Source organism: Gavia stellata, chromosome 2, assembly GCF_030936135.1.
Source record: "Gavia stellata isolate bGavSte3 chromosome 2, bGavSte3.hap2, whole genome shotgun sequence".
NCBI lineage: Eukaryota > Metazoa > Chordata > Aves > Gaviiformes > Gaviidae > Gavia > Gavia stellata.
Window position 1 is genome coordinate 59,258,032 of NC_082595.1, and position 144,179 is coordinate 59,402,210.

Below are 144,179 nucleotides of genomic sequence, written 5' to 3' on the forward strand. Positions count from 1 at the left end.
TAAAGAACATCAACAGTTTTGTTTCTGAAAGACATGGGGAAAAAAGATAATTTCTTTTCTGTCAATTCCAGTTCAAAATCACTGAAAATGGATGAAATCTCAGGGCTGTTTAAATCAGTGACAAAACTTTTTCAGTGGAGCTGTGATTTAGTTAGATTATCTTTTTTAATGCACTTTGGATGAACAGAGGTACATTAGTACTTTGAAATTATCAGAAGGTATTAGTTTCTCTGGAAGCACATTTTTACAGTCACATGCATTAAATCTTATGTGTGTGGTTTCCATACAACTGAGATCTTAGAAACAAATTTGTAACTTCTTTTTTTTTTTTTTTAAATTGTTCTTTCAGTGCATTTCAGTTCTCATTTACATGGTTACATGATTTCATGTAGGTCTGGTACAGCTAACTAGCTACAAACAGAGGTTTGTGTTACATAGTGGGATATTAAAAGGCAGAAGTGCTTTATTTCTTGCTATGTATAGAGCTGAATGACATTTTGTTGAAGCCACAGCAAAAAGAAGTCAAAACACAGGTTAAAGAGCATTTGACATTTTCAGTGGTAGCCCTGGAAGCGAGTAAGTTTCCTCAGCATTTTATTTTCTGCTAGACTACTGGTTGAAGCCAAGGAGCGTAATCTCTTTGTCTCTTATTGTTGCCTCTTCAACCCTCCCCACAGGACACAACTTTTTGCAGAATCAACGTAAAAAGAGCAGTCACATCTCTTCATACAACTGGCTGCTAAAATTATTAGAACCATTGCAAGCTGGAGCAGAATCTGGTCCATGCAGTTGACTAGGCTTTCTCTTGTGCTTGACTTCAAGCACCAGGAAATGGGACTTGTGTGTGGAAATGAGAGAAAGAGGGAAAGAAAATCCCACAGGCAGGGATTTCCCAAAGAAAGAAGAAAGAAGAGTCAGATATGGCTGAAGTAGTCTGACCTCAACAAAAAGTTTGGAGAGCAAGTTTCCATGTAGAAGGCAGATTCCTGGAGTGCTTGAGTCTGACTATGAGCAGGGAATCACAGCACTGTGTTGTATATTCCTTGCAAATACACAGGCCACACTGCAGAAATATCTGAGTCTGGCCTCCATTTTCTATCCCATAGGAAGTTTGTCAGCAAAGCCCCACATACTGATTATTTTATTCATAAGAGTTTATATTTTTATCAATTTACCAGCAAAAAGGAATCCAAAAGTCCTGGCATTTTCAAAGACTGGAGCACAAATTGTTTTGCTTTGTGATGATGCTTTAATCCAAAGCACTGCTGCTGTGATGATGATAAAAAAATGGACAAAGAAAGATCACACAGTAGAAAACTTGGATTTATGTAAAGCCTTCTGTACAAATAATGATCTTGGAGCACTTTATTCAAGAGTCAGAAGAAAACAAACATTGTGCTGCTCAGCTCAGGGGGAAAAGGTGTGATGCTGACATAGACTTATAATATGAAAATAATTTGCTGCACTTCATTATTTTCGAAGGGGAAGAGAACAAGCATGGCCTGATGATGATTAGCAGCAGGCAATCACAGACAGGCTCCAAGGAATTGGTAGTTGCCTAAGCTCTTGTACAAAACACATTTTTGGTTGTGATTATTTGCACATTATTATTATTGCACATTATTATTATTGTACATTGGATACTCTTCTTCTCTTTTTTCTTTTTTTTTCCTTACTAGCTCTCCAGATGAAATTTAATTACAAATCAGCCAGATTTGTACATAAAGTAGAACTCAATAGACTGCAACAGCATTAAAGAGATTAACATGCTCTGTGACTTGAAAGTTTAAATTTTTGAATGAGGGTTTTCATGAAGTTACGCATGGAAATTATCAGTCTAATGAAAACACACAAACAAGGTTGGATGTACAAGACATTGATTTATCTTAACTCTCTGTAAAGGCTATGTTCCCTTCATGAAAGGCAGCACATGCTGAGACTACATCTAAAAAATCTATTTGTATGTGCTTTTGTCAACTTTTCCACAAAAGTGACAATGATGAACTGCATCAAAATCAAAGACCCAGTTGTGCTAGCCACTAGTGCATGAGCACTTTAGAGCTTAAGGGTAGTAGTGAACTGATCTAACAATTCCTTCCAGGTTGGCTTTAGTTCTCCCTATCTGGTTAGCAAGCAGGAATGAAGAAAATGCAGCTGTCTCACCACCGTTGAGAGGGAGCTGAATCCAATGACTTTGGAGTAATAATGGAAATTACTGACTCACATGAGCTCACCTGTGTAAATATGCAACTTAGAAAAAGCATTTTAAACAGTTTAGCATCATTCACAGGGAACATCAAATATTAGGGAAGCTCAAATGTATTTTTCTACAAGTTATTATTTGGAAAACACAAATGCTTATTGGGTTGAGGCCTGATTTAAATTAGAATTAATCATTATGAGGAAGCAAGAGGTGCATTCAGTACCTTTGTTTGCATCAGTACCCTCTAGAATGGCTGCTGTAGGCTGATTCGGGATTAGTCGTAGAAAGGGGAAGAAGTAATAGATGCTTGGTCTATCTGTAGCTTCTCTAGACAGAATCCATTGCTTCATCTTTGCCTTTTTACCTCTTTGTCTTTTTTTCCTTCCTTGCCATGCTGCCTAAATTTTGGAGGTGATCCTGGAGATCTGAGAAATTTCTAAAAAAGAATTTTAAGCCAGTACTATGTCTCAATATAGGAAGCTAGACTGATAGGTGGGGAAATATCTTTTACTGGATATCAGGACTAGGCATTCTCAGATGCCTAGTCTTCTTCCCTAGAAATTCCTTTCATTGGAAAATTAGCTCCTGCTGGATTAGGGGTACTTTAGCTGCAAGCATAAGTGATATCTAAATAATAAACCAACACAGTAAGCAACACTCTCTTCCATGGGAGTGTTCTCAAAATCTTGATCTGTGAGCACTATTTGACCTTTCCAAGAGTCCCTCTATGTTTAGCAGCTGATTTTTTTTAGTATTCACTGGGCTTCGTCCAGGAACAATCATAAGGTGTTTTCAGGTCTGTTTTTCTTCCTCATTATGAAATACAAATTTTCCTAAAAGAACATTTTAATAACATTTTATTCGTTTTTCATGTCCGTGGTGAATGCTCTACTTGCTTAGACACAGGTTGCTGTAGAATAGAAAGCCTGTAAGTTACCTAGGTAAACCTAGGAATTTCCTGTTGTAAGATATCACTACTTGTGGAAGGAGTTGTAGTCTCCTTAGAAATTTTGATATGAAATTTTTAGGACTGTAGAATGGAGAGCATTGCTTTTCATAATGAATCACTGCAGCACATTTCTTGTCCCTCCCATCCCTCGCTCTTTAATTGTCCTTCCATAGCTGCTTAGATTCTCCAGTTCCAAACTCTGAGTCACCTTTAGTCTCTTCATCTACTTAATTGTCACATTGCGTATCAGAGTTTAGGTAACTCTCTCAGAGTTTGAGTCAAATTCTCTCTACTTGTTTCTGAGGGTATGTTTATGTAATCTCTAGTGAGTGACTGACTTTAATGAAAATACCTCCTACGGCTGGAGATTTCTGCTGCTCAGCTGAGACACTCTTAACAGCGTGTATATGTTCCTTCTCTGTTGTAAAGACAGGCACAGATGATTAGCTGAGCCCAGTTACATCTTTCATGTGTAAATTCTGGCTTGGTAGGTGCTCTCCTGTCAGCGTTCTCATTCTCGTATCAGGCAAGAATGATGCAACCTGAACCTGGGTCTTCACATCTCAGTAGTGCGTTTGTCTCACCGTGCCACCTAGCCTTCAAACACAGTAAATATCTCCTTGAATACCAATCTTTTATAACCTTTGGCTTTGCATCTGTTAAGTGCTTCAAGGCTTGGTGTTTGCGTTAAGTTCTTTTTGATACAGCTGGAAGATTCATCTTCTACCCTCACCTCACAAGCATATACAGCATCTGTCAACTGTGGAGAGATAAATGACATAGGTAGGAATGGCTGTTATTCTAACCAAAGAAAGAGAGAAGGACTGGCACTGAAATCAGGGCGGTTGGGGGGTGCGTCTGTCTTTCTCTTTTTTTTTCTCTTTCCTTTACACAAACTTCTTGGCATTGGAAATGGCAATTGGCACTACATCACGAACCTGAACACCATTTCTCCAAGATGTATTTACTAAAGCATGATACTCACAATAAAATCTGCTCTAAGAGTTTTACAGTACAGTGGAATCAAGTTGTGATCTCTCTTATGCAATCAATATTCTGTTTTGAACTGACTGTTGTTATTTAAAGAAATAAAATGTAAAAATCTATAATGCTTTCCCAACGTTTTTCTTCTCCATTAAACTTTTCAAAATCAAGTGTTGAAAAAATATCCAAAAGGATACAGATTCTAAGAAGCACTGATATTTTAGGTGTTCTAAATTAATTCTAGATTAACACAACTTATATAACTCCTTTTAAAACTAGATGCATTGAAGCAGGAGGGCTTTTTTTATTTATTTAACTAATAAGAAGACAAATCTACATAAAAGCTTCTAGCCCTGTAGAAATCTGTAGAGTCTGTAGATCAATGTAATTATCTGGAACTAGATTTCGTGTCATTTGCAGTAGTATGTTAGACCTACTTAAATAAATGGAATTATTCTAGACTTGTAGTTCAGAAGAGGTACAGTTTGAAAGCATTTCAAAGTATGGACTTTTACAGGTAATACAGCTTTTTTTTGTGGCAAATTTTCTTTAGATATGACTAATTTTACACTTAATAGAAGATAAGGAATACCAATATTAATAGTAATATTAAACAATTGAATGTTAAAAAACTGTAATGATGCAATTCATGTTTACCATCTGAAGACATTTACAGTTATTTCCTCCTCAGCTATTGTAACAATTAGTTTAGGATACCTGTGTGTTTTGATTACAATATTTATTGGCTTTTAATAAGGCTTTTAGAAGTGCACGATAATGGATGTTGCAAGACTTGACACAAATACATCAAACACAACACTTTGTGCTTGACTTTCAATGAAGTCCGTGGGAAGGTAGGCTTATATGAGGTCAAGTGGAAGATGTGAAATGAACGTATGCAAAATAAATCACTGATAGAGCTTCTGACAGGCTGTTTGGGCCCACAGAGGACCTGAAAGAACAGGTAGCATGGTAAGGATGTTGGGTTCAGGTTCTAGAAATAAGGCCATATGAACAGAGTTAAAAGGCTTCTAACCCAGAAAATCATCATAATCATTACTGCTATTTGTTGTTGTTGTTTTTGTTATTATTATTTCTTTTCCATAGACAAATGCAAAAGAGGCATGTCATTCTAGATACAAAATATATGTTTTCGGAACAGGAATAGCATGATTCTGATGCATTTAATAAAGGAGAGCAGATGTTCTTTCCCTCCTGCTTTTTGGGAGGGCAGGCAATTGCGCTCTTTTTTTTTTTTTACTATCTCAAAAGACTGTTTAAGAAACTTTCTACCCAAGTGGTTTGGCAGTCATTGTCTTGGCTGGCACGATGTAATAATTATGCTTCTATAAATCTTTATAGTTCACCTGTTATGTCCCGAGTGAGGTTGCTATCCTCTCTTTATTCACGTCTACCCAATTTTGGAGGGGAACATAAAAAAAGAATGTTAATTTTGCATTAAACAGAAGTGGCAAAAATATCACAAGAATTCATTACCCCTTTTTTTGAAATCTATGAATGGCTTCCTAAACTCTCCCATCCTCATACGTTTTTTTAATCACTTATAAATAAACATATATTAATTTGGCACAATAACTACATTTAAAGTTTTTGGTAATGTTCCTGGTTACGTATTTTCTGCTGCCTAATTATCTCCAGTGTTCATTATGTGCCTATATTGTTATCCAACAGAAGAGAAGATTATACCAAGCTACTGGTTGTGCTGGAGGGATCAAACTAATTTCCATATATATTTTGAGAGAGTCTGATATGATCAAATCTCAACAGCCAATATGTTCCTGCTGCATGTCCAAGTAGAATTATTGTCCTCCGGATGGTTTATTAAAAAGGCATATAGATGGGCCATTGAAGTTCTCAAATTTTCCCTAACAGTATCTCTATCTCTGTATGTTTTTATTATTGTCCCTCACTCAGGATTTCATGGAATAAATTATTTGGGTCTCAATTAATTACAGCAACCTAGAGTTGAAGCTATTAGCAAGCCTTTGGCAAATAGCAGGGCATTAGTATTTATTACAGACACAGATGCATGAGAGGTGCAATCAATTTTGTCTTTGTTGGATTTCAACTTCAGTGAATTGTTCATTGATTTTGGAATTCGAGAGGATTCTAGGAAACTATTAAACAAATGGGCAATTTTGGGAACCATTTTATAACACATACGACAGTCTAGACAATAGATGTCACGCCATTTACAAAAAGGTCCTTTTCTGCCTCACTTGGCACACACTATCTTCTACCTCATTACTTATTAGCCTGTGGTAAATTGTGTTCTTTCGACGATTTCTCCCTTAGGTATAAATGAGAACTAAAACAATCATGGAAACCTCTCATATACAGTTTTTGTTTGGTCATCATTATTTTTCTTCCCATTAATAGTCTCTCTTATTTTTAAATTTTGCTTCTAATATTCTGTGGTGACTTACCTGGTGTATGAGAATTCCGGAAGTCAAATCAATTTTAAAATATCCTTTTCTTCCTGTATTTTGGGGATTGAGTTATTTTCCCCTATGTCTCTGAAATACGTGGAATTATCCGACAAATTTCATGGATTTACACAGTTTACCTAAGGTACTTTCTCGGAGCTTTGCATGGGATGTGTTTGTATAATTTTGGTAACAATGTGGAGATAAACAGTTTTGCAGCAACTTAAATTTCCAAAACCCAAAACTTCTAGAAATATACCCAATACTCCCCAAAACAAAACTCCCAAAATGCATTGGAACAATGCATGAAACATTTAGGCGTATAAACATCTTTTAGAAACTGTCTTTCAGGCACTTTGAAAATGTGACTCTGTCACATTGTTATTCATCAAACTGTTAGATTTTATTATATTCTATTCAATATTTGTTGTAGTGTATCATTTAGAAGAGCATTAATTTTCTCTTCTGTGGCTGTTAACGGTTTCATGGCCACAAAGGAGTGTATATATTACTGCGTAAAATCTTTTTTGCAACAGGGTAGGAAAATAAGGAAAGATCTTTTAAAACAGGATTAATTTTTCCCTCCCAGGATGCAGAATTTCCCCTCCCAAAGTTTATGCTATCCTTGACTGGCAACAGAGTGTATCTGCCTATTTTAACAGTCTAATATATCTCATCTGCAAAAATTATGTCTTCAAATGCAAATCTATGCATTTCTCCCAAGATAATGGTGCTTTTTTTTGCCTGTGCACTCATCTACATAAATTTTAACATTATTGTCTTTTAAGAGGATGGGGTTTTTTTACAAATAGAAACTGTGTAGGACTCAGCATAATTGAACTCTTTTTACATATATTTTTTTTAAGTTTGCAACACATAAAATTTCTTCTTATGCCAACCATCATCTCATGCATCTTTTATTTTCTTATGAGATGGTGTTTTTGTTTAAAAATGTATTTTTCATAGCATTTTCTTAAAACCAGTCCTTGCTATTTGAACTGATACACTGAAATATAGGAGTGTAGGCTGTCATTAATCCATGTCTGTATTTGTTCAGATGCCAGAATGCCTTCTTATCAAACTGGAAAGTTATTGTCTTCACTGTTTCTTTTCCCTTTAGTGCTAATCCAATTATAGCAATCTTCCATTTAGATCAGCCATATCTTTAGTGATTGTTTGCTAGCTGAGCATCTCCTTTTAATTTCATTTTCTTAGCCCACTCCTTCTTCAGAGAAAAATCAGTCTCAGATAGAAAATTTACCATCCTTTCCTACCAATCACCCTCCACAGAACTTTACTTTTTCCCAAGATTTTGGGAATTTTTTTATTAACAACTTTAAAAGTTACATTTGCAAACATTTGCTATTTTAAATAGAATCAACATCCTTAGACAGAAATAAGCTGACATGTTCTTTTTTTCCCATGTTAAGATGGCAAATACATATTCTTATTCATGAGCTGTTTAAACACCACTCTGCAATAGGAATCAATTTCTCCCATATGTGTCCAGTCTTAGATTAGCAGCAGAAATACATTGTTGGTTATAGAATAAGTATAACAAAAGCTATTGTGGTACATCCCTTCCTGTTCTACTACTACTTAACATTACCTGTAATTACCTATTGAGTCTGAATCTGCCTTGCCAACTGATGTAATCAATCCTTACACTGTTTTCTTACCTACTCTAGACAAAACTGTTGTTGTAGACTCATGTTCTGACATGGTATAAATAATTTTTGCTGGTATAAATAATTTTTTTTTAAAGAAAAGTTTTAGAATTGTAGGTGTCCTAGAAGGACTTTAATGTTCCTCCTAATTAGCTTCTCTCATTTCCACTTGGCTGCTTGCCCTAGTTGTTACTTTTGCTTTTTGTCACTTACAGAAGATGCCAGTTTAATGTTTTCTGGTTGTGAGGCTTCTGAGATATAACCTATTGCCAAGTCAGGGGAGATCCTATGCTGGGGTCATTTATCTCTTTAGGGTCTTTTGCCTCAAATATATATTTTTCAAATATATATAATTTCAGCCTTTTAGGAATTTTTACCTATGAGCAAAGTTCTGTGTTACAGTCTCTAGTACTATCACAAGTCCAATACCTATATGGAACCACCAGTGATGGATTAGCTGAGCACTTCATTGACTATTTAATGTGAGGGAGGAAAAATCTTGAAAAATAACTGGTGCCTGCAATACAATATTTCATACCCTAATGGCTCTCATCAAGTGATTTCTGTTTTCACAGCAGTGAAGGCAGGTAATACTCTTCTAAACAAATGCTTGGTGATTATATGTTAAAAATTAGTTCTTTCCCCTTTGCCACAGTTTTCTTGACAGGATCTCGAATATTCACTTTCAGAGAATTTCTTTCTTATTTTAACTGGGAATCTCTTCAGCTTTACTTTTTTTTTTTTTGCCTGCTGTTATCCAAATGTTGCTTTTTAATATCAAACAGTATTTCCATTTCCATCTGATCTGATTGCTTAATGCAGGTGATTTCCACCTTTGGATTTGGGACATTTTGCATCTTTTCACATGGACCTGTGGTTCCTTTAGAGGTTTTGCAGATTTCTCTGTGGTTTATACACATTTGTTTTCCTTAGTCATCTTCTGCAGAGCTCTAAAAGGCAGATCCTGGATCCATGTGGCCTGTACATGAGAGGGGAGCACCACTGGCTTAGTGCACCTGACAGTTTTTTTAAACCTTTTCCAGCTTCAGTCATTCTATCAGCAAGTGCTCCTACCTTTCCAGCTTTGTCAATTCCTAGAAGGAGATTTGCACCTCAGGTACCATTGATTTTATTTGAAGTAAAGAATCTCTAATATCCATCTTGGTGACAGAAACTTTTCTGTTCAATTCCAAGATTTTTGTTGTTGGTGGTGGTGTTAGTTTGTGATATCAAGCTGATCCTAGAGACTGTTCCAGTTCCTCACTTTACTGCTTAAAAGGAACAAGTGTATGGGTTTTTTTCTTTTGTTTTTATTCTCTTTTTAACTTCATTCCTATACTTGGTCCCAGATATCTCCAGAGACTTTTTAGTTGGGAGTCTCAGGTTTCCTAAGAACTAAACCGTGGATATGTGCACTCCTTTTCTTGGTCAAACCCAAGACCATGTTTTTGCTCTCCTCCATTGCAGGGAGCAAAGAAGAAGTGGACCAGTGGACCAATGTTATCTCTCTGAGACTTAGATATTTTCATTGAATGGAGCAACCAAGTTTCACTCAGATAAGTAAAATGACAGCTGATTTTTAAAGTAATTTTGAATGATTGTAAAAGGCCACCGCCATGCAAGATTACTATTCCCATGACATCATTTGAATCCAAAGCATTTTAGAGAAGAAATGGTATGAAGGAAAGGAAAATACTCTTGTACTCTACTTTTATATTCTCGAGGTATTGGCACAAACCAAGAAACCTGTTTCTGCTTCCTCTAGTCTTTCCACGGATTCTCTGAGGAAGGCTGTAAAACATGTCCTGTATCATGTCTTTAAATCTCTCCAAAGTCTCTCCAAGGAAAGTGTGTGTGCTCATTGACATTCCCTGGGCTATCCTTGTTTGAGGTATCTGTTTGCACAAACCAAGGAAAGCAAAAGACCATTAGCCCTGACAGGTCACATGGCAGGCCCTGATGGAAAGTCCTCTCCCCTGCTCCAAGCCTCGCCAGCCACAACTTCAGCAGTCATCCTATTTTGATTCCTAGTCCTCAGCAAAGACTGTGAGTCAAGTCAGTGCTAAGCCTGGGGGACGCACCAAAGGAGGGCTGTTCTGCTCCGATCTCCTGTACATCAAGACAAGTTCCAGTGAGCTCACTCAGGGAGAAAATGACAACTAGTCCCTGGCCACACCTAATGCTGTTGGTTAAACAAGTGTGATCAACCATGAATGAAAGGACGGAAATTGTTTTTCTTGAAGAAAAACAATATTGAATTCAACTGTGAAATAATACACACCAGACTGACTACAACATGCACTACAGTTAAGTCTGAAGTTTAACTGTATGTTATAACAGCTGTATTACAGTCCAAATGGGAATTTAGGAAGCCTTTTAAACAAGAAAGAATGTAGTCAGTTTGAGATTCACAGAATCACAGAATCACTAAGGTTGGAAAAGACCTGTAAGATCAAGTCTGGTGGTGTTTGCTGGTTGATGGTTGGACTTGTTGGTTGATGGTTGGACTTGATGATCTTACAGGTCTTTTCCAATCTCAGTGATTCTGTGATTCTGTGAAGTCCAACCATCAACTAACACCACCATGCCCATTAAACCATGTCCCACAATGCCATATCCACATGTTCCTTGAACACCTCCACTGATGGTGACTCCACAACTTCCCTGGGCAGCTTATTCCAGTGTCTCACCACTCTCTCAGTAGAGAGTTTTTCCTAATATCCAGTCTGAATCTCCCGTGGCGCAACTTGAGGCCATTTCCTCTTATCCTATCACTAACCACTTGGGAGAAGAGACCAACACCCACCTCTCTGCAACCCCCTTTCAGGTAGTTGTAGAGAGCAATGAGGTCTCCCCTCAGCCTCCTCTTCTGCAGACTGAACAACCCCACTTCCCTCAGCCACTCCTCATAAAACTTGTGCTCCAGACCCCTCACCAGCTTCGTCGCCCTTCTCTGGACACGCTCCAGCACCTCTATGTCCTTCTTGTAGTGAGGGGCCCAAAACTGAACACAGGATTCGAAGTACAGCCTCACCAGAGCCGAGTACAGGGGCACGATCACCTCCCTGCTCCTGCTGGCCACACTATTTCTGATACAGGCCAGGATGCCGTTGGCCTTCTTGGCCACCTGGGCACACTGCTGGCTCATCTTCAGCCGGCTGTCGACCAACACCCCCAGGGCCTTTTCTGCTGGGGAGCTTTCCAGGCACTCGTCCCCAAGCCTGTAGCGTTGCATGGGGTTGTTGTGGCCAAAGTGTAGAACCCGGCACTTGGCCTTGTTGAACCTCATACAATTGGCCTGGGTCCATCGATCCAGCCTGTCCAGACCCCTCTGCAGAGCCTTCCGACCCTCGAGCAGATCAACACTCCCACCCAACTTGGTGTCATCTGCAAACTTGCTGAGGGAGCACTCAATCCCCTCATCCAGATCATTGATAAAGATTTTAAACAAGACTGGTCCCAAAACTGAGCCCTGGGGGACTCCACTTGTAACCGGCTGCCAACTGGATTTGACTCCATTCACCACGACTCTCTGGGCTCGGCCATCCAGCCAGTTTTTCACCCAGAGAAGAGTGCACCTGTCTAAGCCACGATTCGCCAGCTTCTCTAGGAGAATACTGTGGGAGACAGTGTCGAAGGCTTTACTAAAGTCCAGGTAGACAACATCCACAGCCTTTCCCTCACCCACTAGGTGGGTCACCTGGTCATAGAAGGAGATCAGGTTGGTCAAGCAGGACCTGCCTCTCATGAACCCGTGCTGGCTGGGCCTGATCCCTTGGTTATCCTGCACGTGTCCCGTGAGCAGCCTCCAGATGAACCCCTCCATAATCTTCCCTGTCACCGAGGTCAGGCTGACAGGCCTGTAGTTCCCCGGATCCTCCCTCCGGCCCTTCTTGTGGATGGGCGTCACACTGGCAAGCCTCCAGTCATCCGGGACCTCCCCCGTTAACCAGGACTGTTGATAATTGATGGAGAGTGGCTTGGCAAGCTCCTCCACCAGCTCCCTCAGCACCCTTGGGTGGATGCCATCAGGCCCCATAGACTTGTGAGTGTCCAGGTGGCATAACAGGTCGTTAACTGCTTCCTCCTGGATCACCGGGAGTTTATTTTGCTCTCCATCCTCGTCTTGCAGCTCTGAGAGCTGAGTACCCTGCGGATACCTGGTGTGGCTATTAAAGACTGAGGCAAAGAAGGCATTAAGTACCTCAGCCTTTTCCTCATCCTTCATGACAGTGTTCCCTCCCGCATCCAGTAAAGGATGGAGATTCTCCTTGGCTCTCTTTTCATTGTTAATGTATTTATAGAAGCATTTTCTGTTATCCCTTACGACCATGGCCAGGTTGAGCTCTAGCTGGGCTTTTGCCTTTCTAATTCCCTCTCTGCATGACCTAACGAGGTCCTTGTCCTCTTCTTCAGTTGCCTGCCCCTTCTTCCAAAGGTGATAAACTCTGCTTTTTTCCCTGAGTCCCAGCAAAAGCTCCCATCCAGGCCGGTCATCTTCCCTGATGGCTCTTCTTACAGCACATGGGGACTGCCTGCTCCTGCGTCATTAAGATTTCCTTCCTGAAGAAGGCCCAGCCTTCCTGGACCCCTTTGCCCTTCAGGACCGTCTCCCAAGGGACCCTCTCAACCAGCATCCTGAACAGGTTGAAGTCTGCCCTCCGGAAGTCCATCGCAGTGCTTTTGCTGACCCCCCTCCATACTTGGCCAAGAATTGAGAATTCTATCATTTCATGGTCGCTAAGTCCAAGACGGCCTCCGACCTTCACTTCTCCCACCAGACCCTCTCTGTTTGTAAACAGCAGGTCAAGCAGGGCACCTCCCCTGGTAGGCTCCCTTACCAGCTGTGTCAGGAAGTTATCTTCCACACACTCCAGGAACCTCCGGGACTGTTTCCTCTTGGCTGTGTTATACTTCCAGCAGACGTCTGGTATGTTGAAGTCCCCCACAAGAACAAGGTCTTGCGACTGTGAGACTTCTGCCAGTCGCTTGTAGAACACTTCGTCGGCTTCTTTGTCCTGGTTGGGTTGTCTATAACAGACACCCAGCCAGATATCTGCCTTGTTTGCCTTCTCCCTCATCCTTACCCATAAGCACTCGACCTTGTCATCACAATCATTGAGCTCTCAACAATCAAAGCACTCCCTAACATACAGAGCCACCCCACCGCCTCTCCTTCTTTGCCTATCACTCCTGAAGAGCTTAGTGCTAGAATGTTTTCATACAAAGTAAAAATATCAATAAATAGAACCTGAGTTTCAAAATTTATTTTCTCTCTAATTGGTTGCCTGCAGGAAAATATGTGGTATTCCGGTGTCTGAACTGGTGCAAGTCTATGTACTTCTACTTGTGTTCTGTTGATTTACAATGGCTGAAAATTTGGTCAAGCATTTTATTGACTTTCCAGCAAAGAGGAAAAAAAATCAACAATGCTATTAAATCCAGATGTTAAAATAATAGTAAGTCAGGCTGATTCAGTCACTCAGGATTCAGAATTTGTAACTCTTGAATGACACATTTAAGTCCAATAAAGCAAGAAATCAGCACCAGGGCTACATAAGCAAACACGATACACTTTTGGAACTTAATATATTTTGGTGTTACAAAAAAGAATAATAAGTACATCTACTGAAACTTTCTTTATGTTAGTATTAAGTGAAGAACAAAGAAAAAAGGAGACTAAAACACCTGTCAACTGATCTGATTCAGCCTGAACTGATGACTAGAAACTTATGCCTCCTCAGTGCAGCAATTGTACCTTGGGTACTGTTACTTCTTAGAGGATCGATCAGATAATTGATTTATGGCTTAAGTCATGATCTTTGGCTTTACTGACAAATTTCAGTATTAAAAAAAAAACTTGACTCAGGACACAGGAAGTGTGAAAATGGCCAAAAGTAATTTTTACAGTAAATAAATAACATCTTGCTTTGACTTTGAATTTTTATTCACTTCTGTTCCTTTCCAATATGAATGTCTGCATCTATATTTATTTGCATAAAACTGTTTCAGAACCCTGCATTTTTTCAGAGCAACTGTTACTGGAAGATCCGGGAGAGACTGAATTACCCAAATTTCAGTAAGAAGATCCCTCCTGCTTCTCTCCAGTCCCCCCAGTTCAGTTCCATAATTCTTTTCCTTCCTTTCACCTGTCCATATCTGATCACCCCTCCGTTACTACTTACTAGTGCCTGTCTCAGAGAAAAACTGTGCAACCGGCTGTAGAAACTCTCCTCCTAAAGAAGTTCAGGACCTCAGAGGATAGGAGTGACAGCACATAGGATATAGGCAGGCATAACAGCATCCATCCCTGACTTGGAAGAAACCAACCTGTGCATGGAACCAAAGCCGCATAGTAACTGTTCGTATCCATGACTGTATGTGGTCTCTCTCCACCCCCCACACAGGAATTTGCCAGGATCCTCTCCTCCAGGTGAGGACACTAGTCTAGGGACTTGGCAGTTAGAGGCCTCAAGGGAAGCTGTGGCAGGCAAGTGTGTAGCTTACGGTTGAAGTCCTGGTTTGTGGAGGTGGAAAGAGGTGGAAAGAAGCAGAGAACATAGATGTTTGATTGTTCAGAAAGATAAAGATGTAGGGAGATACATTCAAAGATGTAAGGAGAGAAGGGAGATTAAGGTTTGTAATTGAAAATGGTCCTTAGATGGGCCCTTGGCATGGACAGTGGGCAACTCACTAGTACATTTTCCTTTTTTTAAAAAAAACAGACCAAACAAACAAACGCACCCCCCCCCCCCAACCATTTACTGAAGATAATGCTTAGAACTTCACCCTTTACAGATGCCACCACCTTATTTTACCTCTGGAGATCTTGATACATCATGTGCCCCTCAGTACCTATCTTTTCTTTCTATAGATGTGGAAATTGTTCACTCTTTTCCAAGGTTTTTCACAGAAGGCAATATGAAAGAGTAGAAAAATCTCTTGTTGCTGCTCTTTTTCTTGTTTCTATTCCTATATGCCCCAGAGGAGATTTGGAGTGGAGAAATTGAGCTTACAAAAAGACTCTGAATTAATGCCTTTCCCCAGAAGGCAAGGAAATAGGAAAAAAAATTACTTTAGTAGAGTTGAAAGGTTCTTAGAGGGCAAGAGTTTCTTCCATCATTAGAAGACTACTTCTAACAAAGCCTACTTTGCCAAATTAATACTGTAACTACTAACCCAGCCTTTCAAATTATTATCCTTACAGATAAATATGGAGGAAATAAATTAGCCTTTATTCCCTCTCTGGGGAAGTCTGGAAGGAGGAGGTATTACTGAAAGTGTGACATGGTAGGTACTTCAACCAGTCCTTTGTAGTTAGGACCATCATTTCACACGGGACCCAGCCTTACTCCCTGACAGTTTCGCAAGACTGCTCACTCTTCCTGAAGTGGCTATCTGTATAGTTTTTATGTTGTATGACATATGCCAGGTGTTTGCTTTGCTTTCCATGTAAGAGCTGGTTTCAACCCTATGTTCATTCTTGCTTCTCTACTCTTAATATTAAAACAAGTATAAAAGTTTAGAAGTTATTCACCATAAGATAGGATCCAATATTTAGAAAAGTTATGGGTAAATGTGACACATATTTCACTGCTTGAATATCTGCAGCACTTCATCTGAAGAGAACGCTTTTGTTCAATAAGAAATGCTTATGCTGATTCTCGGAAGAGACGTGGCTATAAAAGTGTAATATTATTTGGGTCCGTCAAGATTCACTCTACCAATTATTTTCTCAGTACATTACAGAACTAGATACAGCTGTAATATAATGCAGATATGATCTGTGTTTAAATGAGAAAACCTGAACTGGATAGCTTACCATATTCTATACCAAAAACTATCTTGCAAAAGTAGAATCTCCTCTGTGCCAATCTTAGACAAGAGCAAGACATATAAATTTTTGTACATCCTAACACCCTTCTTCCCTTGGGATTTGTCAAGAATCACTTTCTTCACCTCCTGGGGTGGAACACAGCAGCTATTTGACTGTGCACACAACGGTTTCAGAGGAGAAATGAAGATTAACACATTGTTCAGAATGAAAGGAAAGCTTTCATAAGCCTAATGTAAACACTTGACAGGGTTAAAACAATTTGGCTAATGCTGTAGGCTTGTGAAAGGCTTTATTGCATGTTTAATGGTGGTAAAACTATTGCTTTTGTGTAAGTGACTGCCCTCTAACAAGCAAGAAAAAGTTCCCTTAACAGAATGACAGATAAACCTTGATTTTCACATGGTTATTCTTGTTTTTACACAAACTTTATTCTATTGAATCAATGGATATCTAGATGGTAAAACTGGTGCACGGGGAAGAATTAATCCAAAAAATATCTGAAAATCTACTCAAGGGAAACATATTGCCTAAGATACTGCTTGCCAAGCTTTCTTTAGATGACATCCTCTGCTAAAATAAAATAGCTCTCCAGGTTTTTCATAGGAAAACAACAAATCAGTTTAACTTTGCTTAGTTTGTTAAACTTGTTAAGATCACAAAATAAGGTGGCCAGGCTTCAGGCCCCTATTAAATACCATTAGACGAATTATATATTCATCATGTTTGACATCACCTTCATAAATATGATTATTCTGGTATTTAGTAACTTATTCATCAATATGCAGAAAAGTTACATGCCAGATTTTTGTGTTTACTTGTGTGTGCAGGTACTACAATAGGGCAGTCAGATAAGGTAAGTAACTTCATGAAGATCAACAAGGAGAAGTGCGAAGTTCTGCACTTGGGGATGAACAACCCCATGCACAAATATATGCAGGGGTCACCCAGCTGGAAAGCAGCTTGGCAGAAAAGGACCTGGGGATCCTGGTGGACACCAAGTTGAACATGAGCCAGCAATCTGCCCTTGCAGCAAAGAAGGTGAATTGTATCCTGGGCTGCATTAGACAAAGTATTGCCAGCAGGTCGAGGGAGGTGATCCTTCCTCTCTACTCAGCACTGATGAGGCCACACCTGGAGTACTGGGTCCAGTTCTGGGCTCCTCAGTATAAGAGAGACATGGATATACTGTGGAGAATCCAGCAAAGGGCCATGAAGATGAAGAAGGGACTGGAGTATCTCTCCTATGACGAAAGGTTGAGGAAGCTGGGGCTGTTCAGCCTGGAAAAGAGAAGGCTCAGGAGAATCTTATCAATGTATATAAATACACGAAGGGAGAGTGCAATGGTACAATGAGGATGTAGCCAGGCTCTTTCCAGTGGTGCCCGGTGACAGGACCAGAGGCAATGGGCACAAACTGAAGCACAGGAGGTTCCCTCTGAATGACAGGAAACACTTTTTTGCTGCAAGGATGACTGAGCACCAGCACAGATTGCCCAGGTAGGTTGTGGAGTCTCCACCCTTGGAGGTATTGATTGACAGCTGGCTGAATATGAGCCAGCAGTGTGCCCAGGTGGCCAAGAAGGCCAGCGGCATCCTGGCCTGTATCAGAAATGGTGTGGCCAGCAGGAGCAGGGAGGTGATCATGCCTCTGTACTCGGCTCTGGTGAGGCCGCACCTCGAATACTGTGTTCAGTTTTGGGCCCCTCACTACAAGAAAGACATTGAAGTGCTGGAGTGTGTCCAGAGAAGGGCGACGAAGCTGGTGAGGGGTCTGGAACACAAGTCTTATGAGGAGCAGCTGAGGGAGCTGGGGTTGTTCAGTCTGCAGAAGAGGAGGCTGAGGGGAGACCTCATTGCTCTCTACAACTACTTGAAAGGGGGTTGCAGAGAGGTGGGTGTTGGTCTCTTCTCCCAAGTGACGAGTGACAGGACAAGAGGAAATGGCCTCAAGTTGCGCCAGGGGAGGTTCAGGCTAGATAGATATTAGGAAAAAGTTCTTTACTGAGAGAGTAGTGAAACATTGGAATAGGCTGCCCAGGGAGGTGGTAGAGTCACCCTCTCTGGAGGTATTCAAGGAACGTGTGGATGTGGCATTGTGGGATGTAGCTTGATGGGCATGGTGCTGTGTGGTGTTGGGTGGGTTGGGTTTTGGTGTGTTGTGGTTTGTTGTTGTTTGGTGGGGGTTTTTTTGTTTGTTTTTTTTTTTTTTTTTTTTTTTTTTTTAAGGTTGGACTTGATGATCTTACAGGTCTTTTCCAACCTTAGTGATTCTGTGATTCTGTATTCAAAACCCTACTGAAAACAGTCCTGGGCTACTGGCTGTAGGCGGCCCTGCTTGAGCAGGGAGGTTGCACCAGATGACCTCCAGAGGTCCCTTCCAACCTCAACCATTCTGGGATTCTGTAACTGCACACATAAGGGTACATGAGGTTATATGTGCACTCTCTGTATCTGTACAGAGGGCATTTGCATTTCTGTACAGCATATATGTATAAGCACACAGCATTTTTTCACAAAATACAATGTAATGCGCTGCAAAGGCATCTTACCAGAGGTAGTAATACTGTGACAATACAAACTTCATTATTTAAGATGGGTTTCGTCTGACAATTTTTCCCTGCTCTTTGAGGTTTGTTGTCTTGTGAAAATCTTATGAATTCATAACAGGACCCATATATTAATCTGGTTTTATCTCCTAAGAATAATATCAAAATGAGTGGGAAATAATGTACTAGTTTGACAGAGACTGAATACCTTGATATAGAGTTTGCATTCTCTGATGCAGCAAAATAAATTGCAGAGGTTTATTTCCACTTTAATACTTTTTCATGATAGCACAAACAAAGTGAACACTGAAAATAAATAAATAACTAGATCAAACTTTTAATTATAAACTGCACTCCCTCCTGGCTGAATTTGATACACTATTGGCCCCTTGTTTTTTTACATTGACTACATAATTACAGTTCAGTGCATATAGTTTACATGTTGAGGGGAGGAGGGAGGTGCAGTGCACAAAAATGTTTTGCTTACTTTCAATCTATAGGAAATTTTTAAACCCAACATAATTTAAAATCTTTTTCTGTATCTTCTTTCAGGCAGGAATAGCCTTTGCTATCTATGTTACTATGCGTGTTACTATCTCAGTGTTACTAACTTCCTAAGTATTTGGCTAATCAGTATATTAAATTATATATAAAATTATATAATTTTATTTTTTTTAAAGCATAAAATCTTCTGCCATTGATTCTTTCTATGTCACTTTCTCCCCCTCTAATTTGTGACACATGCATAATATCACTGAAGCTATTTCATTTTTGCTAGAATGTGACCCCAGCATTTTAGTGCAAATGAATGAGGAGACAAGGAAAAGAAACAAGGTGGGCTTTAAAAGATGGGGCTGAAAGTAAGAAAACAAGTTAAAAGCTAAGAATTGCAGAGACAAGTGGACAGGAAAGTGCAAGTGAAATGGTACTCGCATTTGAAGCAGAGTGTAATTGCAGGGAGATCCAGAGGTGCCAGAGTAACCAGTGTGCAGCAGGTACAGTCTCGCTAGGAGACTGCACTGTGGTTTCCAGGTTTGACTGCAGAAGTATGAGCAGAGCACGTACAGACTGGCAATCACTTTCAGTAACTCCATTGTTTATGACTCATCTGAGAAAGGATGAGCAGCATCTGAAGGTAACCACAAAATGAACATCTTAAAGTCATAACAGGCTGGCTTGTGCCATTTGTTCTCTTTGTTACCATCTGTCATGTGTGTAGATTAATGTAAGGTTATTTCCCACTCTTGTTGCAGTCTTTTGCTATGATAATAAAGTATGAGAATTTGAATGTCTAGCATGTCCTTGGAGTACAGGAGCATTTGACATTTTCCATTTTAGTACCTCGCTCTTCCTTCCCCAGAAATGAGTATGGCTGTAAATGTTGATGAGCGGAATGAGTAGCCAACCAAAATTAAGAATATTATAAAGGTCAGGGTAATTTACCACTACCATTCTCAGTGTGCCGTATTCTAGCCCCTAAACACCATCACAAAGGTCTACAGTAAAAACAAGGCAAGAGCACACAGGCCACAGGCTTTTGGGTTCGTTTGTTTTTTGTGGGTTTGGTGAGTTTTTTTTAAAAAGATAGTGGCAGTAGTAACAAACAGATGGAAAACAAGACACTTTCTTTACAATGCACAGATACTAATTGAATGGTCTTTGTGCTACAAAAAAGCTTCTATTTGCATCTGAAATTACTTTCAGAAAGAGAACAGAACTGAGTAAGGTCCATGGAAAATGAAAGCATTCAAAGTTATAAGACCCCAGACTAATAAACGAAAACTGTTCTTCACAGTGCTTCATTTTAATATTGTGTGGCTTTTTCCCTTCCTTTTTTTATCTCCTACACATAAAAATGGAAAATCAACTGTAACAGCATCAATCTAAAGAGAAATGGAAATATGACATTTGTCAAGCCAGCCCAAAATGGTTGCAAAGAATTTATGCATGTTCTCAAAAAACACAGCTGTGATATTGCTGTAATTTGAGCCAAATACAAACTGTAATTTTAATGACAAAATGCTTCTGTTGTGTAAAGCTTGCTCAAAAACATGATTACATCTAATGTTTTGATCTCATCAAACTGGAGAAAACTGTTAGCGACCCCGGACGTATGCTTCTATTATTAAATCTAATCTATTTGCACATCAGTTGCACTTCTGTTAGTTCACTGAGCATTGCAAAAACATAGGCCCTGAATTATTTGGGATGGATTCTGTTAGAAGAGGAAATAATTGATCACATAGGACTGGAGAAAGCCCTTAAATAAAAGCATTTCATTGCAACATAAAAAGCCCGGTGTAGACAGGACACATGTCACTGATGCTGCTCCTTTGAAATTTTCTTGAACAGAAGTTCAGGGCTATCATCTCCAGTCTGGCATGCTGTGATCTCAGATTGCACAGAAAACAGGAAAATAAAAAGTCAGCTCTCCATCCTTTACAATTAGCTTGCCAGACCTTTTCCATATTAAAATATCTGTGCCAAACTGACTTTCTTAAAAAAAAATAGTTAGATCTCATGGGAGCCTTAAGAAAAAAGGTACCATTCTGAGCTGTGTGCAGCTCAGACCCCATTGGACTGGTTAGTGACCGAAAAACAACATAAGTATCATTTATATCATTGGTTATTCATTGATTTTAGGATCTGCAGTGTCTTTATATATAGATTTATTTTTCATTAATTGAATTTCATCTCCTTAAATTGAATCATATTTAGAAAAAATAAGACGAGTCATGAAATCAGCAAGAAGTTTTAAGTTAATGACATTTTCCCTTGCTCCTCTAGGCTCGGCCAGAAGACATGTCTCTCTAAAGCCTTAACAGATCCTCACACTGCAGGAATCCTTATCTTATATCATTAATAATCCTAATATTACCCAGCTGGATGGGTTTCTCTGCAACAAGATTCGTCGAGTAATTTGCACAGGTGGAGGTTTTCAAGGACATCCTTACAAATCTTTAGAAAAGTGGAAGCACAGGAACACACCATCAATCCTTCTTTCTAAAGTCCTGAAATGTCCATCTGCTCTATTATCTTCTGGAAGATAAAACAGGTTCTGCTACCAGGACAGAGGAGACAGCTGGAGTTAGTCCAGGCTTTTTGTTTCACTAACCTATTGCATGTCAATGACCTTAGACATCTTGTTCCTGGGCTGGTGGCCCAATGCCATGAACCAGCAAAGGGAAGACAAGGCAGCTCTGGTGCTTCCTGAAGGTCTTCTTCTAGAGATCCCCCAGTACCACACAGCACAGCTGGGTTTTGAGGTTATCAGAACTCTATCTGAGCTCAGATTTACTGCATCCAAGCAAAACATTCTTCAGTGATAGTGGTCAAAATCTGGAGAGAATGTGCAGGGAGGCAGTGGAATCTCCATCCTTGGAAACACTTAAAAAATCTTGGACAAGTTCCTGAGAAACGTAATGCAACTTCAAACCCGGCCCTGCACTGAGCAGAGAATCAGACTCGATGGTCTCCTAGGGTTCTTCCAAACCTATGCAATTCTAGAAGTTGGGTCTCACAAGCCCTTGAGCTCCAGAGAAATCTTAGGTGAGTACGTGAGGGGAATTACACAGACATGGTTAGTCCTAATTGATCTGGCATTCGCTTGTACACCAAGACAACATAGTCTATGCTTGATGAAGGCTTCTGTATCTACTGACTTAGAAGCTACTATAAAGCCATAAAATTATTATTCATTACTAATATTAGATCAGCTTTCACTACTGAATAATTGTCTGTTACTATCTCTTTGTTTAACCTGCTCTTCTTGGAGGCAACCAATAAAGAACAAACAAAATTTAGGAGGTTCAAAAATTTGAGTATTAACAGGATTTCAGTTAGCTTCAGAAAGGATCACACAGTGGCAATTCTTCTTTCTCAATATCCTTTGATAAATACTGTGCACTAGACTCTTTTTTACAAATCTCCTTATTTGCACCTAGCATGGAATGAATGTTTTTTGCTTATGACAAGATTGGAGTTTGCTGGAGTAATGAAAAGGTCATATTTCTTTTTCTGAAAGGGGGACATATCATGATATAGATTTTTTTTCTTTTTACACCTTCATATTCTCAAATAAAACTAGAAGAAAATTAAAAAATATATATTTCTGGTATTTTCTTATAGCTCAGATGTTCAAACATGGTAACTGTATTTCTGAAGTCAGTATATATCATTTTCTGCTTAAGATGCAGAGAGGATCTGGTAGATAAGTATTCATAAATGGATTTCTCATTTCTTGTATTTGAAATCCTGATAGGCTCTTCTTTTTTTGACAGGCTTGCTAATGGCTTTTTGGGTGCTAAAAAAAAAAGAAAATTCTAACTTTTAATATCATACTTACTTACTGAAGGTTGCCATAATCTGCAGTTTTTCTGCCTGGAATGTGCTCTGCTTATCATAATAGCACTGTGATATTTAAGAATGTTATCCTTGCCAACTTGTGGATAAGCCTTGCTAAAAATGATTTCTTTGTTTTGCTGACACAAAAGGAAAAGAGAGGAAATTGCAAGAGGCTGGGGAAGGAGTGGTGGAGTCTGGTGAGGGAGGACATGTTTCAATAACCTCTTTACCATTTTAAAAGGATATCCTTTGCCGCTGCAATGTGTGTCCTGGAAGGAGGTAGGGAGCAATATAATCTGGATGTATTGCTAAAATATGTGGTTAAAGCAGCCTGGAAAGAAGGGCTGCACGCTGCAAGAGGAGCACACTGCACAGAGAGGAAAGGTTTCCCTTCTCCTCCGAGGAGGGTGTGGGAGCTCAGGGAGAAGAGACCTTCCCTAGTCCCCCTTTACTTCAACTGCATCTTGCTGTCCATAAAGACAACAAATCACACTGTTTGTTGTATTGTCTCTCCCCTACAAACCTAGACACTGAGAATCAGAACAATTTAATCTAATTAGTTGTCTGAAAGTTTGCATTTTAATCAAAGTAAGTTATTACTTACTATCAATGATTGAGAGAGCCTAGAGGAATGAAAGAGAGGGACCTCCATAGTGCAATTATTCCCATCCCCTAGGGACCAATTCAGACCACATAACACAAACATCTCTCTTAAAAGGGGATGAAGAGGTCTCCAGAGATGCCCCTCTTTCTCTCCACTGACTGTAAAGGAAGCGGTAGACACCTAGCACTGATGAGAGAGAGCGCACTAGGCACTCGGTGCCTAGACAGATTTACGTAAAATAAACTCCCTTCTGAATTTCTCATATTATTGACACTGTCAAATAAAGTCAGGGTAATGAAATGGAATTCCTCTATTACTTTAATTTACAAGTAGAGAAGAAATGTTCTTTCCAACACTACTCCAGTCTCCAACCTGAGTGACAAATGTGGAGGAGAATAAAATAACGACAAAAATGGTAAAGTAAGAAGTCAGCAATTACACATTGCTTTCTGTGATGAAACGACTTAGAGGAACAAAATGAAATCATTAGGGGAAAAGTTTGAAATAGAAAAAAGTAACATTGCTTAATTACATCTTGTTTGAAACAGTAGACCTCTTTGCAACATAATGTTGTGGGTGACAGAAATTTATATGGACTCAGAAAGTATTTAGATCTATCAGAGTCTACCAAATATACTCTCTTCCACAAGAAGTTGCTGAATGGCTCATTGTCAAAAGCTTTCATATTTCAGGCAACATATCACAGTACAGTTGTCCTATTCATATGTACTTTCCTAAGACCCTCTACAGAGAAAATCTGCCCAGCTAATTAGAGCTTTACTTGGTTTGATTCACAATATTTGTTCAGACATCCATAGAGCATTCTATATCCTCAAATGTAAAGGTCCATAACGTTTTGAGTATTGTTATAGTTACAAACTTAGACTACTAGCTTTATTCACTGAAGCTGAGACACCATTTTAAAGACAAGTCGCATTCCACTGGTATCAGGCAATTGACTATGGCTGGCAGTGAAATAATATAATTGTTTTCTCTTTATTTTTGTTTATTTTCAAAATCATATACTCAAAAGAGTCTTCAGTTTCTTTGAAATCAGGCCACCTAGATATGTACCCTACAAGACAGTATCTTCACTTGCTGTTTTCTTATGAGTGTTTATTCTTCCTTACTGTTTTATTTTTAAAAAATAATGTAAGTTCAGCTCCCTGCCAGCATGCAGTAAAAAACTTAATTTGACAACTATGCTACTAGCATGCTGAAGCATGACAACTCTGATATACTTAATACCTTCCATGATAAAAAGAACAACTCACTTTCAGGTTTCCAACATACTACCAATGTGGAAGAAAAAATCTGGAAAGCATTGCTGCAATGGACTTTCAAAACCTCTGTCTTGATCTTTGACAGCGCTCATTTAAATCAAGCTTCCTTCAGCTCCAAACTCGGCATCGGTAGTTCAATAATATTTTTATATTGAATAATGTGTGGGAACACTAGTAATAGTGACAGACCACAATTATAATTAAAAAATTCCTTTGGGACCATGACTAATTGCTTTTATGCTATTTATTATGTTTGGGGTATCCTTCCTACCACTGTAACCACAGAAAGTGGCAATTTTCAATTTGGCAGTTCAGAACTGATTGGTTGATTTTCTCCTGTAATTGAATGTGGTCATCCCTAAAACCCCCAACTGATTTCACAAGCTTCTATTTTATGTGAATACAGGCTTGAATTTTTTAATAAACTTGCTTTCATTTAAAAAATGTACTAAATAAAACTGCAGTTCTTCCCGTGTTGATGCTGATGGACTTGGAGGATTTCAACTGCCCTTTCAAAGCTTTTCACTTGTTTTAACTACTGACAATTCCTGTAACATCATAGATATCCCTGCAAAACATATTAGTAAATTTAAATGTTAATATCTTCTATGTCAAAATCTGCCATTTCATCCGAAGTAATCACTTCAAGCTCTCTTTACAGTGACTGGAGAGAAGTAGTCATGCCAGAGCTTGACTCACAGGCATCTAAATAAGTCAGAGGTATTGACTCCAAAGTTTTTCTACTTCTCTCTCTTTTCTCCAAAGGGACTCTCATTTGGATCAGATTTTTCTTCTGTGATCAAAGTGAGGTGACATGAATCTTACTTTTGAAAATGCAACAGCTAAATCAAAATAACCAAACATTCAGATCTCAGCTGCTATGTGTACTTACAGGTGTTTATTTGGTATGAGCACGACAGTGTATGAGCACTTTGGTGTAAGTCCCCTGAGCACTAGTTACCAGATGCTTACCGTACAAGAAATCCTTTATTTGGGAAACTGGAAATTCTTCCTAGTCTGGAACTCCCCCAAATCTTGGGTGCCATTACCAATAATACAGCTGGTTTTGAAACAATCTCCTCCTTGTCTAACTTACAGCAAGCATGTTCTTCATTGATCAGAGATGGTTTTAGTGACTGAAAAGTTGATCTGTTATTTTGTTTTGTATACTACACAAAGAACCCTAGAATCTGTTTAGTCCTTCCAAAAGGTTGAAGCATTGGGAGAAACCAGGATCACACTGACTGCTCCTGTGGGGTGTATGCTAGCCTCTAACATATTCCTGCGAACCTTTTGTCTTCCCATTTTTTAACATGGTGATAATCAGAACAAATTGATTTTGTTTCTCAGTTTGCTAAAATCCTCCCAACACTTTCTTCAGCACCAGTGCTGAATAAATCATTGTAATGTTCCCCTGAAGTGAATTGAAAATTAATTTACACAGCTAAGATGATCCTCCTAATAACAGGGTACATGGAATGGGGAAATTGGAAATCATTACCCAGCAAACATTATCTGCATTATTTTTGTAGCTGCTTTAGATTGCATTGTAATAGAAAATTAGGAGACTGGCTGTGAAGAAGTTTAAGAGGGTCCCCTGAAGAGCTTCTGCTTTAAAATTGATTCTTTAAGAAAGCATTAAAAAGCTATTGGAATTGATTGCCTGCTAATATAAAGGAAAAACTCTTTGCCACCATTTGTGTTAAAAAAGAGCATCTTCATTCATGCATGTTATTAAAACTACTGGCCTGAAAGCCCCTGTAGAAAGATAAAGGATATGGATGGGATATTAAAACAGCAATCTTTACTTTATCTGGGATTTAAAGTTAATATGTCGCTTTTATTAATTCAGCAGGAACCATTAGTTAGGATGTCAAATAAGGGATTTACAATTAAAATACTATAGAACAGAGGTAAACAGTGAATGAGGAATTCTTCATCAATCTTCCAAGCATGAGGTACACCCCTGCAAAGAATAAATCCTTCATTTACAGTTTTCTTTATTGCCTGGTTTGCTATGCAGCAGCAATAAAAGTCAGAGCTGATAACACCCCTGATTAACTTCAGCAACTTCCACTGCTGTGGGGTCATGGTGAATCAGATCTTAGCCAGCAATGAAATGGGATCCACCACACCTTGTTGACAAAGACTCAGTTGAATGACCTTTGGAAGATACCACTATATGTAACACATTTGTAATATTTAAAAATTATGTGGAGATAGAATTTCCTTTCCTGACTTTGAACTGCTCAAAGCTTTTCATGGTTTTCTGATTTCTAACACATTTTGAACAAATGTCCCTTGTCTCTTTTAATTTGGGATAACAGGAAACATTAAAGGGCAATGAACATTGAGGGGAAAAAATCTTATCCTATTAGAAAAACAAATGGTACGAGCTTTAAGGCAGCAATTTACATGGGTGTGTTCTTCTGGTTTCCTTTCCTTTTTAAAGGGAAAGAGAGATCGTGCAAGAGGGAACACCATCTTGAGAACTTTGCCCAACACAGCAATCAAGGTGAAATCTTCTTAGGTAAAGTTGCAAAGAAATACAAGTTGATGAAACTTTATTTCAGTTGCAGATTCAGAGAGAAAACAAACAGAAGAGTGACAGACCAGATTAGCAGCCAATATGGAGATTAAAAAGAAATAGCCCTGTCAGGAAAGTGACAAGCCAGACACAGCAGAAGAGCACCTAGCTGATAATAGCAGCCAATGTTTATTTATTTTTGGATTTTAAATGTCAAACAGTAGGAAAATAGTTTCAGAAAATGAAAAAAATGTTGGCAGAAAACAGGGATTAATTAGCTTAAATGGAAAGGAAAGGTGGTGAAAAATGAATAAGGATATTGCCTACAATCCGGACAGGATACAAGGACAGTAAATCTTTTTCCAACATTTTATACCTTTATGATGCGAAGGAAGATTATTTTGTAACAGCCTATGAACAAACACTAATTCTTGGACTGAGTAGAGCTGAAGAGGAAAATGAAAAGGCTGCATAGAATTAAAGACAGAAGTTTCTGTAAAGTGAGATAACATTCTTGGGAATCCCTGGTTGAACCTTTATGCATATCAGGTCTGGTGCCTGGAAAATATGACATAATGCAAACCTACAAGGATTTTAACACATGGCTTAGAATTCAGTAGGTAATTTAGTTTGTTAGACAAACAGCAGGAATTTCTCCCCCCAAGAAAATTCTGGAATTGTGGTCCCTGGCTTTGCCAATCAGTCTAGAAAATACTCACAACTTCACATGAAATTAATTTAATAAAGGGTGCTTATAGTGATGATCTCAATACAACGTATTTTACATGTCACAATAAAAATGACTTTGCTGAAATGACAAATATTGATATTAAAACAGGCAAAAATCCATACGCTCTATGAATCATTTTCATTTTTTTCACACCAAGATTTCCTGGCAGAAAGCACAACTATGCAAATAAGTGTTCCACTGCTTCTAGTAATTACACCATTTTTGTGTGTTTATATTTCTTGGAATGTAAGTTTTTAGGAAAAAATGTAATTCAAAAACTCTTTCTTGTGAGGAAAAATAAGTGTTTTTAAAAAGGAACTGGTGAAAGAAAATATGTTAAAACTTGGGAGGATGCATTGGAAACAGGAAAAACTTTTATTTACAAGGAAGAAATCTTGATTCCTGAGTGGTGAAAGCTATATTAGAAAGATCAAATAGGTATACAGGCAATTCTGAACATACTTACAATAAAACTTCTTAGAAGTTCACCCTCAATTATTTATTGGAAGTGTTGTGATTGTCAATGATTGAAGGATTTAACTGCTTGTATCTACTATTCTTAGCCCGACTTTCATTGATGAGGAAACACAAGTTACCTACAGGCTTCACCTTGTGGTGTGTTTGTCATTCAGAAGTTTGGAGGAAAAGGAGGAGGATGATAACGAAGAAAAAGCAGCAGAAGTCTTCTGAGAGCAACCAAAGTGAGAAGAAAAGCCAGTTACAAATTTCCTAGGTGGGTGTCTATGGATGAGGGGCTTAACATGTTGCATTTCTCAAAAAAATCCTTAACGTTTTACATTTTGTGTTTTAAAGCCTGCTGTTAAAGATTTGCTAATTTCAGTATTGTGTTGATTTATCTGCATGTGCTGATTATAGATGAGTTCAAAAAATCCCTGCACAGGAAGACGGCTACATGCATAAGTTGTCACAAGGTAAATTGGGAAGTAGATTTATTGCATTTTTACTAATCTCTAACAATAGTCTGAGTGCTTGCTATCACTCTGCAGCAAAACTGAGACAGCTTGCCCCTCACTGAAGAAGAAAACTACCCACATTTACCATGGAATAAGAACAGGCAGTTATTACAGAGTAGCTGATATCATAAATTCAAACTATAATTTACACCTCATCAACCTGCTCAAAGACTGGGAGTCCTGTACGATAAGCACTGTACAAACACACAGGGATAAATATTCTTTGTCAGAAAGAACAAAGAAAACAAAGGATGAGTTTAGAAACAATGGTCTGAATCACAGAAATCAGATGACTTGCTCAAGGACATATGTAAAGAGAAGAAGTCACAGACCTGGGACGTGAATGTTTATCTTTGAAATTCCAGTCATACGACCATCCTTCCTCACCTCAGCAGTACAAATCCTCTTCTGCAAACAGGGTGTGCATGTAAAATTTACCTATGTTCTTTCACTTCGGCATTGCTATTTTTCGCTGAAGTTACATACCTACCTAAATCTGAAAAAAGGAATGTTGGATAAGAACGCGTTCAGTATACTCACCGAAGGGTCACTGTAGCAGACTTGTGGGATGTTATCTTGTCCTGCTGCCCGAGATGATCCAGGCAGCTTCTTGGTCAGGTTCCAAAGTGACAACTTACCTGGGGGAAATGCTTTGGCTACTCATATTTGTTTAAAATGGTAACTCTCACTTTCTCAGCTGCTAATTGTAATGGTGCATGCTGAAACAGTTGAACAGGAAGGTGTGCTTTTTGCTGTGATGCTGAAACAGATGCTGCAATGAGAAAAAAGCTGGTCACCCAGTGTTATACCTGCAGACTCACCTTAGAACTATAGCAGGTTATTCACAAGACTTCATGAGGCATGCCCTTCTCTCCTCCCTCTCTGCTCCCATGTCAGCAGTCAATGCTGCTTTGGCCTCTCTCAGCCACCCTCCTGAGCAACAGAAGCAGCAGGGAGTAAGGCTTGCTTGTACCTGCACCCTCCGGGAACCCTTTGCTGGGAAGGGCTGAGGACTTCCACCCCTAGGTCTTAACCCTTGCTCTCACTCTTACCATCATGGATGTTTCCCTGACGTGTGGTCGGTTAGCATTTTGGACAGCCATGATAAAATAATTAGGAAATTGCAGTAAGCTGTCAAAAATGCAAATCATGCACAGATCACTGATGCATTAGGTTTTGAGGGGTTCTTTTTTTTGGAGAGGGGGTGTTCAAGCTGGACCAATGAAGGCATGTACAGCATGGGATATAACTCTATAACATGCCTGGAAAAATGCTGTAAAATCCAAATAATTACTCTTAAACCCCCTACATTAACAAATTACTTTTATGACACAGTGATCTATGATACCTTGCTGCTATGTCATAGACTATGAAAGTGATTTTACAGATTTCTTCTCCTTTTCCTGGGTTGTATTATTCTTGTGGCTTCCTTGATTTGGAGATGGATCTGGGTCTTCCAAGATTGTAGTAAGAAGTCATCATTCTACTTTTCTCCTTTTCTGTTTAGTGTGTTTCAACATCTCTCTTGCAAGCAGCCTCTATTTTTATTGAAAACTTGCATCAGAGCATCATTCCAGGCAATATTGGACATTCAACAGCAATTTCGCATTGCAATTACAAAGCAAATCATTAATCCCTTGTAATTAAATTAATAACATAGCACTGCCTCTTGCTATTTCCTAATGCCTATCTCCCTTTTGCTCAATTTTTTCCCTTCAGTTACCACAGTGAACAGCTGTGGTCATATATACGATAGACCTGGCAGCTTCAAATGTCCAGATGCCAAGCTTACCTTTCCAGTATTGGCATTCATTTATGAATTTAACTTTATTTGAAGCGGGGATTTTGCCTAGAAAAAATGTTCCAAGTGACAATTGTCAGAGGGGGGAGATGCTTAGCAGGAATAATTAACCTCCCGTTTGAAATTTATTTTGAGTGGTCACAGGTATCATAACTAAAAGGGCAAGTGAATTATGGGACTAAAGGAATCTTTGCCTATTTGGAATTCATTAATGAAGGCTTTAATTGTTAACATTGAACATTTAGCTAAATCTTCAAACTGAGTTTTGCATACACCTCTCTTGGCAAATGATAAGGCCCCTGATCCCATTTCCACGGATGGTTAATAGACAGGAGTAGGTTAAAAGGTAATAAGATTTGCTTTTCTGGAGCACTCAATTCCATCTAAAAGTGCCAGAAGGTACCCTCATGACACCTTCACAGGACAGACTGTATCATTTTCCTCCCGATTTGCTGCAAAACAAATTGAGGATCAAAGAGTTTAAACTACTTGCCCATGGATTCTTACAAAGCCTGGGACACAGCCAGGGTTAGAACACAAACTTCCTCAGTCTCACCCTATGTTTTGCCTCAAGACCATTCAACACTTGGTAAAGAACAGATTTGTAACTCAGCCATGGAGAAAATACTGCAGTAAAGTGGTTTGGTTTTTTCTGTCTCACAGTATGAGCAAGGAAGCTCTTGAGCCAAAGAAATGACAGTACTTTATAAGGAAGGGATGCAAATCTTAAATCACAGAATCACAGAATCACTAAGGTTGGAAAAGACCTGTAAGATCATCAAGTCCAACCATCAACCAACACCACCATGCCCATTAAAACATGTCCCACAATGCCTCATCCACACGTTCCTTGAACACCTCCAGGGATGGTGACTCCACCACTTCCCTGGGCAGCCTGTTCTAGTGTCTCACTACTCTCTCAGTAAAGAAATTTTTCCTAATATCCAGTCTAAACCTCCCCTGGCGCAACTTGAGGTCATTTCCTCTTGTCCTGTCACTTGTTGCTTGGGAGAAGAGACCAACACCCACCTCTCTGCAACCCCCTTTCAGGTAATTGTAGAGAGTGATGTTTCTGAAATTCTTCATCTCTGGGACTTTCAAATACTGCTTATTTATAGATCATATAAAATTATATATACTGGGTGATTAAATAATTGAAGAATTCATAAACTCCAAGGGTAGAGTTCACACTGTTTAGCATGGCAAAGTTTTTGCCTGAATTATTGCAAAAGTGAAACATTAAGGCTAAAAACATTAGTGTCTTTGCAGTAATTTTTTCCTCTGGCCTACAAGTCTCTGATATTTCCTTCCAAGTAGTCATTATACTTTTGTTAATTCACTCCCTTATTCAAATTATCTAAGGTCCTATTGTGTCCCTCTACATGTCGAGGTAGAGAGAGGCCATGCATATCATCTTACTCAAATGGCATAAAGAATTTCTTTTGCGGTTTGGTTTTTTTATGTGCCATCTAAACTGATGTTGAGATCCAAGTCTATGCAGCATGTACACTGTATGCTCCAGATTTTCCAAACTGCAATAAAATCAAACCTTCTTCTAAAAAGAAAAAGCCCTATTCTTTCTTTTCTTTAGGTAGTCAACATTTTATGGAAAACTGCGATGCTCTCAAATGTATTTCACAAATTCAACTTATCTCCCCATCATTTGCTTGTATGTTTTATCTGAATCACAATGAAAGCTAACCTGGAGCTTAATTCTGTACTGCCCTGTGGCTTTTTTAGGTAATTCTGATGCCCCAACATGGGAAAGTTCCCAGGAAGAGGGGGATTCTCTGGATTGCATTCTATATTACCTCCCACTGCAATCCTGGAGACTGTCAGGACCATTTCCAGGGAAAATCAGACATAACTGATTACAATGTGCCATATACAAGTAGGTAAAGATTAAGGTAGGTCTATTATTTTCCATACCTTATGACATAAACTGATCTCTGGGCAGTCCCAAAATCGGTGAGATACAAATGGAGACAAAAGGTTGATTTCTGCTTGGTACCTGCCTCTTACACAGGCTTGTACAAAGCGAACAGTTTGGAAAGGGTGAGTCTGGGAAAAGACAATTTACAAGCATTTAAGAAAATACTACTATTTGTAGCTGAACAAATTACAGAGAAGCTCATATCAGATGACTTCAAACAGCCTGAAAGAACACACACTAAGCTAAAACATTTGGCTAGCAGTAGGTAGTACTGGTTTTAAATATAAATAAGAGAATTTACTGATTTTGTGTTGCTTTGTGCTAAGAATGGTAACGAGACGTTGAACTTACCAGCAAGCCTTTTTCATGTGAAACTCCATGGTATAAGAAAAAAGCTTACATTAATATCTGAAGCTGCTAATATCTATAAAACCAATTAAGGTATAAAAAAAAATTTTAGCAATTTGAATCTACAAAAAATGTGTAAGAAAGTGAAGCGAATATTACATGTTTTCATTGAAACTGCAATTTAAACAAGAATGTCGGTTGTTCTCCAGTGTGTTCCTTTCCTAGTGATTATTGTAACTTACTCCAGCTGCATGCTATGAAGGTACGGCACTAACCCACAAACTGAGAACTTAATCTAGACACATCCTCCCAGACGTTCTGTTTCACTTATTTGTCATTTTAGGGCATGGAGTAACTCTAAAATCATGAAGTATAATGGAGGGGAGATTTTCTTCAGGCAAATACTGACCTACTCATCAGATCTCAGTAACATGCAAGCCTTCAGAATGGAATGAATGGCTCTAAAATAAATCTAAGGTGAGGGAGAAAGAATTAAAGACATAAAATGTCATAAAATACGTCAGAACTTTGCTAAACAAATTATGCTAAATTAATCTGGCAATTTGCTTTAAAAATACAAGAGTTTTCTCTGAGATGTTCTTTTAAGCATTCTGTATGGTGCTTTGGGAGAGCAAGTTGGTTAACGTGGAGAAGTTTAGGACTAGTACAGAAGTTAGACAAAAAATAAAGGAAAGGGAGAAAATAGCCGAACATGCTGAAGGAAGCTTACCAGTAAAGAATCAGTACTGGGAACTATCTAGTATTTTATTTAGTGACCTTGGTGCAAAAAGAAATCTTGTTTTAATGGAATTTACTGATGCCATGAAGTTGGTAAACGTCCCCAGTGCAAGAGAGGTTTGAAAGACCTGATGACCTTGGGGATTTGTATAATAGTAATGAGATAAAAATCCAATCATGAAAAGGGCAATGTCATACACTTAGGGGCTAATATTAAGAACTTATGTTACAAGCTCGAAATATTAAAAAAGGAGAGGATCTGTGTATAGCAGTGATGCCTGTGAACTGTAGTGATACGTGTAAAAAGACAAATGTAATTCATACTTGTATCAGGTGAGGTATTTCCAGAAGGGGCCAGGGCATTTGAGTGGCTTCACACAAAGTGCTGCTGACTACTTTTGGAGAACCATGCAGTATTTAAGACACTCAGCAAAGAACAGGTGAAGAAAAAAGCTCTTGGAGTGATCAGAGAACCACAAGACCTAGAAGAAGAGGAAAACTGGGTTTGTTTTGGGTAATCTAATACAACAGAGGCTAAAAGGATGTTGAATTACTATCTATAAATACACAGACAGGGAAACACCAGGGTGAGAGAGGATCTATTTAAACTAAAGGATGGCATTGGCACAAGAACAAATGGATAGAAACTGGCCATAAATAATTCTAGTGTGGGAAACAGAAGGAGGTTTCTAGTCATTAGGAGAAAGATATTCTGTGTAATCTTTCCAGTAGGCTTCTTGCCTCCCCCACTCGCTAAGTTTATGAAAGGGATTATGAAGAATGACTGCTCGCAGCAGCTGGGATTTAGACCCAAAGATCCAGGAGCTTCCAGTCTAGTTTAAATGCCCATTCCTATCTTACTAAATAAAGAAAATCTGCTGCACATGACATGTCATGCCACAAAACCAAAAAAAAGTTGAATCTCTGTCTTTGCCATTTAATGGGTCAAACTGTGCAGTGGAGGAATTAAATAGAAAACAAATCTTTTGTAAAAGGTAAAGATGCCTAACTGCAAATTGCTTTATTAAACTGCCTCTTAATAAGAGAGATTACATGGAAAGGCAAATCTTATGGCCTAACCTGTAAAAAAAATCTAATGATGTAAAGTTCCTACATGTCCCCTTTAAAGTTTACTGGAGAGTTGTGCCAGCCTGGGAAAGGATACTGCCTAAACCTTTAGACCATTATTTATTTATTTGTACTCAGATTTATGTCAAAGCAAGACAGGACTTTTTACTGTAATGAAGCTTGGCGTTTGACTTCCATTATAAACAACGTGAACTAAAAAGGCCTGGAGGCACTATACCTTGTGCATCTGGCATTTATACAGCAGATTACTAGCACTCTCACTGACCTTGGTAGCTCTGCAGGGGACACGCTGTATTTTCATTTAGCTGAGCTGATTTAAAAACTCTCGTCTATGCACATCCATGCCAGGGTGAAGCTCAACTTGCCTCCATCATTGTGTCAAAGAGATTCATATGAACTTCATCATGCTTTCAGCAAAGCACATTTGCAAAGGTGTGAAATCAGATGGCAAGTGTATTTAAAAGCCCTCTGTTCCAAACCCCTCAAGCTCTTACACGTGCTTGTAGCCCACTGGGCTCAGTGCAAACAATCGTGGGAGTTATTTGTTACATACACTCAAGAGCCTACCAGATCAGAGGATGTGAACGTTAAGGGTTAAGCTTTCCCTAGGCCCTTTGCAACTGTGGGGAATAGCTGGACACCAGAAGTTTTCTGTCTGCTTACATGTTCTGTGTAAAAATCATCTCTACTGCTTCAAAGAAATAAAGTTTGAAAAGTAGGCCGCTGCCATCAGACTGGATGGTAATGAAAGGCCAACTGACATGAAAGATTTCGGGGAACAGATGTAGCACTCAAAAGCAAACAGAGACTGCCTTCACTTTTCTCATCATTCCACTGTACCTTTAGAAACCAAGTCCCAAAAAATTCCCAGCAGACTAGGCACCTCTGGGCCATCCAATCTCAGAAATAGTGTAAAACCAGAGCCTGACTTTTGCTGCAATGCACTGCTTTACTTGAAGTTATTATCGTGGTAGCTGTAGCAATATTCCTAGTCTCAATTTCCCTCACTGTTAAGTTCTACTTATAAGAGGACTTCAAATAATAGAAGTGCAAAGAATGAAAATTAGTTCTTCTGGCAATCTATTTTGTGTGTTTACTTCCATCACAGTTTTCATTACAACAGAAACTTAGTGGGTGCTTAGAATCCAAACCCTTTGGATTTTCTGAGAAATAAAACAGCCAAGATCATGAATACTGTGCTAAATACGAATTAATTTATTTCTGACCAATATATATTATTACATATAGACATATTAGTATGTATGTACACCATTATATGTATATTAACCTTCAAAAGCCTCTTAAAAGATCTCTTTCCTACACAGTAAAATGAATATCTATCAAAATGTGTTATTCAGATATAACGAAGTCTATAACACTTCTTTAGAATGTAACATTTACCATTCTAAAAACAGACCTGGTAACTGCACATACTGAGTTTCTGAAGAGCTTTATTTCATGAACTTACAGAACAGAAGAATCTTTTTACAGAATAGAAGAATCTTTTCTTTCATTGAATAATGCAGTAGTCCAAAGAGTATGTTTAGTCAGATTTAGCTGCCTAAAATGTGTTCTAAGAATTACTAAAAAAATTATATATATACATTTTGAAGTAGCAGGCTAACTGAAGAAAGTACACATTTTCTGAGAAGTGTTTACCAAATAATGATTTTTATTTTTTCTGTACCTTTTTTTCAAAATTTTTCATAGATATTTTTATCAGAAGCAGAAATAACCAAAAACACCACTCAGTAGCTTTGTTCTTGCAGCAGACGAATACAAACTAACCCCTCCCCCAGTCCCAGCAGTCCTAACAAGGAAAAAAATGAGACAATGTTGGCTTTGCATTTTCAGCAGTCAAAAACTTTGATCAAAATATTTCCTAAAAATAATTAACCAATTGTAATCAATAACAGACTCAGTATTACACTCATTTAAGCAGGTTTTGGTCATTTGACATGTTTAATTTTGGCTGCCAAGCACAGAATGAGCTTTCTAGTCATTTAATTACCTGAAATTATGAGTATCTTCCTGATAGAGAATGCCACGGTCACGGTTAGATAGTCAGGGCAGAACTCTTGGCATTTGTTCCAGAGTCTTTATGTTGCTGATGCAGCACAAGGCTGACCCACTTGCTTCAGTTCCCAGTCCTCAGCCTTTCTCAAAAGCATTATTGAGGAAAGAGTGTAGGGGTGAAATGGGGATGGGAAAAGGTAGAATGGTGTGTGCAGTGCCCTATTGCATCCTTGGCCATGAGTAGCGTGTGCAGCACTGTAAATTAGAGTAACCTAAAAATAATCTTAAATTATAGAGCAGATTATCTTGACTAGACAAGAATTGTAAAAGTATAGGGAAATGGCTGAGAGGCACCCTCTCTCTAGACATTTCTGCACGAACTTTGACAGAATGAATTCTCTGCTGACACCAGTATAAGCATCCAAAATATCGGATTTCCCATATACTAAAAGCATGAAACAATGAAAGCCTGCTTTTAAAATTTTTTACTATTTAATGGCAACCAGTGTAGGGTTATTTGAAGCAAATGTATATTTCAGTTCTCCCTTTGGAGTAGTATTTTCTGCTAACTTAAGGGGTCAAATAGTCTTCTATTTTTCTGCTAGAACCTGGCCTGTCATGCTTATTGACATGAAGGAGTTAGAGACTGGGGAGGGGGGAACTGTAGAATATAGCAATGGCAATTAGCATGTATATTAACATTTAAAGAGTGTTACGTGTCTACATAAGAAATGAGGCACAGTTTGCTGTATTGGTGCTATTTCTATACTGCAACAACTCCTTCAGGTCACACAGCGAGGCAGCATCTCATCTAAAATGCAAGAGGGAACAAGGAGACATTGTTTCCATCTATCTTGTTGTTTCAAATATGATCTTAGTTCTTGGAAGCAAATTTATATGGTTTCATTTATCTCTCCAACATACAAAATTTCAAGAGATGCCAATTTATTTTTCATACATATTTTTGAGTGTATTCATTCTGAGTGCTGGTTTTCATGTCTTTGCAAGTTCAGAGTGCCTGTCTCAACAACTGCAACTTGAGATATAATTAATCACACAGGAGTAGGATTATATGTTTAACACGTTGCCTGTATTTTGAAAAAATCAAACGCTGCTCCATTTTCAATTTAGGAATGTATATAAGGAAATTTCCATCAGCAGGCACGTTTGAGCAGATATACATAGCTTTACAGCTCCTTATTTGTTTCAGAATGCAGAAAAAAAAAAAAAAACCACAGACTTGGTTACACTAATGAAATAGAGTAACTTGCTTTAAAAAAGTTTTTGATGGGAGAAAAAAGTGAATTAATGACTGTTTGCTAAAATCTCTTCATGGTTGAGCTATGTTTTAATTCAGTATGACCAACACATGATATACATTCACAGCAGGAATACAAAAGAAAAACTAATGAATATTAGGGTGAAAAAAATCAACAAGTGAAACCCTTGGAGATTATTTCTTTCTTCTGCAGAAAATCCAAGCATCAGATACTGCTTAGAAGAAGTTCTGCAGCAAATCAGGGCAAAAATACCCTTCGATGCTCTGCCATAGCAGAGCACTCTGCATGGGATTCATCTGAACAAATGTAGATTTCTACATCTGAGTGAGGCTTCCTTTTTAGTCCCTGCAGAGAAATAGGCGTTTCTATGCTGAAATTTCTCTCATCTTGAACTAAACATCTACGGTTGGTCAGATGAATCATGCCATAAAAATGCGTCTCTCTCTGCTGTGCTGCTCTCTCCCAGAGAGCTCAAGGTGATCAGCTCAGATATAGGCGTCCTTGTTGTGCTTCCTGACCTTTAGGTGACAAGAATCCCACCTTAGGTACCACCTCAGCTTTAATGGCTAACTACATCTGCAGCTGCTTAGAATTCCCTCTTACACCGATAGTCGTCCAGCTGTATCTCCTTGGGCAGGTGAACACAAAAAACACTCTCTGTGATGACCAACCTGAGCTGGATACTATTGCTGTCCCAGCCTGTATTGTCAGGTAATCCTGTAAGACTCAACAAGTCCATATGGAAAGAGTACTGACTGACTGGATAATAGCACGTTATTTCCAGTATAGCGGAATAAGAACAATGACAAGTTAAGGTCATAAGGAAAAACACAGAGGGGAATTCAGTAAAAAGAATAAAACTACATCTAAAACACAAAGCTGAAAAAACGCTTCAGCCAGGTCCATAGCAAATGACAGAAAATTATGTTGCAAGGTGAAAAACTATAAATAATTTTGATGATTGTTATAAACCACAGTCCTTCTCCTTTGTACTCTGAGCAGAAGGCATCACAAGGCTGAAATGTACAATCCTTCTAAGGGTGCCCTGAGCTTTCACTCCTCACCATTTCTCTATAGCCATTAACTACATTTCTCATATTCTTCTTTGAATTCCATTTTCAAGCTGATACTCTTTGACCCTTTTTTTAATTATTTTTCACATACTTCACTCAATCCTCTTCCTTTCTCATTTATCCCAGAAACTGATAAAAATAATAAATTGACCTTTTCCTTTGACTCAAATGTAGAAACTTCCTGATACCGCTGATGCAGCCCTCTGTCTTCTCTCCTGTTTTCAGTCCCACCTGTGCTGTGGACACTAATTGAGAGGGAAGAGCACAGCTGTTCATTAAAACACAATGTGTACAGCAGCTTAGTCTCCTAAAGGAGCCATTCCTTCAAACTGTTTCAATATGTATTCCTCTGTGTGTATATATATACACACATATATAGAAAAAAAAGAAAAAAAAAGAAAAATAAGAGCAGAAGTCTAAGGGTACTAAATTCTGCTAGGGAAAGGATATTCATTTATGAATGCCATCGAGTAATTTCTATCAAAATTACTCTGAAAGGTACTTTTCTACACAATGATGGTAGCTCAGAAGAAAAATATCTATCAGTAACTACAAGTAATTGATATATCTAGAAACAACAGTTGAGGAGAATCAAAATCTAACACGAATGCACGCTGGGGCAAAAGTGCGTTCTGGAGAGTGTCTTGCGCTGGCAGCGCCCAAAAGAAGAATAGTACATCAGAGGTGCCTCCAACACAGTATGCTGTCTCTAGCAGCGACCCAAACCAGATGGCAGAGGGGGAGTAGAACTAGTAACCATTGTTTCTCCCAACTAATCCCCTAGACTTCAACAGTTTTCAGCTCAGGCATTTCCTAAATCAGATAGGGTTTGTCTGTTTAGTAACACCCGATGGATGTATCTTCCAAGAATTTATCCAGTCTTCCTTGAACTCATGCATCCACAACATCTTTTGGTGGGGAGCTCCTCAGGTCTACTTCCTAAAAATTAGGTAATTTTAAATGCACCAGTTGTAAGGTAAAATCAGGACAGAATAGTAGGACAAAACTAACAAAGAGCCTTTAATTCTTTATATTTTTTATATTCTTTATATTCTTTATATTCTTTAATTCTTATAGCATATACCCAGAACAAATACTGAGGATTTTCACAAACCTGTTGCACTTTCAGATACAACCCGTCTATTTATAAAATATTTATTTATTCTGCAGCAGTATTTAGGTTACTCAAAATTTCCTCCTATTCTCTCCAAAGAGCTCCTTTGCTTTACTACTAATGGTCATTCTGTAAGGATTGGACCTTTTCTGTATAGATGTAATTCATTTGATATTAGAGTCAATGTCACTTGCCCATGAATTTACAAGATTGTCATCACTGTGACACTTCTCAGTTTGTTTGCTTGGCTTTGCCGGAATACCGTAGGTGGAGCTTTAACTTTTGCTGACTCACCCCAGTAAACTACTAGCCCCATCCTGTCTCCAGACTTTTCAATGGAGAGTATTTTTTTTTTCTTTGAAGAGGAACCAAATTGTGTTTTAGCAATTTGTAAGCTACATGAGGGGCAACCTACCAAATCAAAGTTTTAGGCCTGAACTTTACTTTTTTAGAACAGCTTTGTAATTTGCTGTGATCCTTTTTCATTTTGAATCCCTTTATATGTAAGAGAATCTACAGCCTATAAATCACTCTTCAGAAATATCCACAGCAGTATCTGCCAAAAAAGTAGTGAGCTTTGTGTTTTAATCTTAAAAGGAAATATTTTAAGAAGGATACTGTAGGAGCTAGTAGAACAAATGATGAATCGCTTCAAATTATTTGTTTAAGAAGAATAACTTAATAAAGATTTTTTAAGAAACAGCAAAAGCATAATGCTCTGATTTCCTGAATAAGTCGTGAATTATCAACAGCTTTTGCCTTAATAAATATTATTTTCCCCCACATGAAGCTTTTCTTTAAGTCTCAGATGCCTGGGTTTCAAGGACTAGGGATATAGATAGAGTGAAAAAGAACACAGAGACAATGTCTTTGCATCTTAATTATAGCAGCTCTCTTCTTTCCAGCACTGAACCAAGCTACACCCAGAGCATGGGGAGATAAATGTGGGAGCTGTAAGCTTGACGTCTAATATCTGCTACTGAAGATTTGGGATTTGATTTAGTGCCTCTATTGGAAGGTCTGAAAAGAATAGGTCTTCCATCTTCTTTTAATAAATTCATTTTCAGACCTGCAATTTACCTTTTTGGCAGTTTTACGATTCAGAACAATGGGCCTTTTTTAGTTGTGTAATTTTTTTGGCTGTTTCCGTTTTCTCTCACATTTATAAGCAGAAAAGTGGTGTTCAGTAATTTGCAGAATAGGGAAGCAGGCGACATTCATAGCTCCCTAGTTGGAAAAACTTCACCATGATTCCTGATTGCAGAAAATGTTGGGGGACTATTTGACATTTTTTTATAGTGACTTGCCCATTACCAGACCACATTATATTAAGTCCATATACACCTGCTATATTGGAATTTCTGAAAAGTAACAAATTCTGAAGTGACATAATACAAATAGCTCCCAGCAGAAGAGAAAAAAATATTTTCTGCAAGGAGGAAAAGAATCCCACAATAGTATGGCTTTGCTTTTATTTCCCAGTAATCTAAAAATAAAAAGACATCAGTGCAGGGAGCAAGATGGGGGCAGGATATGTTTAAGAGGACAGAGATAAGCTCTGGAAACTAGTGACCCTGATGAATCTGAGGCCTGATAAAGTCAGGGCACCAAGAGTTGGCCAAATTTGTGCAAGGCCACCAACACACACATCAACGACAGGTTGTGTGATGGCTCAGCCCACATGAAAGAATGTGGTGGCTGCTATGGGCAGACAAAGACAACAGGATTACATGTTCACCACCTCTTGGGAGACTTTCTGAACTCCTACCTAGAGGCCACTGGTGCATCAGTGTGACCTTCCACTTCTGAGTGCACTTCTCATTTGGCTTCCTCATTGTTGCTCCCAACAGGTAACTATGAGTGAGTGTGTGCGTGTGTGAGGAAACAAGTAAATGTACCATGTGAACAGCTATCTGGTATTAATAGCAACAGCTAGATTCTTTTAACAACAAAATCTTAATAAACAATAGTTGTTCTAACAAATCTTGGTTATGATCTCACTCAAGAACCTGTCAGACAAAAAGGAGGTGACAAGAGCAACCATCACACCTCTGCATACATGCACTGCATCCTGTCTGGTGGTGGTTTTGAGTAACACATGTACTATAACTGTGTTTTCTTAAAGAATTGTACAATCTAACTTAGAAAATTAACAAGAGTGAAACAGCTGTTGGGTCAAACACAGCAGTTTCTCTATTACATTGACCTTTCACAAACCTGGAAGTCTTGAGCACATGGTTCAACTAATTTTTAAATAAATTTTAATTGCTTTTAAATAAACTGTAAAGGAGGAAGAAAATATTTGGTATTCTATATAGATAAAGATAGCATCATGTAATCTGTCTCCTGTCGACCAAAAGAAAACTGAGATTGATGTAGCGATTCAGTTGTGTCATACCACCATAAAACTGAAATAACATGATAGTAAATCAGTCCTGTTATGTCTGCAACTCACAGTAGATATTCTGTTCTCCAAGTTCCATTTCTTTGCTAGGAAGCAGCTGCTGGGAATGTCCCTTGGTCAGAAACCAACCCCAGCTTCACAGTCGTTTCATGCCTTGCTTGTACATAGACCTAGGCAGGATCCCAGGGAGTGACTGCACCATGTACACATACAAGTGCTGGCTTCAATCTCCCCTGCCATTAGGATGATTAGGGTGATAGGGTGATAGGTGTTTATGGGGTTGTTTCTATAGGGAAAATACCTTCCATGCATCAGGACCAGTAACAAGAAAAAGGTTGTGGTATGTTCTTACTTAGGTTGCTCATGGGTCAATGTAAAGAATGTATTGTTAGCTATAGCATGCCTTTATTTTCATTTAGATCCTATTCTACGGATTGTGGGAGGAATCTTGGAATTATGCTGTGCTTAGCATTTATCTAAGAAATTAAATCACAGCATTATTCATATAATAAAACATTTGTCTTCACTTTCTCCAGATTTCCACAACAGTTTACTATTTTATTATAAGGGAAACACAACTGCTTTTATATTTCTGTTAAATTATGCTGATTACAGTAAGTGTCAGGGTTATAGTCTTTTCTTTTGATTCTTGCAGTCAGCATCCTTTTCAGTAAATGAAAGTCCCATAGGGCATCTTTCCCCTTCCTGTTTACATATTTGTCTAAATCCAGTAAGAATGGAAGAAACACTTAGGCTTTCAAAGAAAAAAAATGTAAAAAACACCTCACCCCAAACAATATAATTAAGACAATTAAGGATCTAGCCTCCACTCAGTACGTGTATATAACTCTGATTAACATTATTGGGAAATACAGACTCACAGACTGGAGAATAGGTCCCTTAGCTCAAAAAAGAACATTACTCTTGTATCTGAATGTGTCCTTTTAAAAAATGACCCTTAAGTTTATCCCACAGCAACTATTTTCCCTTTTACTGCATAATTGAAACTATTTTAGTTCGAAGTGCTGTCAGGAAACTAAAATCTTGTTATAAAATTCCCCACAGAATTTGAACCCTATGTTTAAAGAATAACTTGATATTAATTGCAAGATACATGGAAATAAATTCTGCGATACCCATGTGGACCATCTCACAGATGGCAAGGGGGCTATACAGATGTAACAGGGAACAAAGGCCATCCAATATACGCCCCTTAATATAACACTGTACAGGAGTGTTTTTGGAGAGAGGAAAAAGGAAAGGAAGAGGGATGTGAAACCGGGTTTGTCCCCTTGTTTTCTTAAATGTCATTATGACTAATAAACCACAGATTGTTTCCAGGTCTATATTCTGCAGTAACAATAACAAAAATGGAAACATCTATATGCAGATATGGGCTCCAGTAAAAAAACCTCTCAGACAATTACAGAATCTTACTTCTGTTCCAATTTTCCACATTGTAGAAGGGAGGAAACCTATCTTAGCAAGCCATTTACTGAAACAATCTCAAAACCTATTTCATTAGCTCATGTTCCTTGTATCAGCTGACAAGGAAAATATTCAAGGTTTTGCCTTCTCAGCTCGTTTGATGGGCAAAATATTACACCTCACTCACAGATGTGCCATCATACAGGGCTGCTTTCAAAACAGTTTAAACAAGAAATGCTGGACTGGCAATTAAATTCAATCACTCCGTTTAGCTAACACATCCTGAACAACAATCTCTTCTTTTTGCCAGGAGAATACAGATGTGTGTCGTGGTTTAAGCCCAGCTGGACTAATCACCACACAGCTGCTCACTCACTTCCCTTCCTCAGCTGGACAGGAGAGAGAAAATATGAGGAAAAGGCTCGTAGGTCGAGATAAGGACATAGGGAGATCACTCACCAATTACCATCATGGGCAAAACAGACTTGACTTGGGGAAATTAGTTTAATTTATTACCAATCAAAATCAGAGTAGGATAATGAGAAGTAAAACCAAATCTTAAAAAAAAAAAAAAAACCACCACCTTCCCCCCACCCCTCCCTTCTTCCCGGGCTCAACTTCACTCCCAATTTTCTACCTCTCCCCCCGAGCAGCGCAGGGGGACGGGGAATGGGGGTTGCGGTCAGTTCATCACACGTTGTTTCTGCCGCTCCTTCCTCCTCACACTCTTCCCCTGCTCCAGCGTGGGGTCCCTCCCACGGGAGACAGTTCTCCACGAACTTCTCCAACGTGGGTTCTTCCCACGGGCTGCAGTTCTTCACGAACTGCTCCAGCATGGGTCCGTTCCACGGGGTGCAGTCCTTCAGGAACAGACTGCTCCAGCGTGGGTCCCCCGCGGGATCGCAAGTCCTGCCAGCAAACCTGCTCCAGCGTGGGCTCCTCTCTCCACGGCTCCACAGGTCCTGCCAGGAGCCTGCTCCAGCATGGGCTTCCCACAGGATCACAGCCTCCTTCGGGCATCCACCTGCTCCAGCGTGGGGTCCTCCATGGGCTGCAGGTGGATATCTGCTCCACCGTGGACCTCCATGGGCTGCAGGGGCACAGCCTGCTTCACCATGGTCTTCACCACGGGCTGCAGGGGAATCTCTGCTCCGGCGCCTGGAGCACCTCCTCCCCCTCCTTCTTCACTGACCTTGGTGTCTGCAGAGTTATTTCTCTCACATATTCTCACTCCTCTCTTCTCCGGCTGCCGCTTCCCGGTTTTTTTCCCCTCCTTCTTAAATATGTTATCACAGAGGCGCTACCACTGTTGCTGATTAGCTCAGCCTTAGCCAGTGGCAGATCCGTCTTGGAGTCGGCTGGCATTGGCTCTATCAGACATAGGAGAAGCTTCTAGCAGCTTCTCGCAGAAGCCACCCCTGTAGCCCCCCCTGCTACCAAAGCACTGCCGCGCAAACCCAATACAATGTGTTTCTAACTTGCTGCATACACTTGAAGGCCATCAGGTCAGTTCTACCTAGATATACCAGAGATGGTCCATTGATTTGATACTAGGCACTGTAATTCACTTGCATGTATACAGTTCAATATCTCTTGTATTCCTCTGTGTGAAGCCTGTTATCTCTTCACTAAAAAAAAAGATGCGTTTAATCCTGGTAGAACGTGATACTTCTGGAAAGTTTACTTAGAATGGAAAGTAACTAAATAATTGGGGTGTGGCCTAAGAAGTCTAATGCTCTTAGTTATCTTTACAGAAAAAAATCTACTGAGGTCAACTGGAGTCTTTTAGTTGGCTTCACAGACTTTTATGGCTAAAAGGAATCATGAAATCTTCTAGTCTGAACTCCTTCATATTAAATTTCATCCAATTAGTGTTCCAGTGTGTTCACTAACTTGTTTATGGCTAAAGCATATCTTTTAAAAAGGCATCCAACCTTGATTTTAGGACCTTAGCAGTAGTTGAAGGACCAGCCACATCAATACATACGTTGTTCCGGAAATTAAAATCTGTGAGAAAATAACATTTGCAAACCTGTGCTTTTCAAGCATTTGAATTTGTTTGATTTACATTTCTAGAAATTGGCTGTTGTCCTTCCTATCACTGATAAGTTTTAGCCTTTTACCACCCACTATTTTCCTCAGAAACTTATTCATGGAAATAAGTAATTTCTCAGTCCCCCTTTTAACAAACAAAACAGATTTGTCTCTCTTCATAAAGCTTGATCTAGTTCTAGTTAATTAGAAGCTATCTTGAACTAGTTTCTCTAGTTTAAAATCATCTGTCTGTATCAGACATAAAATATCATCTTATTCTTTTTCTTCCACAGTTTTTAACATATTTAGAAACAAGAATACAAGAGTGGTTTGCAGCTAACAATCTGATTTAATCCACATTCAGATGTAGAATTACCTAAATGTATACTAAATATGCATCAGTCTTTCCTTATCTGTAGTTCTAAAATTTGTTTTGCCCTTTTACTATAGCATCACCTTGGACAGTTTCTTGTCTGCTGTAACCACTTCTCAGAGGCATTGCTTTCCAGAGTCACAGCTCCCCATTCTGTAATAACAGTTATATACTTCAGTTTTAGATGTATAACTTAGACCTATGCAAATATGATTCTAAGTTATTCTGCTACTATGCGTTTCAGGCATTTTCTACTGATCTTCAGCTGTCCCTCTCCTTCATTTGATAATGAACTTCTGTACTGGATGCTAGCATGGCACTAATACCTAATGCTAGTTGCTTTTAACTCTGCACAAAGTTAAATAGAAAATAAGGGCTAGCACTGGCATGGATGAGTTTCAAGCTAGCAAGCTTGTACATCCAACTGAAAAGAGTAGGAAGCGCTGCAATAGAAGATGTATTACATCATTCTCAAATGCAACTGTGCCAGCAACAGCAGCTGGGAAGAGTATGGGGTTCTAATTACAGATTGCATCAATCTCTGTGAACAGAAGCAAATCTCCTTCCTAGGTTTCAGAGTTGCAGCTTGTTTGGAGAGGCATAATGAGTTACGATTAAATGTTCACTTATAATAGGATGACATTATAGGATGTAAGCAGATGTTGCATGTTAGAGTTCTAATGATATATATTTCAGTGCACCAAAACTTCGAACTTCTAAATTAAGTCTTTATTAACCTAACTGCAAGTGTAAGGATCCCTGTCTTTATTTTGGGATGCAGAATCAGTGATTGGAAGAATGTTCTCTGTGCATATTAAGTAAGGTTATAAACCAGCTAGAAACATCTTGAAAGAAATATTGGAGGAAGGGTTTCCACAGAAGAATAAGACAATGAATGTTGAATATGAAGAGAAATAGTAAAATTACAATGCTGTAAGTCAAAGTTTACCAGATGATACTGATAGATAAGCATGTTATCATATTATTTCTCCTATCACAATATTAAAACCCAAAGACCCCAAATTAAGATAGCGATTTTCTAGCCCCTTCAGTTAGGAAATCCGTGTCACTAACAATGTGATTGTAGTTCTGGAAGGTTAATGAAATTGTATTAAATCTGACCTCAAAGAACACATACTATAGTCCAAGACTTTGGTTCAACCACACCTCCATTTTGTTCGCTTTTTATTCCTATTACTCTGACTTCATTACTGCTGTTGGCTTAAAAAAAAATTCCTAGTTTATAAGGAAGTTTATTCAACAACAAAGAACCTTTTGAAAACCCCTTTAAAGGGTGTATAAAAATCAGTGCAAGGGGTTAGATGGATTTCCTCTGCATCATCTCTACCATGAAACCAGGTTTACTGATGCTCTTGTCTTTCTCTCTGATGTTTAAGAGCCTACGCCAATACACGCAATTCTCCAGGTGTTTGAAAGTCTAAGCAGAGTCATAATAAATGGTGGCAAGGGAATTATTTAGAGGCAGAAGACCATATACCTAGGCTAGGCTTCTGTTTCAAATAGTTGGCAAACCTGAGAGATCCTTACATCAGAAGATCATTAGAGTCAGTGTATCTGAGCTTCTGCTGATCTGCAGGCAGCACATCTTCCACAAGCATCCCTTCATAGCGGGACACACTGCTACATTACACCAGCCTTCTTGTGCTGTAAAGGACTCACTGATACATGTGAAAGTTAGGACTGCCTGGCACTAACACTGGCCTTCAGAATCAGACAGCTGTAACCAGACACCGACAAACCCTCCCTCTCCCATGCCAAGAAAAGATTTGGTGCAAGAATATTGACAGCATCTTTTCTTGTAAAAACTGGTGTGTTGTGGTGTTTGGTTTTGGTTTTTGTTTTTTTTTTTAGGTTGGACTTGATGATCTTACAGGTCTTTTCCAAGCTTAGTGATTCTGTGATTCTGTGATTGTTTCAATTGTCAATTCAGTTGATGCTAGAAGACCAAAAAAATGCAAGGACTAGAAAGCCAAAATAATCCCTTTTCTCCATTTGATGGCAAGGAACAAAAGGGGATCTGAGAACATTTTAGTTTGCTATTCTTAATCGTTCTTCATAGAGTAGATATCTATGAGCAGAAGACAATATCTTCCTTAATAAGTTTTCTTGTTTACTAAAAATAAGGAGAATCATGAAGCTACAAAATTTAAAAATGGCAAATAAATATTTTAAAATATTTTTAATTGAACCCCTTAGACAAATTTTGTGGTAAACTCCATGGGGCTGTATAGAAGCATCTTTCAAAATAGATGTGCAGATAAATAATGATCACAGAATCACAGAATCACTAAGGTTGGAAAAGACCTGTAAGATCATCAAGTCCAACCATCAACCCAACACCACCATGCCCATTAAACCATGTCCCACAACGCCTCGTCCACACGTTCCTCTAACACCTCCAGTGAGGTTGACTCCACCACTTCCCTGGGCAGTTTATTCCAGCGTCTCACCACTCTCTCAGTAAAGAAATTTTTCCTAATATCCAGCCTGAACCGCCTCTGGCACAACGTGAGGCCATTTCCTCATGTCCTGTCACTAGCCACTTGGGAGAAGAGACCAACACCCACCTTTCTGCAACCCCCTTTCAGGTAGTTGTAGAGAGCAATGAGGTCTTCCCTCAGCCTCCTCTTGTCCAGACAAAACCCCAGTTCCCTCAGCCGCTCCTCATAAGACTTGTGCTCCAGACCCCTCACCAGCTTCGTCGCCCTTCTCTGGACACACTCCAGCACCTCAATGTCCTTCTTGTAGTGAGGGGCCCAAAGCTGAACACAGGATTCGAGGTGCGGCCTCACCAGCACCGAGTACAGGGGGTACGATCACTTCCCTACTCCTGCTGGCCACACCATTTCTGATACAGGCCAGGATGCCGTTGGCTTTCGTGGCCACCTGGGCACACTGCTGGCTCATCTTCAGCCGGCTGTCGACCAACACCCCCAGGTCCTTTTCTGCAGGGCAGCTTTCCAGCCACTCTTCCCCAAGCCTGTAGCGTTGCATGGGGTTGTTGTGGCCTAAGTGTAGAACCCGGCACTTGGCCTTGTTGAACTGCATCAATTGGCCTGGGCCCATCGATCCAGCCTGTCCAGATCCCTCTGCAGAGCCTTCCGACCCTCGAGCAGACCAACACTCCCGCCCAACTTGGTGTCATCTGCAAACTTGCTGAGGGTGCACTCAATCCCCTCATCCAGATCATTGATAAAGATATTAAACAAGACCGGTCCCAAAACTGAGCCCTGGGGGACACCACTTGTGACCGGCCGCCAACTGGATTTCACCCCATTCACCACAACTCTCTGGGCTCGGCCATCCAGCCAGTTTTTAACCCAGCGAAGAGTACACCTGTCTGAGCCACGATTCGCCAGCTTCTCCAGGAGAATACTGTGGGGGACAGTGTCGAAGGCTTTACTGAAGTCCAGGTAGACAATGTCAACAGCCTTTCCCTCACCCACTAGGCAGGTCACTTGGTCATAGAAGGAGATCAGGTTGGTCAAGCAGGACCTGCCTTTCATGAACCCGTGCTGGCTGGGCCTGATCCCTTGGTTATCCTGCACGTGCCCTGTGAGTGCCCTCAGGATGAACACCTCCATAATCTTCCCCGGCACCGAGGTCAGGCTGACAGGCCTGTAGTTCCCTGGATCCTCCTTTTGGCCCTTCTTGTAGATGGTCGTCACGTTGGCAAGCAAACCCACAGCTCCACGATCACTCTAAACAACTACTACTTTCTTCAGCAATTACAGTAATTCAGAACAGAGTTTTACTTCCACATTCCTCTTCTAGTAAGAGAGCAGTCCATACGTTCATCCCTATGAATGGTCTACCTTGTACACCATTCGTATCAATAAACATTTTTTAAAGAGCGGAGTGTGAGGGAGTAGCAGGAGCTGCTCTGTGAAGGAGGACGAGAAGAGCCAAGGGTGACCCCAGGACAGATGGTGTCCTCATCCACAGGCACCACCCTGGACTACCAGAGCAGGCAAGCAGGGCAGAGTGACCACAGCAGTGGATCCTATCAACAGTCCAGTGAAAATGAGATGAACGTGAGATGATGAGTCAGGTCCAAGGTCAAGTTAACGCAGGAAATATAGCCAACATCAGCTTGGGACAAGGCACAGATACATGTGAAACATAGCTCAGCAACAACTGCAGGCTGAGCTGAAATGGGGCACCCAGGCCCAGGTGCAGAGTGTGGGAGAGGGTCCCAGGTGAGGCTGGTCAGAGCCACTGAGGTCTATCAGTGCCCTCAGGGGCTTGACACAAACACCCTCTTTTTTTTTCTTTTTTTTTTTTTTTAATGCTAGATACACTGCTTCTGGGATGTACTTATAATGTAATTACTTTTCTTATATTTTGACAGACATGTACAGCTGTGCTCTTCAAGTACTAAAAATTCTTATTAACATGGGTTTATTCATTTCAATAAGAGCAATACGCAACACTGTTCATAAATAAATGTGAAATTGGGTCATACCAGTTCAGTGACAGTGATTTATTTGTGCCTCAAAGCTTCCTATGCAAAATTAGCCAGAAAATATGAAGGAAAATTCTCCTAGTGGTCTTCTGGTATATATGTACAGAAGGAGGTGGGTTTGTCCAGCCACCCACTGCTGCAACAACTTAACCGCTGAGCCACACCACCTCCAGGAGCCACAAAAAGTGCAGTGCTCTCTGAGGGTTCCTCTCTCCCTGCTTACCATTTGTATGCACACACCTGCTTCCAGCAACATGGCTCCATCCCTACAGGCACTTCCCAGGCACAGTATGTTATTTTCATTGCTATGGCATGGAGAACTTGAATTTAACACTGAGATTACTTTTATTTAAACACTGCACAACTCAAGCAGCAAGAGCTTGGCTTTGACTGCAGACCAGAGCCTCAGGCTTTGAAAATAGAAGCCAAACTTTGTTCTCAATAGCTGCAAACCACTTCCTTGCTGAAAAATAGCAACTACTCCATGCAGAGCCTGTGCAGAAGTTGTGCAGCTTCACAAGGATAGATTTTTATTGAGAAAAGTCCCTGCATGGAGAAAATCTTACTATTACTGAGCTACAGAATAAATATGGTGACACAGAGCAAGGACAATTAGCTAAACTTAGAGCACAGATTCAAATCCCTTCACCTTACATTGCCAATTATCTCTATTTTAGGAGCATAGTTGCCACCAGAGAAAGACACTTCCACAAATAAATTAGAATACTAGTGGCCTGGAGGTGCTATTTTCTTCCTACTGTCCATACACAAAGTCTAAGGGACTGTCCTGATTTAAGTCATTCATGCTAGGTGATTTCATCCAAGCCTAGAATAGTAACTGGTAGAAATACCACTTCTGCAAATCTTTCTTCTTTTCAACCCATGTGCGCTTGAGTTTAGAATAAGATCATCCGTTTTTTTCAATTGTATGAGAGTACAAAGATTATTCTTTCCCTCATGTAGGCTGCTCAGGAGTTTGTATTCTGACCAAGACAGGTTGGTTTCTGTATGCCTGGAAACAGTACCGTGAGATGTGGCTGGTGGTATAGGCATGGTTTTGTTAGCCTCGTCCTGCTGTGAATCCAAGAGTTTGAAGGTATCTGAATTATCTTGGATTTATTCTTCATTTTATGTTCTCTCTGCAAGGGAGTACCAAAATGCATAATATTACCCTGAAATAAAATCTTGGTTTTTAATTCTTCTTCTAGGTGTGCAGTTTATCCAACAACCACTACTCTTCTTTGTTCTCTCTCTTAATTACTTAGACCTTTTTGAGACTTTTTTTCCTATTTTGTTTCACAGCCATGTCCACCTTCCTTTGACATCTTCTGCTCTATGGCTACCCTTCTGGAAGAGCACATTTTCCCCCATCACCCATCCATCTATTCTTGTATTTCCATCTTGTCTCAACACTCAGAATATGTCCCCTTTTTCATGTTTGTTTTGGCATGCTTGCTTTTTAATTTTATGTCTAAATGTTATTTATCTCACTGGATGTCTTTAAGGATTCAGCTGACACACAGAAAGTAAAAGTTTAATTATACTGGATTTTTAATACTACTTGTGGATTACTTACATCAGACCAGTGCCTTTTAAACCAGTTAATCCAATACCCCTTAAGACAAGAAAGTTTGATGTTCTCCTGAAGAACTGATTTTATGATCTTGCCAATATTATAAATTCACTGCCTGGTTACTCAGTCAACATCTCCATTAGAAATACTAAATACTGTTCTTATAACTCAATCATTTCAAATTGTAATTGGACCAAAAGCTGGCCTGCAAGTACTGGCCCGCTTACATTGTTTTATTCAAATCTGAAAAGGAAAAACAAGAACCTTTTAAAAGCTCTTACTATTCTGAATCCAAGTAAAAGATTGTCATGATAATGGCTAGAAAAAAGCCATTGCCTGCCCTGTCTTCCTCTCCCATTCCAAGGTAATATTACTGCACATAACAAGTGCTGTTCTGATACTTCATCTTTAATTTAGACTTCCCTAGAATTTGTCAGCTTAAGCCAGAGACTTAACACTATTTTTATGCAGCTTTTTTGTACTTAACGACAGACAATCCATTCTGCTGCAGAGCAGTAAACAAGCTCACTGCAAGATGCCAATTGGGAATCACAATGGGAAATAACTGATCTCCTGTGTGATATTAGCTAAAATGCTGTGTCCTACAGCCAACCTTGAGACTTGGTAAAACATTGTTTTGTGAGATATTAACTCACACTTCATACAAATTGCAGCAAACCCCATACATTATCAGATAATACAGAGGGGGTTTTAAAATATTTCAGTTTATTGAGAGGTAATTAAAGCTAGCAATCATATATATTCAGAGAGAAGTCTGTGTATTTATAGTTCACGTGTGCATGTGCATGTGTGCCTATGAAGCTAAAAGCAACTTTAAATCTGATCTCCACTATTTTGTTGCCACTGATACTAGCATAGTACTGAGGTACTATTGATTAATTTAGAGACACATAAGAAAATGTGAAGGATCAAGTTTACCTGTTTTCTCAGGTGGCTATGAGCTGCTGTAGTTCACGCCAAAAGAAAAGAACTGTAAATCTGAAATAACTGGCAAAGGGAGGGGGGTTGAGTTTCTGACTATTTTGATTTAGAAAAATAATCCAAAGCAGCTAAAATGTGCTGGTGATGTTTGCAAGCAATCTTAGTGAAACATTTTCATTACACGGTAGTAAGATTGAAAGAAAGAAAATTTAGGAAGAGCCAACTCTTTATGTCCAACAAATACTTGCCTCCTCTCCAAAAAAACGCTGAGATCATAAAAAAACCTCAGATCTAAGTCTAACAGGGGTTCCTGTTTGGTTTGGTGGTGAAAAGGTATAAGAAAGAGAACTTACTTTAAACTTTACAGCTAACAAACTAAGGATGATGCATCATCCTTCAGTTATTTTTAGCTTATTCAGGTCATGGAGAAGGTAAAACAAAATGTGACAAAGGAAAAATGATCTAAAAGGAAACCATGACTCAGGATGCCTGAAAAATACCTGTCATCATTTAAATAGATTAGTTGGGGCCACATGATTCATAATCTAATGATTGTTCTTTTGTAAGCAGACAAGGAAAAGACTTGTTATTCTCAGTTGTTTCATTTCAAAGTAATCCTGCACAAAGTATGGTTATACTAGTGTGAAAGGATACTGTAACAAAAATCAAGGAACTCCGGTGGGAGGAAAATAAGAATTATTAGCATTAGCAGTTCAGGTCTTTCCCAATGTCTTATTTCGTACAATCAGGAGGCTGTAACAGGAGACCTATCATCTTACACCAGTCAGTGTTTTCCCATTTTCTCTTGCCACCCACTGGCTGAGAATTTCTATCTTGTACTGTTCAAGTTGCTCTGCCACCTGTCAATGTTATCTTGATAAGTACCTTGCCTTTTCCAGTTAAAATGCATAGTAGGTCATGCATATGAAAACCATTTCTATTTCTTCTTGTAAATGATCAGAACACATATTATGTCCTGAGGTTATTAAAAAGCCCCTATGAATATATCCAACTGTTCCCCAGCTCAGGTGATGCTTGAAGTTGCACAGTATGGGCTTCGGGTATTGCTGCTCTTAAATGCTTTTCTTTGACTGGGAAACTTTTATCAGAGAAAGCTATTATCTGTCTTACCTCCTGGACAACACCATAAAGCTGAAGATTCTTTGCTGCTATTTCTACAGAGTACTTGCTACATATTAGTTAGTCATTTTTACCTTTGTGTTTATGGAGATACATACATATATATGTATTAAAAAAGTGAAAGTTCCTGATTTCATTCTGCAAATGGAAAATTAACGATAGCAACTATCTCCATTTCTTGCTTAATTGCACTTGCAGACACAGATCCTTTTTTAAATAGCACATAAACAAAATATGCTATTTGAGCACTAATAATATAGACCCCCAAAACTCACTGTTACTTGAGGCGGAAAAAATGACAACAGAAGTAATATTTCCATACAACAAATTCATGCGCAATATTGTACTACAGTACAAACCAGGAATTTGACTCTTCTGCTCTACTTCAGAGGCTACCTGCACCATAGGTTTCAGGGCAGGTGGGACAGCAGCATCTGGGCAGTACTACCTTGACATGCCCGGAGAACGGAACAAGCAGTGTCAACACAGACAAGGAGGTCAGCATGTGGTGGAAAGGCATTCTTCTCTTTTGGGATGTTGGAGCCATGAAGAAGCAGCACCCGTGCCTTGGAATGGCTTCACTAAGAAGGGCTTAATGCTGGAGCTTCGTGGTAATTGTGCGGCTCAGGACTCAGATGTGTTTCCAGGAGAGCTTAAAATGCAGTAAATGCTGACAGATTGTGATAGGCTTATATTTTCTTTCTTTAGTGTCAAACATGATTACCTGTGTGGTAATGTGGGTAAGCGTATAAAAGTAACGATATTTCTAGCATAATGAAGTTTGGTCAGGTTGTACATGTAGACTAATGGGAGGCAAGCAGGAGAGTTTGCCCCAAGGCCCATCACTTGGAAAGATCAGAAAGTCCATACTTTTTACAGTAGAATATCATCATATAGATAAGAGACATACAGAGAGCATATACTTGTGTGTATAGTGGAGGGAGTCAAAATTTTTGGCTTGGACCTCTTTGATCCTTTGTATGTCATTACCTTCACAGGAAAGCCTCAGCCAGGCACAAGCATCTCCTCAAACTAGCCTCTTGGAAGAAGGCTATGTGGCTAGGTCCTATTTAAAAAAACAAAACAAAACAAAACAAAACAAAAAAAACCCCACACACAAAAAAAACCAAAACCCAAAAAACACAATACCTTTTTTTTTCCATGCTTTGTACATTTGTAAGGACAGAGCAAGGAAACACTGCTTAATTTCCACCACCTTGCTTCATCAGAAGGTAAGAGTGAATTCATTAACCTCTCCTGCATCTCCTATGCTGAAAAATGTATGCTTCAGAAGAAACAGCCTAAGGAGTTCATACTTTACATCCCTAATTTGCTAGAATGTTAACAGTGAAGCCTAAAGCGATTTGACTTGTATTAGAAACATGTTTAAAGCTAATCCAGGGCCCTAAGTGCAGCCCAAAGGGGACTCTGAAATAGGAATTTCTTGGCCAAAAATGCAAAGACTTACATTGTTCAAGCAAAGCAGTGTAACAAAATGAGGTCAAATAATGATAAGTACTGTGTTATTGACCTTCCTGTGATTTCTCTGTGTAAGCATTGGGTAGTGTAGCATAGCTGATAATTAAAGTTTGTACATATTGTACACCTTTCCAATATCAATATGATTTCCTTTTTCTCTCAGATAAAGCTAGAATCAGCATGTTAAAGGTCATGTCCGCCTTACATTTGAACATATCTGTAAATGTTTGCCTTTGCACAAGTTACAAGCCTTGTAATAGTGGGCTAGGTGATCAGCAGCAGTCCTAGTACTCTCATTATCTAACCAAGTATGTTTCACTGGAATCCCAAATCATTAGATGAGCAAATATTTTGCCTTTGGAAAAACTCTGAATGATCTGATAATGGGCACATAGCACAGTATCATTGTTTCATGCTTTAATCCTGGCTTGTTTCATTGCATTGCTCAGGACGAATCACTTTTCACCCCTCACCATCTTCTAAGTGTGAATAATTATAGCTATCCTACTTCACAAAGGTGGTATTAGGAACAGTTTAATTGATGCCTGTATAGTGCTTTAAGAAACTTGGGTGGGTAGATCAATGCTAAATTAGAGCAAGCAATTATATTCAGCCTGAGGGAGAGAAATCAATATCCATATGGCAAGGCAGGAGGAATACTTTCATGGGCCTGTTTTAAATCTCCCTTAGTCCACTCTCACATCCCTGTATTTTGTGTACTTTCTTAGAATTAGTTCTGGACAGCACTGGAAAGATGAGAGCATGGTCAGACTCAATGAGTCCATACCTGTGAGGAACAATGGCAAAGAGCAAGCATAGTTACAGCTGAAGCTATTCCATACTGTGCAGAGTATTTTGATTTCTCTGCTTCTACACAGGCTTGGATTTTTATCAAGTTTTACCTTTTAGGGAAATAATTTTATTACACTTCTAGAGGAAAATTTAAAATGCTGATGGTGAGTTTTTCCATTTTATGGCAGTCTTTTTCTTTTCTTTCCTTTGAAATAATGACTGAAACTTTTATTTAGTTACTGTCTCCCTAAAATTCTTTCTTAAATGAAGTGAGGTATGACCTGAACCTTCAAAATCAATTCACTGATTTTACCTTAAGGGTGGGAAAAAGATTTTCTAAAGATTAATTTTATGCCTAAATACACAAATTCAACTAATAAATATTTTCAAGATATTAGATCTACCTCAAATACTGAAACATGAAAACAATGAAATATGTTTCTAAAATACTTTTCTCATGCACAATGTGGGGAAAAATCCTGACAAAATTTACAAAAAAGCACACTTTTTATAAAAGAAAATACTATATAAAAAAGGTTGTAGTTAATTTTGTTTTCATTCACAGGACCCAGATCTTAATTATGTTGTGATCTCTGCACCACTCCAAAGGGTTTGGAGAGCTGTTTTATCCAGCAGGTGAGGACTGTTCTAGTGAGGGGGTGAGTTATAGCAAATGCAGTGATCCACAGTTATTAGAACAATTCCTTTGGGGAAAGGGGAGAAGTTGGCAGCTGGGATTACGTTAGGCTAGCCCTGAAGCTTGAGACCGCCTTCACTTCTCAGATCCAGTGTTTGTTAGAATTAAACAGCAACTCAGATTTGGGCCTGGAGAGTACACTGTATTAATACTGACAGATATCTTCCTGGAGAAAGTGGGTACACAGGTGTACATGCGTGTTGCACTTCATGCTCCTGGTAACCAGCAGAGAATCCTTCGGGTCAAGACTGAATCAGATTTGAACACTGTCTCCTTTTTTCTGTTTATTGCTAATGAAATGCATGTTTTGCAAACTTGGGGCAAAAGAATATTGAAGTTCCACAAGTTAAAAAGGCCAGATCCTTTCACAAAAATGTGCTTATAACAGAAATCTTTCTCTTTACTGTTACTGATGATGCTGTTGCTGGTTTTTGGGACTTGCAATTAAAAGTTAAGTGAAAGTTTTTGTTTATTTTGCGGTGGAATTCTTAAATATTTATGAAGGACCTTAAGTCTAGCTTGCCTTGAGGAAATATAGATGAATTAATAATTTATGTGGTTGTTTTGCAGAAAATTAAAGGTTGGGAACAAGTGTTTAAAAATTAAATCATCCACAGTCTAAGATAGCAGATGTTATTTTGTCAAAATCTTGCAGACAACAAAGTACAATGAGGTGTTATCTTCTCCTTGGTCCAACTGAAATCTTAACGATTCATTACAATTGAGCAGATTCTAAAGCCTGAGGCTAGCTAATGTCAGGATAATGAAGAGGAACTTCAATTATGTAGCCTAGATTTTTTATATTTGTTTTTGTTTTATTTTATTGCCTGCAGTGAGAAAGACTCTGTATCTCTACATTACATAGTGATTTGTAATATGTTGCACTCCCACAAAAAAATCACTGCATATTTCATTAGTAATCCTACAATGGAATCCCCTGGAACTAAAATGGGTGTGCATCTACCTGTGTAAATAATAATAACATAACAACAACAACAACAACAATAATAATAACAATAATAATAATAATAATAATAGATGGACAAGAGATCCTGCAATTACATAAGTTAATAGCTTAATAGTTCTTACGATTTTTTTCTAGGATAACTTTTTTTTTCTTCTTAATTTTTCCTTTTTTGTCAATGATGACAGCTGTCTCTAACTCTCACTTAGTCTAGACATCATAGTTATCCAATTTCTGATCAGCATTATAAGTTAATAGATGAGGAAAGATGGCTTTCAGACAGGGTCTGTAATGGGTTTTCTTCTTGGCTGCCATGACAGTACAGTTCCAAATCCTACTTTTGACATTTAAATGCCTTCCATGGTGAAATCTATATTGAGAAGTTGCAAACAAATTGTCTTGCTGGAAGTAAGGCCAGGCATGCAGTCTTTTGGAGCTATGTTTTTACAATAAAATTCTCTTTACCTCTACAGTATCTATGTCCTAAACATGGTCTGATGGTTAGTCCTGTTTCTGGACCTGTTTCCAGTGCAAGGCTTCTTCTAAGATCAATGCAAAACCCTCACAAAAAGAAAAAGAAATGGTACCAGAACTTGGGCAAAGATCCTCTCTATGAATACAAATTCTAAGAGTTCTGAAACTGCAGAACTTTAAACCGGGATCCAAAGAAACCATACATTAGTTTCTCCTCTCATTTTTTGCCTGTTTGACTGTGACTTCAATTGCATGTATAAAACTTGGTCATTTTGGCAATGTAAAGACACGAGCATATCAGTCTGTAACCACAACTGCAAATATAAAGGAGATTTTTTTACCCTTCAAATAAAAGATCTGTACAGCAGAGCAGATGAGAGAATTTTGTGCTTAGATTCCATCTAACAAGAACCCAAAGGTTTTCACTGCTATTAAAAATGTAAGTAAGTTAAGCAGAGACAGCTTCAATTTAAATAAAAAGTATATGTAGGAAAAATATAGTCATAAAGGGGTGCTATTTCAAGATACTATGTGAGGATTTAGCAGCGTGATTCCCAAGATGCGAATAAAGACAGAACAGCTGAAAACTTGTACATTGCTTCATAATATAATTCAGCTCAGCAGTTTGGCATTTTCTGCTCAGAGGAAGCCAAGTATTGACAATTCATCTACACTGTTGCTAAATTATGGTTGGTATAGGTATGTAACACTGTAATTGCACAGTAATAATAAATGAGAAACTTCCACAAAAACTACATACATAACAGTTCATAGACTCAGTCTGCTCTGTTTTCCTTCTAAAGTTCATCTTCAACCAGCATTGCAAAAATTAATCTCTTTTTTTCTTGGGGTTTTTTCCTGTTCTAAGTATGAGTTGCTGTTTATGAGATTGACTATTCCGAGTGATTTCAGAGGAAGCTGGGTTTACCTAGCAAACATATCTTAATAAAATGGCAGCACTCTGAATAAACTGGAGTGCTTGAAAACAGAAGTACTTTTCTAAATAGTAAATGTAAGGGACATAATGAGCAGATTGATTTGATAGCATTAGGAGCTTACATCTCCTGAAATTCTCTAGATGTGCATTTCCATATATGAAATCTTTCCTTTTTTTAATGTTCTCTCTACTGAGCAAATTAATCTCACATTCCCACTGCTGGGGTTATTTTCATCCTTTATTGTGTCAGTGTTATTCTAGTGCCCAGTTTTTAAGGGTCATTATGAGATGCCAACCATTTTGTTCTCCCTTTCCACACACAAAATGCAACTTATGAATGTGACCAAGTTCTAAAGGTTTCCCGTGTGATGCAGAGCATTGCTGTGACAAGTAGTAGTAATGCAAAGACAAAATACTAGAAATATTCAGATTTTGAAACAGCTGGTTTGATTTGCTGTGAGATATGGTTGAAAAACACAATTATAGCACAGAAAAACGTCAGGGGTCTGAAATTTGGTTTTGTTTACTAGTGGTTGAGAGGGGAAAGAAAACCTTTTGAAATCTGTCATGGAACAGAGGAGACCATCTAGCACACCTCAAAATATCTGGCAACTCACTGGTTAGAGAACATACCTCACACCTTAAAGTTCAAGGGTCAGATCTTTACTCAGACCTTTACTGAAAGTAATCTGAAATTAAAATATCTACCCTCCTCTTTCCTGATAAAATTTGTATGAAGATTTTATTTGAAATAATTTAGTTGCAATGAAACATAATCTCATAACAAGGGAAAAATAATTTTGGACCAACATTGTTAACAACTTCATTGTTAAGTACTGTAAAACTTTATGCAGTTGGGCCTCTAAAACAGAGTAGATTTAAAATTGTTTAAATGTCTGAAGGTCTGTTAACTTCAGCAAAACAAAACCCCTTTTAATTCAATTGAAGTTCTGGCCCAAAGGATCTAAGAAAAACTGTCAAGCGTTAAATGAAAATAACTTATCATTGTGTTTCTCAAAAACCTCCTTTTATCTAGAAACCAAAAGTAAGATACAGAAATGTTTTGAGAAGTTGATAATGTATCTGACACTTCTTCCAATTTCCAAATGATCTGGAATTCACAAACAGCTGGTTTGCATAATACCTACAAGCATTGCAGATTAGATGCAAGCTATCACTTTCAACAGGACCAGCCAATCTGAAAGTGCGTTCTCCTTTACATTTTAGCAGTCATGTCTCATTACACAGCTAATGTTCTATTACTCTGTCTAATGTAACATGACATGACTGGTAAAATTCGAGGAAGCAGACAATTTTTCATATTAGAAACCCACTCTTCCTCTCTCTGAACTGGTTTTCGATCCCATTTTGAATGCACCAAACTGTAATCTTCCCTAAATCACCTATATGGGAGAGCTAGCTAGTGTAGCAGCTATGTTACTACCAGAGGAATGAAAAGCCAAGCTTGAACAGCTTGGCATGTCACTAAAAAAAAAAAAAAAAAAAAACCACCATGACATATGATGTTTGTTTCTTTGAAATTGCTTTGAAAGACTGTTATGGTTGAATATAAGCTTTTTCTCTTCTGTTTATGTATTCTACTACCCACACATACAAAATATAATCGGGTTGTACTTTTTTAATCAAGAAAAATATCACATAGATAGATATTAAGGAAAATATATCTCAAAGCTTGATTCTTTTTGGAAGCTGAGTACTAAGAGTTGAGAGCAGATGGAAATAGCTTAGTCCTGCACATATGACATTTATATAGTCCTTAGACAAATGCAATTCCCGTTAACTTTGGCAAGTGATTTGTTTCAGTAAAGATTTTGAACTGTAATGAACAAATACTTCTTTGGCACATCTATCTGGAAGATGAGAAGGGCTGTGTCCTAACCTGAATGGGAGCTACAGCAGAATCCTCAAGTGGATTGATTTGGCTCTACCTGTTGTCTTCAGCAGAGCTAAGACTGATATAAGCTGTTATTTCAGTCTTAAGGTTGGGGACCACTACACAGACTTAGGTTTATGAAATTTCCAATTGTCTGAATAAGCCTCTGTTCTATGTGAGGCTGATATCTAGAGAAAAAAGCAAACTCTGTGTCTGAACCTACTGAAGTTTGATATAAGAAATGTTTTAAATGAGACACAATGAATCTCATGATGCTCTTTCCTTAAGGAACATGAAAAAATAACCAGATTCACCTAGAATATTTCTAATGCCAACAACCACTACTTAACAGTTCAGGACATTTTCATGATCTCAAAAGTGACCAGGTCTGACTCAGTCATTGACAATAATAGGAGGAGGATTATAGAATCAGTAATAAAAATTAGACTGCTAAGGAGTATCAACAGTCTTACGAAAGCGAGTTCTCCCAAGTTCGTGGAAATCATGTTTGGCTAGAATTTCTAGTGCCTCTAGCCAGTGGCACCAACACCCCTACTAGCACATTGCTGGAAACAAAAACTGTTAATAAGATCATTTAGCAAAGCCCTATTGCATAAAAAAGGGCCCTTGCAAACCCAAATTTCTGCTCTATTCTGATGTCAAGTGCTTCTTTCTTTCTCTATATTTTTTCTGTCAGTCAATCAGTGTCTTTGGAGACAAATTGCCTGTCTTGGCAGTAGTTGGGTTAAGTATTAATTGGGGAAAGGTATTTTATGTGATAGAACTCATTTGCGTTTTGATGCATCAAAGCTGCACAATCATAAAGGAGGGCCATAATAGCTGTTTCTTTTTCTACTGAGATTTTGGAAAACTTCTGAAATTTATTAAAGGAAAAATAAGAAAATTAATTCTTTTCACTGAATTACTTTAGATACATATTTAGTATTTTTGATGCCATAATAGCCTTTTCTTAATTTAAGTATACATAAACTATATACTGCATATTTACACCTGTCACCAGGAAATCATTAGAAATACTTCAATTTTTTATATAAAAATAGTTGGAAAAATAAATTTTGGTGTGTGGACCTCTTGTAAAGAAAGTCTATTTTTCAGTTTGCAAAGAGGACATTTTCATGTTGTAATACCTAATACTCTAAACATATAGTATTGTAATAACCAGAACATTCCAAACTTTCCTAAACTATCAAGTTGACAATACCATGCTTCAGCAAAAGTAGTACTTGTTCATATTTTATTGAGGTAACAAAAATAGTAAGTGGTTTAATCTGCAGAATAAATCTCCTACATGAAAATACTGATGAAAGACTGACATTAAAGAATACTCCTAGATTTTTCCCCCATGTAAATAAAACAGTTTTTATTGCAAACTTTTCACTCAGGAAGGATACACACTTACACTGTATATGTTTTTTATACTTAAAGAATAAAAAGAAATGATGAGGCAAGAGTGTGACAAAACATTTTTCTTAATCATACTGCTAATGAAAAAAAAAGGAAAAGAAAGGAGAGAGAGCTATACATTAAATGTCTGATATAGCAATGGATAAAGCTTTCTTTACATAACCATTAAGACATATTCAAATGTTTTTACATGTCTGAAAATTGTAGACTGGAACCCATCAAAAATATGTTGCTCTCCAGCTGTTTTTTCAGACTGGCCTAATTTTATCTTTCTTAGCTTTCTCTAGATTTTTTTTTTATTATTTAGGTCTTCCATTTTTAAAAATAATGTATGAAAATTAAATGTCTGAATGTCAAAATCCAGCAATTTGAATATTTCATGTTCTTTTTATTTCCGTCTCACCTCATATCACTAATATGCACTCAGAATACAGTATTTACTGTGCAACACACCTATCTTGCACAGCAGCCACTAAGACTATAGACAGGTCCTTGAGACATCCATTCTTGGACAACTAATTCCTTAGAAATGACCATAAGGTGACTTTAGATAAACAGAGGCAGTAGATATTGTGATGCTTTTAAAGTGGTTTTGATTAATAGCTTTCAGGTGTTTTTGCTTACCAGCATGATCTCATAGGGAGCTTAAAAAAAAAAAATGTGGAAGGACCATAACAAGTCATTTAGCTTAACTGTTACCCAAAGCAGAATTAGCTTTGCCTAAAAAATTCCTGGCAATTATTTCTCTACACCACTCTCCAAATTTCCAGTGAAAAAAATTCCCTAACCTCCACAAGAAATCGGTGTCCCTATTTAACCACCAAAACTACACTTTTTCTCTCATGGGCTGTAAGCCTTACAATGGAATCATCCCGTGCAGAAGAGAAAAAGAAAATTGTCTTTTGAAAAGATGTGTTTAGAAGAATGAAAAGCAATAGCCCAAGCTGCTGTCTGCTGTGGACTTCATCAGGAGAAACAGTGTTTTCTTCTTCTGAAAGGCAGTTATTTACCATTCTGAGGGGGGCAATTTTTACATTCTGCTTTCCTCCAGAAATAATATCCTCAAAATAGTCCATATTTTCAATAGTCATCTCCTTTTCTAAGTCTCAGATTTACTAGCTTCCTAGCTATAAATATATATGTGTATATATGTGTGTCTATACATACATATATCTATATATTCACATTCCAATCCCACACATATTTTAACTCCTTGCTATCATGTCAGTGTGCCAGCTGAATTGGTATCCTTTTTTCTTTCTTGCCAGGACTATTACAATGACATTTTCTCCACTTGTGATCTCATATTATAAAGATTCCCAAAGCTCTGGCAACTCAAGGCACTGTGATATACTCCTCTTACACTGCTAAAGCAGACATAGGGAGCAGAGTTCTCTGTAGAGCATAAGTAAAGATTTATAGACATGGTGAAAGAACACTTTCCCTGCTGCCTTCTTAAAATAATTATGACTTTCCATGAATCTCTTTCTAAATCAAGTGCAGAATGACAAAAGCAAAAGGAAACAAGCTGCAAAAATACCATTTACAATAAGCTCTAGTGGACTATTTCAGTAGCATATCACATCCTTGGGTGAAAACTGTATATAATTATTTCAAGAAGACATATGTGCCTTAATATGAAAAATAAGTATTTATTGTGCCTACCACTATGTTTCAAAAACTTGCTTTCTGTTTTGATTGTTGTGTTACTATATTGCTTTCATATGATATTACTAAATATTCAAGGAGTGAACAGATACAAAGTGAAAGACACATAAAAGGGCACTATATGACACAAAATAAACATAATAGATTGACCAATTCTAACAGTCATGAAGAAATATTCTTATTTAGAAAAACAAAGCACCCCTGAAATGAAAGCAGCCCTTAATTTTAATGAGACCATTGCTGGTCTTCATTCAGGTTACGAGAGACAACTCTGATTTATCTGATCTACCAGCAGCAGCTACGTGGGCTTATCAATACATGGGGTTAGGTACCTGCTGTGTGTTCAAGAGTATCAGTGGCTTTCCACACTGCCATTTCTGCCTAAGCCTAATATATTTTACTGTAGCAGTATACGCTGCTGAATTAATGCCCCTCATTCTTTGTGTCAATTACACAGAATAAAACCATTCAAGATTAGTTGTTAACTTGCCAAGAAATGGTTTGGACAAAACCACCCTTCTGTTATATGGATCGTAAATGCAGAATTCCTCTCTCAGGTGCTCTTTGATGACTCTCTCAGCTGAACAGTGCCTTGATGGGCTGTGAAACCATCCTTATGTCTGGCTGTTCAAGTGCTTCAGCTCACCCACTCAGCCCCTCACCCTGCTGGCAAGGTTACCCCTCAGCCTCTCAAGCGCCGGGCAACACACCTCTCCCTCATAACAACAGGGTTGTTTCATTCAGGGAAGGGCACCCTGTTCATAAGAAGTTGCCAGCAACCCTTTCAATGAGCAGACTTCACTCACAGTCATCCTTAACTAACTATTTCCCTCATAGCTGATTTCTCCCTGGCCGCCGGGGAGATGTCTGCTGTGTGGCTCCACACAGGCAGGTAGTCTGGGTTGCCCCGTTCACCTTGGGTTTGTAACCCCAACTTTTTTGACCTTCAGACTGGCACAGCTTTGAATGCTTTCTGTGGTTTCATGGCATGAACCTGATCCCTGCATTTTAGAAAGAGGTTGCTAAATCCATTCAGATAGACTCCTGCTGTTATGTAGTAGTAGTAGGGTTCATGAAAGGCAGGTCCTGCTTGACCAACCTGATCTCCTTCTATGACCAGGTGACCCGCCTAGTGGGTGAGGGAAAGGCTGTGGATGTTGTCTACCTGGACTTCAGTAAAGCCTTCAACACTGTCTCCAACAGTATTCTCCTGGAGAAGCTGGAGAATCGTGGCTCAGACAGGTGCACTCTTCACTGGGTAAAAAACTGGCTGGATGGACGAGCCCAGAGAGTTGTGGTGAATGGAGTCAAATCCAGTTGGCAGCCGGTCACAAGTGGAGTCCCTGAGGGCTCAGTTTTGGGACCAGTCTTGTTTAAAATCTTTATCAATGATCTGGATGAGGGGATTGAGTGCACCCTCAGCAAGTTTGCAGATGACACCAAGTTGGGCGGGAGTGTTGGTCTGCTGGAGGGTCGGAAGGCTCTGCAGAGGGATCTGGACAGGCTGGATCGATGGGCCGAGGCCAATTGGATGAGGTTCAACAAGGCCAAGTGCCGGGTCCTGCCCTTGGGTCACAACAACCCCATGCAACGCTACAGGCTTGGGGACGAGTGGCTGGAAAGCTGCCCTGCAGAAAAGGACCTGGGGGTGTTGATTGACAGATGGCTGAAGATGAGCCAGCAGTGTGCCCAGGTGGCCAAGAAGGCCAATGGCATCCTGGCCTGTATCAGAAATAGTGTGGCCAGCAGGAGCAGGGAGGTGATCGTGCCCCTGTACTCGGCGCTAGTGAGGCCGCACCTCGAATACTGTGTTCAGCTTTGGGCCCCTCACTACAAGAAGGACATTGAGGTGCTGGAGCGTGTCCAGAGAAGGGCAGCGAAGCTGGTGAGGGGTCTGGAGCACAAGTCTTATGAGGAGCGGCTGAGGGAACTGGCATTGTTCAGTCTGCAGAAGAGGAGGCTGAGGGGAGACCTCATCGCTCTCTACAACTACCTGAAAGGGGGTTGCAGAGAGGTGGGTGCTGATCTCTTCTCCCATGTAACTAGTGATAGAACGAGAAGAAATGGCCTGAAGTTGCATCAGGGGAGGTTCAGGCTGGATATTAGGAAAAATTTCTTTACCGAGAGAGCGGTGAAACACTGGAACAGGCTGCCCAGAGAAGCGGTGGAGTCACCATCACTGGAGGTGTTCGAGGAACCTGTGGACGAGGCGTTGTGGGACATGGTTTAATGGGCATGGTGGTGTTGGTTGATGGTTGGACTTGATGATCTTACAGGTCTTTTCCAACCTTAGTGATTCTGTGATTCTGTGATTCAGCTAACATACTCAGATCCAGTGAAAACCACTAAATGGAGGCACTAAAAGATGATCTGGATACACAAAAGAAGTGAATGAGAACTAGTTATCTAAAGGATTTTTATTATTAAATTGCATTAAATGTAAAGATATCAATTTGTGTGATGACTTCAAAGAAATTTATAGCATAAATGGAAAAAGTTTATGAACTACAAAGGGTCAGCACTCAAAACAGAAGATCTTACAGCAGACAGACATGACAAAGCACTTTAAATAAAAGACCCTGAACAGTAAAATACAAAAAGGTTGATTCTGCCAAGAAACAGGAATAACTGCTGAGAGAAAATAGTGACTTTAGACCCAGCTGGTTGTCTTGTTTTGTTTAGCCAAACCTTCCACACTTTCTGTGCCAGTTTATCTTGGTAGATGGTAAAGCTTTCTAACAGCTTGATTCTTTGAAATAAAGTAGTTTTATTCTTTAAAATAAAACATTTCTGATGTATGTGTACTTGGAAGACAGGCATCCAGGTAGTTCTTTAAACTGTGTATAATCTTGTACATGCAGGGAGTGGAAAAAAAAAAGGTTTTAAATAGCACTTCGTTTGCAAGTGTTGTGATGCAGAAGTTTCATTTAAGCTAACTAGTTTATGAAGTAGTAGTGGCCTACCAAGATTAAAATTATTGAGATTCTTTAACCTAGAGAAGACAAAGCAGAGAGAAGGAGCATGATGGAAAAGAAAAACACCCCAGTAACAGACTTCAGATACAAATAAGACTATTAGCAAGACCTGTGAATACAACCCATTTAGATTATGGCAGCAATGAAAGTTGTGCTCATATGCTTATGATGTTGCCACTGCAATACAGCTGCTTCTCTCTTGGCAGGGAAGCAAAACATAAGAAATAGCTAGAGATAATATGAAAGAGAAAAAAATCCTGAATCTGGGGCAAAAATTCTCCATTAAAAGTAATAGGTCACTAATGCTCCCTGCACCCTAGCAAAATTTCTCTCTACAAACAACTGGCCTAAGTTGATCTTGTACTTGTGGATCTTTAGTGAGCTCACTAACACACAAGTATGTATGTTTTTTGAAGTCTCAGTACTTTTTACAAAAAGCTTGGCTTAGATGAAGACGAAAACCAACCAACCAACCAATCAACCAACCCACCAACCAAGAGATTTTGTTTTCTTATTCTTTGATATACAAAGAAAATTAAACAAAAAAATGGAAACTTATGGAAATGTTTTCATGCAGAAGTACACAAACTGCAGATGAATACATTTATTTTATTTTGTGTTTAGTTTTTTTCAAGACTGCATTTATTTCAAAGTTCACAGAGATCTGGCTTTGTTGCATTATGTATGGTAATTTTCACTTCCTCTTGGACTTAACCACTATAAAAATTGTATCATACTCAACAAATTCAAATAACAAAATGCTTTAATTAAAAATACTAACCATGCTTTAACTATTGAAATCTTACTTATATTTTGACTCTTTTTCTATTAAGTTTGCTGATAAAAGATTGATATCAAATACCTGTAACTGCATATAGCATGAAAAAATTATGCTTCTTTTTTGCTAGAATTTATTAATAAGAAGCTGTTTATAGAGATGCTTTTACTGAATGAGAAATGCTAATGACTATCACTTTTCTTTTAGACAAGTTACACGGTAAATTATGAAGTTTCATAGTGAGCTTCCAGACAAGGAATTAAAATGAACAAGGTTGAATTCATGTCCATTTTACTTTCATCCAATTCAGTGAAGATTTGAATTAGATATATTTTACTAGGTATATATGTGTGCATATTTTATATGTATATATAGAGAGAACTTTCAATAATCTCTATATATTATAAACAGGGTATATATCATTATATACTATTATATTACACAGAACATATTATTGTTATATATATATGTACGGATATTTCAGTGTAACAATTTCTAATATTTGTAATGGCAGCAACAAGTTCAATCCTATAAGATAGACGAAAAGCTCAAGACAAAGTCTTTATATAATTTTTCCACTGCTACCTTTAAGAAGAAAAAAAAAGTTCCTTTTTCAATGAGTTCGAACACTGTAGAGGCTCACTTTTAAAGTGTAGGCATCTGCTACCCCTTTAAGACTTTACTCAGCAATATGCAGTACCTTTTCTCTTGTGCTCCATATTACATTCACAACCCATGACGCATGGCTTTTGTGTAATTAAATGTGTTACTCTTGACACTCATACAGAAAACGTTCGCATTTTAATGGGAAGCACTGCATGGATTAAAAAAAAGACCTATTTGTCATCCTTCATTGTGTCAATTCACCATAATAAATTAACAGAGAAGAAATATTCTCCATATTTCCACTGTGCATTCTATAGCTCTTCCCCTTCAGCATGTTAAAAGACCAATCTCTTCAGGGAAACAGTGCAGGAGTACTTAAAAGCACTTTGCAATCTGGTGTCTGAATTACATTCTTGTAAACTATGTTTGGCATTGGATTAATATCTAATTTTGCTCTGACAAGAATAAGCAGAACTTATGCCTGCTAAAATGCTTATTTAGGCTGAATATGAGAACATTTGTTTCTCTGTGGGAAATGTATATATAAAGCTACAAAAGAGAGCCTGAGCTATGGGGAAAAAAAAAAAACCTCTTCAAGACTTGGTAATGCTGGCAGTTCATGCAGCTGTGCACAAAAGAAATTATACAACATACATGAATGTTTTAATATTCCATTTCAAACTCTATGCAATATATATGATCAGTCACAAAAGAAATACAGATATATGAATTATGTTGACAGAAAATGTAATGGAAATGGGTAGGAAACAACATATAACCTACATTATATGAAAAGTGTGTTCTGAGATACATAATTAATTGGTAAAAAGATCTTATGGGAACATTGTATAATCACTGCCCACCATAGTAATCCTGCCTACAGGACTTCAGAGAATATTTATGAAATCATTGCATATTGTAGATGATTCTTGGTTAAGTCATGACCCACTTCTATGTCTTTTTTACTCTTTGTATCATAGCTGCTTTAAAGCTCTTCAAAACAAAAGTCAGTTGGTCTTTTTGTTAAATGCCTGGGGAAATTAATCTTTTCCCTGACTCCTCTCTCTCCTTTTATGATGAGACCTGGTTTGACTTGGTCACTTTTTCAAAACGTGAGTAATTTATTACTACTAATTAGTCTTGATTCCACTGAAATCAGTGAGAGAATCACCCTTGGATTTTAGTGAAAGACCATGGGTTCATCTAACTCATTGAAAATTTCAGTTCAAAAGGTAAGTTTTTCAGAAAGCTACAGTCATCCACAGTTAGAGAACTAAAAAGAATTGCTTTAATTTCATAGAACCCCCACATATAATAAGAGTATAGTATTTAACTCTTCTAGCATCAAAATCATAAGCTTTGTTGTGCTTGATTATCTAAGCAGCCACAAATAGGTTTGGTGGTTTGTGTTTTGTTTTGGTTTTTAATACAACTGAAAAAGCATTTGCATTGTGATAAAAACAATGTGAAAACTTTCCCTTCTCTCTTTGAGAACCATTATGAGTTTCATATTTCTTGACAATGTAACTTTTTTCCCAGACAACATAGTAGTGCATTTTTCTATCTAGTCACCCGATAGGTATATTTGATATAGTAGCACTTGGGATTCTATTAGTAAATTTGGTAAAAAGATCAGAATTAATAGAGAAATTGTAAAATTGGCAAAGCTGTATTTTTAGGGACAGCAGCACACAGACATTTCAGACAGTAGTATCAAGGTGGTTCCTAGTCAAGTTCCTCAGAACATGATCTTGAAACTCATCTGGCTTATTGTTTTCAATATGGAACAGTTTTAGATCCGTAATGATAAAGTTTGCCAATGCCATGAACGTGGAAGGTAGGATGGATATCAGAACTGAATACCAAAAGGTTTGGATGAACAGAAATAGGACTAGATTGAAATACAAGGTCATGCACATGGAGCTAATAATAAAAAGTTCACTGGTAAGCTGGAGGCTTATCAGCTGGAAATGTTTTGTAGGAATGGGATGTGATAGCCAGTCTCCAAATCAATGAACGGCCAGTATGATGCAGCACAAAAATGGTAAATGCAAACTGAAAACGTATTGCAGAAAATGAGTCCATGAGAGACAGATGAGCACTGGTACCATTACACTAGGCCCTGGTTAAACCTGGGCTGCAATACAGTATTGAGTTTTCTGGTTGGGGAAAGTAACCTTGAAAGAGAACAGGTGCAAAGAAGGTTATGGAAGAAAACAGGAGAAGAGGCGCAATTTTCAGGATGAGCCTGAAACTGTTTTCCTGGTAGGAAAATATATAGAAAAATGAAGCAGAGAGGGGGGTGATTGAGGTCCATAAATACATCGGTGGATAATAAAGAGAAAGAAGAAAGAGCTCATTAAATAATACTGAAACAAAAAACATTCTAGATGGACATAAACATACTGAGGTGGAAATGAAAAAGGCTTCTAGCCATTATACCCAGCAAATTTTACAGTGGCTTTCCAATTATATTACATAGGAAGAAAGCTTTTAAAAGAGATCGTGGTAGATCTAATCCCATTATGAATGGGATTATTTGTCATATGCCTGAGCCAGGGGGGAAACGGGATACATGACACATGTCCCTTCCATTCTCACCAGCAAGGCTCCAGGGGCATCAGTGCTTCTAAATTACTCTAAAATGGTAATGTATGGTTCTGTAATGCCTAAATCTATAGAGAACAAACACATGTATTTAGTGATGTGTGTCTCTTTAGGGAAAATCGAATCTCAAAGATCAGATTACCAAAGTTGGACTTGAGAGATTAAGACTAATTTGTACACCAGCTTCTAAATATGGCATCAAGAAGGACTACATACACTTTATAGCGTGTCACCTGCAATGCAGGTGCCACTCATCTCTATCTGTTTCTGCCAGCTACATATATCATGAAATGCAAATTTACGAAGTATGTGATGCTGAGTGTTTGGATTTGTTACCAAAAAAATCTGTAAATATGAAAGTAAATGTAAACAGTCGCGCTCACAGGCAGCTCTTGAAATACATTATTCAACACATACTTGTATATATTTACTGTTTTTTTCCATAAACCTAGAGTCTGAGTCAAAGCAATTCAGCTGTTTCCATTGTCCAGAGCTTGTTGTGGATCGACAGTTCAAGGAGGAAAACACATCAGCAAGGAGAGAGTGCTGAGATGTGCATGATGAGTTTTCTGAATGCTGTAGAGAAGAGCAGAGGGCCCAGCTCTGCAACATCTCTCCACTGTGATTGAGATCTGTGGATTCAAATAGGCACGTGACTCAGGCAAAGTTCAGAGCAGCAGTGTGCAGTGTGGGTCCCACGGAACTGGTAAACTTAGAAAACTGCTGGTGGTTACAGAATGATGAACAAAACACGGTCCTTAGCTTTATTCCCCACCTGCCTGACCTTAATGAGGCTGGGTTTGGATTACAGATGAATCAGGTGATTGTTTATCTTGGTCTAGCAAAGCAATTCTTGGCCAACAAGATCCTAACCAACAAGAGATCAATTCAGAGGAAATACTCACTTGGTGATTCTTAGAAAACTTCCCACAGATTAAAATCCCCACCTGTGGGTTTTGGCAGAGAAAAAGGGACCCCCTATTGTATGTCAATCAGTCCTTGTTAAGTTAAAGGTTTTTGGTTTTCAGGTTCAGTGGAAAATGAATATGAAAATAACTGTAACATTTTATGTCCCGTTGAAATTCTCTGAATTTCTTGTTGTGGACAGTAAAGGAAGAAATGGTCATACCTCACTTTTTCTTCAATGCTCGTTCCAAATCACAAAACAGGAAAGGTTATCCTGGCATCATTGTTGTTAGAAAACTTGGAGTGAGAAGGAAAAGCTTCTAGCCCACAGCAATTCCAAGCGATTTCCCTCTCCTCTAGCTCTGCTTGGATCCTTTCTCCCCCTATAGGTGCAGTATTTTAAGTGCTCAAAATAATGAGATGACAGCACCAAAAGTGAAGTGGGCTGTCAACTTCAAAGCTGGAAATTTTCCAGGCGCTTCTAGACGGTAGATGAACTTTTCCAGTTTGGCTCCAAAATAAATGTTCAGCAAACTATTAAGTAGCAGATTATTCTGGGATTTAGTTTCACTATGCTTGAAGAACTAATACTCAGTTATAATCTAAGTCCAAAGGATAAGTCGGTTCCAGTTTAGCTTGTAGATGGATTCTGAAGATATTTTTTGTTTCTGTGGGACCTCTCCTCATCAACACACAGAAAGACTTATCTCTGGGGATAAAGTGGGACGTGTCTTATAACAATGCTGTCATCTGTTTTCTCTCTGCCTTTTTTTTATTATTTTTAGAACGTATACAGTGAAAGAAGTCTCATCATGCATTTCAATGAATGTTTCATACTTAAACCATTTGAATGGTGACATGAAGAGTGGGATTCTTCCCTTGCATTTCTGGGAAGTTCCAGCAGTAAGCTGGAAAAGCCACCAAAGCTGAACTGTTCACGTATTTCTCACAAGTTATGAGTATTTTATTTTTGGATGCCCTGCTTAAAAGCCTGGGTCTCATTTGTAGAAGTGCTCACCTCTCAGCTGAAGTGAGCATACAATAAACAGCCTTTCAAAAAGTAAAATGCTAATTCCTAGATAATATACATTTACACTCAAAATAATAATTTACACTCAAAATTAATGGATACTCTTGCTTTAATTTGTTATGTCTGAATTCTCATTTCTACAGTGGGAATGATGGAAGCGCTGTGAAAATAAATTAATATTCATTTGTGAGGTATGCAGATTCCATATCTGCATGGTATCAGAGAAAATCTTCTGAAGATGCAATTAATGTTTTTCTCAGTAGAGCTTGGATAAACTGGTAAAAAAGTGTCTAATCTGCCCAAAGGCCGGTGAAAACAAAACAAAATATTACACAGCTGCTTAGTCATTGAGCAGGACTCATCTTCTGCAGTGATATCATCTGCAGCATCCTATGCAGATGGAAGAAAAAACAGTACGTGGTTTTATAATTGTAAGCTGTGTTATAATGTATATCCACAAGTAGGGAAGGAGAAGATGAATACAGTTAGTAAAGGCGACTTCAATTCTAATGTTGCCTAGTACATGACAGCAATTTACTGTAATAAGAATTAGAGGGTCCCCTTCTTCCCTTTCCTTTTCCTTCCTCTCTCTCTTTCTCTTCCTTTCCATTTTCCATGCCTTTTCTATTCTTCAAATAAGAATGAACATAAATATTTAAAAAAATGGCCTGATACCAACAAGATTGATCACCAAGGTTGGGAAGTTAGACCTACAGGATATGTTTCTGCCAGTAGAGCTAATATGAGGCTTGATGACAGTAACAGATGGTCACCCCTTGTGTAGAGCAGCACCAGAGGAGAGTGAGGAGCACACTTTGCCAACAGGTTTCACAGATATTTATTGATAACAGTGAAATGCCGAGGTTTGGGATTGTTGGTTCATTTCCAAGATCTGCATGGCAGTATGCTCTAGTATTACAGACTTTTCTGTTTCTTTTTCTGCCTTCGTGTCTTATTCCAGTTCTCTCACGCTCTCCCCAACTTCTGGGACTTCATTCTCATCTTCACATCTTCACTGGCTTGTTTCCACCTGGCTTTTTTCACTTAGCCAGCTACGGTCTTCAGTATTTAGATGTCTTCTTTTTTCCTTATCAGCATATCCAAAATTATAAACTTCTCACATAGTTTTCCCATCTGACTGCCACACAGACAGATCCGTTGTCTCTTCCCATGCTCCTTTCCTGCACCTAGCACTTAGTGCACTAGTCATCTGAGTTAAGTGTCTTCCTTACCATTTCCTCCCAGGTCTCAGATCTTTCTCCCGTACTTTTTACTGTTGAAATCCCTGTCACTTCATCTTTGCCAGCTCACCAGTCCCAAGAAATCCAGGGAAGACTTCTTGCACTCCTGTGCTCAGCTGAACCAGCCTCCTCCTCAGTGCAGCTTTGACTCTAACCAAATGAAGAGCAAAGGAAAGACAGACCCTCTTGCTTAAGAACAGCAGCATTGGGAGAGACAAAACCAGGCAACATCTGAATATACCTGACTAGAGAACAGCTAAAGATACGCATTTAGCTGTGTAACTCTAACAAACTGCTATTTAGCATGTGTGAACTGAACTTCCAAATATTCATGAACTGGAAAAATTTAAATTAATTTTTAGGAAGATTCCAAGGGGTCCTCAACTAAACTAATACTTACCACCCTGCCAACTTTCAAGTCTCTTCTCCATTACCTGCAGGTTCTAGAGTTCTTAAAAAGTAAGTCTTACAAGGAATGCATTAGCAACAAATAAACCAAAATAATGTTCCTCAATCTTGTTCTCAGGTATAGCTGAGCTGTTTTTGTTGGGTGTGCTAAAAACATGCAGCCTGAGCCAGAGCTCCAGCATACAGAATTTCAGGCCTAATCACTGAAGTTTAGCAAACTTATAAGAAGCTAAAAGCAGTGTAAGATAATGGCAGTGTTAGGAAGAAACATGGAAGGGGCAGTAAAATAGCTGAGAGTTATTCCTCTTACATACAAATCTCAGCTACTTTGTCAATGCTTATCTGAATGGAAAACAACAGTCAGTAGGCCTCTTATGTTAGTTTGGAACTGAACAGAGTGGTAAAAACATCATAAACCTGTGAAAATGATGACTAGTACGGGTGCCCAATGACCAAATAACTCTGCACATATCCATTGATCTTCTACTAAAATTAATATTAGGTCTTTGCATATATTTTTTTTCTTCCTAAGGGGAGTCACGCATGAACATTTGAAGGCAGAATTTGATTCTAAGCCTAGTATCTTTAGATTTTTTTTTCCCAACATGAAAGTTTCTCTTTAACATGCCAGTCACATTTCACTATGATTTTAAATAAGCTGCCTCTCAACCTATTATGGTTTAGTATGTTTTCCTGTATATTTAGAAAGAGTTGTCAAAACTCTCAGGTGCTGCAGATAAGCCTGCAAAGCAGAGGTTCAACAAAATAAAGAAGGAGATGGTATAAATTCTGAAATACGTCAAGGTTAGATTACCTTTGTTGCTTTTTATATCTAAGATTTGAATTGATTTTTCTGGTATGAAAACAATGGGAGGAAGGGACTTCTGATGTAATGCTTTGCAGAAGCCAGAAAAGTCAATAATATGCAGACAGCTCAAAAATATAGTATTTACTGATTCAGTGAAGCATGATTTTAGTGGGTTAGGAAGGTAAGTTCCAACCTAAAAGAAGTATATTGGTTAGATTTTTTTAAAATTATATCTATTCTTGTAATACATGAGTTTACATAATCCTACAAGATCCTTAAACACCTTAACTTTTTATGAACTTCTTGAAGGGCACAATTTTTCTTCCAAAAAATAGGGCAACCTGCCATAAATTAATAAAAAGTTAGGGTATGAGACACTACACATGGAACAGACTGCAAGTTTGAAAAATTGCGATACAGTTACATAAAACATATCTTTATGACAGACCAGATGCTTAACAAATAAAGAAACACTCTATTCTAATTGCCAGAACTATTACTGAAATTTGACTTTTAAACTGAAAATGCAGGCAGAATATATTCCTATTAGTATTAGCTACAATATTTTTTAACAACTGAGACCATGTGTGACAAAACAGTGTGGCTTTTAATGGTCAGATGTTGGCTCATTAACTGAACTTCATATTTTGTCAAAACACCACCAGTTCAGGTTACTATCTTGGTTCCTTACCATTGTATAAGGAAGAGCAGCCATCCTCTACCAGTGTCATTTTCTCCACCATTTTGACTTTCTTAGATAACCCTCTTGAGTATCAAAAAGCTCACTTGGTTTAAAGGGGTCAATGAGATTACAAGCCAATGCAGCCATATACCAAGTGTATTAAAGGCTGGGTGTTTAAATCTTACCATTCTTATCTATTGTTGCTGGCTTTATGTTTTCACAGTGAATAACAGGTTTTGGTTATTATTTTATTATCAAAGCCTGTTTGTAATAAATGATACATACTTCTTCAAGTCACAGTACTGAAATAGAATACAATAAAGCTGTTGGATAATACACCATGTAGTTGAAAAAGTAATAAATAAAAAAGAACTTTATTAAAGAACAGAGGGCTCAACTTCATATTTCTTTAAAGTAATGGCTACCAAATATCAATTTTTACCACGTGAAAGCTAGGATAGCCAGGAACATCATAGTTTTGCATCTGCTAATAACAATGTGATTATCCTACACAATATATGTGAAGAGGGACCAGTGTGTGATCCCCTGTACCTCTCCCATATTACAGTAAGCAACTCTCAAGTGAGGAGAAAACACTTTGGACTTAGTGAAGAAAACACAGTAAAAAAGCAACCAGCTAAAATACACCTACTTTCAATATTTAACAGGCTCTCTACAGTAGCAATAAGCACTCAATCATTTTTGAGCTATTAATGACTACTCTTGCCACAACAGGTTGAAATATAGCCTAAATTTAACGCTGTACATTGTAGATTCACATCTCTTTCCCATCCCAAATGTCTGCTCTTGAAGCCAGGCAGTCTCCCGCACTCAAAAGGTTCTGCTGATGTATCAGTCACTTCTTCATTTTGTTACTGATCTTAATGAAAATGGGATCAAGACTTCATTTTCTCAGATTAAAACCATACAATAGCCAGCAAAGAGTCTGGGCCTTTCTCTCTTCGGGCTAAGACAGCACAGTGCCAGCTGACTATGGCTAAGGAGTCGGTTAGGGTGACAAAAACCACCCCTAAAAACCTTCCTCCTTGGGGAAAGCAAACAAAGATCCTCTGGGAAGTGGGTGAGTTCCTTGAACTTAGATTTTTTAGCATTTCCCAGAGTTTCATGTTTGTTTTTTTGTGAGGACTTTTCCTAAGCCACAGAGGATTTAGAAGCAATGTGTGGAGGTCTTGAGAGGTTGTGTTATCCTACTCTCCTTATTGCCTAATGAGCAATGGGATGTGTTTTACAGCACAGCCCGGCCATGAGAAAGGAGATTAAGGTCGTCTTTCATGGTGCCTCCTCCACATGAGATGGCATTTTGTTTCCAGGCTCAGTTTCCCCTATAACATACCAGCTTCTTGTATTCACTGTTGTCACCCAACTAGCCCTACTCTCTATCCCCATCACCTTTCCCATTCCTTTTCCCCAGATCCTCATGGGACAGTCATCTTTTTGCACATATTATCTTCCATACCCAGACCAGACAGCTCAATTAAGCAGCGACAGATTCAACTTCTCTGAATGCAGACTTTCCAAAACAAATATTTTGGAACATGGCTATTAGGACCACAGCCTAATGTTAAAATGTCCTATGCCAAAAAACACAGAAAACATTGTACTTCCAATTTTCCACAGTTGTATTTCTCGTAACTAGGTTGCTTGTGTAAAGAATAAGGTGAGGTATAAGTTTCACATTTTTTCTGCATCAGTGATTCCATGACTTCTCCTCCAAGTGGTAGCATTTTTTTATAGCGCTTGGCAGGGGGTTGAGAGCAGTGTTTTCATCTTTGCTTCTTTTCTATACTCATTTTCTATATTAATTTTTGTAATGATTTTGAAGTATGTTATTTATATAATGGGTATGTGTATAGAGATATATATATAGCATGTACACTTGCACATTTATGTATGAATATATAACATCAGGCAGAATGTATTTGGATTAAAGGGCATATACATATATATGGATATACATCTATAACATATATGGAAGGAAAAAAGAGCTCTATGTCACCTGTTTTCATGCTCTAATTTTGATTATGTTGGGTTTTGCTTGGTTTCTCTCTGTAGAAGAACGGGAACTAAAAATTTAAATGACACACAGTCTAAATAAGACATAATTAAATGATGAAGGTAAAGTTATCCAAAATCCTTGTTACAAAGTAAGAATTTTTCATATGCTGCTGTCCACCTTTGTACATATTACTGTAAGCATAGCACAATGTTTTTACTCACAAAATGAACACAAAGTAGCAAAAAACCCACGGTGTATTTCTTTCTTATTATTTTTATTGCTGAAGAGGCACTTTTTAATTGCAACATAGGAGCGGGGAGTTTACTATGAAAAGAAAATGACTTGTCTTTAAAATACAAGAATTTGATCGTGTGCTATTGTTGCCTGCCCACAATGGGCTAAAGAGATTAATGGATCATAGGTCTGGCAAACAGCCACACTACCTCCGGCTCGATACCTTTAACTGCGTAATCTGGGTTAAGGTTTGGTGCTATTTTTTTTCATCAGGGCACGAATTGTTGGTAAATAAAAGTTAGCTTTTATCCAATCTTTTTCCCGAAAACAGCACCACTTATACTGATCTTGATTTCCACAGCGGGAGGAAGGAGGGAAAGCAGCCGGCCGCCTCCCGCGCTCCCAGGCGTCCTGCGCCCCCGGACTCGGGGGCTGCGCCCCGCGGCCGCCGGCCCGCCCAGCGCCGCCCGGCGCAACCTGCGCGGGGCCGCGGCGCGCCCGCTCGGCAGGGGCGAGCAGCTGCGCGGCGCACCGCGGAGCTCCGCGGGTGCCTCCAAGGTTCTTGGCCGCCCTCCCGGCGGGCACCAGCGCCCGCTCCCTCCTCCCCCCGGGGTGCCAAAACCCAGGGGGAGCGCGCCCAGGGGTCCTTTACACGCACCTTCCCCCCGCCCCCCGGCAAACTCCGCTTGCAACTCGGAAACCGCCACCTGGAACTACTTCTTCAGCAAGTGGGCTGTGTGCCTGTGTTTGGTTTTGCGGGCTGGGTTTTGGGGTGTTTTTTGAGAGAGAGAGTGAGAGAGAGAACTACCGTCAGGAAGGGAAGGCACACGAAAAGTATACAGCTCCCTCTCTCCCATCTTGCCTGTTTCTTGAGTGCGCTGTTGGAGGAGACAGGCAGCAGCGGCAGCGTTTTAATGCAAACCACAAAGCGAGCAACTTTCAACGCTGTTGCGGCTATTTTTGATTTCTCTCCCGAGAACGCGTCTTTTCGGTGTGCGTGTTGCTTTTTTTTTTTTTTTCCTTTCCGTGTGATTGTTACAATTATGCCCTCCCGCCCTTCTCCGCCTGCTCCCCCCTCCCCCAAGAAACCAGGCAGAAATGGTGCGCTGTCCTCGGTCCTCTTCAGCGGGTCATTCCGCTCCGGCAGAAGGTGAGCCGAGCGGGGGAAGCAGCGTTTGCAGGCGGGCGACGGGGCACTGCACCGCGGCCCGGCTGAGGCGGGCCCTCCCCGCGGCTTCCTCATTCCGCCGCCGTTGCTCCCGGGGCCCGCCGGCAGCTCTCGGGGGCAGCCGGCTCCCCCTCTCCGCCCCTCGCTTCCCCTCCTCCAGCCGCGTCCCGGCGGGGACGGCCTCCCAGCGCCGTCCCGGTGCCTGGGGGAGCCCGGCCGCTGCCCGCGGAGGGGCCGCTGCGCGCCGCGCAGCGCCGGCGGAGGGCCCTGCCCTGCCCTTCCTTCAGCCGCCGGGCCAGCCGCCAGCACCTGCCTGCGCTGCCCGCCTCAGCGGGCTGGGAGGGAGGGAAGGAGGGAGGGAGGGAAGGAGGGAGGCTCCTGCCTGCGCGGGGAGAGGCTCCGGCTCTCAGCTGGGCGCTACCGGCAGCTGCTGCCGTGCTGCACCGCGGGCGGTGGCGGCTCCCGGCGCGGCGGAAGCGCGCCGCTGCCGCGGGACCGCAGCTTTGGGGCGGGGGGCTCAAACCCCGGCCGGGAAGTAGAGACAGAGTTTTGCCGTTTTTTTCCCGTCTTTCCTGGTGACTGGGCTTTTTCATTATCGTTATTTTTAATCCCTCCTCCCCGCTCCCCCCCTCCGCCCGCGTGCGTGTGCCACCGGGGAGGATGCGCCCTCCCCCAACCCCTTCCCCGGCAGCTCCCGCCGCGGCGGCGGGGCGCGGGGGGGCGCGGGGCTGGGCGCGCGCTGGGCCGCACCTGGCCGCGCCGCGCTGCGCGGGCTGCGCCCCCTGACCTCCCCCGCCGCTTCCCGCCGCCCCTCGGTGCCTGAGCCGCTGCTCGCTTGTGTCCAGCAGCGCGCACACACGCACACGCACACACGCACGGAGGCACTCACTCACTGACTCGCAGCACTCTGCCGAGCTGCCCAGGCTGCCGAGCAGCGCAGCGCAGCGCCGCGCAGCCCGCCAGGAGCCCCCTCCCTCCCTCCCTCCCTCCTCCTCCTCCTCCCTCGCTCCCGCCCGCCCGCCGCTCTGAAGGATGCCCGGTAAGTAGCGGCGAGGACCGGCACCTCTGCCGGTGCGTGATCTGACGGGCTAGGGACCGCTTTATAATGCTGCCGCCCGCCGGGGGGGGGCGCGGGGCGGGGGGGCGAGGGGAGGGGAGATGACAGCGATCCGAGGCAGGAGGCGGCGGGGCTCGCCGGGTGCTCCTCAGAAGGACTTTCAGCTGCGCGGCCGGGGCTTGGATGTGGGCGCCGAGGGACGGGGTCTGTGCACCGCAGCGGGCACCGGCCGGGGCGGGGGCGCTTCGCCTGCGCTGCGGGTTGCTGCCTGCAGCACCGCGGTGAGTACGGGGCTCCGCGCCGCGCCGTGGTCCCCCGGGGACGGGGAAGGTGTGGAGGGTGCCCGGCCGTTGCTGGGGGCTCCCTCCTCGGCGGCTCTGCCCCGCGCCTTGCTGGGGCCGGGGCGCGAAGGGCACGGTGCCCCCGGCGCGCCCCGGGGACTGTGCCCTGCTTCTCCCCCCCTCGGTTTTGGCGACGTCCCCGGGGGCTGCCGGCGCGGTCCGCTGTTTCGGGAGCCGCGGTGCCGCCGTCCGGGGGAGGGAGGGAGCTCCGCCGAGCACCTCACCTGCCGTTGGGAGCACCCAGGTGCTGCGCGCCGGGGCGCACCGCTGCGCGGGGACGAGAGCGGTGCTCCGGCCGGTGCCCCGGAGCTCTGTGCCCGCAGCTCCCCTGGCCGCTCCCCGTCCCGGCTGCTCCCTCCCGTGCGATGCAGTGGGCTCCGGTGGCAAAACGCTCGTCCTTTAGGGAAGGCTTAATGTTCACAAAATGTTTGCTATCAAATTAGTGCGTGGCTCTGCTTAGCTCGGGTTTGCGCACGGCTAACTCCTCTCAGGCTGGGGTTCAACTCCGGCTACCAAATGCCAGGGACACCGGGCAAGGGGCTTTTTGTTCTCCTAGACTGCCTGGTGCGATTTGTGGGAAACATCCATAAAAGCTGACTATTGCTGGAGATTTTAAGTGGATTTTGCTAAATCACTGAAATATTTTTTCTTACTTTTACAATGTCTACTTTGACAATGATATCTTTTCTCACTGTGTTTTGCATCCTGGGTATGATAACTCTCCCATTGAAGTCAATGGCAAAACTCCCAATTGACTTCAGAGGAAAAAGGTTCTGGCCAATACCGAATACTTTTCGAATGAAAGGGACGGGGAAGAAGGCTGAGAGATGGCAAAGTGAGAGAGTTGTATAAAACAAACTTCATTTTTAAAAGCTAGCTTTTTAACCAAAGAGATTTAGCTGCACTGTGTCAGTAATATCATCTAGATTTTCATCCCCACTTCGCAGTGGAGGAATATCAGAATGATTTCTTGACATGTTTCATATCAAGATGGACTGAAGCCCATTGTTTTACCCACAAACATTACAAAGTATTACCAGATTAGTACCTTATACTTTTCTGGTGCTGTATATCTTTTTTTCTCACTAAAAAGTTGGAAACAGAGGGAGACCCCTGAGATAATTGGACGGGCTCCCATTGACTTCAGTGGCCTGTGGATCAGGCCCAGAAAAGCTCAATAGAGAAGTAACAAGAGAAATGTAGTACAGTTTATAAGGAAGGTGTTGCATAAGCATTTAACTCATGAACAACATCCCTCTAGGGAGGAGAAAAGTCTAGATGTACATTAATTTCTTTTCCCATTTTTAAAAACCCTTTCACAACACACATACAAATAAGAAAGAATGCTTCCGATTAATAATTAAAATGCCCATATTCATATGGACTACAAAGAAGATTTTATGCTAAAAAAATCCATTAGCAAATGGAAGTTCTAGTTCACTGAACGTCCTCTGTTCAGTGCAGTATTTAGATTGGGAGCAGTCAGATATATAATGAAACACCAAATAAAAATACTGATATTCAAATGGCAAAAGCTAGTCTTATTCCTGTAACCTGACTAACCACTTTCAGTTGCTTGGTATGCCTTCAAAAGAAAATTGTGAAGACACACTTCTGTTTTTTTTTTCAGTCTGAGTGTTAAAAGAACCCCGAAAATGCTGCATGTGGTCAAAAACTTGTCAGGTGTCAGAATTATGCCCATACTCCATGAAAAGTGTGACTATTACTTTGATAAGAAATATAATCTTTCTCAGTTATGGTCCAATAATAATGTTTCCCTTCTAAGCACCAGTTTGTGTTAATAGGCAACTATAAAAAAATTTTGAGGTGCTGCATCTCTTGTTCAGCTTTATTTGTAGGCATCTGGTAGAATTGTCATTGAATTGAACTGAATGTGCCACTGATACTTAACTGTGAGCAGATTAAGATGTTCATGTTACAATGGAAAAAAACCCTGTAAAATGGACAAATGCTTCGCTGATTATGTCTTCTCTCCTTGCAATTACATAGGGAAGACAGAAACCTCCGTCTTAAAATGCCATATTACACGTTCCTTTCTAATTTCCCTGTGAATTCAAATGTTTCTTTTATCAAGTGCCATATATGGAGGTGAAGGGTACATATTTTATGGGACATTGCATGATGAAAAATTTTCTTCGAGCTGCTTTGTTGCTTCCTGTATTCTCCACTCTATCTGCCGTTTACTAACACATTGTAAAGCCACAATCTATTTTTGTTGATAATACTTCCATTCCAAGTCAAATGTGAAAAAATATGGTGATTATTTCCATATTAAGAGTTTTGGGCTCGGGTTTTTTTGAGGGGGTGGAGGTGGTGTTTTTTTTAAGGTCCAAAGCAATGCTTAATCCTCTTTGCTTCCTTGGATGAAGAGAGTCAGCAGTTCTAAAAATGACGATATACATTGTTGCATAAATCTTCAGTTTTGTCCTGAGAGCCATCATTTGAAATTCTGTATTTTTTTCATTTTGGTGTTCCAATACTTACTCTTCATATGTGCATATGGAAATGCAGCCAGATGTTCTTGTGGGCAGCATCTCCAAAATAGAAAATTAGGCTTTTTAGGCTTACCTGTAACTGAAGAGTATGTAAGATTTGAGTATTTAAAACAGGGTTGAAAGAAGCCAGATGATGAAGTACCAGGAATCTCCAGGACATGATTCTGAATATCCATTACTCACTTTTAGCATCTTTATAAACCTCATCCTGTTTTGATGAATAAGTGCTGTTCACCTTTATTCAGATATATCTTTTTCTAGACTATTTTTGCTGTCCCTTGCCTGACTCTGAAATATATTTATGCCATTGTATTGCTATGGTTTTAAAGTGAATGGTAGCAAGTGTTTACAGGTCTCTTAGTAGTTGAATCTAGGAAGCAGTACTAGTGGGATTGTTGAAAGTCACCTGAATTTTGTAATTATTGCACCTTTAAAAGCTTTTTCAAAATAAATTTGATTGGTTTTTTATTCCTAGAAGCCATTCATCAGATAATTTATTTAGGACTATATTCTTCTATCCAGCAATTTAAGAACAAAAGCCTCCACTGTAGCTCAAATCAATCAAAATATTGGGTTTGGGTTATACATTGTACATATGGAACCTGGCATGTAAAGCAGATGGTATGTAAAATTATGCATAGCATGTCTGGAGAGCCATACAATATCTAAATGCAGTGCAACAGAACAAGGAACGAGTGCACATGCAACTTAAAATATCAATTACCGGCCTATGTCTAGCCTCAACTGCACTTTGTTTTTGCGCGCGCACGCACGCGCGTATGTGTGTTCAATTTTCTCTTACTTCAATCAGGACATTTCCTTGATAATGTGATCTTCCCTAGAAAAGCATACAGATTGAAATGATATGCTACTGGCTAAATGAAATAAAGATGGATATACAAGAAAAACTAATTTAGTTTAGTTTGGGTTCAGAATACAAATGCATGCAAATTAAAAAAAATTATCAACAACAGAAATTTTAATCTTTCAAGAAAAATAGCCAGACACCATTTGCTACCAACATTGTGTTTTTCTGTATTATTTATGCACTTGGTTTGTCCAACCCAGCAATAGCACTTAATAGTACTTCTGTCTGTTACATAAATACTGCGTTAGTTCCACACACTCTCTCTCAAGTATTACAAGTCTGTAAGCACAAAATTTCTTCCTGAACAAACAAGCATTACTGTGCATTGTTAACACAATCAGATGAAATGGTAATTGCAGAAAGATTCACATCGGCAAAACCCTTAAATAAATATTAGTCTTTAAGCATGTGCTGACCTCAAAGGGACCTAATCACATGTTTTGTTGAACAAAGATGCTTTCGTGACCAGTGACCATGAAAAGTAGTAATTTTCCCAAGTTTATTCAAGTGTCTGAATCTGTGGTTATAAAATGTTGTCAACATCAGACAACTTCAATTTTTAACTTCCGGGGGAAAAGCTTTAAATATTTCTACCTTTTTTTTTTTTCTAAATGTTTTGTATACTTTAGAAGTACTGAAAGCCATTAAATGTTTTAAAAAGAGTTGCACAGCTGTACTCTTTGATATTTCTAATCAAAATGAACTTTTGGAGATAAGATGTGAAGGATGAAGTTTATAATGAAGGACTACCATAAAGTGAACTCTAGATATAATATCAGGATCTAATACTGCATAAGGTAGACTTTAATAGCCAAGATCCAGCCATTTTTCAAGGAGGCAAACTGAAGGACCAATGTTTAAACTGCTGAATATCCCCAAACATTTTTCAGGTTTCTTAAGGTGCCTGAGTTGATATAGAACATTTCACACTACAAAAAAAAAAAAGGTAATTCCTGTACTTTTTGTGCACTAGAACCTTTAGTCCTTATGTATCTTATTGCTTGCAACAGTGTTGCTTGAGAAAATACAGCTCTCTGTCTAGGGGATTAAAGTAACACATTTGTCCTGATATGTTACAGAACAGTGTCTATCAATCCATTTCTCTTTTGGAGATGAAAGAACTTTTATCCACTCAAATCACTGTAACACAATCTTGTATTATAATGGCTTGAACAATCGTGACTGCACACAGTTGCTGGAGTCTCCAAAGGACTGTCATAAATAAAACTATTAGACTGTATTATAGCAGACACATATTCAGAGTCTACCAAGGGATGACAGAATTTTACATTACAGCACAAATCGCTAAAAAATGTCTGCGAATACCAAAAATGATTGGTAGGACTTCATGAACCAATTTATAGTCAATATATATTTATGCTATTTTTCTTTAGAAGTATGTATAGTAAATATTAATGGATTAATCCTATGTAGAATTAAGTGGAATCTGAGCCAAGGAATAAGGGATCTGTCCTCTACAACAGGTACCTAAGCTTGCTCAGCAGCATGTAAACTTTCTGCATTAGCTGACATATTTTTCAAGCTACATCAAAACCTCCCTTTGCAACCTGGCATCGCTACTGTGATGACAGCATTAGAAAACTGGCATCTTATGGGAGAAAAATCTTTTTACATCAAAGGAAATGGATTTAAACTGCATCCTGGATTCTGTGCAGACAGGTTGGTTTTAATTTTTTCTCTTACCGGATACTATTATAGAAGGTATGACTTTTGCCGGATATACAGACACAACTGACTTTGGCAAAACCCTAAATGAACCTAGAAACAAAGTTGGAAATGTTGGAGACATGGCAAAATGAAGTAAAAATATGTAAGGATGTGTTTTGTTGGTTTTTTTTAGGAGAGGAAAAAATGTACTTTTATGAAAGATCCTTAAGACACAAGTAAAACATAAAAAAAGTGCAACTGAGGTTAAAAATAAAATTATGAAAGTTGAGTTACCTAACATGTTCTGGCCACAGCAGAAGTAATTAAAGCTGACGTACAGATAGGATGGGAGCTTCAAAAGAAGACAAAAGCCAGAAAATAACCTTTTCCCTTGTTGGAAATCCAGATGGCCCTAGCAGATTTTGTGTGTATTTGTATACACGTTTATCTGTGTGCATACATGTGCACACATATATAATTCTTTTCTTTTAATATCAAAATCTGTATAATGCCCTACTTTGTTACTGTCTGGTTTCCTCACCCCATCAGGGATTTGATGGTTTTTCTTCCTCTCTGACCATGAAGATACAGAGGAAGATAAGACAGCACAATAAATACCTGAGAGTGGTTAAACTGTTTCCTGAAGGTAAAACAGCAGGGTCCAATGGTTCTCCTGCAGAATGTTTTAAACCGCAAAAACCAAGGCTATAAATAATAGCCAGTGTTGGGGGGGGGGGGAAAGTAACTGAATCCTGAAAAAGGAGAAAACAAAATGAATCTTCACTTCAGTGTCTGAAGCCAATGTGACATTATGTCCTGAAAAACACGAGTCTGAAAGATATTTTGCCAGCTACAGGCTAGTGTCATCTACAATCACAGTCAAGATCTTCCTGTTAAGACTTGAAAGAGCAACTACAGTCCTACATTGAAGAACCAGGAAAGATTATCAGTGAATGTAATGTGGAGATTTAGGAAAACAGAAGATGACAGTAGAACAGAGGAGTATTTAATACAGTGCTGTATTTAATAGAATAAATAGATATACCATTTTTTAATATCAGCTTTTGATGCTGAAAAGACAATTGACTGGATTGAGTGGAGCTAACTTTGGCATGATGTCAGAAGTGAGATTTGGGGGAAATTGTTCTAGATAATTTGCTGCTGCATGTCCTCACCTTTGTAACTGCTGTATAAATATAAATAATGTCAGAGGTGGCAGCAAATCCTTCCTATTTATAATTTCACATGACTGCCTCTTGTAAAAGGATAATCAATGTAAAGTAAAACAGATTTGCAGTAGGAAAAAAGTCTGTCAGTGTAGAGTCTATCAGTATAGTCAAACAACATGCCTTTATTTGTCTTCTGGTAGAAAATTACATTCCTGAATGGTGATGTGCAATCTGGCTAAAATAATCTATTATAAACTTTTTGGTAAATAATTTCAAAAAAGAAAAAATGACTGATAAGCTTTTTTACCAACCACAGAGTTTTCGCTCAGAGGTAGAAAAGATTTGATGAGAATTAGTGACAATTCATTCTAGGATTAGAACTTCTCAGTTTGCATATACCCAACAATTCCGGTTAAAACAGACATTGCTAGCCCTTCTTTCAGTACCCTATATTCAATGGTTTCTGACCTAAGAATGAAATTCGCTGCCTTCAGGTATAGCCAAACAACCCAGGCTTCAAAAAGTTGAATCGTGCAACTGTGGAAAATAGAAACCCACACCTTCATTCAGATCTACCTAAAAACATGTTTCATTTCTGTGGTTGCTTTCCCAGCAGTTCCTTCATGACTGCTGCCTGGCTGCTAGTGAGGTAGATCCAGGTGAACATGAATCAACAGCTCTTTCTTCCCTTATATATCGGATCTAGAGTGTTGTAAATGCCTTTGCTTCTCTCCTGGAGGCTAGCAAAGAGACTTTATGGTGCAGATGCTTCAGAGACTTTTTCGTATACCTCCACCTTAAACAACTTCATAGCAAGAAACAACAAAGGATTAATTTCATGACAGAAGCTTTACTTACCAGCATTATCCCTAAACAGGAGTTATTTTCTTTTAAAAAATGGATTGAAAAAGATATATGTCATTCAGATTTGTCAACTTTCTTCTTCTGTAACAAAGCAAACTAGAAATTTTTGCTTTGTTTCTTTCAGAACAAAATAGGATATAAGTTTCTTAAAGATATGTCATTTTTCTTTTCTTTTCTTTTCTTTTCTTTTCTTTTCTTTTCTTTTCTTTTCTTTTCTTTTCTTGTTGGGGGAGCAGGGAAGAATTCACTGAGAAAAAGAGGGAAAAGAAAGAAAAAGGGATAAAAACATTTTTAAGCTTTCAAACAATTTTCTCTTTTGCACAAAGTAAAGATATCTGATTAATGCCTCTTTATTATTCATCACCTTGAAAACATTCTGTATTAAATTAAAAAAAATCCATTTCTTAATGTTACTTCAGAATGAATCAAAACTTGTTAGTGCAAAAATCTTGCCTTTGAAAATGAAAAGATGAAGATGACCTTTCCTTTTCTCATGAAAACTTGAAGCTGGTTGAAATTTCTTTGGAATTTATGTTTTTCAGACATATAAGTTCCTTGAAACCAAAGCTGTCTGTGGAAAAGACAGATTTTCATATATTTTCTGTGTCAATTTAAAGAGACATTTTTCTTTTTTTATCTATAAGATGATTTTTGGTAAAAATAAGAAAAATATCAAAACCTGAAAAAATGTCCCCAAAATATTGAAACAAGACTTTTGATTTTTCCCTAATCAAAATGTTTTTCTTTCTAAACTTTTAAGATTTTTAGCTTCTTTTTGCAACTTCCAAGAAGCATTTCAAAAGATCCAAACATTTTTTCCTGAGGGAATAATACTTCTTGCTCAGTTCTAAAGCACACACCATTGGGTAGATCATGGTTTTAGTCTAGTGGATAAAGTGGAAGTATCGCAAAGGTAACCAGACACTTTCTCGGAAAGACACTTACTAGGCAAGGGTTGTTTATTATTTTATTCCTGAGTACAGCTCATGCATTGAGGCAGACTTAAGGAGATAACAGAAAGAAAGAGGTAAGGCAGTATCTCTCTGCCATAACTAAAGAAAATAGTGAGTGGGAAATCAGGTGTGTCTTTTTAACAACTTTAAGAGGAAAATGGCCTCTGACCGAACTCTATTTATGCTCAGGATGTAGGTTTAAGAGACATTTTGTGTCCAGCTGGAAAGAAATCTAATTTACTTAGTCTACTGTTTCAGGAATTTAAGTTGAATATGTGTTGTTTATGTGACTTGACATGTATCAGTAAGTAGTGCTTATGGATGAGACAGCTTGCCTCTGGACTCGGATGTGTATCAGCACCAGTGCACTGGATCAATACAGAAAGCACAGCATGGAGATACAGTGTAAATCCCCGGCACGGTGGTAGACAGAAGCTGGCCCCTTGTTTCTATTTATCCCCCAGGGACACAAGAGAGGAGATTTGTCAGGGTTTGTCTCTTTTATTCCAGTAATAATGAGAGATTAATTGGGAATGTTTACTGTTGGGAGACCACTTGGGAATGTTTGTTGTTTAGATTTTTTTTTTCTATTACAGCTGCGTTTCTTCTCCTTGCCTATATTTCTTATGAGTAAACTGAATGATGCAAGGCCCTCCTCTAGCCTGTAGGCCAGATAAGCACGGCCACTTCCATATGGTTAAGATCCCTTAGCCTCCCGAACACAGGCTGCAGCTAGCCTGCCTCTTGGGAACAGTCCCCAGGCTGGGCTAGTGCCCTAGCTGTGCCCAGGAAACCCTTGGGAGACAGCTGGTCAAGTAGCCAAGATCAAAAAAGTGTCAGGGAGTGCCCTGAAATTTTATGTTTTAGAAAAAAATTGTTCCAGGGCATGGATTCATGCCCTAGCACTATTTAATTCACTTGCATAGCTGTAGTCTTAGTATTATTTAGGTCAGTATAACTCCAAATACGTACACATTGTTTATTCAGTTTTCTGGTTAGGAATGAAATCCACTGATTTAAGTGGTGTTACTACAGCACAGCATGATGTTTTTACAAATAGTGTAAAAGGGGCTTAATATTTGTTTGTAAGCAGTCATTAACTGTGGTATATGCAATAATGTTCCAAAAGTAGTGGAAGATTTAAACATGGTAAAATGTTTTAGGAAATGGTGACTACTTTTCTGCATACTTTTCATTATTTATAGTTACGTTTCTCATTGAATGCTGGGGTCAGTTTATCCAGAAATCGCTATTATAGGAAAGCTATTATCTATTTACAGTGCATTTGTTGTCAGAATTTTGTAAAGTGTTGAAAAACCTGGTTTGGAAAAGTGAGGGTACAAGCACTTCTCAAAGATGCATTACTAACTTTTGCCAGAGAATGCAAATGGAGACAAAAATCCTTATTTGGTAAAATATTCAGCATTCTATGGGTCAGAAAAAAATCATGATAAACCTTTTAGGGTGTGGTCTCAGAAATCAAACTCCTTTAAGCTTTAAAATACAGACATTCTCACCTAACTGAAAATTATGCTTACACAGGATAGTCGGATAAAATTTTAATAAGTAATTGTATGACAGTGGACTAGTTGCATAACAAAAATAGTATTTCAGTTAGTTGTGGAGTAAAAATACATTAATTTACAGTAGTTCTTCTTGCAGGTTTTTATTTGTTGGTATTTAGCATTACTTTTGCATCTTTTGCAACATCTACAAGTCATCTTCTCTCCTCTTTCTTCATCTTTTACTGGTGAGCTTTTGCAAGGTTTTATGATTCTTTCACCTATGCAGGCTAGAACAACTTCAAAAATGGTGAAAATTAATCTGGGCGTGGATAAATAAAAATGTTGCCTAGGAGAGATTCTACTTCTCACTATAATCCTTCAGTACCATTTTCGTGGTTCATGGGTTGCAGACATAAATTACAGTGCTCTTGGGGGAAAGTCACCTAGCAGAGAGATAATACTTTCCTACCAATGGTAAAATAATTGCCTCCGAATGCCATGACCCCAGGTGTGTGGTAAGACCGAATCTCAGGGGGAAGGTCATAAGGCCTTCTCTGGACAATGCTTTCAGTTAGGGCTCCGGCAAGCTCCATTGATTTAATACATTTAGTGGTTTCAAATTGGGAGAAAGAACAAACCTAAATCTTTTAGCCATTTCTTCCTCTAAGTGATGCTTTTAGGATATCTCTCAGGGGAGTTTCAAGGAGTCTGATTTAACTATTGCATAAGTACGTATATAATGAACCTGATGGACCTGACTTAGAAAAAATTGGATGAGAATGTGATAAATAAACAATAGTCAAATATCAATTTCATTATTTGGTAGGAGCTATTTGGTTTGACCCACAAAGTGAAAATTTTTATAGAAAATTGAAACTTAATGAAGTGTACCAGGACTTTGAGCTCTGCTTTGGTTTGGAAGTTGGGATGACATATAAGTCACTTACTTTGCCTTCCTATTGAAAACACTGAGTTCCCTAAAATTCTTCACACTTGGAAAACTATGTGTAATACGCAACACCATGAATTTATTTAGAAAAAAAGGATAGTAACAGATATTGAAAGACCCCTGGTAAAAATCTGAGAAAGGTTCTATATGATTATTTATGATATACCTGTAGGTACTGATTTTTAATTTGTTCTTACATATATATTGTACACACTCTCACCAAAATATAAATGCATTTTATCACTAGGTATGGGATGTAATGATTAAGGAGAACTGAGTGTATTCTAAAAAATTTAACTTCATTATTAGTGATACTTAAAAAGGAATAGACAAATAAGAGGACCTAAAGCTGGCCTGGATCTTCTTTGGTGTGTGGCTGAAGCATGTCTACTACCTACAACAGTAATTCATGTTCTAAAGAGCATCCGTCTCCTTGCATCCTGCCGTAACGCCTCTGGTGCCTCTGCCTTCATCTCTTCTCTCCCTCCAGTTTTGTCTGCAGGGATGGTTGCTCTCAGTTGATGAACACAAGTCATGCAGTCCAGAAGAGGAGGAACTCTTACCAAACAGTTGCTAATGGATAGTGAACTAGTAGCCAGTCTCAAATCTGGGGCAGACACAGAATTTTCCACAAGTTTGAGATTTCTTTAGGTGTCTGTCTGTCAAAGTTGAGGCTTTTTCATCCAGCCTATTTCTTGGAAAAAAAAGCCCCAAAATTATGACCTAGCTCTGCAAATCTCTTTGCAGACTGCCTCAATATCAAAACGTCGTCATTTGTGGCAATAAGTGTAAGTGTCTATTAAATATTTCAGCCTACGTTATAAAGGTACTTTGAACAGATGTTAGGTTGAGACATCCCGGGAGAAAGATCATGACACATTTGGTGACAATGTGGTACCAGTGCCAATAGCTGCCTATAAACTATGTAAAAGCAGCTGTTACTCTGGCCAAAATTGTACCTTCCTCTTGAATGCTTTCAGCAAGCGGCAGGCCTGACTGTGACCCCCCCCGAACTAACCTTGAAACTGCTGTTACAGTAATGGAGACCTCTCTATTAGCCTGGTCCTGCAATCATTTGGCACACGCTGTAGCAAAATTGTTCTAGCCCGACTGTGTCAGCTGCTGCCTCAAAAGTGATACTGTCTGCTTATAACTCAAAGTATAACTATGTCATACATATGCTTAGTGCAGTATGGTTCTTAAAAGACATTTTAATCTGCTGGCATTTTAGTTCGTAGGCCTCTGGGGTGAGGTTGAAAAACTACACTAAAGCTGAACTTACTCTGATATTCTGGGCAGCCTTCTGAATTTTAAATAACTATCCTCAGAAGGCCACACTTTTCAAAAATTATCTTTAAGACTGCACACAGAATTTTAAGCTCAGTTCAGTTAATATCACACTGAGATGCAGGTTGAAATTTATAAAAATGTAGGTTAAGAATCTCTGAATTTATAGATACTGGCAGTTATTTTAGTTTTCATTATCTGAGTATGTGGCCCGTAGATTGCTAACTATATGAGTTCTGTGTTACTGTAATTGTTAATATATGCATCTGAATTAACTGTTCTGCATTGTTGGTTTTGTAGTTGACTGCCTACTCAAGTATGTGGGATTATTTTGAAACCTATATAGAAAATGATCCTTTTATAATCTGGAATTAGGCAAGGTGAAAGATACTTGCCTGTTTTTCCAAGCAATGGCATTCCTTAATCCAATCCCTTAAATATATAGAAAGAAAAAACAAGATTACCACCTCTTCATCTTGAGAAAGATTTATGTAAGTATTTCATATGTAACTTATCTGGTATTTGTTGCTTCTCCTGGTGCTCTACTTATATTGTTACTGATTCTCATCATGCAGTGATCCTCGTGCCCCCCAGCCTGTGTTTTACAGCTTCTTCTTCTGCTGTAGCCTCTTCTATTCTGGGATTGAATCTGATGATCCTTGCTTGTCCAGCTCAACCCATGGGCTCCTCCTCTGGTCCTCTACCACCTCCTTCGGTCTGACCCTGCCCTCGCCCTCACACTGTTTCCAGACCGCAGATTGCAGTGGGCATCCAGCCATGGAATGGGACCAGCTTTTGGGCACAAAATAAAGCCCAATGCTTCTAGGCAGGCACTGCAACCCGTTAGCCATCTGTTCTGCTGGATCGTTAGGGATAAAGGCTACCCGGAGGTAGTTTGTAGCAAGGCCTTGAGCAAGTGTACTTTTCTGGTTTATCTGAACCCTCTCTTGCTAACAGCCTTAGAGGCATGCTAGATCTAGCTTTCTCTTGTATTGAAATCAAATTCTGAAAAGCTGAAAACAGTTCCCAGCTCACAGCACATCTTCTTACTCAGCTTGACTGGAGCTGTTCTCCTTTGGGAGGAGGGCTTTTTGAGCCAGCGGGAAAGGAAGGATGAGCTCAATATATTCCTTGTTCTACCAGCTGCCACCAAACATATTCATCTTCCCTCCGAGGAACTGTGAGTCCAGATCCATTCTCACTGTGCACCCTGATGAGACAGAATGACATCTTCCATGATAGGTGATGAGGCTGTGGTTCCAACCTCTTTTTTTGTTTTTTTATCACATCTAATGAAGTATGCCAAAACAGATGTGTTTCACTGTTGTGCTTTTAGGAGCAGACTGGAGTAAAAAGCCTAGGATGGCTGCTAGTAAAATCTTGCAGCATGCTGTGTACCTGGACTGTGAGAAAAAGATATTCTTTGGTTTCCCAGACAAGTTAGTCTTTTCTGAGTGCTCCAGCAAGCTCTAGGAAGAAGGTTTAACAACTGCTCATCTATCCTGTGTTGGAAAAAGTTTATTAACTTCTGCATGTGTCTATTTGCTAGCTAGCAAAGAGTTTCTAGAATGCTTCTTTGGCTCCTTCTAAGATTGTGTCTTATTTTTAGATTGACAGCAAACTGTGCCTGGTAGTGACATCTGCAAGCTATTCTTTCTGGGGCTGAATGGTTGCTTTTGTGCTAGATATGTGATGCATAATACACCAGTTCTGCTCTTTGAGTAGAAGGAGGGCAGGGTTTGCTTCAGAGGGTTTATTTTATCCTTGTCTTGGTCTAAAATCATTGGCTCCTTAGGAACTGGGTGACTTTTTTTGGTTGTTACTTGAGGTCGATAATGGTTCTGATTCTCTGCAGGAGCCTTTTGGTACAAATATGCTCCAAATAATGCAAATAAGAAAGTAATGATAATGCTTTATATTATTTGCAAAACAAAACAGAACAAAAAATAAGATTATACAACTCCACAAATAATCCGTTACTTCAGTATACAAATTGTTCTGTTATTATCTATAAGCATGCAGTTGTATAGAAGATGTAAAGGCATATCAAGAAATCCCTATGTCTTTCAATGTTTAGACACCTCTTTTGAGAGTTCTGGCTGGGGTCCTTATGAGAATAGAGTCCTCCTGTCAAACTTCTGCTTGATTACTTGTCCATTTTCTCATTTGTCCATTTCTCATTTACAAAAAAAAAGGATCCAAATGGTGTTTCATTGTCTTTTTCTTCCTCTTAGGAAATACACATGGAGTTGCTCCTCTTTTTGTGAAGTGCAGTTGTGATTATTTTCCAACAAATTCAGGTCTTGAATAATGAAATACTGTATTACTTGCTTTCATCATGCTAAGTGATCCATCTCAATTCTTCACTTATATGAAGAATGACCTATGCTTTTTTATCCCTTCCTCTCTCTCAGAGTTTGACACAGAATTTCAATGTCACAGGAAGAAAATAACAACATCACATATATGCAAAAATAACCTACTTTATCATATATCATTCTCAGTAGCATCACACTTTCACCTTTTTCAAAATTAGATGATGGATTAATAAATTGGTGTTTGTTCCAATCATAATGGAAAACTGTGACTACTTAACATGCTCATGCCCTCCCTGTAATTGAAATTTGCAAGTATTAATGAGATTATACCACTGTTCTGTCAATAAATATTACCGAGTTCATTTATGTGGAGGTCTTGGGATTCCTGCAGAATGATTTTGCATTGTCACTCTAAAGATTTCTTTATAAATCTAACAGATCCTGACTACCTTTTTTAATTAACTCAGGTCTTCTCAAACCGTATATAACATGTCACTGGCTATAAAGTATACAGCTCTTGCACATGTAAGCAGACAGGGAGAATGCACACTGATGTGACCATTGCTTACAACTATTTGGAGCCTTGCGGTTGCTTCCCTAGCTGAAAATAAGTGAATGACAGATAATCTAGATGTATTCCACGTGTAACTTCTTCCTGAATTAATATATGTGTCTCCTGGGCAAAAAACATCCAGCACTGTCTCTGGGAGACACAGCCCAAAGCTCCTACCTAGTTCCAATGTGACAGCTTTGCAAAAAAAAGTGACCCTGCCATTAACAAACCCCTTAGTTACTCATGCAAAGCTGCTGGAAAAAGATGACTCCCTTTACACAGAGTCTGGCATAGCCAAAGCTGAACATTTGTACGCACATAGAGAAGAGGAACACTGTATGTAATAGCTGTATGTAATAGCACTGCTCGATGACACCTGCCATACAAATATCATCATAGTTAGTCATTTTTGAAGGGGTTATAAGTTTCTGAAAATGTCCCTGAACTGAAATTTCCAAGATGGGCCTGTTGCTCTAGGTGCCTGGAAAGTTCAAGGAAAATGGTTTCTCTTTTTACCTGTAAGGAAAGCACCACAATCATGTTAATCATTAAAAAACAAAAGACTTGAATATTTTTAATGCCTGTGAAGACTGAAACTTCTAGGGCTGAAAAACTGAAAAGGTTAAATCCAAAACCATTGCCCAAATAAATCTGTCTTAAAATGTATTTGGTCATTCCAGTGACATTTGACTGAGCTCCAGCTTTTCAAAAAGTATATAGTGCAAGACTTTTTTTCTAAACTTATAAATAAATGTGGTTCTATATGTATTTTTGTAATTATTTGAAATATGCTGAGCATTCAAAGGAATGAGAGAGATCTCTTATCCCCTGTATTTGGCATGAAGGGTGTCCTAATGCGCATTTTCAGCTTTTCATTGAAGAAGAATGCTATCCTGTGGATTGCTTACAGAAAATGGGAGAGTCTGTATCTGAGAGGGAGTCAAATGACATTGTGTAATACACAGCCAGCATATTTCAAACTGAGAAATCTTTTTTCTCGTTACTTTCCTCTCATGTATTCCTTTAAAACAACATCACCAGATAACCTTGGAAAAATCCTACTAAAAGTCCATCTAGTGAGAGAAAATGAAAGCTGTCATTGTACAAAAATGTAAACTTAGTAGAAATAACTTCTATTGCAACTATTACCTCCCAATTTTCTGTGCCCTGTGTTTTGAAAAAGGTTAAACTAAATTATCATATTGTTTCCTTCTGACCTTAGAATCTGTGTCATCACGTTTTATTTTTTATTGGAATCTGGCACTAGAATTTATCTGGTGCTTCTCTGAAGGTGCTATCTTTTATTTTTGAATAAAAGCAGAAAAACTGGGCGGGGGGGCATAAGTCTCTAGCTGTGACCATGACAAAGAAAACCTTAAAAAAAGAAAAAGAAAAAAAGAGTTAAGATTTTCTCTTTTTTTGCAGAGAGAATGATTGGCACTTGGATTTTACTACTTGACATAGTCTAATTTTAGGTGTGAATAGTCATATTGCAAAGCTCTTTGTATCTGCACTGGGCCTGAATTCGCCTTTGTGATGTGCAAGAATTCTGGCTCCATTTCTAACTGGCTGAACCCTGCTACAAAACTAAGACATCCCATATTTTTTCTAGTTAATTGAGAAAGAACTTCTGTGCTATAGGAGACTTTCTGAAGAAATATGACATAAAGATAATTTAAATAAGGAGAGATTCTGAAAATAACCAGTATCCCATCGTTCAAATAATTTTCCTGCACAACAGAAATTCATAAAATCATGGCATGACATTCAGTATCATCTCTGAATTGCTTTCATACGCAGGATGTTTCCCTAGTATATTCATTGAATTTTCCAGAACTAGATCTATGGCTAAATAGTATATGAGCTAAGGAATTACTCCTAAAAGATTAAACTTCTTCATTGCATTCATTTCAGAGAAATAAGTAAGGAATTAATAAAATACCTTCAAAAAATGATTGCAGAAACCATTACAGTTAATTTCTCTGCCACATTCCAGGACCTCTAATTTTTTTTTTTTTTTTTATCCTAAGCTTTACATTTTAGTTTCATTATTCTGCAGATTACCAAATGCTATTGCAACGTTCACTGCAGTATCAGAACAGGGGAAAAGGTGAGGCTCTCTCCAAACTGCGCGTGCACAAGGTGCTCTTCACTGTGAACTTATAAAAAAACCTGCTCTTTGGTTTTAATTGATCATGTATTCAGCAAATTATCACATCTGTGTTTTTCATAGGAGCATGTCCATGGGCTCTGTCAGTGTGAACAACCTTACATGAGATTAAACGCTTAGTCACATATTTCAGTCTTTTCCTTTCTTTATATACATAAACCAAGTCATGCACAAGCATACATTATATTTCAACATGGATTGAGTTTTGCTAAGATGTTCAGCTACTGCTACTTTAATATTTAATACTAGTTTTAAAAATTATATCTTTCAGTATTTCCGGTGTATAAATTGGAATTAAAGTTTTTTAGACTTTTCTATCATTAAAACTTGCTACTTTGTACATTCCTGTGGAATGTACATTTGAGCAAATTAGGTTTTCATCTAGCTGAGTTACTGAATTTTTCTCCTCCCTTTTATATATCTGTGCTTTTTTGTTTTTAGAAATGTGCTATTCCCAATAATTTATAAGGAAACATAAGACATCTAATGGGACTGGAAGTGTAAATATTCAGTAAAAAAGGACACTAATCCACTAGGAGGAGGGAGATGTCTGTACTAGAAATGGTCAACAGCTCCTGTCATTTTTTAATATGATTGAAACCACAGGCTTCTCTCTGATAAGGCAGACACTATTTCATAAAACTCTTTCATCTGGTAGCTCACCCACCTACCAGTTGAATATGTGACCAATCACTGGAACAAATGAATTTTATTGGACATTATGCCGTAATTAGACCAAATTAAAATGATTTCCAAAATAAAGAACCTGCTTTTCAGGATATTCTTTCACAACATGAACTTTAAAAAATATTTTAAAGAAAAACATGGGGCAAAAAAGATAAACTTTACCGTATCCAACCTAAGGACTCTTCAGATATTTCCTGCATCTAACATAAGAGAACTAACTGTTTACCTTTTCTATTAAAGTTGGGTACTACACAGTATTTGCTTGTTACAGGGTGGGTAAAAAAGAGAATGCTGCATATCCCATTCCCAGTGTGGTAAGAGGAGCATGGTCCCATCATCAGAGCATTGCTACTGCTAAACATAGAACCTTTGCTTTGCTTTTGGAGGACATCATTGAGATCTAAAGATTTAATCTATCATATAAAAAGTTAATTACAACTTCTGCAGCATCAGTAACAGTAATTCCCTATAGCGGTAAAGGTGAAGTCTAGGCCAAGATTTGTAGGCTTCTTTATAAGTTTTTGGAAGCATCTGATCCCATAGTAAGGTTTTGAGTTTGATTACATTGAAAAGTGAAGTATGTGGGGGGTATAACTGCAATAATGTTCATATTCATAATTCAGAAGTGTGTCCCCAGGTACCTTCATGCTGAGCCCTGTTGTTGCACTTATGAATGGTGTGTGAGACAAAGCTTGTACTGAGCAGTAAGCCATGCCTGTGCTCACTGTCCTTAAGGACAGCAGCAAAAAAGTGTATCCAAATAATTTCTTACTCATTCATTTCTTCACAAACCCACTAGTTTGTCTGTGTTTGTACAAAATCTAAACCCTCAGGTGCCCAGGGTCTGCTCCAGTTCCAGGATGACAACCATGGATGCGTCTCAGGGAGGAGGGCGTCCTGCTTCAGCACAGAGATGATTGTGATCTGGGGAGGAAGACCCATGGTGGACACCCTTCTCCGTGGCACAAATGTGAACACGTGTGGTTGAGGAAAAGGGTGGAAATGCTCTGAGGATGTCGGGAGGAGTTGGCAAAAGGGCAGGGTGTCAACTCACAGGAACAGGCAGTGAGTTTTTTGGTTCAAAATCGGCTTGTGTGGCTAGCTGGACCTGGAGGTACTAACTGACTAAGCATAATTTTCCAAGTACGGTTTGAGGCTGGGTTAAAAGAGAGGCACAGGAACTGAAATCAGATTTGCAATCTGCTAGTGATAACTGCATAATTTTCACTACTTTCTCAAAAGAACCTGTGGCATAACAGGGAGGGAGTTTTAACATACAATCAACCAGCAAACCCAGCTCGAGACTGTAATATCCCCCATACCAGTAATTACAACTACCTTTGATGACCGGCCTCTCTCTGCCCATTGCACCTGGTGTCTGTGATCTAAGATAGGTCCCACCTTGGGTGAAAACACAGGAAGACAGCAGGGTCTCTGCGATGGTGGCTCTCCCAAACGTGAACCGTTGTGACATGAGCTGCGCTCCCAGCATGACTGCAGAGTAGACATCCCTTTGAGATTCCCAGGTAGGACAAATTTTCAACAGTTGCCTTAGTAGCTAATTAGCCCTATCCATGCTTTGATATGTGGTTCAGTCACTATGTGATGAAAAGTCTTATTTACATATTTTCCACCTGTAGCCTGCTCTTCTATCAGCCTAACGTTTCTAAAAGTGTAATATAATGCCAGGCTTTCCCAGAGTGATAGCATGTTTGAACCAGTACTATTTAAAGGACTCCAATTTTATACTATTAAGACCCAAACCCGATGCCTCCCAATTTTTTTTATTTTTTAACGGTATTAAGTTTTCACCTTGCTTTTCCTTGAGTCTTCTTTCCCGGGAGGAATTCAGGGTAGTCCAGTGCAATAGAAGAAGAAATAAAAGCATATCAGCCTGATGGAAGTGACTTTTTCTTTCTATTGACATTGAATATAAAGAGGGGATATTCTGTATTTCTTTGTTCTTTGTTTAAAAAAAAAGGGGAAATAAAAAGACTAGGAAAGTTAATATGTTTCTCATTCTCTTGATGTCATTTAGACTAGGTTGTTACTCTGAGGTCTTAAACTCAGAAAATGGCCATGACAGCCAGGGGTCCAGCTGAGTCCTTCCTTGCTTTGCAAAACTTTGGACTTCAATTTCCTTTGCATATTTATAACTCTTCTACAATTGTACACAAGTAACTGACATTCCTGCTAAATTTTGGCAGTAAATAGGTTTGCATAGTAAGTTGGTACTTGAGTTTGTGAAGGAAAAAAAAAGGAGGAAAAGGCAGGAAATTGCTTTTGTGACATGTTAAAGTACTCTAAAATGATCCAAAATCAGACCACCCCCACAATGGGGGTGTTTCTCATAGTCAGCTACACACTGTGGCATTCCCACGTGACGGTGGGCTGTCATTTACCACAGAAGCTTAACCTGTCATACATTTAAAAAAAAAAATGCATAAAATATACTTCCTTTTCCGTTGCTGGTCGTCTTCACCCGCTGAAATAATTGCTGGACTTTTTTGCTTCCTGTACTGAGTCTGAAAACAGGGCTGATAGTTATGTCACTGGGGAGGAATGAAATCCCTGCTTGTCTGCACAGATGAATACTGGATCTCTTCAGCATTTTGCACGTTCCTGCATAGTTCATAGTGTCATATGCCACCACCCCTATGACTGACTGCAGCCTGCAAAGTAACTGTCACTATTATGTTGTTGACATACTCAGTCTTTCTGGCATGGAAAGTGTATACCAGTGCATTCAAACTAGGGGACCTGATAATTTTTCCAGCTCAGAAGTTAGAGGTGAAAAATCTTCTCCTGGCCACATATTGAGGGCAGACGTGAATGCAGAGCAGCACGTGTCACCGAGCCCTGTGAATTGGTGTTACAGTGTTATAAACTAATAGTTATGCCACCTAAAAATATTGGCTGTCTGTCCTTTCCTGTTCTGGCCTGGAAAAAGATAGCCTGACCCACAGCACTGTTGTTCACCTACCACAACATCTGTATCAAGAGTGAAGAGTTAAAAATTAAAGGAAAAATGCTCAAAACCCTAAATAGGGTCAGACACTGAGTATATAACAGAAAAATCCAATGATCACAGCTCATTTCCTACACATGATGGTAACATATGACCCAGATAATTATATTCCCTCCTAAACAGACAGGAGAGGAGCAAGGTGTGTCAGAGTGCTGGAACCAGTCCTTTAGAACGTTATACCTTGCGACAGGCGACCCTAAATTGTGCAGCTGGCTTCGGACCCACCAGGGACTCCGGCAGAGTCAGATTCCAGTGGCAGAGTCGTGCTCTGGTAGATTATTTCTCGTGTCAGTCATACAGGCTCTGTGACCTGAATGAGAGGCCCCCGTGCAGCCACCACACTGCTGCGTACCCAAGCTTCCCTGTGCACCACCTTCTGCAGCAAGGCTCTGCACAGCCTCCACTGCTCCGGATCAGACCCTTTGCAGTAATTACTCCTGCCGAGAGGCTGGAGTTTTCAAGATACTGTAATGATATCAGGGCTTGATGACACAAGGTCCTTATGTCTACGTTGGAGGAATATGTTGCTCCCTCTGTTGCTATCCTGACAGTGTGAGGCTAGAGCAAGATAAAGATCCCTGACACTTGCAAGGAATGAATGATCATTCCAAAGGACAACATACCATAGTTAATACTTTCTTCAGCTTTTCTGAGTTCTCAGCATTGCTTTGGGGACTTTCAGTCAGCAGCTACGACCAATGGGTAATAACGATTTGTAATGCACCTGGGTGTCTCAAAACCCTGATATTTATTAAAGGCACAATATCATCAGGGATCATGACAATATTAAAACTTTTGGACAAGTGTCATTAGAGTTTGGGGAGACCATGTGTAGGGGTAGGGGTCTCTCCTTGCCCCACTAATCCTCCAGCCTGCTGATAATCCTGCCTTGCTCTAGGCCAGGACTGGAGTAGGCTGCAGCATGATGTGGCATCAGGCCCTCTATTCTTCCTCCAACCATCAGGGGTTTACACCTGCTTACCTCATGGCCAAAAAACCACTACCAGCTCAGACAAGTGCAATTTTACCTCTCTGAGTGATTTTATTTCCTGCTCACTTTCATTCTCCAAAGAGAGAAGCAATTAGCTTGCGGTGAGCTGTGCTGCCCTGCCACATAATGGCCTCCTAGCTTTCTTACCTTACCCTTTTTTCTTACAACAAGGCTCTGTCTTCAAGCCCTTTCTCCCAGCGAGATTCTATCCTCAAATCACTGTCTCCTCAGAGTGCTCTGTGAAGGGGAGGCGACAGGCGAGGACTAAGCCGTCTAATTGTCTGTGCTAAAGGAGGTGAGGCGCTGAGATTCCCCAGGATTCTGCAGTGTTGATTTAATACTAGCCCTTGACATTTGGAGACTGACTCAGATAAAAATGAGTGTATCGGTAGCTGTGAAAATTCAAGTGCCAATGGGCTGGCAGCCCGAGTCGCCAGGAACGTTTTTCAGATCTCTCAGTGATAATTGATCCTTCTGGCTCCAGTATGACCAGGAAGGCTGCAGCAACCTGGGCTGAATAAAGCATGGCAGCACGGCAGGGCAGAGAAACCAGATGTCCTACAGAGACCATCTGAAAGATCCCAGCCAAAGCCCTTTCAGAATTATGCAGTACGCCCACAGATTGGCCTGTTTGGCATTTTACAGTCCTAAGACATATCAGAAGCACCTTCTTTCAAAATCATGAGAACCAAACCCACGTGAATCCATCACTTCTTTGGCTAAAGACCCTTGGGTCCTTCCACAAATTCCTTCTTCCTACTCATACCACAGGAAAAGACCCAACAACTTTGAATATAAAGATACTGATCTTAAGCTTGTCGTACAGTTGGATTACCGAGTATTTATATTTTGTAAGATAAAAGAGAGCGGGAGACAGAGAACCGGTTCGTTGAAGGCATACTTTTTCTTTGTTGTTTCCTAAAACTTGAGATGAAACATATCTGCATTACTGTATTTTTAGTTCCAACTCTATTTATACAATAATCTTGTTGGATTTTAAAACTAAATTTGCTGTTACGATTGCATCATGTAGTTTTTGTATTTCACTGGGGTAATTCTCAGTTATATTATCCAAGTGGCAGGTGTGGGAATCAAGCAGAAGGCAGAGCTTGTGGTAAGGGGACTGCAGTAGCAGTGTTTCAGAGGGAGCAGCAGATGCTCTGATCTGCACAGGCCAGCTGTGTCGTTCAACAGAAAGGAAAGAGTGTGCAACACCCCATCTCCCTCCAAGTTGACAGCACCACTTAACAAGCCCAGGCACATCTGTGCTCAAGGAGTCTGATTGCTTCTGTCCTCACAAGGGTCAGTAAGGTCACAGGAATCTTCAAATCCATCTTGGTTCATCTTTATGTGATAACATTACCATGTTACTGTACCATATGTACCACCCATGTCTCATTTAAATCTTGGTCTTTTACATAAAGCTGAATTTACCATGAAAAATCTGATATCCTGCTACAGGTAAAAAAGCCAACCTCAGTTTCTTGTGACATAATAACATTTCTACAATTAATTTTCCTCAAAGTTGAAAAGGCTTCATAAAATTAAACTGCAATAAGAAATGCAGTCTTTTCTAGAGGGCAACATACATGCAATACTATATTTGCTATGAGTCTAAGTAAAGAACAATCTTTTCATTTGAAATTTTAGAGAAACTAGGTAGAATATTGATTAATCAACCTGGAACATAGCCAGGACACCAGAGTTTAACATCCTTTCTCTTGTAAAAAGTACCATAGCATATTTTTCCTATGACATGAGAGGTTGAGGACATTGCAGAACAATGTCCATATGAATACAAAACAAAGTGTCATACTAGGGCATTGTTTCATCAGTTCCTTATAAGAGGAAAAACACACAAACAAAAAAAAAAATACTTCCAAAGATGCACCATTAGAAATGATGGCTTGGATGATCTTGGATTTTTTTTCATTCTCTAATTGCATCAAAATTGAGTAATACCTGGAAATTGATAATGTAATTAATAAAACAAAAAGTTCCTTTCAAAGGAAGAGCTACTAGCGGTGGAAAAGGCCTATACAGTAGCTACTTCTAACACAGTGTATGTGGAAACAAGGGAATTAAAAATAATTATTGAAAATGTGTATTATATGCATCCAGCATATTGATGAAATACATCTTTCAAATATGCAGAAAAAAAAGACCAGCATTTAAATTCCAAGCATTTTGAAACGATAATAGATCTTCAATGTAGATGTTAGATCGACCTCTAGATCTGTTCTTGGTTAAAACTTTTATGTACTCTAGTACAGCATATAATTAAAAAAATGAGTCAGTTTATATTTTGAAAAATTAGACTACCATTTTAGTAGTATAACATATTGCACAACCACAGCCCTATCTACTCTCACACATCTTCTGAGTTGGTTACTACTTCATGAATTAGAGAGGTACCATTGCACTCTCCCAACACACACAGACTACCCAAATTCCTTATTCCAATAAATAGAGCTGTCAAATTTGTTCATTGGGTTTTTTTGGTTTTTGGGTTTGAGTTTTTAGGAAAGAAAAATCAATTCTTTGGTTTTGGCTTTAAACATGAGAAATTTGCTTGAATGAGTCATATTTTGGAACTGAACATTTGAACAGCTATTATGTTCCTTCAGGAGATTTTTTTTTTATATGAAAGAATCCAGCCATCTTCTCCACCTCCTCCTTTCTTTTTCCCTTTGAGCTCTTCATACCTATATTGCAGAATTTCAAGCTGAACAGCAAAAATGAGTTCATATCCTAAAATTCAGTTGAGCTTCAGTTCTGAACTGCGAAAACGGACTATCTATAACCTGTTTCATCTTCAGGATTGATGAAAACTAATAATAATTAGTGACTTCTGCAAATTACAACACTGAACACTTGAAAAAGCCAATGAGAAAATCGGGATTTCTGTCTTCAAAATAAGGCCTTGACAGCATGAAGTGAATGAGGCATAGGTTCACTCAGTAAACAATAAAAAGCAAAAAAATATTGAAATGCTGCTCATTAGAAAGCCCATTCTAATCATCATACCAAATGAGTCAAGATTCCTTTGGAAAAAGTACAATGCACTCATGTAATTGAAGTCTGAATCATAATGCATCCATATAAGAGGACTGAAAGCAAAGTGCCCTGGTTGTGACGTTTCCTAACATTTGAGCTCTTGATTTCAAAACCTTCCTAGTATTTTTAAGTGTTTGCCGTTTGTTATATTGTTGCTTACTTGCTTACAGCTTCGTTAAAAGGCAAGTTACTGGTTTGACGTCATGATCCCTGATTTTGGTTTCTTCTGCTTTTGGATGACTAAATAAGGTTTCTCAAACTGCACAACTGAAAGCAGTGGCTATTTTTGAAATCTGTTCTCCTTTTATACAGACAAGCTGTTAGTGCAACCAACAATTATATACATTCCCCATCATTGCAAGATTGTGGAAGATTACACAATACAAAAAGGATTATTAAGAGAGGCAAAATTAGTATACTAATGCTTCAATTTGACAGTTTCATTATGTATAATGCGGATAAAACTGATAGAGAACTCCTTTTAAATTACTCCTGCCATGTTCTGAACAAGGCTGCTAAACCAACCTAGAATATACTAGCTTATGTTCTTTTGTAATAAATTTATCATAATGGTGCATATGTAAGCAGCCATATATTTTTCCTTTCATACCAAATGTTCGGGATGGTATTTTGATCTAATTATATTTCATCTAATTATAGTTCATCATGGTTAAAATATCAGATTTAATGGTATGTCACGGATTAACAGAATAATTTGATTTCTACACTGTTAATTAGAATGTACATTTACATGATTATGGAAAGTTATATATGAATTACAAAAATTAATACTTAAGTTTAAAAAAACCCTTCTGCCTGCCTCTAGGAGGATCTGTAGACAAATGAAATTACTCAAAAATATGTTTAGATATTTAAAGTCAACTAATGGTTTTCTTGGGTAACTATGCTCTACTATAGGTATTATAAAAGTAAAAAACTAGTTTATAAGAAATTAGTCATTCATGTGTGACAAACTCAGTCATAAACTTGGAAGATCCCAGGGATTGTCCAGCTGATTAGCTCCCTCATCTTTCTCTCCCGGTGCATATCCACTGGCACTGAGGCAGGAATGTCCCCCGTCCCCTGGGTGCACTCACACTGCAGTCCATACAGAAGTAGAACCAGGAGTGCCTGGATGTGTGTGGGACAAATCCATTTCCAGGCTTCTGTGATGAAAAGCCACGTGTCCCATCACACTGTCATCTTGCAGGCATGGAATAACTGGCAAGGACTCCGCAGCTAAAGAAAAGACATATTCTCAGCATTTCCTAGGACAGACAGGTGAATTTAAAGTTTACAGTAACAGCAATATTTGTACATGAACACTGAAGAAGAGTATCACTCTTTAGAACTTTTACGGGCTAACTTCGCTCTTGTACCATCTATTGTAAGTGTCCCAGTTTCTAAAATCCCTGTAGGTTCATTAAGAAAAAAATGGATGTATTCACTGACAATGAGGCAAATGATCTTAAACTGGAAAAACACCACAAGTGCCTACATGAAACTACTTTGTTATCATAAAGAAAGCACTATAGGCTAATGTCTTATGAAGATGTGAAAAAAAAAAAAATCTGTCTACAGTTTTGAAAGTTTCATAAAAGTAATTCACATTCTTTTTTGAATGATGCCAAGTCTGTAAGAATTTTGCAAGTTGCTTTAATGATAACTGTGATCATTGTATTACATTATGTATTCAGTAACAGTAGCGGAATATTGTCTATTAGTCTGAATAACTGAAAGCTGGAAACGACATTTATGCAGTCTACAAATGCATTATGAAAGTACTTAATCTGAAGCAAACACAATTGTACGTGCTTTTATTATGTACTCTTTTGGACTTAGCTATGACAGAGTATCTTACAGAGCATTCTAAGATAGTAGACAAAATTGAATATATTGTCTCATTTCATCCTAATTTTAGGTAGATATGTCTTGGGGTTTTTTTAAGAAAACTTTTCCCAGTGAATACAGAAACTGTCATGAGGTGGTACACCATGCTACCACTACTTTTAGGCAAATAGCTGCTTTCTGAATAGCAATTTATTTTTTCCCTCTGAGTTTGTTTAATGATGTTATTCATAGAGTGATAATTTGTCGCAGCGTGAGGCTGCCTGCTCCAGAGGAACCCAGCAGGGGCTGCGAGCTGCTGCCTCTCTCAGGTCAGTCTGCTGTGAGGCAACAGCTTGTATGCCTATAGGAACTCAATAACATCCACCCCTCTCCCCAAAGTAATATCACCCCTCAATTCCCTCTTTCTTTTTTGTTTTTTTTCAATATTGGGTAACATCTCAAAAATCACAAAAGAAATAGGAAATAAACTTCTACATATGGATGACTCCATCCAAATATGGATTTTATGAGCAGAAAGATTGCTTTCCATTCTTTCTGGATGCATAAAGTAGTTTTTTGACACTTTAATCTAAATCTGCCTACACATAACCAAAATATTAAGGAAGAGGACATTTTTGTGACCAAGGTGCCAGCCTAAAAGTCAGAAGAGATTACTTTCATTACTGAACTAAGGAAGTCTGTAGATCATCCACAAAATAAAATAAATAAACAAACAAACAAATAAATAAATAGAGTAATAAATAAAAAGCTTTCACTATCTTTTGACATGTCTTTTCAGTGTCTGCCTCACATATCTAGAGGCAGTGACCGCATGTATGTGACTACTACTTGATGCTGACACAAACAGTATTTGAAGTGTTATGTCCAAACACATGTCTTTGGCATATCTGTATTTTCACTTAATTTCTCAAATTTCTCTAATGGTTAATCCTTGGAGCTTTATTTAGTGGCCATTATTAAAAATAGAGGGAGCTATCAACTTGTTTTCACTGTGTTTTATCAGCTACAGGTGTCAGAAGATTATTAAAGGATTAGATGGATGCTTGCTCCACCATTATAGAATAAATTGTACTTGGCTCAGTGGTTCATTTTATAAAGTGGACATAGTAATATGTTCATTGAGTATTTCCTAATGACTTCGGAGAGCCCACAAACATAATACTTTATTAGGAGGAGCTGCAATAAGGTGTGAAATGCAAAACTGAAGAGCCTAGTTGGGAAAAACAGAAACGTCTCTCAAACTCTTCTGCCTTGCACAGCCCGTTGGAATTTAACACCTCTGTGTAATCCTTCTTCTTTCCTGCCTTCCTTAATTAGTAACCCTGCGTACCTACTGAAATCTTTGGTGACAAAACAACGTTGAAGTGCACAGAAGTACACAACTGCCTTAGCAACAGGTTCTAAAATTTTTTTTTCTTAAAATATACCTCAGGGTCATTGTGCCTCTGGATTTCCTAAAGGCCAGAAAGATGCTAATCTAGGTGGAAATGGCCTAGACATTCATAGAGGGAGAGGCGGGGAGACTGGGTCATGGACAGTGTTTTGAAAGCAAGGAATCAGGAGATATCCTAGACCTATGGCTTCGCTTGCAGTAGGGTTGCACTGTTAAGATGGATGGGAGATGTATGGGTTCAGTGACTTTGAAAATGAGGTTATATCAACTCTGCATGAATCCTTGCTTTTGTTCGTGCCCTCATCCCCAGTGCCATGCAGAAGCCACTTGTGTCAAAGAGATTATAGTTTCCCGTCTCCTAATGCTTTCTGTCTTCCCTCCTTTCTTATCTTGAAATCTGGAGTTCACCCATTGCCTTGGACTGGATTCTTCACACACACCTCACAGTGTTGATTACACAGCTAAATTTAGACAGAAACATGTACTCCTTGTTGGAGAGAGGAGGGTGTGTGTGTGTTTGAACTATAGTTTGTGCTGTTTGGCACTGAATTTGTCAATAGTTTTATCCAATGCAGTGCAATTTTTTGTAGAGTTCCAGAAAGCCATATTTTTTCCTCCCCTTTCTAAGTAAAAAAAGTGACAAACTAACATTTTTTTCTAGCATTGAGTTGTTGGGAAAGGTGATTTTTCTTTTCCTTTATTGGTTTATTTGAGGGCATTTCTGCAAAAATTGATAATCTAGAATCATTTTAACTTGGTGCTTAAAATTGATTGTTAATTTCTCTTTCTCACAATAATTACCCAAAAGAATAGAAATTTCACAATGAATCTTCAGGGTCCTTATAGATCATGGACATATGTACATGTGGATGCATTTGTTACTTCTGGAAAAAGAAATTCTTATGGAAATTATTTCAATGTGGTTGTATACAATTAAATTTCACAGTGATAGTCCAGTAATGAAGCCTTAATAATTAAAGAAAACATTTGAAGAACTAAAATCTAGGCTTATCTTAATTCTGGTAGTACTGTAGACCGATTTAGGTAACATGGAGTGAGCTGAGTCTATCTCCTTTTTCTTCCCTTGCAGAACTATTTACTTAAGTTCCAGTCAATTACATCTATGTAATTCCATCGCAGGCTTAATCTAAAGACAGTGGGGTGGCCCAGCATTATCTTGGGGTTTAATTTTGCCTTCAGAACCTTTATTACTGGTGATGATGTGTGAAAAAGAAAGAGCACAGCTTGGCTTTCAGAAGCCAGGGTGAGTTTGTTTGGCTGATGCTTAGGAACAATATCAAACAAAGCCTTTGTAAACTGGTCACAGATGATGTGTAAATCCCTAGAAAACAATAAAATTTAAATTATTCCATTTAAGAATGTAACCCCAGTTTAACTTGTAGGTGCTGCAGAGCTTGTGTTGCGAAGTGATTATAAAATACTTATTTACATGCCTTAAGATAAAAAAGTTTATGGTTGCAAAGAGCTAGATCATAATAAACAAAGCAACATGCACCAAGTATTACATTATTCTCCACTGAACTCAGTGGTAAGACCTCGACTGAGAATTAGGTCCACAATGAATAATTTGACAGGCTTTTTTCTAACAAAATACGAATTAATTTTCTTAAGAAAATTAGCAATCCTTAAACTAAAGTTGAAGTTCTACTCTACTGAGGTTGGACCAGCATATTTTATGTCCACTTAAATAGCTCCCTTAGCTACTGAGAAGACACTGCAGTTGATGTTGATGATAGGTATGTTTTTATTAGACCCTCATAGATCCTCTTAAAAAATAGAAACAAACAAAAAGTTGGTTAACTGTTCTGAGAACAAAATGCCTAACTGCTTACATTTTCACCAGTCTTCTGAAGAAACATATTGTTTAACTGCACGGTGTTTATTAAGATTTGTAAAGATAAATATGCTAAAGTTAAATTAACCTCTTGATATCCCTCTGAAGACTGAACAGTAGATGTGTCCTATGGAAACTCTGAGACAAGACAGAAAAATTGTGTCACCTCCTCAAACTCTACTGGTTTGTAAAGCACTTCCACTATTGACTTCTTCATGGTCTGTCCCTAAACTCTATGAGTCCTGTGTACTGACTGACCTCTCCTTTCTATTTCAGGGACTCTTGTAATCCACTCATCACTTTTTGTTTGTTTATTTTGTTTCCCTATAGACATTGATTGCACTTTGCTTTTCATTGCTTCCCATCCCAGGTCTTCACTTTTCATTGTTTGATGTGATTCCCTATACATTCTGTCCCCCTTTTTCTTCCCAGACCCTCTTTCCCTGTGCTAATATTCTCAGTTTCCTTTTACCCAGTGTGTCTCTGTTCTCCTGCTTTCTTCACATCAAGAGTCATCATACCCCTTCTCATGTACCTAGAGCTTTGGGTCCCCTGGCCAGCCATGCTGTGTCCCCTGTTTTTCTCAGTTCCACGGAAGGTGCAATTTCTACCTGTGCCTAAATGTTCTCCTCTCTCTTATGGCTCTGGCAGCTTCTTCTCTCCCTCTCTCCTCTTCCTTGTAATCTTATTTCCCTCTCTGAAAGATATATCATTTAGAGCATCAGCCTATAAGAATCTATTGGGAAGATGGTTAGAGCCAAGGTAGGAGCATTGTTTTGCTGCAAGGTATTAATTTATGTTATCAGCCCCTGTTCTTTGAGCTGCAGATAATTGGAAAGGTGCTTGTAGCTGTTTAGGTAAACAGATGGCAAAGGCTTAATGTGTGATATGTTTTTTTCTTTTCATGTTTTCCACTGTTTCTTTCTCTGAAAAATCAATACATTTCTGCCCATTGAATATTTTCTGGAATTTGGAACATTGTTCACATGTGGTACGCAAAAGTGGTACAGACAAAGAAATGTATCAGGCTGAACCAGAGGCCTTACAAGCATGGTTGGTCAGTAAGCAAAGGTAAATCTTCCTGTCTGTCTTCCCCCATTCCTGTGCAAGCAAGTGAGTAAAGAAATAGGATGCTGTTCTCCTGAGTTCTTATAGGTAATTATGGTTATCCACTGAGGCTTAGTTCTCATAGATGGATTTATGAAGCTTGCTCAGATTACCTTCTCACTTTCTGTGAGCAAGTTTCTCCTTACGTTTATTGTTGTCTTTTATCTTGTGATGGTTATATATAGTAGGACTGGAATTCATTTCACCTAAATTTCAACATCTACGGTATTTCAGTTAGATGGCCTTTATAGTTGAAGAAAAGAAAGAGACATTTTTAGGGTATGATTCATATGACCTGTTTCAAATGTCTACTTTAGGAATAGATGAAACATGCCATACAAGTACTTCCACTAACTGCAAAGAAAACCTAGAGGGACTAGATCAAATGTGAAACTCTTACTGTTGTGTTTACGTTTACTCCAATTAGGAATCTCAGTTTAGTGATTGGAATTAATTAATGACATCCATTTCTGTACAGAGTTGTTATACAAGTAATTTTTATCATGTAAACCTTAACTTGAGAATATATTTTTTCTCTTTGGTTTGGCTGGAAGGGACCTTTAAAGATCATCTTGTCCAAATCCCCTACCATGGGCAGAGACAGCTTTCACTAGATTATATTGCTCAAATCCCCATCCAATCTGACCTTGAACACTTCCAGGGATGGGGCATCCACAACTTCTCTGGGCAACCTGTTCCAGTGTCTCACCACACTTATTGTAAAGAATTTTCTTCCTTACATCCAATCTATATCTACCCTCTTTCAATTTAAAACCATTGCGTCTTGCCCTGTCACTACAGGCCTTGGTTAAAAGTCTTTGTCTTTCTTATAAGCCCCCTTTAAGTACTGAAAGGTTGCAATAAAATGTCCCTGGAGCCTTCTCTTCTCCAGGCTGAACAGCCCCAGCTCTCTCAGCCTTTCCTCATAGGAGAGGTGTTCCATCCCTCTGATCATTTTTGTGGCCCTCCTCTGGACCCGCTCTAACAGGTCCATGTCTTTCCTGTACTGAGGACCTGAGAGCTGAACACAGTACTCCAGGTGGGGTCTCACAAGGGTGGAGTAGAGGGGCAGAATCACCTTCCTTGAGCTGCTGGCCACGCTTCTTTTGATGCAGCTCTGGATATGATTGGCTTTCTTGTACAATGTTGAAGATTGTTATTTGTGTCTTCCCACAAATGAACCCTACCTTCAAAGATAGCACATTGTTATAGAGGGGGTGGGAAAAAGATAGAAAAAGAGTGACAGGATAAAGCAGAAGGACAGTTGTAGGAATCACTTAAAATCCAAAGTATCATTTATAATGATCTCTTGCACACAAAATCTAATACAACAAAGCTGAAATAATCTCCAATGTGTCTTACTAAAACAAGCAGACCTTATAAAAAAGGTCTCTGACAGTTTCTTTGCTTAGACCATGTTTGCCCTTAAAACTATTTGCTGACGTAGCTGGGCTGGGGAGGGGTGAGATGTTTTCGCCATCCTGACTGACATAAGTATGATAGCAACTACCTGGATGTAGAAATGCTTCTAAAACAGCAAAAAAGCCATTTTGCAACTACAGCTTATTCTGTTCCTGGAATGAAACTCCTTTGCTGTTGCTCTGTCTCCATGGTTAGCATTTACCAATGTAACCATAGTGTAAAGCTTTTTCAGCAAACCCTTGTAAATCTAGAGAAAGTCTTCTCCCCTGAGGAAGAATCTTATATTCTTGCTTTTTTGATAACCTTATGAATCACTTCCAATGAACAACCTTTTCTTAAGTAACCACATAAAAATATCCCCATGTGGCCTTTGGAACAAGTTCATTTGACCTTTTGTTGAGTACCTTTTCTGCTATACAGCCAATTTATATTGGTCTTTTGAGTGGTCACTTATCAGATATGTATATTCATTCAATGAAGAGGTGCTGTCTGGCTGAATGTGTGCCAAAAATGTTACAACTTCCCCTCTTCATTTCTGCCGAACGGTATGAAACTACTTAATGATTTCTGGTGTATTGTGTTTTGTCACTATGTATGACCTGAATGTATCCAGACATATGTTATACAGAGCCTTTATCTCTTTCTTTTCAGTGGGTGGGAGAATGTCAATTACTTGTCAGGAAACTGCCGTGTTTAATTCTTGAGGGTATTTAGTTCCAGAATACAGTAGGATTTGCATATTCAAGACATTAATTTTATGCTATTCAGGGAATACCTTGTTCTGTAACCTTCAGTAAAGTTCATAGAAGTTCTTCGTAGCAGTGAAGGAGGAAGGTGCATGCTACTCTGTGCACTGGACAAGAGGTGGGTCAGCACTCCTCACAGCAGCACATTTCTCACACCATTTTGCATACATCAGCTTTTGCTAGAATCAGAGCACAGTGGAGTTGTTGAGCATCATGGTGTTGTAAGCTTAGGGAAAGTAAACCAGTGTAAGCAAGGACAGGGTTTTAAATGATGTAAGTCTACAGGTCTAAATCCAATTTGTAAATTCCCTCATTTTAATAGCTTTAAGTTGGGTTTTTTTGTGTTTTTTGTCAATTTAAACATAAAATACAAAACTACAAGAAAAAAACAAGCCAACCATTCTTACTTCACCATGAAAGCATTCATATGACGAGTTATACCTGTATGACTTATATGTTGTAAGTAAAAATATCTGTGTTCAGACAAGACCTTAGACAGGAATATTTTATAGCTCACCAAGCCTCCCTTGCTCTTCTGAGTATGGCAAAGCTGTGCTGCTGTGCTCAGGGGGATCCTGATTTGTACCTTGTGTTAGCATAATGTTCTATTGGAGATGCGGTTATACCAGAATATCCTGTGCATGAAGTTGTCTCAGTGACTGCCTTTATTCTGTCAGTCCAACAAATATCTCTGCTGGTAAAACATCCTCCCTACTATTAACTTATTTACAGGCTGTCTCTAACAAAGCAGTAAGCCTGCTCCCAGCTGCTTGGACTCTCTCTTCCACCAGATTACACTGTGTCCTCAATTACTCCAGCATGACCATTTGACTGCACTCTACATTAAATCTATATAAAAGATCCAGGCTAAAGTCAGAGCAAAGGATGCAGTCCTATGGGACACAAACATGACATTATTCGAGCTGACCTGAGATTTCCCTAAGATTTATGCATTTCAATATGAAGTTACTAAGCTTTTGGTGGACCACAGGACAAGGTGGAGCGCAAACTCAGTGTGATGAGAATGTAGCCTAGTAAAAAACAACTGAGGTGTCATTCAGTTGCATCTAATAGATTTTTTTGAGAGGTGTGCAGAAAATCTCATCTTCTGCCAAGCCCTTAATGAAGTTTGCTCTTATTACTAAACATTGCAAAATTCCTTTGGGGGATCTCTAATACATAACGAACAAAACATCACATGTATTATCCTGGAGATTCCTGGTAACTTGCTGCCTCTGTTCTTTTACCTTATGTTTTCTCTCTGAGTTAACTCTTTCATAGACAGCAGCACATCAGAGGAAACAAATTTATTACACTCTTATCATGTTAGGTTACTGGTAACTGTCAAGCGTTGTGTCATTTAGGTCAAACAGCATAATCCGCACTGTAACTGTTACAAACCAGGGTCCAGAGAGAGAGGAACAAGTTCCAGCACATATTGAAGGTTTCTTTAGGTGATGAAAATGACAGGAACTAGAGATATGCCATGCCACTTATGCTGATTCAATTGGAAGGTTTAATTACCTCTAATTTTGTTATACTGTAGAACAGCAATGGAAAGAAGTATCTGCTGTGTTGCTGTGGGCTAGAAGAGCTGAGGAACAAACCAAAACAAGGTAATTTATTGCAAACAAGGTTTTGTCTGGCACTTGGGGCTCTTTAATTATCCAGGAGACCGAACTCTAATGAGAACAAATCACTAGAGGAGAGAACTTTCTGATTTTTCTTGCTTCTTGCTGAGCAAGAATATGGTCAATAAAAATAGTATGAGGTAAAAGTTCAGATAGGAGCTTGGGATTTTCCCATAACAATAGGAACACTTTTCTGGTTTTCTTTCTTTTTCTGTTATCCCTGTGGTGCTGGGACCTTTAGGCCAGAGGCAAATGAGACAGCAGATGGGTTCTTTTTGGTGCAGGAGTGAAAGCTTTACAGCACTCGCTTTTCCATGTTTGTCACTGCCCTGCCTAGTAGAGTGCGTGTGAGAAGTCCCTAGCCAGCTTCTACGGCAGAGTGAAACAAGCTATTTAAACAGCTTAAACTGCTAGTCTGAACTAAGCTGATTTTATTGGCAGTAGATTAGGAAGCAGTTGTATGAACTGTGCTGCTGCAGTGGGAGCAGAACCTTTGGCCAAAGTTGAAAAAGCAGCAAAAAGAAACAGGGTGTCCAGGTAGCTCTGCAGAGCCCAGCAGGTAACTTACTCCAAGTATGCTTCATGGCTGAGTTGTGGACCAGTTCTGTCCTATTTGGTTAGCACTTAGTAAACATGACACATCCAAAATATGCGTAAGAAGAAGAGCCAGTCTCACATACAGCCCGTCATTTTGGGGAGTATTAAACAAAGGCTAATTTCAGCCACCAGCAAGCTGGTCTGCAGTCAGTGCGAAGAGGGAAAGCAATCTTGCAGCAGCTCTTCCAAGTTAGACTTCTAATCTGAGTCACCACCTTTGGCAATCACTTAACTAGGAATCCCAGTGAATCAGATACTCATTCGTACCGCTCTTTTTTGAGAGGGAAGATTATAGAAGGAGTGGGGCTGAAATATCTTAGCAGCACAGATCAGACACTGATAAAGCTGGATTTAGAACTATATTGGTGCTGAGTTTGTTCCAGCTACCATAATTGCTCTTCTATTTGATAGCAAATGTCCACACTGACATTAAGGTGTCCACTATGAGATTACTTACAATTGGCTCACTTCTTTTCTGAAAAGATGCGAATGTATCACTGAATGATTGCCCCTTCCAGCTATTGCACACACAGAAATAAAATAGTTGGTGAGATCAGTGTCTCTATTCCCCTTTTCATCTCGTTTCATACAACAGTGGATTTGTTGAAAAAAAAGGCATGTTTGCTCCTTGTTCTGGATTTATTTCATATTTGGACAGCAATTCAGGTTACCCAAAATAAGAGGAAAAGACCATGTAAAATACTATAATGGCATATTTTTCAGCCACTGCACCAGTACAAATAATTGCATGAAATACTGAGTAGGGACACCAGAATGAGCCCAACAGTGAGTCAAAAAACCTACAGGTACCTTAGCTGCCATATAGTTTAGATAAAACACTGCTGTTCAGATAATTTCTTCTCCAATACATACCTGCAACTCAACTCTACAGAAGATTTCTGTGCCTGAGGCAGTATGACTTCAAAATCCCTCTTTGTATAACTTTCATCTTTAAAATAGGATTTCAGTGCCGATGGCCAAGAAGCTTCCCTCTTAGAGGATCAGAAATCGTTGCGCTCTTCTGCAAGTTCAAGGACTTCAGCCTTAGCTCGCTCCATTGGAAGGGCAACAGGAAAAAGTCATCGTTCCCTCAGTATGCTTAACCAAAAAATAAATCCTCTGTGGACAAAGCTAAAAGAATGATCTGGAGCTGTTCTTCTGGGCTTGGTGTACTTGAGCAAATTTTCTTCATGCTTTGAGAATGATTTGACCCAAAGTGATTATACACAATTTGGCTTCCTTTTCTATTTCAGAACATCAGTCAGATAAGGAAGGTGACCTTACCGTTTGGTAAGGACCAGACCAGTTCCACTGGTGAATTATTTAATTAGCTCTTTACAGCAAGTAATACATCCGTAATATGGTTCCTTTGATAGATCAAAACCCCATAAAAGCCTAATTTTTTCTTAAATATTTACTTTATAAATACATTAGCACCAGTGTTCAGACATGGAAGCTTGCTCCAGGTTTCTGTGCCTAAAATTCAAATGCAAACAATATTTAGCTATTCTAATATTTATCTAACATTTAATTAGCTGGAGTTTTACATAAAGAATGAATACAAGAAAGTATTTGTGTGAAACAAGCCACTCTTCTTTACCTTGTATCAGTAATTATCAGCCAAGGTTTTCCATTTTGGACTGCATGCAATGTGCTAGTTATTCACTGCTTGAGGTTTGCCCTTAGTTTTGACTGAAGCCATGAATAAGATTTACTTAAGAGATTTTGATTGTAGTAAGCATTTATCTGTATGACAAGACTATCAGAGACCTAGGCATAATTTGCAACACTTCCCAAGGTAGCACTTGTAAAACAGCAAAGGTGTTGATAGACCCATTTTATGCCTTTTGGCAGGCTTTTGTGAAGAAACTTGCAGTGTTGTGACTACGTTATGTTATTCTCACACCTAGTTAATGGGTTTCCCACCACTGCAACAGGAGATCCAAGAACTCCTTAAAAATCTCCAAATTCACTCAAAAGTCCAACTTTAAATAGAATATTCAACTGGAAAGATGGAAGGTCAAGGAAACAAACTCCTTCCCTGTTTTTTCTTTAATAAAAAAATTAGTAACAATTTTAGATAGAGTAACTATTGTACAGACTCCAGAATTTGTCTGTCTTATCCAAGTTTTTCTTTAATATGAATATTATTGTATATTTTTATAGATTCTTCATCCTTATGGTCATTATTGACCACTGTATCTTACTATTTCAGTGAAATGTCCAGTAGAGCTGTCAAGGAATTAAGTCTATTTTGGCAGACTCTCTATTCTCACATTTTTAATTTGAATTTGAGTCTTAGCAAAATTTTAAACAGTGTCTCAGATCAAAAGAATTCTGAAAACTCGAGAGCACAAACTTGAAAATAGTTCAGCTTGAAAACAGGCTAGAGTAGTTTGCCTTTTAGCCATGTGAGTCAGCACTGTATGTATTGATTCCAAACAACACAGGCATTGGAGACACATGATGACCCAGTTTTAAAATGCATATTGTTCATTAGAATGGTCATTTCATTTTGGTGGCAGAATGAACAATACTGGACCACGTCCAGGCCCTTAAAACAGTTAATGGCTGCCCTCCTCCAACAGATGGCCACTGTGTTTGTTTTATGGGACAGTTTGGATCCGTGCAGCTTACTGTATGACGAGCTTATTGCAAATAGTCGTGCTACAATTGAAAAAGCCACTTCCACAAGCAGATGACATGATGGTGTAACTTATACAAATAATTATCAGCACTCAGTCAAACCACTGTAATGAAAGGATTAATTTCTAGTGACTTGAAGAAAGGGTTGGAGTCGAAGAGAGTAGGTTATTACCAGTTGCTCATTCACTGATGGCCTAATTTATTTTGTATTATAATAAATTTGGTAATTGTTGATAGAAAAAGTCATACACACATGCCTGCTTCCATTTATCTTAATGGTAGTGCAACATTAGATTGCAGCATGAATGAAAAGCTGGTGTGTTTCAATGCCTTGGCAGCTTGCAATGACCTTCAGGAGAAATGAAATGCTCTGTTGGCTAGGGAAACAATTGAGCTGAAACCAGTCAGGCGCAGTAAACTCAGAGACAGTCTTTCCAAATTAAAAGCTGTTAGTAGCAGCTCAAAAACAAGGCAAAAAGTGAGAATATGACATGTTGCTGCAAGGTGATTTTATGTGCAGATTGAAACAGGAGAAAAGAAAAGGCAAAGTTCAGATCTAAAAGAATTCCCATTAACTTGAAGAATTTGGAGATTAGATTGAACATTAGCATCCAAAGGTAGCTGATGTATGAACACACTGTAGAAGCCATAACCTGTTGAAAAGCACTGAGATAAATTTAGGCTACTGACCTTTTAGCGCATTAGGGCATGAAATAAATCACTGGCTGCAAGAAGTAAATTTGCTACAATCAAAATGCTTTCCAAGTACTTCTAGTTATAGAATTTTGCAGTCAAGAGCACTACATATCTGGAATAACCTTTTAATATCTCATTTATGCCTGAGTATTATGGACCCAATCCTGCATTGTTGCATGCCCAAAATTCCTATTAATGTCAATGGGTATTTCAGAGGATAAGAAAGAAAAGGTCAGGCTTTAAATCAGCCAGCAATATCCTCATAAATTAGTGGTTATTTACAAACTGATGAAGAGCCCAGATTAAGCTATAATAAATTTCCACAGATTTCAGCTGTGATGCCTAAAAATATATTATTCGATGCTAAAATACACTTCACCAGGATCCCTTTCTTTACCGCATGGGTGTTGCTTCATAGGTGGGTACCGTGGGGAGGCCAGCCCACAGTGTGGGAACTAACTAGTTACCGCTGCAAGTTCCAGTCCATACTTCAAACATTACTTAACAATGTTTCAGAAATAGATTTTGTAGCCCTGTTTGTTGTGCCCTGCTGACACAGAAGTTGTATTTTCATCTGTTCTAGCAACACAGCTGTAAACAGAAGTCACTTCAAGTGCAGACAATGTTTTCCTCTTCTTTCTGTCCATTCCAGAGCCTTTGCATGGGTGATATAGAAGTGCTTACACAGTTTTAGAGGAAAAGAGAGTATTGATGACTTTTATTTGGGGGAAGAAATTGCATCTTTTTCTGTCCTTCTGCATTGTCCTAACTCTAATGGCACTTAGGCATGTTTCTCTTTGCAGAAAAAAAAAAAAAAATAATCCATACAGCACATATTCATCTGTAAATGTCAAAGTGCATCCCTCAAGGTGGCAAAAGCTTCATTCTTCCCCCTGATAACTGGCGTATGTGGAGCATTGACTGGCCAAGAATGGGCTTTTTCAGAGGTTTTCAGGAACCACTGTTCTCTTGAAAACTTGGAGGAGTTATTGGGGTTCAGCATCTTTCAAAATCAGACTTTGGAGGAGATAAGGGGAAGTGCTGTCTCACTGCAGCATAAGATAATGTTGGTTTTATTCTGCTAGGGCTCGTTACACTCTCTTTGTGAGGGGAATTGGAAAACCATATGGAAGGAAACATAACTCTGCTTTGTCAGCTGAAACTCAAAGCTCCCTAACTTCACCAGGTCAGCAGCATTTCCTGACTACAGCAACCCTGCTGTGGCCTTCTTCTTGTCTGGAGCAGTGGATGATCCCCCCTTCTCTTCCAACCAACTATTAGAGATTTTAACAGGTGCATGATCAGCTTTATTAAAACTCATTGATTTATGGGGCAATTGATTTATGGATTTATTGGTTTATCCTGGGCAGGATCCTGTATGTTAAAGATCTCAAAAAATAACAGCAATTAGCAAATTATCAAATAATTTCTATAGGTCATTTTTTTCCCTCTAGTATCCAAGGGATCTAGCTAGTCATGCCTGACTTGCACTGTTACATACTTAGTACCTTTTCCCTTCCTTGAAATAAGTATTTGAGGCGTATGCTTTTATACTGCTCAGGGGAGTACTTCTCTACAGACAGCTCTCTTGTGTGATTTTCGGGGAGTAGCATGTAGGAAGTGATTTTCTGCACAAATGTCTTAGCAAACCCAGAAGGCTGAAATTTGCAGATTTCCTTCAATTCTGAGGTCATAGTAGCATCTAAAGAGACAAGGAGAGGTCAGGGACCATATGCTGGCTCCTTAAAACATAAATACATACATACATACCTACATACCTACACAAAAGCTCTGGGAGTTGAATTCAGACTCCTAGTTTCCTGCTCCTCAGTTTAACAACATTAAGAAAAATACGAATGATCACACATGCCCTGAGATCTGCCCTTAATTCCTGATCATCTTGCTTGCAGTTGAGGTGCCATCTTCTGCTAGGCCTATTGCCATCCAGGGGGACCTCCTTAACTAAACACTAAAGTGACATGCAATGGAAAGATCTTTATTCCACAACATCAATTCAGAAAAAGAAGAAAGAAAAAAAAAACCCAAAAAATAATCCCCAAAAACCCTTTGTGTCTTTATTTTTTAATTGACTACCAGCCTGTTTATGAACAACTTTTAAAATTACTTCTCAAATTTACAAAATCTGTTCATGAAGCTCCTTTATTTGGCCTTTCTTCAGAGTTCGACCTACACAATGTCCACAGAAAATTTGAATACAAAAATATCATGCACCTGCACTCTCAGCATATTGCTGGAGTTCAGAGCTCTGCACAGTTTACTTGCCTCTCTGCATAATGCCCTGTTTGGCAAAGATATTCAGATAGTGTGTCCCATTTATACAGTGTTCTCAGAGTTTGGTGAAGTACAGAGTGGGAGGATTTGGGAGGATGCTGTGATAATAGTTGACCTTGCATGCAGTGATCAAGGACATCATAAATAAGTTACAAGAATTGTAAGGTACACAGAAAAGGCAACACAAAAGAGGAGAGGGAAAGTTAAAATAAAAAGAGGCACTGGAAAGGCAAAACCTAAAGATCTTTCACATTGAATATGATCACCGAACATGTATATGCCTTTTATTTGAAGTTAATTTTTACAGGGATCAAAGAAGAGTTTTTTTCATCCTAGCTCCCCTTCTGTTACTGCTTTTTTGTCTCCAGTACTCTTCTCAATTTTTATTTTGCTTTTTTATTTTTAATCTTTCTACTCCTCAGCATTTGAGGATATTTTTGAAGCTGTGTGTAACATGACCCTTTCATGTTTGCCTGTCCAACTTGGTAGTCTATGCACTATGAAAATTTAATCAAGATTTGAGATTACCAGGTGTTGCTTTTAGGTCAGTATATCATCACAGGGAAAGCAAGAGTTTTATCTGTAAATTTTCAGAAATATTTGTATCATTATCTAACAACAAGTGAGAGAAAAATAAGTGATTGCCTATTAGGGGGTTATGTATCAGTCTTACTGGAGAAAATATTTACGCTTATAATGTCCTCACAAACAGTAGGCTTGGTAGTTAATATATTTTTTACTGGATGAGTAAATCACTACTAAGCATGCAGGATTTGCAATAGAAGAAAGAGGCAACACTGTCCATGCTATTTAGTTTCTTTTAAGCATGTTGGCAAGTATTCTTCTTAAGAACACAGGGTACAGACAATAAAAGAAGGCCACAAACTGCTACATAGGTCAACATAAACTGGAAGTCCACTAAATGTTCAAAAGAACATTTGTGCCAAACACATGTGTCAAGCATCCATAATTTTTTCTCACATTGAGAATGTCAAAACTATTGACAACAGCTAGAAAAAAACCCCACCTGAATAATAACCCTGATGTCTTCTGCATGCTCAGCTTGAAGTATCCTGAAAAGTCCAATTTTAGTGAAGTCCTGAGCATAGGCCTTTTAGAATCAAATTCTTGGTGTGTGCCAGTTTGGGCAAAGAAAAATTGCTAGGGTTTGAAAATCTGCATGTTCTTGCACATGTACAGTAAATGAATTACATAAAGCGTACAGTCCACACTCCAAGGGGACATTAAATGCATATAATATGCCTTTAAGATACTTGTTTTTTTCATTTATTTATTGATGCAAATGCCTTATTTTTTATAACAGTGTTTATTAATTTAAAGTAAAGTACTTCCATGCATGTGTTGCAAGTATCCTTTTGGAATCCCAGCAGAAGCTGCTACACACTCCATTATTTAAACCTGCTCTACTTCTGCTTTAGACTCCCTGTTGTCTTCCCTGAATTCATTCCCCATCTATCAGCTGTTGTATTCATTTTCTTCTGGAGGAGAGCTGTCCCTTTGCCCTTACGATCTGGAAATGAGGAATCAGTAGTGCAAAGTCAAGAAGCTCAATTAAAATCAACGCCCTTTGCCTTGCTGGATTGACTGTATACTGCTATTTGCTCTTGGAAGTAAAGCATAGCTGGGCCCATTTAGCATTGAGAAAGGAAACATGAGATTCCTGGTTTAGCACAAGCCAAGAAATTGTGGTGAAACGGTTGGTAGAAGTCAGTCTACAAAAACTGGAAGAGCAGAAAGGCTTCATTTAGTTCCTTTGTCATTATTAAATAAATAGTGGGATTCCAAGCAAAACCCAGCCACTTTTGGCCAAGACCAATCCTTCACTTCAGAAGAAGAGAAGGAGAACAAGAGGATAATGTCGTCTTCTCTCCTGCCAGCCAGAACCTTTCCTCAAAGCTTCCTGAGTCCTTCCCAGAGCCACCCCTGCCTATTGCTCATCCTCCCATCAAGCCTTCTTTTCCATGCTGATATTCTTTCTAGTCACTCTTTGTAGCTCATATGCAACCTTTGAAGCTCTAGCTCATGCTAGCAGAGAGCTAATTTATTTATTTTTCATTTCCAGTTGTTTAAGCTATGTATCTGTTTAAGATGCAGTAGTTAGAAACCTAAATTTTCCTGAATCCAAAATGAGCAGTGGGCAGCATCTGAAAGGGTTCTAAATATGAAGAGAAAATTGAATTCATCATTTAGCAGCACTAATTAAAATTTTTGTTTGCTCAGTGCCTTCATTGTTTATTTTAATATCAATATTTTATTAGGCATTGAGAAAAAAACTGCAGTTCTTGGTAAAATGCAAATTCACTTTTGTTGCTTTAAATAAAAATGCAAATTCCTTCTTCCCACTTATCTCTTCAAAAAGAGAACACAGCAATAAAAAAGGAAAAAATTCTTTCTACCACCTGCATTTCCTTCTCTAGCCTTGGCCACACAGGAAAGTTACATAGATATAAACCAAAAAGATTAATTAAAATGTCCTTGCTGAATAGGTGAAAATCTGTCTGTGGACACTGTTTTCATTTTAATAGTGTATTTTATGGGTCAGCTGGGACCAGATTTATGAAGTAACTCACCCTTGCACTTATATAAAGCCATGGACATATGAACACAGACACAGAGGTCAAGACATAAACCAAATAACTCCAGAGTAACTTCATGCAAAAAAAAAAAAAAAAAATCTCATTTTAACCCTCATTTTAGAGCAGTATGGATGCCTACCTCTTTGGGAAGCTGCTTAATGACTCTGAAGAGTTTGAAGCTCTTCAGGGTGAGGATGTCACCCCTCATCAAAAATTAATGTATTCATATTCTTGAAGATTAAAGGATATGTCCATAGTGCAGCTACAGAGGCAATTTCAGTGTAACATGGAGACACAGATCTAGGATTAAATTGTATAGACTACTACTAAATTGTATTGGTAGTGGCAACATAAAGCTTTGGATAGAGTAATTTACCCTACTTCTGCAAAGTATTTAGACATACTCTTTTTTAATGTCCATGAAGGTGTCTATCACAGCTTAACTATCAGCTTTGACATATTAGCAACTGACCGGGTGACAATATGTTACCAGGCATCAGCGACTCCATGATAACTGTGCATTGTGCATGCTCCATTTACTCATGATAAATGTGAGGTATTTGATACGGCTACCCTCCATAAGAAGGGTAAGCTTCTTGACATGTACAGAGGATGCTGCAGAGTAAGATTATGTGTAAGAACATCAGAGCAGTTGATTCCCAGGACTACATTTGTGTGTTAAAGCTTTATGCCAGATTGAAATCCAATTTAAGTTAAATCAGTGCAATTCTGCCCTGCAGTCAGAACATTAAGATTAGTGCATTAGTACACACTAAAAGCTATATTGGTACAGTCTATGATTTAAACAGTCACCCAGTGTAAGTGGGCATATATTAGTTCAATCCCATATGGAAAGGGAATAAGCCACACTGGTCTGAGGCCAAATTTGCATTACAGGTTTTACTGGCATAGCTAGCCAAAAGCCTGACGGTGCACACTCTGGTTGACACAACTATAGGAGTAAAAGCACCTAAAAGCATGTAAAGTAGCAGTTAAGCCAAGAATATTAAGCTTTTGCCAGCAGTAGTCTACATTCAAAGATGCTATGTTTCTGGATACAACACCCTTAAGCAAAACAGTAATGAAGGCAGAAGTGCTAGCTCAAAAGCCAGAAGAAAATTATTTTGATAGTATATGTTACTCTGTTCAAGGAGCTGGCTTAAGCTGTACCTGCAAAGAAAGCTATTTTATCAGAGTGATCTATTTCTGTGCTACAAAGGAGTGGCTGGTGTAATTCTATCATTGTAGCTCTTATCACCAAACCTGCTAAGTGCAGCCAGGCTCTCAAGATAACTTATTTATCATAGGAAGAGGAAAGGTGTGCTGGAGTAAAGTATACTGGCTGGAGTACAGTTTTGCTGATTTAAGTTTTCTTTTCAAGAGGAGCGTTTTCTTGTCGTATTCCAGCACAAAGTACTCCTATAGTGTCCCTGACCTTAGAAAACTTTTACTGTGTAAGTGGTCTTATCAGGGCTTATACCAATATATTGCCCTCACTAAAAAGTTAAAGTAATAACTGCAGTGGCTATGTAAAAATGTATAAAAAAATCTCTGGGTAGACCAATATTTAGGCACCAAATATTTTTCGTTGGAAGTTGTGGCTGAATTTTTTTGCAGATTACCACTTAAGGGTTCTGCTCTGGTCCTGATGGTTAACTTCCTGTGGCATATAGGCTATTTGTAACTCCTTCTTTACTGGAATAAATGAAGATCTTATTTTGATGAGACCTGAGCTTCTGATCTCCTCTTCTGTGTCTTCTTTTGCCTGAGGTCATACCCATGTGCTGCATCCTGAGAATTCCAAATTTATGTTCAAATTATCTGCAAGACAAGTTTCACATAGATATATTGACACATATAGGTATGGCACAGAGAAAACTCTAAAATTAGTTAGGTTTTAAATTTTATTTTTTTTAAAGAGAGTAATCTACAGGCTTAATTTAATTGCAATGGTTGAAGAAAATGCTCAAAGCAAACCTGTCTCTTCAGACGCATGTTTAGTTTGGGATTTTAGCAAGAATTTGCACTTCTGTGTATTTCTTCCTCATTTCTATATAAGATTTATCAGCTATTGCTTTCATCAGCACGTCTTCCCAGGAGTCCTGCCCTTCACTGTTTTTTTCCTGCACTGAAAAGTGCCAGACTAAGCTAACAATGTTATTACACCAAGTAACTTTTACTCAGTGTTTCTGGAAGATGAGCTACTTTATCTCAGTTCTCATATTTATCAAGTTCGAAAGAGAGACATCCTCTGTCTTCACAATGGAATAGACAGTCAGGCCTCTGTAGTTATTCTACCTTGTTGAAAATTATCTTCCGATACAATGATTCTCTGATCTTGACATTTCTAATTCATACCTGAGATGTATTTATAATTGACTGTGTAACATTGAAGAGTTACTATATTTTCATGTATGTCCCATGTCTCAGAAAACCTATACTCCAACAAAAGCATTGGCGATTAAAGTGATGCTTACCTTTGAATAACCTGTACAAAATTAGCAGTGCAGATAGGATACTTTTGGAAAGAGGGAGGACTCAGTAATAGTTATCTTCTTTTCCTGCTTCCAGTTCAGATGCATGAAAATGCTGTACTTGCCAGCCACAATTGCTTGGGTATTTGGTAATACAGATTAGTATCATTCACATGATGCTAATGGGATCACAACAAGGGTAAATTTAATATTTTTGATAAATGCAGGAACTATTTGTACTGTGATATTCTTAAGAACTATTTATAGATAGTAAGCATTTTTACACAACTAGTCTTCATTTGAGTTTGTGTTGAGTGCGTAGCCTTTTCTCCTCGAAGAAACCATGGAAAATGTGGAAGAATTAGTTCATTGACAGCAATGAACACCACTCATCAAAATTTAGCCAGTTCTGTTTTCATATGTGTTTAAAATACTGTCATGGGAAGTCTATTTTTCTTTTTCTTCTTTTTTCTTTTTCTTCTTTTATTTTTTTTAATAAAGAAATTTTGGCCAGCGATTTTATAGGATCTCGCCTAGTGGGATTTTGCATCCTAACCTGAAACAATTGTAATATCCTTGCCAGCTGGGGCGTCCTAATATGTAAACCAACAGCTTTAATTGCGGTCAGTCTATCTACTTTCAGGGAGTGACTTTAAGGCTCTATTGTTAAAATTAAAAAGGTAAAACAAGCAGAAAATATTACTTGCTGAATCATTCCAAAATTAGCAATAATATGAATAGCTTAAATACTTAGCCAGAAATTCACTATGAATGAAATTCACTATGAAATTCACTATGACATGGTTCATAGTTTCATACTTGATAACTGAAGCAAGTCATTACTGGCTTTGCAAGCTGATTAGAACACTCACTTGCGAAAGAAATGTATACAGATCTATGCAAAAATAAGGGAAGTTTTTAACCTTGCACAACATAAAAAAGAACTTTTGCCTCATGAGAAGCTGGGCCACATATATTTGTGGTTAATTGTCATCTCTCCTTGAGGTTTTAGAGATAGGCTGCAACTGGAGCCTATCAGCCTGACCTTGGTGACAGGGAAGATTATGGAGAGGTTCATCTTGAAGGCGCTCATGGGACATGTGCAGGATAACCAAGGGATCAGGCCCAGCCAGCATGGGTTCATGAAAGGCAGGTCCTACTTGACCAACCTGATCTCCTTCTATGACCAGGTGACCCGCCTAGTGGGTGAGGGAAAGGCTGTGGATGTTGTCTACCTGGACAAGCCTTCAACACTGTCCCCCACAGTATTCTCCTGGAGAAGCTGGAGAATCGTGGCTCAGACAGGTGCACTCTTCACTGGGTAAAAAACTGGCTGGATGGACGAGCCCAGAGAGTTGTGGTGAATGGAGTCAAATCCAGTTGGCAGCCGGTCACAAGTGGAGTCCCTGAGGGCTCAGTTTTGGGACCAGTCTTGTTTAAAATCTTTATCAATGATCTGGATGAGGGGATTGAGTGCACCCTCAGCAAGTTTGCAGATGACACCAAGTTGGGCGGGAGTGTTGGTCTGCTGGAGGGTCGGAAGGCTCTGCAGAGGGATCTGGACAGGCTGGATCGATGGGCCGAGGCCAATTGGATGAGGTTCAACAAGGCCAAGTGCCGGGTCCTGCACTTGGGTCACAACAACCCCATGCAACGCTACAGGCTTGGGGACGAGTGGCTGGAAAGCTGCCCTGCAGAAAAGGACCTGGGGGTGTTGATTGACAGATGGCTGAAGATGAGCCAGCAGTGTGCCCAGGTGGCCAAGAAGGCCAATGGCATCCTGGCCTGTATCAGAAACAGTGTGGCCAGCAGCAGTAGGGAGGTGATCGTGCCCTTGTACTCGGCACTAGTGAGGCCGCACCTCGAACACTGTGTTCAGTTTTGGGCCCCTCACTACAAGAAGGACATTGAGGTGCTGGAGCGTGTCCAGAGAAGGGCGACGAAGCTGGTGAGGGGTCTGGAGCACAAGTCTTATGAGGAGCGGCTGAGGGAGCTGGGGTTGTTCAGCCTGGAGAAGAGGAGGCTGAGGGGAGACCTCATCGCTCTCTACAACTACCTGAAAGGAGGTCGCAGAGAGGTGGGTGTTTGCCTCTTCTCCCAAGTGACTAGCGACAGGACAAGAGGAAATGGCCTCAAGTTGCACCAGGGGAGGTTCAGATTGGATATTAGGAAAAATTTCTTTACTGAGAGGGTGGTGAAGCATTGGAACAGGCTGCCCAGGGAAGTGGTGGAGTCACCATCCCTGGAGGTGTTCAAGGAACATGTGGATGTGGCATTGTGGGACGTGGTTTAGTGGGCATGGGTGTGTTAGTTGATGGTTGGATTTGATGATCTTACAGGTCTTTTCCAACCTTAATGATTCTGTGATTCTGTGGAATGGCATGCTAGCTGTTACTGACCAGTAGTTTGGGACAGCATAAAGAATATTTTTCTGTGGTCAGCCTTGTTTACGTACCTATCACTACACTGTTCATGAGATCAAGGAGGAATGTTTTCCTACCACACGTCAGTAGAGATCATTAGACTTCTCTGCACTGTGTGGTATGAGTCTTGTAGTACGATTAATTGGGCATGCCACACTTGTTCAACTCTTAGTTATTGCTAGGGTTTTGAGGAACTGTGACAGCCTAGTTTCTTGCCTTGCCCACAACAGGTTAATCACCTGCAGATAAAAAAAAAAAAAAAGTCAAGATATTAGGTTCTAAACTGGAAAATGTATGACATTTAATGAGCTGTGATATTCAGGAGGTCAGACTCGATGATCAAATGTTCTTTCTGGCATTAAATTGCCTGAAATCAGTGACACATTAGGAAGCAGTGATGGTAAAGTGAGTTAGACGTACTTTCCATAAAACAATGCAGAAGTCTCATACGCTCTCCAGAATCCCTCCGTTCAAGGAGAGAAAATATAGGCTACTTAAAACTTATGTGAGAATTAAATGGTGTAATTTTTAATACAAGTTCCATAGAATTAAACTTCAGCATACTTTTTATGTGAGCACAGTTAAGGTAAAACATAACCCTTAATCTCTTAGGAATGTTTTTAACAGTACAGAGAGCTTAATGGTGTCAGTTTCCCTCAGCTGTTTTTGCTCAACCAAATGCTTAACATGTTTTTGGCCATACAAGTCAATTTTATACTAATGGCAATGTGGAGACATAAATGCCCTTTAATTATAGGGCACTGTGATATTAGTATTGTAAAAAGCCAAGATACCACTAATAGAAAGAATTTTGGCAGGCTACATTAGCTGGGAAAAAACCTAATTTTTTCTGGACATACTGCCTGTCTATAAGATCAGCTTTTGGAGTCCTTTTAAGCCAATGTCTCCCAGTTGAGACTGACAGTGAATGTGTGAAAATGTAGTAATAATACAAACTGTTCAAAACAAGGACAGCTTTTTGTGAATTGCGAAACTGAAGATATGGCATAGAGATCAGGAATCAGATAACTCGAGTTTTAGCAAATGCTATATGCATATTACAGTCATTTTTATGATATGCTTAATTGAAAGGAAACTCTTTTTTCTTTATAGAGAGATCAAACTATTTTGAGCTGCAAAATGTTTGAATAAATTACCCAACGTTAAATTGTTTCTGAAGCTGCAGGCAGTTTTTAATCTACCTCCCTACTCTACTGTAAAGTTCACATTTTTCAGTGAATTCAAGGAAGGCACAGGGAAACAAACCAAATAGTTAAGAGGCTAAAGAAGACAATGCTTCTTCATGGGTCCTACTACTGTATGAAGGACAGAAATTAACTTGTAGATGAGTTCAAGGGTATCATCATGCTCTGAGCCTCAGCAAGCCTGGCTTGTTTTTTCCCATACCATAGACCTGTCATTACACCAGCAGTGTTACTGCTGTCATGCAGTATACACTTGGCAGGGGACCCTCACATGAACTCCTCAAAATCCACAAGATACTTTACCGTGAATAAATCAGGTTGATTTGGTGGCTACTTAATTCCTCATATATGCCAGTCAAAGACTCCTGTAGTTCTACAGTGATAGTTAATCACTTAATTTCCAGTTAAAATTTTGATGGTACCACTTTGTAGGGTGGCTATTGCACAAAATGAATCCCCATTCCTGTTATCATATCCTAAAATAACTTCAAAATTAAACTCTAGGTTGCTAGGTGGTTTCACTCTCTGCTGGAAAATACTTAATTGTAGAGTGAAGATGATTAATAATGGAGTCCATGAGAACCACTGAATATTGGAAAAGTGTTTCTCTGAATGGTGGAGAGGGATTTAATCAGGACTTAGTAGCAATTTCTTTTGAGATACTGTTCTGACATGTGATTTGATTTGTCCTACCGTTAAATTCTGAAGAGGAGACTGGAAATATATACATCTCAGTTATTGAACTTGTACATAAACACCAGCTCAGACATCTACACATACAGTTATGTTGTACAGAAACACATACACACAAATATACACACATAAAACACTCCTACACAAAGGAGTGCTATTACGGGAAATGTCAGAATTATGGTGTTTATGACATCTTAATTCAGGTCCCCAGGAGGTGTATCAGGACACAGGAATCACACAGTTGCAGCCTGTATTCCATGCTCTCTTCCAGCGCCCAGAAGAGCATCATATGCAGCTGCATAGTGTAATTCTTTGTCCTCATGGTTTAGTATGTCTTTACCCAGTATTAACCGTGTACTAGCTATACTTATTCTGAATATAGTTGTGTGGTTTTCCTTGTGTTTTTCCCTACTCAGACATTCCTTACCATTTTGCCTAACTGATTCACAAATATTAATGCTTCTTCTTCACAATGTCTTGTTAGAAGTGAGTATTAGTTCCATTCAACAGGTTGATAAGTGATATATATGGAGAATAAAATCTAAAATGTCCACTGAATTTGGAACTCCAGTTTGAGATATTGAAGAACTAGATTTTTTGCAACATTATACAGCAGTTTAAGTAATCAAAACTCAGCATTTTCTGCACCTGCAATTGTCAGAGTTTCTGCAAATCTGGTACCAGGAAAATAAGGAACAAATGAGCAGAAATTAATCTGATTTAAACAACCTTTACAGTATCATATAAAAAAATCTGTGACTTGATCATATCTCCAGAGTGCCTTTACCATAAAAATATGTTCTGTTGCAGTTCTGGAAACATTTGCCTTATCGTTAAGGTCCTTCCATCTCCCATAGGAGGTGAAGCAAAAGCTTCTGCAGCTCTCAGTCTTTTCTTCGTGTTCCAGAGTCATTCATACAGCAAGTCTGTCACTAAACTACACAAGGCTCCTATTAAAACAGAAAACAGAAATAAAATTTAAAAATAATATGTTGCATTCTTCAAAAATTGATCTTATGGCTTCAAACAGATGCTTGAGAGTACCTCAGCAGAGTCGAGACACTCCAGCTTCCCTTCTAAATGTTTCTTCTTTGAGGAAATAGCTATATACATCAGATAGTGAGAGTACTGTAGTGCTATGCAACTGATAGTGAAAGTGAGTTGTTATGATCAGTATGGATCAGCATTATAGGAGAAACAAGCACAGATTGCCAGGTGGTTTCACAGATACTTTGACAGTCATTTCAGGCTCTTCCCCCAGACTTCTCAATGTTATTCCCTAGACCATGTCAGTTGCTTGCTCCACATCCAACTTGATAGTCTCTGTTATCTTGATTTATACTCATGTCCTATCCTATTGTGAAACGTCTTTCTCAGGCTGTCTTCAGTAGCAGTTTCCGACGGCTTGCCTTTTAGCCACCTCTTCACCCATCTGGTCTCTGTTTTTCTTATGTCATTTTGCCATTTTTCTCTTTTTCCTCAGCATCTGCAGCTTTCAGGTTGTCTTGGTCATCCCGTTTCAACTTTTTTATCCTGTTCCATCTCTTGAATGCTTAGACTCCTGGTCCCATATCTGCTTCATCATTGTCTTTCCAGGTATTCCTGCTGAATATACCTCTGAAAACCATTGGTACCCAGTCAGTCCTAGTCATCCCATGGATACAAGTCTGAAATCTCCTCCTCCTATCCCCATCTCCTACCCTTCTGGCTGAACTGTCCTGCTGACAGTCTCCTGTTCCATGCCCATATAGCTCATTTAGGCTCCTTCCTCACCTCCAAAGCTGCTTCTATACCCGCTCCTTCATCAGCACATGCACAAGCATGCAGTACCTAGCTCTTGTCTGCTTGCCACTTGAGCTAGGTGGCTTTCCCCCACCATGCTGGCTGGGATGCCGGCTCACTGTGCTCAGTTCACAGGCTCAGATCGGTGCTTGGGGTGGGTACAATAGCAGCCCAGAGATGGTACATTCCTGCTGAGGAAAAGAAAGATCTTTGAGAAAAAGGTCTTTGAGAAAAAGCTCTTCAAGAAAAATTCAGCTAGAAAAATCTAACCTACTAAGTATAAAAGTATCGCTTTTCTTTTCCCATGAAAATATATGTTTGAATGTAAGAAAAGGTAAAAGATGTATCTTTGGCACAAAGATTGTATCTGCACAAGATTTGAAGGCCTTGCTCCCAAAACACTAGGGACCCTGAAATCTATAAAATTGGTTGTCCCCAGAGTTATTGGGTTTTTTTTTTAATTTGTTTACTTGTTGGGGGGGGTAGCATTGTTGTTTCCCAAGTTTCTTTCTTTGAAATGGCTCAAATTTACCAAAATGTTGCAGTCTGAGCCAGGTAGGATGAATGCCCTAAGCCCTAAGCCCTAAGCAAACAACTGAAATTAAGATTTTATGATGGAAATTATTAGACAACCATACATTTTCTGTGATTGAAGGAAAGTTCAGACTGTCACCTGATTAATAGCTGTAGAGTTAATGAGTATGCAGAAGACATAAAAAGAATCGATCATCTCTCCATGGACTCTTTCGAATGGCTTAGTAGCTTTGGCACAAATTTATAATATGCTGTTGCTTTTTGAAATGCTATACAGATGAGAGAAAACGGGGGCAATAATCCTACCCCACTTATAATATTGTTAAGTCTCTTTCTTTCTTCCTTCCTCCTTCCTTTCTTTCTTTTGTTTGTTGTTTTTTTTTTTTCTCCCTTTGGCATCTAACGCCTCAAGAGTGGTATTCAGGCTTTTTGGCTTTATGAATCTGTTTCCTTTTGCTTTCATTTCTTCAGTCTCTAACTTAGTACAAACTGTTTCAGTAAACAAGAACATGATACTGCAAATGGAAGTCTGTATTTTTGAGTAAGATATAAGGAATGTAAAAAATGGGGCACAAGGAACCTTACACAGTTCTAAAATCTGGAGGGTGTTTATTTTTTCATCACCTAATTTATCAATAATATCCATGATGTTCTTAATGTCTAAAAGGGTATGAAATCGCATCCATTATTTATATGCAAGAAGTCCAAACTTTATAGCTGACTGATTTGGCATTCATACATGACTCTTAAATATCTAGCACTCCTGAAACTGTGTCTTAAGAATTCAAAGGTGCCTCAAGTGACCAGTTCTGTTTCACTTGTAAAATAGTAATAGAATATCTCAAGTTGGAAGGGACCAATAAGGATCATTGAGTCCAACTCCCTGCTCCTCGCAGGACTACCTAAAACTAAACTATATGACTAAGAGCATCGTTCAGATGCTCCTTGAACTCTGACAGGCTTGGTGCTGTGACCCCTTCCCTGGGGACCCTGTTCCGGTGACCGACCACCCTCTCAGTGAAGAACCTTTTCCTAATGTCCAATCTGAACTTCCCCTGATGCAGCTTCATACCATTTCCTCGAGTCCTAATAAATCCCCTTTTTAAAAAATAATAATAATTTGATTATGTAAAGATTTGGTTTCTAAAGAAACAATCAAGCTGGAAAAGGATTAGCTTTTCAAACAAGGCACTCTTCTCTGCTTCATAACCTCCTATATGAGAGCTATGAAATGTAGATTGTATGTCCAAATTAGCTTAAACCTCTTTAGGTGAAACATTGAAATGGTTAACTCTGCCCTACTCTGTTGTGGTTATTTTGAGTATTTCAAGTATGGATATCTGGGAGTCTCCAAGGTAGCTTGATTTTTCAAGAACTGCCTATCTCCACCTGGAGCCTGAAATTCAGCTCCAAACCACCTGAAATGAACACCCAGTGTCACATTTAACAATTGCAGTGCGGTCAGCTCTGTGAAGCTGGCTTTTTGACAGTGTATACCAAATTGCCTGCTTAATTACAATCAGTTTCTACAATTTAATACTACTGATATTGGCATAAGCTAAGTACACATAAATGTGGATATTCAAGTTCAAAATGTTCTAGATTCTTTTTGCTTTAAGATGAAGTAAGTATTGCTCTATGGCCTTATTACCCCTTTGCTAAAAGAAAACTTCATGGTGATACAGGACCAATAAGATGGTACAACATTGTAGCACATTTTTGCTACTTCAGACAAAGCTACATAAAAAAAACTTCTTTCTTTTTAATTTCGAAAATATATTGAGAAAATAGAAATAACAGAAACAATAGAAATAATTGACAGTATTTCAGAACACTCCACCAACTGGTAGAAAACAAGGCTATAGCACCCCAACTCCGAAGCTCAGATAAGCTATGCACATCCTGACAGGCTCATTTCTAATCTGTTCTTAGAAACCTTCACCGAAGAAGACTTCACAACCTCCCTAAGCAGTCTAATCTGCCACCTGTCTATACTGTTCACAAGTCTAAACAAATGCTTGAACTAAGCCTGTAGTTTCTTCATGCTCCTATTCTGTCAGGAGCGTATCAGGAGTCTCCTCTCCATGAGTGGCCATGCATTCCTGCCTCCCTTTGAGGCCTGATGGTTATTTATGCTAGTTCAGCAGTTTGTTCCCCTGACTATAAATCAGACTGGTGAAATGGCATGTTTTTATTTAAAAGCAAGACTTTTTTCTTTTTTTTTTTTTTTTTTGAGCACTTCATTTCACAGGTCTGATTTAGATCAGAGCCGTGTGAAGAGCTGAGTCAGCATAATTCAGAGGACAGAAAAATCTCTGAGGGGGAACTGGAATGAGAGGCTAAAAGTGGAGAAGGTGAATATTGTTTGGGCTATTATGAATGGCACGGTTAATGTTAAACCATAGTCTGCAGGTCCCTCATTACAAGATCAGCCCCTTACTTGCTTCTCTGTTCCCAGTGGATTCCTGATCAGAAGTTAAATTTCAGATAGAAAGTAGTCAGTAGGTCATAATATGATGGATGAAAGATGGCAGAAAGATGATGGAGCTGAACCAATGTAGATGCATAGATATCATAAAAGATGTCATTCCCAAACTATCTGCCTGCTCTGCCATTCCTCTTTCTTGCCCCATCCTCAGCTGCTCGCTGCTCCTTTTCCACTTCTCTTGCTCCTTCCCTTGTATGAGCTCTGTTGCACTTCCAGCCTCACAGTAGTTTAATTTAGCTCACTAATCTGGCAGAAATTTACTTGCTCTTTTTGCTGGACTAATGAGCTGCACTGGTTCAGCAAACTGTCATACGAGCAGCAGCAGGCGAGTCTGCGCCGTAGCAGAGGCAGGAATGGGAAGCTGCACTGTCACTGCGTGCAGCTGCCCCACCAGAGGGGTCTTGAACTCCCTCATATCATAAGCAACAGCAAGATGTTATTCATTCCTTGTACTAAATAAAGTATGTGCCAATGATGCTGTCTTATCTGCAGGGCCTTTCACGAGCAAAACCTGAAGACTTGTGAAGCTATGACTGCTGGGGTTGCAGTATAGTTCAGTCACGCTTCATTCTCATTTGTGTGACTAGACCCATTGACTTCAAGTCAACTCAGCACAGTTAATAAGTACTCACACTGGAAAAAAGGACTAGAGAAAGGGTCATTATTTTAATCAATAGAGTGAACTTAATTCTCCTTAAATCTAACAGAAACACACTGACTGTGAAACAAGCAAAAAAACCCCAAAACAGTAAAAAAGGAAATGTAAGGCATGCACAAAAGTGTCTGAAGCAAAATATTGGCCAAAACCTGCTTTGTTTCTTTCCCTGAAGGCAGGAAGAGACTTGAGTTTGAGCCCAAGCCTCTCCCTAGGATAAGGGTCAGCATGCCCCGATACTCCGCTTAGGGTTTTGGTAGGCGGGTGGCCTCCCTCATCCTGTTAGGCCTATTCAGCTGCGAGGGAAGCAATGCAAATCATCAGGGAAGGGCAAGCACCAGGAAGAAATGCTCACCCAGAGAGTAATTAGGGTGTCCTACTGCAAGGATACCTTAACAGGGTAGTTCTAGACTCTGATGCTGATGCTTTTACACAGTTTGTTGTACTAGATATAGGAATAATATTGCAGAGACCAACACCTGAAATCCTTCATTCCCCTCAATTCCAGTTTTTACTGTAAACATTGGCTTTCTTTTCTCCACTTTTCATCTAAAGTTTGAATTCCCGTATTCCTAAACATCTGAAAGCCTGATCTTTGACCTGGTGTTTAGACTACTTAATTTTAGTCAGAACGGAACAAATGTATATACCAGAAGATACATATAACTTCATCTCAGATATAATCTTGCATGAATTATTAATGAAGTGCTCCTTTTTTTTTATTATTTGACTTCATGTTTCTGGCAATGTCAACAGCTAAAGGTTATGATCATTATTTATATGGCTGATATTTCACATTTGTCCTCAAGTCTGGTTTGCTTGGGAAAAGTGGATTGTACACATGGAAAGCAAGAGCTAGCCATAGCCACAGATTTACTATTTCTCTCCTTTGAAGTTTTTGCTAAAATTAGATTGGTAACATTTTTGCTAAAATTAGATTGGTATTACAGATAGCTCATCCTAAAGAGTTACTGCCTTCTCTAAGACTGATTATACATACAATGAGATTAAAAAAACGTCTAGCTTCTTGAAATCTTGAGGCTGTTGACTTTTTTGCTGAATTGACAAAAAGGAATCTGTACTTACATTGCATTTTTGTATGGCAATGTTGCATTGTGTAGTAAGAAAAAAAAGTCAGTTTCAAATCCAGATATACATTCTTACAGTATTATTTCTAGTAGGCTTTATACTGAAAGAAAAAATTTTTTCTGTAGTGAAGAATTGTTCATTTAGCATACCCTGTCAGCTTATAGCTTTCAGAATCAAAGTCCTGTTTTGCTTAGGATTCTCATATTGTTCTGACTAAATTCAAAGGTTGAATTTTACCATTAAAATAAATTGTTCATAAGGCAATGAATTGATCCATTGACTTAGTTACTTTTAAATGTCCTAAATCAATTGAAGATCTTAAGTGGGTTCCTACTTAACCTGTGCAACCAAAGAACATTTGCACATCGGTTCAAATCTAGCATGTTATACTGTAAAATACCTATCACGTTACAATATGAACTTCTTTAAATATTGAACTGATATACAACATACGTTTTTTCTTAGTTAAGCAGGTTTTTTGAGGGCTGACTGTATCAGTGTATAAAAGGTTGCTTAAAACATTTTTTCTTTATTTTGCTGTCTTATCTGATTAGGTTCTTCTTAATGCAGGTCCAGCTTTATGCAAAGATCAAGGTGAAAATTCTAGTTTGCAGAGGGCATTTAGAATTATACACTATTCCTTTAATGATGTTTTCATAATTGTATCTGGAAGAAACCTTTGAATCCTCTCTTCTAATTCTAATCAACTGCTAATTATTCTGAGCCTACAAAAAGAACAGTAACAAAGTATTTGTCATTTTCAGCCTCCAGCACGAAATACAGCAGTTACTGTTTTCAGTACAGTGAACACTTTTAAAAGCTGATTCATGCAGTGTTTAACAGATCGTTCTAGACTGCTTTTTAATGTCAATTAGATTGAATCTGAAAATGTAATAGCAATAGCTAACTACAGGAGAAGATTTATATATTTCTTAGATCAACATGTTGACATTGTACACATGTGTGAAAGAGAGAAGAGAAGGAAGGTTAAAGGGAAGCATGATTTGCAATTACCTTCTGGATTTTAGTAACAAATAAAAGCAAACTGGAAAGCTGCACCACCACAGAGAGGCTTCAGTAATTTATGCACTCAGGAAGATTGTCAAGTGTGCCGTTTATCTTTTTTAACAGAAGTTGATCCTTGTTACTTTAAAGTGAAAGCCAAGATCAGTTCTGAATAGAAAAAATAATGAAAGCAGAGGAGTAGATAAATTTTAAACATTGAAAAAGAATTGAAAGCTGGAGAAAATATCTGTAGATTTCATTTGTAGTCCATTTTAACTTAATACTCCTTGTATTCAGTGTAGCACAGAGACAAGCTGCTGCTTACAAAGGAGTTCATTTTATTATACCATGATGAGATCTGCAACAAGACTCTACTATGCTGGATGAGGGAAGAAGGCCTTTCTGAGATTAAGGGTCCCTCTTTAAGAAGTTCTTGCTCTTTTTCCTCTGTATTTAAATCAGGGAGATGACCTTTTGCTAGTGACAATCACTGCACTGCCCATAGTTGTTCAGGTAGGCAGAGCACAGGCTACTGCTTTCTTTGCAAGCAGGAGGGTAGGGATAAACTTCTGATAGAAATTACCCTGTAACTTGTCAGAAACTCTCTCTACTAGCTGAATTTTCAAAATTGTCTTAAGATAAAGCCCCCTATAGAGGAAGTTACAAGTTTTAAATGTGTGTTTGATCTACTCTTTCAAACTGCATGATGTTCTTGGTCTTTATAAATATTTTCCAGTATAGTTAAAATGAAAAAAAAAAAAGTCACAGCAGTCTGAAAGTGAAGAGTCTATACAGGCATATATACAGAGTTAAGAAACTTTAGAGTTTTTGCAGGTAGGAGGAAGAAAGTGTATTTGCCTAATTAGCAATACCTACTCCAAAGACTCTCACAGTAACTTAATATTTAATTCTCTGTTCCAGGTTCTTCTCTTAAAATTTTAGGTGACAGAACAAGTCTCACAGGTATACTGTATCTAACATCACAAATTTACTGTTGAACCAGGTTCTGAACTCAGTATGTCTCCTTAAAACCAAGTTAAGACTTTAGAATTTGATCTATGCTTTATAAAAAATGCCATCTTTAGGGTGGCAATCACTACTGCCATCTTGCTAGGGGATGGATAAATCCCATTAAAAACACCAAAACTTTATATTTTTTCTGAGAATTCTCATCATAGTTTATGATGACTATATTGCACCTGTCAGTTTTAGAATGTGCGTATATTTTAGAATTTCAAACAATCAATACTAAGCCTAGTAACACTGATTATTTTTTTATTGATCTGATGACTGATCAGTTGACTTTGGATCCTCTGATAAAATGTATTGTTGTGATTATCTCAGAGTTCAGAAGACTCTGATAATCTAGAAACAAATACAAATATAATCAAATTTAAAGGTCACAAAAGCCTGATGATGTAAAAGTGGCTGAAACATTTGTCTAGTGTGTAAAAATATGAGAGCATTCTCACTATGGAATATATTAAAATCAAACTGTAGGTTGTGGTTTTCTCTAAGTAATTGCATTTTGATTATCTTATCTCAGAAATGAAATATTGCAGCAGGGCAGAAAGCTAAAATGTTTTCTGAGAAAAGCTAACTAATGGAAGCAACCTGTAAGGGAAAGTGATGAGCTCCCACATAAGGAGATACAAAAATCTAGAACTGTTGAAAAGATGTGAAAGCCGATATATATTCTAACTATATGTAGTGGATGATGTTCAATCTCCAAGTAGCCACCTGCAGACTGGATGTCTCCTGGAAAGAGGTGTGTGACTGCACAGAGGATGCTACTAAGAGGACTTCAATTTGCCTTATCTGAGATGAAGTTCCATGAGCAGTGGGCAGGGATGAAAAAGAAGAAAGGACCATCTTTACAAACCTTGTGAAAAGGGTTTTACAGGTAAAGGGCTGAAAGGCCTGAGGAACAGAAGCCCAAAGGTAACGATAAACAGCAGAAATCTGCACAAAACCACAAAAAGTAGGAAAGAAAAATTTAATGAGAATAGGGTCATAAGAGGAACATGAAGGATGATAATAGATCAGGCTATTGAAAATCTAAGATACATAAAAAAATATACTAATGCAGAAAGGACAAGAATAAAGAACAAGAGCTGGAAGCCTCACTTCAAGATCAAAATATGGTTTAATTGGTATGAGAGAGATACCCCTCTTAATTCATGCAACATAAATATTACAATAAAAGGTTATAGTTTGTCCGAGGACAGACAGTGAAATAAGGGAAATGTTCTTTGTCTGGTACATCACAAATGTGCCCTTTTGACTTCAGACTTGTATCACAAGATGACAATAGACCCAATACTGATCGGGTGGATGAGACTTTTTTTGAGTATTTTTTTATGAGTATGTGGCAGAATTACCCAGTGGCAATTGTGGATTTTAACTGTGGATAAAAAGTACTGCAGGGATATGATGTCCAGCAGTTTCTAAGAATGTGGTCGTGAGAAGATTTGGGTACAAAGCTTCAAGAAAGGATTTAGAGGAAGACATTTTTCTGGACTGATTCCAGTCAACAGAAAGACATTCACTGATAATAAGAAGGCTGAAGACAACTTGCATGAGAATGTCAGCAAATTGGCAGAGTTCACAGCTTTTCAGAAGAGAGCCCAGAAAGGAGAATAGCAAAACAAAAATAAGCAGGCAAAATCAGCAAACAGTGAGATTTGAGAAACAAGCTTAAGGGGAAAGGACTTAAGCAGAACAGGCAAATCCTTTAACAAGTAATTTTAAAAGAAGAAGTTCAAATTGTTCCATTCTTAAGGAATTGTAGAGAGACAAATATGGCTAAATCACAAGCTGTTTAATGACTTAGACAAGCAGAAAAACTAAGGAAAGGAAAAAGTAGGTTGGATTACCAAGAACAAAGTGTAGGAGCAAAGCAAAAGTCCACGGAAATACAGTACACAGAGCTACGGTTAGGAGGGACACCAAAGCCTCTCTCTCCCTCTCAGAAAAAAAGAGCTATTAAGTACATTTGCAATAAGATTAACAAGAAATAGCTGTTATTAAAAAGGAGAGAAAACTACTAGTGGATGGTTCTAGGAAGACCAAAAAGTTTAATATTGTCACAAAAGTTTAATATTGTCACAAAAATATTGACTGATATAATGCCAGGCTGATAACAGAAAGATGAGCAGAAAACAGCACAGGTTTCTGAACAAGACACTGTATTTAATTTTATTCTTACAGAACAGTGGGCTCTGTGGAGAGACGTAAAGGCTTTAGTAAAGTTCATGACATGTTCTTATCTGATGTTTTAAAAAATGAGATATTTTCCCTATAAAGCAATAATAAAGTTACATGAAATATATGCACATTTGGCTATTTCTATTTGCCTTTGGTTGGAAGATGTAAAGTAAATACTTTGCAAATGTAATATTTAAAAAAAAAAAATCTTCTTTCTGAATTTATAACAATCTCATTCTGAGATTCAAACAAAACAATATAGCTAGATAAAATTATTTTGTTTACCATTTGCGTAATTTTAGAGGTTATCCAATTTAAATTGAGGACATCCTGAGAAGAAATGTTCTTTTGCTTTATCACAAATATATGGATATGTGTGAATATGTAGCTGAAGTGGATTGTATTCCTCCAAAACACCCGAGATCGATCACAATTGGAAACCTCTATTCTATTTAACCAAGCTGATCCCATCAATCAAGCTAGACTAATTTTTAATTGGATGTATTGCAATGAAATTTTCTAGTGTTTATGTGTACTTGCTGAGCAGTACTGTACAGGACAGAGAAATCCCAAATACTGAGATCTTTTTTCTTTGGAAGAGCTGCAATATCACTTCTCTTGTCTGGTATCAGAGATACCTGCTAACATTTGGGACTTGTCTAAAAGAATATAGCTCCAAACTCAGCTGGCCTGTAGTATATTTCACAGGCAAACCACTCAATCTCCTTTTTTTGTGAATGGGATTCACATCCCATTCTCCAGAGGTGACATGCAAGTAATTGAAATCAAGGCTTTTCAGACTTTAGGTCTGCATTGGACCATGTAACTGATTTGTTGTTGATGCAGTCAAAGTCCAGCCATGCCAAAATATGACAAACTTCCCCGACTCCTTTTTTTCAGTCTGCTCTCTAAAATCATTACTCTAATATCTTGATATCTTTGATGACATAAAGTACAGGGCAGAATAATAAGTTGGGCCAAAGTGTTCGTCACAGCAGAAAAGTTCTTTCGTTACCTAAAAGATAACTCTGGTTGGGATAATTCATTGGAGGTACATTTTTCTTTTTTTTTTTTAATTTAACTTTAGGATCATAGTTCTTAGGGAAAACAAGCAAGCAAACAAAAATTGAATGCCTTTTTTTATGTGTTTGTC